The 139,605-nt window shown below is 53.2% G+C and overlaps 3 protein-coding genes across 7 annotated transcripts; 1 reads left to right on the top strand and 2 right to left on the bottom strand.

The window, feature by feature from the left end:
• Positions 1-60,862: 60,862 nt before the first annotated feature.
• SOX13 (SRY-box transcription factor 13) lies at positions 60,863-104,799 on the top strand. 5 transcript variants are annotated; one of them, XM_045982327.1, is made up of 14 exons: positions 60,863-60,992; positions 93,388-93,586; positions 94,717-94,828; positions 95,115-95,201; positions 96,340-96,512; positions 96,890-96,958; positions 97,357-97,468; positions 99,928-100,013; positions 100,245-100,407; positions 100,799-100,908; positions 101,041-101,137; positions 101,459-101,602; positions 102,548-102,764; positions 103,376-104,799. In XM_045982327.1, the coding sequence occupies exons 2-14, from the start codon at positions 93,389-93,391 to the stop codon at positions 103,650-103,652; spliced, it is 1,845 nt and encodes a 614-aa protein (XP_045838283.1). In that variant the 5' UTR covers positions 60,863-60,992; position 93,388; the 3' UTR covers positions 103,653-104,799. The 5 variants fall into 5 exon arrangements, with proteins under 5 accessions (XP_045838283.1, XP_045838279.1, XP_045838280.1 ...); XM_045982323.1 differs by having other exon boundaries at positions 97,354-97,468; XM_045982324.1 differs by lacking the exon at positions 60,863-60,992 and adding an exon at positions 61,104-61,234 and having other exon boundaries at positions 97,354-97,468.
• Positions 104,800-108,530: 3,731 nt separating this feature from the next.
• On the bottom strand, positions 108,531-126,056 carry ETNK2 (ethanolamine kinase 2). The gene is made up of 8 exons (XM_045983233.1): positions 125,630-126,056; positions 123,668-123,927; positions 120,603-120,725; positions 115,785-115,927; positions 115,135-115,218; positions 112,542-112,687; positions 111,048-111,121; positions 108,531-109,448 (listed from the first exon to the last, which is right to left on the bottom strand). Exons 1-8 carry the CDS (start codon positions 125,885-125,887, stop codon positions 109,376-109,378), a joined length of 1,161 nt encoding a protein of 386 aa, XP_045839189.1. The 5' UTR covers positions 125,888-126,056; the 3' UTR covers positions 108,531-109,375.
• Positions 126,057-128,185: 2,129 nt separating this feature from the next.
• REN (renin) lies at positions 128,186-138,684 on the bottom strand. Its single transcript, XM_045983259.1, has 9 exons — positions 138,567-138,684; positions 135,149-135,299; positions 134,491-134,614; positions 133,802-133,920; positions 132,572-132,768; positions 130,303-130,422; positions 129,746-129,890; positions 129,431-129,529; positions 128,186-128,497 (listed from the first exon to the last, which is right to left on the bottom strand). Exons 1-9 carry the CDS (start codon positions 138,668-138,670, stop codon positions 128,336-128,338), a joined length of 1,221 nt encoding a protein of 406 aa, XP_045839215.1. The 5' UTR covers positions 138,671-138,684; the 3' UTR covers positions 128,186-128,335.
• Between the last annotated feature and the right edge of the window lie 921 nt (positions 138,685-139,605).

Genomic DNA, 139,605 nt, shown 5'->3' with positions numbered 1-139,605 from the left:
AAGCTCAAACTCATTTCCTTTATCTTGTCACTTCGCTACAATTTTATTGTTCTCTGATAAGATACTATATAAGTTGCAGGGTGCTTGGGTGGCTCCTTTGGTTGAGTGTCTGACTCTTGATTTTGGCTCAGGCCATGATCTCGGGGTTGTGAGATTGAGCCCCCTGTTGGGTTCTGTGCTGGGCATGGGACCTGATTAGGATGCTCTCTCTCTCTGCCCCTCCCCTGACTCTTAAATTTAAAACACATGCTCTATAAGCTCTAAGTTTTAACCATCCCTTTGAGTTACTCATCATTAGGTTTCCTCCCCTTATGTGCCCTCCCCTTCTGTCTTCTGTCAGTCTAATTCCCAGGGCCCCGGCCAGAGAATTTTCTTTCCTTCCCTACATTCTCAATATTAATAGTCAACTTAAAAAAGCAAGATACAAATGAGTTTGTTCTGTTTGGTAGATTGTATTTCTGTTCCCAAATTATTCATGCCCTTTCCTGAAAAAATTCTACACACCCCCTCCCACTGCCCCGTGATTTTCAGGACACATTCCATTGATGGCAGGCTTAGCCACCTGACATGGTTTGTGAGTTAAAAGGCGCTTTACTGGGGCGCCTGGGTGGCTCAGTGGGTTAAGCCTCTGCCTTCGGCTCGGGTCATGATCTCAGGGTTCTGGGATCGAGCCCCTCATTGGGCTCTCTGCTCAGCAGGGAGCCTGCTTCCTCCTCTCTCTCTGCCTGCCTCTCTGCCTGCTTGTGATCTCTCAAATAAATAAATAAAATCTTTAAAAAAAAAAAAAGGCGCTTTACTACTTCCTAGCTGATGCTTTAAGAACCACAGATTTCCACTTTTCTTTTCCATCTGCCAGGAAAACAGATTCTTCCTAATAGGCGCTTTTGCTTCCGCTTAAATCCCAGAATAAAGAAGCCATATAGAGCAGAATCTTAGCGAGCCTGCAGCTGAGCTGACATAAGCAGGAAATATACCTTTGGGATTATAAGCTTCTGGGATTTGAGGATGTTGTTTGTTACTGTAGCATGACCTACCTATGTACTTCCTTTCCACAAAATTATACCTGTGCTATATGTAAAACCTGCCGAACTTTGCATCCCCCATTTTCTCCTTCAGGATTCACCATTCTGCTTGTTGAAACAGTTCTTTCAGGAAAAGTCTATGATTAGTAAAATTTCTGAGTTCTTGAATACCTGAAGATGTGTTTATTCTACCCTTACTCTGGAATAATAGCCTCACTGAGCATAGAATTGTACATTCACCATCTTTTTATTTCACCATTTTGAAGATTTCATCCCACTGTCTCTTAGCATCTGCTGTTACGTAAGAGAAAGTCTGGTATCAATCTGATTCTTGTTTCCCTCTTTGATAACTTTGATAAATTTCCCTTTCTTGTTTTCAAGTGTGGCTCTGAGTTTTTTAAGTCTATTTTCTCCCTCATTTTATGTATTCAGAGAAGGAGGAGGAGGAGGTTTTAGCATCTGTTCCACCTGCTGTCTTGACCCAGAACTTGGCTTCTGTATTCCTGAAAAAGGACTTGCTTTAATGACATGTGCTCATCATTTTGAATTGTCCATTTTGTCTAATGTTGCAAAAGCCTGATGTCCCTCGGGCATCCGATGAAGCTTACAGAACTATTTGGATTTACCTCGAGTGTTATTAATAAACTTCTGTGTTTTTGTAGTTCTGTGTCTTTTTTTAGGGTTTCCGCCTCCCTCTTCCACATCGTCCTGATGCCCATCCATCCACAGCAATCTTCTGCAGGTTGCTTGGCCTCCTCCCTGCTCCCCAGCCACCTCAGATTCATTTCTTCTGCTTTGTTGTGCAGAGCAATTGTGTTCTCCCTAGCTCCGGCCTCCAAACTCAGCTTGCAACTCCACTTTGAAAACCCGTAGGATTATTCATGTGCTCTAGTCCACAGTGGGAGATATCTTCTGACTCTTTTTCTTTTTTCTACCAGTTCAGCAAACAGAAAGAAATGGTACAGAAATGTATTTCTTTATTGATATAAACCATACGACTGTATTAGTGAGAATCGTGTCTGACGCCTAATAATAACAACCCAAATTAAAGGGCTTAATCTAATAAAAGTTTTTTTGATGATTCCACTTAAATAAACTTGATAGGTTAAGATTCGTAGGCAGTTTGAGGCTAGCACTGTGGCTCTTGGTGTTCAGGGGCCCTAGCACTTCCTATTTTTCTGTTTGGCCTTCCTTCACATAACGTTTTCAAACTCATTGCCCCTTCATGGTCACAAGATTATTGCTAGATTGCCAGCCATCACAACCACATTCCAGTCCAGACAAAGAAAAAGGTGAGAAGGGCAAAACGGTACACTCCCCACCTGAGTCATTCCCCCTCCTAGAAGTTCCCAGACGCCCCACCTCTTCCACTTATATTTCATTGGCCATCCCTAGCTACAAGGTAAATAGAATATATTGCCATTATGCCATCACTTTCGGTTGCTCTACGCTGTACATTAGCTTACTTCCTGGTTCTCACTTACATTCTAGTTAGATGGAGTATGATCCAATATTTAAAATAAATATACATGTTTTGATTTTCATGGCCCTTGGCTATTTTCAAAGATCAAATCAATAGCTATAAAATGGATAAAACATTAAGTGTCAAAGTCATCGGCTGTACCAACCTTGAAATACCATCCAGGGAGCACGGTAGAATTGGCAGAATTAACTCACACAATTGCTGGTTAATTCAGTTCCATGTTTACTGGGTGGTTTCAGTGCTGGCTAGGTGCCAGTTACCTGTGGTGGGTACTGGGAACAATCAGCGTGGTCCTGTCTTCGGGAAGTTCCAATTTCACTGACTCACAGGTGCCTGGAGGCAGGGGGAAGCCACCAAATGGCTTTACACAAGGGAGAGATGTGATCACATCTGTATTTCTGAAAGATAGCTCAGACCAGGTAGGAGGAACAGGAAGAGAGAAGACGCTTGAGGCAGAGATTTCACTCTGGAGGCCAAATATCGTTCTGCATTGCTGTGTGGGTTTTTTTGTTGTCGTTGTTCTTAAAATTTTTATTTTCTTGAGCAATCTCTAAATCCAACGTGGGTCTCAACCCCACAACCTTGAGATCAAGAGTTGCAAGCTCTACCAAGTGAGCCAGCCAAGCTCCCCTACATGGCTGGGCCTTTTTTGTCCTATAACCACACCTTGCCTTCTCTGCCATGTACCTCGTGTATCCCCAAATCCTCATTATCCATATCTTCTCATTTTTCTCACTTTAAACTTTCTTTAAAAAAAAAAAAGATTTTATTTATTTATTTAACAGACAGAGATCACAAGTAGGCAGAGAGGCAGAGGGGGAAGCAGGCTCCCCGCTGAGCAGAGAGCCCGATGTGGGGCTCGATCCCAGGACTCATGACCCGAGCTGAAGGCAGAGGCTTAACCCACTGAGCCACCCCATTCATTCATTCTTCACACACTTCCTGACTTGTGGAACAGACTCCATTGTTGCCGGCAAGGCAGGGACAAATTATTTTGGCTTCTCTTTATGCTTAAGAGCATTAAGAATCTAGAGCTAATTTTAGCTAGAAAAGGGGGATCGATGAAAAGAGCAGAGCAAGAATCAGAACAAAAACGAGCAGTGTGGATCCGAGAACAGTGAGATCCGGAGGGCAAATTTGTCCTCAGGGCCTAGTGGTAGTTTCCCCTAACCCCAGACTGCCCCCTCCCCTTCCTTTTCCCCTTCCTCCTCCACTTCCTCCTCCTCCTGTCTCCTCACAGCCAAGCTTGGCTTCCATTCAAACTTTCCGGAAATCCCCTACCCAATTTCCAGCTTTTGAAACAATGGCTCTCGGGAGACTATCCCCATTGTCCTTGGAACTAGAACAATGAGAGAGTAGAGCCTCCTCCTTGGCTTCAGGCTACATCCCTGCTCCCAGCCTTCCCCGCCAAAGTAAAAGCTTCCTCTCCAATCACTGTTCCCATCTGTCTAGAGGCAGGAAGTTGGGTGAAGTAGGTGGAAAAAGCACTTTCTATTAACTGCTTCTGAAACCCAAAGTGAGCCCCAACTCTAAGTACTATCTGGGGCTGCCCTCCCAGGCTAGAACTAAGACGGAACCTCTCCACAGGACTGCAGTTGGTTGCCCGAGTGTGCTAAGGGTGGACAGAACGGCTCAGCGCTTGATTCCTGTATTTTCTCAATCTCTTTTAATGCCTTGGTTTCCCCCTGCCATGGAGGTGAGAGGGCCAGAGGCCATTCTGTAGGGATAGGCAGTCTGTTTCTTTGTCACGGTGCGGCTCCTCTTCCACTCCCAACTCTGACCCTAGGAGACCCCTGTCCCCTTCCCTGCCCAGTTCTGCCAAAAGGGCTGTTAGATGGGGGAGGGGGTGCAGGCGGGCTTCTCTTGCACCATCCTGGCGCCTGACTGGATCGGGTTACTGGAGGCAGTCTGGATTTGAATGTGCAAATAAACAGAAGTGGCTTTGATCCGCCAGGCTGAGAGGGAGGGAGAAGAAAACTGAGTGCCCTGGTCAGAGAAGTGCATGCTGGGCACTTGAAAGAGGGTTTGGGGGATGCAGAGCGTGAGTTGTCCCTATTCCTTTGACTAGACAGAAAACCTATTAAAAAAAAAAAAAAAAAAAAGGAGATCCAGAAAGAAGCAGGAACACACTTCAGGCATTGCAGACTTCCTCTGCGGACCAAATACTCCATGGGCCCTTTCTTGATCTTCCAGGAGGCGAGTGGTAGCCCGGACCCCACCCTCCCTCAGAGCTGCCTCGCCTTTGGGACCCGTTGGGTGCTGCTGGGAGAGGGAGAGAGGGAAGGGCAGTGTGGTTGTGTGAGATTCAGGGTGGGACCATAGGTTGAGAGGGGGTAGGGCCTATTGTGTCCCTGGGCACCAATCCACAGCCACAGGCAGGCTTCGAGAGGGAGAGACAAAGGAGGGAATGGGAGAGCACAAAGGGAGTGAGGAATGAAATGGTAAGTAAAGGCAAACAAAAGTGAACCGGGGGAGACAAAAGCTGGGAACAATATTCCCCAGGCAATAGGCTCGGGAACAATAGGGACACTGACAGCCCCACAAAGACACCAGTGTCTCCAAGTAGACGTTATCTCAGGCAGTGGTTGGCAGCCCCGCTCTGGCTGTAGCTATTTTCAGTGCCGCTTTTGTGCCATGCTGAACAATATTCCTTGCATGGCTGCTGATAGAAAGATGAGAAGGTTTCTGTTTGATTCTCCTCTTCCTTCCCTCCCCCTTCCCCCTTGCCCCACCCCCACTAGCTCCAGCCATTCTGAGCTCAAGTCACTGGCCTGGTTAGGGAGTGTGTGTGAGAGTGTGTGTGAGTGTGTGTGTGTGTGAGTGTGTGCGCGCGCGCACGTGTGTGTGCACATGTGCGCGTGCATGTGTGTGTTTGTTGGAAGGGGACCAAGAGACCCAGCAGGGAGGGTCTCTATCAGGCCTTCCAGGAGCTCTCAGTCTCCTAGGACCTCCATGGAAGGAAGAAAGAGGAGGTTAGGACTGGGCAAGTAGGGACTGGAGAACTAGGTGTATGAGGAGGATTGTTTAGGGACGTGGATTCTGCCTTCACCAACAGTCACAAGACAAGCAAGAGCTATTCATTGTGAACAGATCTGCTCAGCAAGTGTTTGGCCTGTTGTGGGTGGCTCTTCATTTAATAGCCAAGGCCATAAAGGATCCTACCCAGCCCTCTGCCCCCTTCCTCCAAGAAGCATCGCTTTCTTCCATCTCGGTATAGAGTTTTAGCAGTTCCTTGACTAGCTCCCAACTCCCCCTGCACCCCAATACCTCTGCCGCTCCCAGTTGAACCTAAAGATCAGGGTAACTAGTCCTAGATTGAGAAAAGACTGTTGGGTAGCACGGGCCCTTTTATAGGTCCAATGGCCATTCCCATCAGGGTACCTGTGACCCCAGTGGTAGCCATTCCCCACTAAGTACCACCTCCATTTTCCTTCCTAGAAGAACTCTGACCCTAGACTACTGGGTCAGAGCTGTCCTTTCTCAGGGCCACCTTGTGCATGACACTCTTTCACTCTTAGTTTTCTCAGGGTCGTAACCCACTACAGCTGCCCCCATGGATTAAGGAAGAGCCAACCCTACACTTTTTCATCTCACTGATCTTTTTGTTATTGTTCATATTCTTCTATTGAGGCTATTTTTTTAGGTGGCTCAACTACTACATTTCAGGTGTGTGGCTTCTATAAGAAAATTAAGACCAAACTTCTTAGTAAGACATTGATATAAAAATTCCAGGGAGAGCGGGGCGCCTGGGTGGCTCAGTGGGTTAAGCCTCTGCCTTCCGCTCCGGTCATGGTCTCAGGGTCCTGGGATCGAGCCCCACATCAGGCTCTCTGCTCAGCGGGGAACCTGCTTCCCCCTCTCTCTCTACCCGTCTCTCTTCCTACTTGGGATCTCTCTCTCTCTCTCTGTCAAATAAATAAATAAAATCTTAAAAAAAAAAATTCCAGGGAGAAGCGTGCCTGGGTGGCTCAGTCAGTTAAGCATCTGCCTTCTGCTCAGGTCATGATCTCAGGGTCCTGGGATTGAGTCCCGCATCAGGCTCCCTGCTCAAGTGGGGAGTCTGCTTCTCCCTTTCCCTCTGATGTTCCCCTGCTCAGATTCTGCCTCTCACTCTGCCTCTCTCAAATATATAAATAAAATCTTTAAAAAGAAAAAAAAAAACCTTTAGAGAGAATGTCTTCTTAAGAAACTACACACTCAGAGGTTGAGCCACATGGTTGAATGATCACTTAACTTGTGGGCCTTGTGGCTATTTGTCCACCTGTCTCACTCTGAGTTGGCTCATTAAAGGATGGAATCATCCCTCTGTTGGCTACCTCATGGCATCAAGGCATGTAATTGGTTTTCAATGAACACTTGCTGAATTAGACCAAACTTAGAGACTCAGAAGGGACCTTAAAGCTCATCTAGTTAGTACTTTGCTATTCAAAGTGTTGTCCCTGGACCAGCAGAATTAGCATCCCCTGGGAATTTGTTAGAAATGTATAATCTCAGGCTCTACCCCAAAGTTACCGAATCAGAATCTGCATTTTAACAAGCTCCTCAAGTAATTCATATACTCCTTGAGAAGCACGGCTCTACTACAGCTTTTCCTTCTGTGCCTCCCTATGCTCCTGCCCCTTTCATGACAGTACTGTCATTCATAGACCAAGCCATTCAGAGGGCATCAACAAGAAGATCTGTGCAGAGATGAACCCACCACCTGTGGTAATAGCCTATACCATTGCTGGAATCAAATCAAACTGAACACAATTACAATGACTTTCAAAGACTTAGGAGTGGGACCTTGCCCTTAGCATATGGTCATTCGAGGCATGTTGAGAGAAAGCTTTAAATCACCCATTATAATGTCCCTGGGTGTTCACTGTGATAGGTAATTTTATGGGTCAAATTGACTGGGACAAGGATACCCAGACACTTGGTCAAACATTATTCTGGATGTGTCTGTGAGAGTATTTCTAAATGAGATTAACATTTGAATTCGTAGACTGAGTAAAGCAGCTTGCTGCCCCTAATGTGGGTGAGCCTTATCCCATCAACTGAAGACCTGATAGAACAAAAAAGGCTGGCCTAGAGGAAGTTTTGTCTGGCTGATTGATGAGCTGAGCCATCAGTCTTCTGTCTTTGGAGTCAAACTGAAACGTCAGCTCTTCTTGGGTCTTAAGCCTACTAGCTTTCGGAGTGAAATTCACAACATTGCCTCTCCCTGTTCTCAGGCCTTCAGACTTGGATCAGGACTATATCATCAGCTCTCCTGGGTCTCCAGCTTGCTGACTGTGGATCTTGGGAGCTATAATCATGTGAGCCAATTCCGTATGACAAATCTCCTTGTATTTGGGGTGCTGTTTCTCTAGAGAACCCTGATGAATACAGATTTTGGTACCAAGGAGTGGGAGTGCTGCTCTAACAAATACCCAAACATGTGGAAGTGGGTTTAAGAACTGGAAGCTGGGCAAAGGCTGGCAGATTTTTTACCTGCCTAATGATAGGAGAGAAGGAGAGGTCTCTAGGCCTACACAGGGTGGACTGAAAGCTTCTGGAAGGGCCTCAGAGCACCGGACACAGAATCTCATTATTCTTCCGAAGTAGAGATGGTAACATCTCCTCTTTTCTTCTGATGTCCTTGGTGCAAAGTGGGGGGGCAGGGGGAGGAAGGGTGGGCAGGAGGTTGCTGCCTAACCTACAACTCCGAGCCATTCCCAGACAGGGATGGGCACTCCAGGCTCTTACGGTTATACCAATTCAAAACTGTTCTTGGACTTAAAGATTTTCCTGCTGTTGTTCAGACAATGGTGCTATCATCCCAGTTGTGGGGCGGCGGGTGTGGGATGTTATCAATGAACAGAGTCAAAATTTTACAATTACAATGAAATTTATTTTTCCCAGAGATTAAAACAAAACAAAACAAAGTACCTTTGTTGGTGTTTACTTATAAAAAGCTTTATTCACGTGGTTGTTTTAATCCTAATATGTTCAATTTCATCAGTTTCTATTAAGATCATCATGACTCCCAAGTACTCAACCAATCCATACAAATTTATAAACCATTGCAGGGTTTATTTGACTGTCTTCCCTTATCAAACCAGTCTATTCTCTCCAGTGAAATAAATCGCAGTGTAATTTCTGATCTGTGGGCAATGTCTGGGAGGAGGGGAGAGTATCTGGGGCTGGCAACCTACTGGCCAGCCAAACTGGAAAATCGGCTTTTTACAAGTTTCCTCCTGACTCCTCCCCAGCCCATTTATCTCAGATTATCCTCCACCTCCACCTCCACTCCCCAGATTAGGGGAAGGCAGAGGAGAGAAAAAATATTACGGTTTGGGATAGAGTACCACTGAGCGTATCTGTAATTAGTTCTGAGTTCTCAGCAGCAGAGGACAGGGATGGAGGTATCATTGTGCTTTTTCAACATTCAACAAGCAGCAGCCGCAGTGGCCGCTTTGTTCTTGCTCTCCTAACCCACAAGGCACAGCCATTGGACAAGACCCAGATACCAAGAGCCTTATATGATCTCCCACCACTTGGGCATCTTCTTGTCTGTCTCCTGATATGATGTAATCATCGTCCACCAGCTACCTCTGCTCTGTGGGAAGGTCCCCAGGCCAATACAATATATAATAACTTCCATAACAGGGTGTGGGCATCAAGGATGGGACCATTTTCTAGAGTCAAAGAATTATCTATAAGATCCAGGCAGCTAGTGCTGGGCGATGGCTCAGAGCTCCCAAGGAAGTTTGACAGAGTAGATACTACGTTATTGCAGACATGACCGGGGATGGGGAGCCGGGGAGCCTACTCACAGAATGTGAACAGAGGGTAGCAGAATATGCAAACCCAAAATGTGCAACTGAGAAGAAGCAAACACAAGAAAAGCTCTCATTCATCCCCTTTCTTACCTAAAAGTAGGACATAAATCTGTAAAGGTGTCCCCCATCCCTGCTCTACCAGGAAGAACAGAGGCCAATCGCTGGAGACAGCTCTAGACCCTTACCAGCCCGGAGCTGGCACCAGAGAAATCTACTTAACAAACTTTAATGATTAACCCCCATCAGCCATTAGTTCTCTCATATATTTACCTTCCCGCCAATTGCTGTCTTAGAGACTCAGAGTCCTTTTCCTATGCAGATGCTCATGTTAGTGTTACTAAACTTCTGTTCTTCTCTTGTTCATCTGTCTTTTGTCAGTCTAACTTACAGAGACCAGCCAGGGAACCTAATATGAATGGAGGAAAAACAGTTTTCCCTCCCCTATGTTCGGGAAATGCAAGAGCCTCTGGGTGGGTTAGCAAGGTGGAGGGTGGGAGGACCCCCTGAAAAAGAGCCTTCTGGGTTGTGAAAATTGAAGAAGGGATTTCAGCTTTTGTTGATGAATATGTAGCGCACATGTAAAACACCTGTAAACTTGAGCTCTCATTTTAGAGTTAATAAGGCAGGGTTTTGATTGTCTTGCCAAAGACCCTAATTAGACCCCTAGAAGATGTAGCATTATGCACTGACTGCACCACTCCCCGGCCCCCCTTCTTCCCCCAACCTGAGGCACGCTTGGAAGCAGGGGGATTGCAGTCTCTCTTTTAAGGAGTCATTTCCAGTTGGCACACAAAAAGTTTACAGAGGGGCACCCGGCTGGCTCAGTCGGAAGAGCACACGTTTGAACCCCACGCTGGGTGTCGAGATGACTTAAATAAACTTAAAAGAAAGAAAGAAAGTTAGTTCACAGAGACTGCCCTCTGAATGAAGCCTCTACGATGATGTGGCCCAACCCATTTTTGCTTCTTAAGTCTTTGCCCCTTCAGTGAGGCACCAAAGTGACCCCACTCCCTTCCCCAATGCCTGACCTTTGGTACCTAGATCACACTCATCACCCATCCCCTGGCTCTGTCTGCTGAGAAACGTAATCTCAACCCATCCTTCACTTTTCTGGAGGCATTAATTTAGGCTGTGCTAGTGTACTTGGTGTCCAATATCAAGGACGACTTGCCTTCTAGGTAAGATGTTTTAAGTGCCCAGTCAAAATTGTCCTTTGTTTCTTCAAAAGTCTGTTCAAGGGGCGCCTGGGTGGCTCAGTGGGTTAAGCCTCTGCCTTCAGCTCAGGTCATGATCTTAGGATCCTGGGATCCAGCCGCCCCCATCAGGCTCTCTGCTCAGCAGGAAGCCTGCTTCCTCCTCTCTCTCTCTGCTTCCCTCTCTGCCTACTTGTGATTTCTGCCTGTCAAATAAATAAATTAAAAAAAAAAAAAGTCTGTTCAGAACTCAGGCAACCCTAGGATTAAGTTCCTGATCAAACCAGCCAAGCTGTGGTCACTGAACACTGCCCCTTTCTTGGGACTCATTACATACTTAGAACATTCATCTTTTCTCTCAGACTTTGGTTTCTCTTACTCATTCTTGGTTTGAGTTTTCTCCATAAGTGACCCTACTGCTTTCATTAGGCATCAGGCTATGAGACGAAAAAGGCCTCACAAGTCCTGCCTGGGGATTAAATCAACAAAGAATTTTTCAATATCCATTATATGCGATACACAATTCTAGGGTTAGTACTGGAAGATGAGCAAAAAGATGCAAAGATCTGGAGGCTACCCCTGCCCTCAAGTAGTTTACAGCTAGCTGGAGAGAGACACATAATCATATGTAGAGAGAACTGATAGGAGGTTCCAAGATGACAGTAAGATAGAATTGAGAAGGAAGCGTAAGAATGTTCAAAGAAGATAAAGTCAACACAGGTAATAAAAGAGTGGAGGGAAAATAAGGCTTGAAGTGAAGGTGGAATCGGTCGGGGGGAAAAGGAGAAAGAATGACCTTAGAAAATGATATCAACAAAGATACGGTTGGTTCTCTGTGAGGCTTGTTTTGAAAACACGAATCTCTTCCAATCTGATTCATACATTAGGGAGCAATTTGAACGTAATGTGATTTTTGCATTTTGCTTATGCTTGATTTTGCCCTGGAAAACATCAGGTGGAGAAAAATGCACCCAGCTGAAACATGCAGAGTTGGAACACACAAAATGTACCCAAGCACACCCCTCAAGTGTATACCCACACCTGAGTTCACAGTGTGACAGTTTAGTCTATGTGCTGCTGAAGTGAGCACAATTCGCAGTGTCGTCAACCATACCTGTCTATACCTCGTGTTAGAATTTTCTTTCCAGCCTCAGATAACCGCCTGCTTCCACCCCTTCACAGTAACCCAGAAGTTGTGCCCCTTCCAACACCCACTTCCATGCACAAAATTCAAGTCTGTTTCAGGCTATAGTGCTATATTTATTGTAGTGTTTACGGATTTCTCAACGATTTAACGTGTATAAACTCTTGTCTTTTGTTGTTACTAACAAAGTGTTTGAGTATTGTGACCTCTAACCCTATTTTTCCCATAAGCCCCTGGTTTTCCTTGCACGGCTTTGGCATGGTGTGGTTATTTTTAGTAGCATATGTTGTGTTATAGCAGAACTGACCGTACGGGTTTTGGTAATAAAAATAATAATTGAGAAAATGTGAACAAATGATTAGGATTATAACTGCATTTATTTTATTTTATTTATTTTTTTTAAGATTTTATTTATTTATTTGACAGAGAGATCACAAGTAGGCAGAGAGGCAGGCAGAGAGAGAGGGGGAAGCAGGCTCCCTGCTGAGCAGAGAGCCCGATGCGGGGCTGGATCCCAGGACCCTGAGATCATGACCTGAGCCGAAGGCAGAGGCTTAACCCACTGAGCCACCCAGGTGCCCCTGATTTTATTTTTTAAAAAGATATTACTTATTTATTTTTGCGAGAGAGAGAAAGAGCGAGCAAGTGCTAGCACATATGGGGGAGGGGCAAAGGGAGAAACAGACTCCCCAATGAGCAGGAAGCCCAATACAGCTGGGTCCCATCACCCCCGGGATCATGACCTGAGCTGAAGGCAGACGCTTAACCGACTGAGCCACTCAGGGGCCCATAGCTGCATTTATGTAGGAGAATTTCAGACAGAAAGTTGATGTCAGATTCATTCAATCTTTTACGCATTCAGCTGACAAATATTTGTTGAGTGCCTGCTGTACGCCAGACTCTGTTCCAGGTGCTGGAGTTATGGCAGTGAAGGAAAGGGACAAAAATCCCTGCCTGCCAGGAGTTTACATGCTGGTTGAGGAGAGAGACAAACACAAGGTAAATAAATAAAATATGTATTATGTTAGATAGCAATCAATGCTAAGATGAAAAAAATGAAACAGTTGATATAATGTCTTATTTATTTATATATTATTAATTAACATATTATTGATTATTATTAATATACAATATTTATTTAAAAATTAAAAAGTGGATATAATGTCTTACGGGCTAGGTTTGGCTATGGTATCAGTATTATTTACTGCTGCATAACAAACTATCTCCAACCTTAACAGCCTAAGACAATAAACATTTACTATCTCACACAGTTTCTGAGGATAAGAAAGTCAAGAGTAGCTTAACTAGAGTGGTTCTGGCTCAGAATCTTTCATGAAATCACAGTCAAGGTATGGGCTATCAGCTTCTATGCTCCACTCACATGGCTCTTGGCAAGAAGCCTCAGTTCCTTGCCCCACTCCGTATGACTGCTCATGACATGGCAGCTTGCTTCACCTAGAGACGATGATTCAAGAGAGAGAGAGATTGCATGCCCGAGATGGAAGCTGCAGGCTTTTATAACCCAACCTCAGAACTTCTGCTACCACACAAACCAACCCCAGTACAATGTGGAGGGGGACACCAGTAAGAGTATGAAGATACGATCACTGGGGTCTGTTTTGGAGGCTAACTATCATAACGACCAAGAAAATCCTCATTAAGAACTTGACCTCTGGGTCTGCCTGGGTGGCTCAGTGGGTTAAAGGCTCTGCCTTCGGCTCAGGTCATGATCCCAGGGTCCTGGGATTGAGCCCCACATCGGGCTCTTTGTCCAGCGGTGGGGGGGGACGGACCTGTTTCTCCCTCTCTCTCTGCCTGCCTCTCTGCCTACTTGTGATCTCTCTCTCTCTCTGTCAAATAAATAAAATCTTAAAAAAAAAAAAAAAAAAAAAGAACATGACCTTTGAGGTGCCTGGGTGGCTCAGTCAGTTAAGCATCTGCCCTAGGATCAGGTCCCATGTTGGGCTCCCTTCTCCCCTCTCCCTCTGCTGCTCTCTCTCTGTCAAATAAATAAGTGAAATCTTGAAAGAAAGGAAGAAAGAAAAGAAGAAGAAAAAAGAAAGAAAGAAAGAAAGAAAGAAAGAAAGAAAGAAAGAAAGAAAGAAAGAAAGAAAGAACAAACGGACTTTTGGATAAGCCTTGAAGGAAGTGAGGGAGGTAGCCACTAAGCTATCTGGGGGAAGGTCATTCTATGTCGGTGGAGCAGCGTGAGCAAACACCCATGGTTGGTGTGTTGGAAGGAACAGAGTGGGTGAGAGGGAGGGGAAGAGAAGATGTCAAAGAGGTGACAGGAAAGGGGGATGCTTTCCTCTTTACCCTGAGTGAAATAGGAGTTTTGAGTAGAGAAGTGATATGATCTGACTTAGGATTGAACAGAGTATAACTGGTTGCCATTTTGAGTACAGACCAAAGGGAAGCAAGAACAGGAGCAAGAAAGTGAGTCAGGAAGTGAGAGAGGGCGGTAAGAAGTGATGGTTAGGAGGTGAGAGGTGATGGTGGTCTAATTCTGGAAACATGTCGAAGGTAGAATACTCAGGATTTGCTAATGGATTGGCTGTGGGATGTAAGAGGAAGAGAAGCCAAAGATAAAACTTTTTTTTTTTCCATGTAACTGGAATAATGGAGTTGCCGTTTGTCTATGTCTGGTAAGACTTTAAAAGGAGCTGTGCTGGGGTAAACACAGGAATTCAATCTCGGACATGTTAAATTTGAAATGCCTGTTAGACATCCAGGAGGAGATGTTGGATAGATAACTGGATAATCAAGACTAGAATTCTGGCAGGGGTTTAGTTAGAGATGCAGGCGGAGGAATCATCAGAGATAGATGGCATGGAAAGTCCTGAGGTTGAATGAAATCCCTTACGGAGTGAATACAGATAGAAAGCTGAGTACCCCAGAGTACTCCGGCGTTTAGGGTAGAAGGTAGCAAAGAGGACTGTGAAAGGGGCCAGAGAAGTAGGAGTCAAGCTAGGGAGGCGTATATGAAGCCAAGTGAAGGTGTCTTTCAAGGAAGACTTGGAAGATGCTCTTTGTCAAATGCGCTGGGAGAATGAGAAATGTCCCCGGGGTGTGGCATGTGGAGTTCATTGGCTCCGGTGACCAGAGCAGTTTGGTGGAGGCAAAACCCTCCCTGGAGGGGGTTGAAGAATGTACAAAAGGAGATAAATTGGTGACTGAGTATTCGTTCAAATAATTTTGTGTGAAGGGAGGAAATAAGTTGGGGTCTTAACTGAAGGGGGAAATGGAATCAACAGATGGGCTTTTAAAGACTTAGTTATGGGGCGCCTGGGTGGCTCAACCAATTGAGCATCTGCCTTTGGCTCAGGTCATGATCCCAGGGTCCTGGGATCGAGTCCTGCGTCATGCTCCCCTGCTCAGTGGGGAGTCTGCTTCTCCCTCTGCCACTCCTCCTACTTGTTCTCTCTCTCTCTCTCTCTCTGATAAGTAAATAAATAAAATCTTTACCAAAAAAAAAAAAAAAGACTTATTTATTTGAGAGAGAGTCTTCAAGCAGACTCCCTGCTGACAGGAGAGCCTGATGTGGGGGCTTCATCTCACAACCCTGAGATCAGAACCTGAACAGACAATAAGAATCAGACACTTAACCGACTGCACCACCCAGGCACCGCAAGAATGATTTTTTTTTATTATTATTAAAGATTTTTATTTATTTATTTGTCAGAGAGAGAGAGAGAGAGAGCCCAAGCAGGGGGGGCGGCAGGCAGAGGGAAAAGCAGGCTCCCTGCTAAGCAGAGACCCCCATGTGGACTCGATCCCAGGACCCCGGGATCATGACCTCAGCAGAAGATGGACTCTTAACCAGCTGAGCCACCCAGGCATCCTCCCAAGAAAGGGTTTTTTAAAGACGGGAGATAACAGCATCATGTTTGTGTGCTATGGAAGTGACGAGAAGGGAGACATGAATGAAACAGGAGAGACAGTGGGAAGAACAGCAGGGACAGAATCCTGAGTAGGTGAGCGTCGATAGGAGCTAGTGTGTGAGCGGAGGGCTTGTCCTCGTCAAGGAGCACGGGGTCACCACACAGCTGGGGCAGGGGCGGAGTGCACAGGCCCAGGAGCAGGGAGGTGGGTGGATGGGGTGAGACCTTCAGCTCAGAGTGAGGAGGAAAGAAGACGGTTGGAGTCTGGGAGGGATGGGGGAGAGATGTGAAAGCAGTGTCCAGGAGGGCAGGAAATTTGGCATGTTCGCTATGCAGCAGTAAGAGTCATGTGTGATACATGGCCATGGATTTAAAGTCAACCTGTCAGCATAGCTGTGCATTGTTCCCAGCCATGGTCAGCTGCGTGGGAACAGGTGCAGACTGGGAGAAGAGGTTGGGTTTAAACAAAGTTGAGGTTTGACAATCAGTAAGAGCTGTTCCGGCGGTCCCGATTTCTGTTCTTGTGGCTCTGAAGACCACATGCACTGGTTTGCCCAGGATCCTGCCAGCTTATGCCTGGTTTCCCAAGGTGATTAATAGGAGAGCTCCCTTTCACTTCCAAAACTGTTTTGATTTGGGTAACAAATGAAATGATCTTTGTACCTAGAGGAACAGGAGCCTCTGGGGTTTTCTCAAAAGAGCCTGCATCATTGTTTGACTTTGAAAAAAAACACCAAATAGATTGTAAATTCCTTGAGGTCAGTGTCCTGTTTCATGCCTTCTGTCCCCCATCGCTCGCATAACTTTCATCCGTGGCATTCTTATCTCTCGGTTAACCCAGCAAAACACGGATGACTCAGGACTAGAAGAGCTGTTGAAGGTAATCCCAATTTTAGGCAAACACTCCTCAATCTCAAAACAAAGGAAGGGGATGGAGGCAATTTATACTCCAAGAAGACCTTTTCATAATCCTGCTCAGGAGAGGGGCGCCTGGGTGGCTTAGTGGGTTGAAGCCTTTGCTTTCCCCTCGGGTCATGATCCCAGGGTCCTGGGATGGAGCCCTGCATCGGGCTCTCTGCTCAGCGGGGAGCCTGCTTCCCCCTCTCTCTCTGCCTGCCTCTCTGCCCACTTGTGATCTCTGTCTGTGAAATAAATAAATAAAATATTTTTTTAAAAAATCCTGCTCAGGAGAATTATGGGGGCAAAGTAGGTAAGAGTAGAAAGGAGGCCAGTGAAGACTAGGCACTATTCAGGGGGCAGGCTGACCTAAGGAAGGATTTCAAGCTCAAATGTTCTGGTTATCTGTTGCTGTGTAACGAATCACCCTGAAATTTAATGACTAAACACATCAACAATAGTTTCACTCTCTCTCACTGTGTCTGTGGGTCAGGAATTTCCAAGGGGTTGGCTGGGCAGCTGTGGCTTGGGATCTCTTTTAGGGTCGCAGTCAACTGGCTAGAGCTGAAACAGTAGGGGATCTGGAGAGTTTGGGGACCGGTGAGACATCTGTCTGTCCTCATGTAGTCACAGAGCCTTTCCTTGTGGTCTCCTGCTTGGGCTGATTTCAGGTAGCTCCTAGCTTGATGGCTCAGGGTAATCAGACCGCTTCCGTGGTGGCTGAAAATCTCCAAGATGTATGTCCTGATGACTTAGCGGAGGTCACAGTCTTCCTTCTGTCCTGAGTCTGCTCAGTGTCAAAGGAAGAGGGCACAGAAATCGCTTCTCAGTGGGAGGAGTGTCCGAGTCACTGGACAGGATCACGTGGGATGGGCAATATGGTTTGGCCTCTTTTTAGAAAACAGAGTTGTGACACTAAGTTTGGGTTCTTCTACCTTCCTTCCAGGGAGTCTTGCTTTTTTGGGTTACCTTTATCCATTTTTGTGTTAAAGATCCTTCCCAAATGGAGCTTCTTACCTACTTCCCCTTCCTGATATGTGGTGGTATGAGTAAAGGGTTTGCTCAACGTCCAAAAGGTTTAGAGGAGGATGGAGATTGTAGGCTGTACCTCCTCAGAAAGAAGCTGGACAGTCTGATGGGAACAAACGGGTCCGTTCCAGCAGTTCAAAAAAGCTATCAATATGACATCGCATGACACATTAGGTTTTATTGATGTGGAACAAATTACTGTAAGTTTAGTGGCTTAACATAACACATAGGTGTTACTTACTGTTTCAGTGGCTCAGGAGTCTGGCATGTTCTAGACAGGTCCTCTGCTCATCGTGTCACAAGGCAGAAATCGATGTGTCAGCTGCTTTGTTTTTCACCGGGGGTTCACATATGGGAAGGTCCGTTTCCAAGCTCACTCGGGTTATTGGCCAAGTTCATTACCTTGTACTTGCCTGACGGGAGTCCTCGTGTCCTTGTTAGCTGTTCGCCGGGGACTCTGGTCAGCATCTAGGTCTCAGGCCCTTGGCCATGGAGCCTTCACAGGCCCTTTAAACAGAGTGGCCCAACCCATGAACACAGACAGCAAACTGTGCTGTTGCCAGAGGACAGACAGTGGGGGGATGGGTAAGTTGAGGAAAGAGGAGTGGGAGGTACAGGCTTCCGGTTCTGGAATGAATAAGTCCACGGGGATGAAAGACACAGTATCGTCCCAGCGGTATGTGGCGACAGATGGCAGCTGCCTGTGCGGTGGGCACGGCATGGAGTATAGAACCGTGGAAACAACATGTTGTACACCTGAAACTGATGTCACGTTGTGAGCCAACCATGCTCATATATATCAATAAAAAAAGATTTAGATGAATCGTCGCTCACTGTAAGTTCAACAAATGTCAGGTATCACTCAAAAGGGAAACAAGACAAAAAGAAAACAGTTCAGCCACGATAAGCAAATAAGCGAACAAACACAGCGGCCTACCTCTTGAAGGCCAGCAGCAGAATCCCTGTCCTACGTCCCATCTCTGACTTCAGGGCAGGCCCTGTCATTTTTAAGGGCTCAGGTAATTGGGTCAGGCCCATCCAGAATAAATTCCACTCCAATTAACTCAAGGTCAGCTGGGGCACCTGGGTGGCTCAGTCGGTTCAGCACCTGGCTCTGGCTCAGGTCATGATCCCAGGGTCCTGGGTTGGAGCCCTGCTTTGGGCTCTCTGCTCAGTGGGGAGCCTGCTTCTTCCTCTCCCTCTATCTGCCGCTTCCCCTGTTTGTGCACCTGTACTCTCTTTCTGTCAAATAAGTACATAAAATCTTCAAAACAAAACAAAACAAACAAACAAACAAAACAGAGGCACCTGGGTGGCTCAGCCACTAAGCTTCTGCCTCAGGCTCAGGTTGTGATCCCCAGGGTCCTGAGATCAGGCCCCGGAATCAGGCTCCCTGCTCAGCAGGAAGCCTGCTTCTCCCTCTCCCCCTGCCCTGGCTTGTGTTCCCTCTCTGTCTGTCTCTCTCTGTCAAATAAATAAATAAAATCTTTAAAAAAAAAAGATTTTATTTATTTATTTGGCAGAGATCACGAGTAGGCAGAGCAGCAGGCAGAGGGAGAGGGAGAAGCGGGCTCGCCGCTGAGCAGGGAGCCTGATATGGGGCTCCATCCCAGGACCCTGGGACCATGACCGGAGCTGAAGGCAGAAGCTTTAACCCACTGAACCACCCAGGTGGCCCAATGAATAAAATCTTTTTTTTTTTCCCAATAAACAAAATCTTAAAAAAAAAAATTAAAAACAAAACAAAACCCCAAAACCTCAAAGTTAACTAATCTGGAATCTTTTTTTTTTTTCTTTAGATTTTATTTATTTATTTGACAGAGAGAGAAAGAGCACAAGCAGGCGGAGCAGCGGGAAGAGCAAGAGGGAAGCAGGTTCTCCACCCAGCAGAGATCCCAACAGGGCTCGATGCCAGGACGCTGGGATCATGACCTGAGCCGAAGGCAGACACTTAACCGACTGAGCCACCCAGGCGCCCTCTAATTCTGGAACCTTAAATACATCTGCAGAATCCCTTCACATTGTCAGATAAAATAACCTATCTTGGGAGGGAAATCCGTCCAACGCACAACCCCACCACACTCACGCACCGGGGACTGATTACAGGGTTATATATTCTGGGGGACGGGACTCTCGGGGGCCATCACCACTTGGTCTTGCGGGGAACTTCTGGATGGCGGGTCTTTTGTATTAATCAGGTTGAAGTTGTTGGAACCAGGAAGGGATGTGGTATCCTTCAAGGTTGCTGGGGAAGTGAAGGAGAGGGAGGAACCCTCCAGCTTCCTTAGCTTCTGGTGTGGGTCTCATAGAGCATGGCTCACCCTAGAACTGTGCTTATGACTCCCAGTTAGTAAACTAACAGAAAAGAAGTTATTGTTTAAAAAGCAATTAATAAAAAGATTAAAAAATCGAAATAAATGGAAAATTGAAACTAATAAAACACAAGATAAAAAAAGGGCAACTATAAAGTTAAAAGTGATAAAGAGAAATGAAAAATATGATTGAGAACAAGCACTTTATTTATTTATTTATTTATTTTACAGAGAGAGAGACAGAGGTAGCGAGAGAGTGAACACAAGCAGGGGGAGTGGGAGAGGGAGAACAGGCTTCCCAGGGAGCAGGGAGCCCGATGTGGGGCTCGATCCCAGGACCCTGGGACCGTGATCCGAGGCACCCCAAGAATGAGCACTTTATTTATTATTTTTTTTAAGATTTTATTTATTTATTCGACAGAGTTAGACACAGTGAGAGAGGAACACAGCAGAGGGAGTGGGAGAGGGAGAAGCAGGCTCCTACAGGGAGCCCAATGCAGGGCTCCATCCCAGGACCCCAGCATTACTACCCTAGTTGAAGGCAGATGCCTAAAGACTGAGCCACCCAGGCACCCCAAGAACAAGCACTTTAATTTTTTTTTTAAAGATTTTATTTATTTGACAGAGAGAGATCACAAGTAGACAGAGAGGCAGGCAGAGAGAGAGAAAGGGAAGCAGGCTCCCTGCTGAGCAGAGAGCCTGATGCGGGACTCGATCCCAGGACCCCGAGACCACGACCCCAGCCGAAGGCAGCGGCTCAACCCACTGAGTCACCCAGGCGCCATACCACCCTGAACGCGCCCGATCTCGTCTGATCTCGGAAGCTAAGCAGGGTCGGGCCTGGTCAGTACTTGGATGGGAGAACAAGCACTTTAAATGAAATAACGAAAGAGGTATCAAATAGGAAGAAAGACAAAGCACACTAAGAACAATTAAACTGGGGTCGCTGGGTGGCTCAGTCATTTAAATGCCTGCCTCTGGCTGGGGTTGTGGTCTCAGGGTCCCGGGATTGAGCCCCGCATCACATCGAGCTCCCTGCTCAGCAGCAAGTCCGCTTCTCCATCTGTGATCTCTCTAGCTTTCACGGTCTCTCAAAGAAATAAATAAAATCTTTTTCCTTTCTTAAAGAACAATTAAACTGTGCCAATGATTAAAAGGACCAAATAACTTTTAAAAGCTCAAATAATAAAAGTAGATCAAATGTAAGAACCAAGGAAGTAAGGAGCCATAGTAAATGTGTCTAAATACGAAGCAACAAATTCAAAAGCCTAGCAACTTCACGCTAAGCTAGCCAGAATTTGTGGAGCAGAAGCAACCTTAAAATCCAACACACATATGTAATTCTCAACCAGGGCTCCTTATCCAAACCACAGAACACAGGCAAATTATTGGAGTGACTATTTTCTCCATGCTCCCCCCAAATGGTACATAGTGCCCTTTACATGCCCAGAAAAGAAGTTAATTCGTGTACACAGTGGATGCCTGGAGAATTAGGGCTTCATTCTCTCCCCGAACCAGCTGATCTATGTCAAAAAGTATGCAGCCGAGACAGGATTGGTCAATCTGGCGCACAGTTCTGTGATGTTTCTGAGAGACAAGTTGTAGGTGAGATGTGGAAACTGAAGTCAGACTCCTGGAACGTTTTCTTCCTCAAGAGCTGTGCAGTCACGTGGTAACTGAATGAAGCACAGAAGTCACCCTGGGTCATTTGCTGAAAATAATAAGGCCATCAACAGATGTCTTGACTTCACCAAGAGGAATTCAGAGAGGTAGCAGAGGACATTCATTTATTTGCTTTTACTACATAAGCCTCCTGGCCAAAGGCCCGGGGAGGACTTGTGATTGATACCTTTTAAAAAAAAAACAAAATAAGACTTTTCCAAATTCATATTGGGAAGGGCGAAAACTATCTTAAAAGGGAGGACTGAAGCTCCCAGATGCTTCTTTCTTTTCTTCCCCTCCAGCACTGTGTAAGTGATAAAACAAATGGCTTGCCGGCTTCACCCAGTTGTCCTCATCCTGGCCAAGGGACTCCTACAATCCCACAGGCAGGACACCCCAGATGGTAACTAGGGGCACAGCCTGCTAAGTTCTGCTTGACTTCTAAGCTGCATGGACATTGATAGTGCTTTCCTTAAAACAGTTATTTTTTCCTTGTGTATTAGTTACCTGTTATGTAACAAATGACACCAAAACGTTAGTCACTAAAACAAGAAGTAGTTACCAGCTCAAGCTTTCTGACCTTCGGCTCAGGTCATGATCCCAGACTCCTGGGATCGAGTCCCGCATCAGGCTCCCTGCTCATCAGGGAGTCTGCTTCTCCCTCTGCCTCTGCTGCTGTCTCTCTGTCAAATAAACAAATAAGTACAATCTTAAAATATATATATATTCCAGAGCATCTGAACTGGGTAGGTTACGTTCAGAATCTCCCATGGAGCTGTAGTCAGAATGTTGGTCAAGGCCGCCTTCATCTGAAGGGTTGCATTGTGCTGGGGATTTACCGAGATGGCTCATTCACATTCATACAGTTTTTGGCAGGTGGCCCCGGCTCCTCTCAGGTTCCCAGCTGGAAGCCTCAGGCACTCATCAATGTGGGTATCTCCATAGGCTGTTTGTGTCCCCACGATCTGGCATAACTTCCAGAGGAGGAATGGGTAGTCCTTTTATGACCTAGTCTCCAAATTTACACATTGCCATTTTTGCTCAATTTTATTTCTGATAAGTGAATCATTAAATCTAGCCCACCACCAAGAGTGGGAGAACCAGACTCCATCTTTTATTTTTATTACTTTTTTAAAAAAAGTTTTACTTATTTTAGAGAAAGGGCACTTAACAGGAGGAGAGGACCAGCGGGAGAGAATCTCAAGCAGACTCCCCGCTGAGCACAGGTCTCCGTGGTTTGGGGCTCTGTGGGGGGCTTTCTCTCACTACCCTGAGATCATGACCAGAGCTAAAATCAAGAGTCCCAAACCCAGCTGGCTGAGCCACCGAGATGCCTCTAGACTCCGTCTTTTTAAGGAAGAAGTATTGTAGAGGAGGGGAAAAAAAAAAAAACTTTTCCCTCTACCCTCTTAGGTTCATTACAGGGGCCCTGCAAATTAGACTGACAAAAGACAGATTAACAAGAGAAAAACAGCTTATTAACCCGTGTAGAGCTCATACATGAGGGAGAAACAGTGAACAGTGATGAATTCAGGCTTCTAGCATCTTAACAAAGACCAGTAAATTTATAGAGAAATGGCAAGCCAAAGAAAAAGGGTTTTAGGCTTCCAAGAGCAGACTGCGGGAAGGAACATATACCCGGACAGCGCCTGGAAGATAAGGGTTATTTCAGTGCGGGTTTGTTATGTAGATTCCTCTCTGGGTTGTCTCTGGGCTGATAAGAGTCTCTGGTGATTAGGAGCCTAAGCCTGCTTGTAGGCAAATAGTGGGGGAGGGCAGAGAGCTTGCTTTCTTTTTTTTTTTTTTTTTCTTTTTTTTTTCCTGGTGTTTGCTGTTTCTCGGTTGTCTTCCACTCAAAATATTCCTTATGCCAAAGCGGCATATTTGGGGATGGCATATTCTGATCCCCTACAGTATCAAAGAACCTGTGGACATATTTAAAAGTACCGCACTTGTCCTCTGCTGCAAGAACAGGCCGGTTCTCCGGGTTGTCTCTCTCTGCCTCTAGCCACTCACCCTCAATGTCCGTCTATGGCTCTTTGTATTATTCCCGTTTCTTGAATACTGGGTTTCCCGGGCCTCTCTCTGTTCTTCTCCCTTCACGTGTTTGATCTGGGCCAGTCGATGCTTACATGCACCACCTTCCGGGCAGGTGATTCTCCAACCCGGGGTTGCGGTGCGTTTCATGGGAGAGCCCTATGGCTTAGTGGTAAATGTTCTCTATTGCGAGTCTGCAGCTGTGTCGCTATCGTGCAAAAAGCACCCGGGGACAATGTGTAAAGGAATGGGCCCGACTGTGTTCCAATAATACTTTATTCGTACAGCTGGCTGTCAGTCTACGGGCCATAATTTGCTGACCCTTTTTCTAACTTCTCTTGCCCTCGCAGACCCTTCTCCTGGGTTCCAGATAGATGCCTGCCTGGCCTTGGGGTGTTTCTTCTTGGATGCCTCTGAGGTATCTCAGACCCCTCACTTCCTGTACTGTACCCCTCATATGGAACCCTGTTTTCTCTTGTGTTCTCCATCTTGAAAGTGACCTTGCCATTTGGTCAGTTGCTGGAGTCTGAGAGCTAGAGGGGGTTCCAGCTCATCTCTCTCCCTCATCTCCCACAGCCAGTCAGTCAACCTTTAGTCCCCTTCCTAAAGTTAGCCCTTGGCTCCTTCTCCACTGCTCCCACTCACTTCAAGCTCTCATTGTGTCCTTCCCGAAGTACCACAAGAGCTTCCGTGAACCATGGCCCCCAAAGATGTCCACATCCTAATTTCCAGAGCCTGTGAATATGCCGCTTTGCATGGCATAAGGGACTTTGCAGAAGTGAGTCAGTTAGGGCTTTTGAGATGGGAAGATTATCCTGGATTATCCAAGCTGACCTGATACACTGACGAGGTTCCTTATAAGAGGAAGGCAAGGTCAGACGTGGACAGAATGTGCCGATGGAAGCAGACATTGGCAAGGTACCCTTTGAAGGTGGTGGAAGGGGCTACGACCCCAAGAATGCAGGAGGCTTCTGGAAGCTGGAAAAGACAAGGAAATGGATTTTGTACTCCAACCTCCAGAAGGTACCAGCCCTGCCAGCGTCTTAGCTTTAGCCCGCGAGCCTGCCTCTGGTCTTGCGGTCTCCAGGACTATAGGATGGTGCAGCTGTATTGTTTTAGGCACCAGACTGTGGTCGCTTGTTAGGGCAGCAATAGGAAATGAGTACACCTCCTCACCCTTCCTCCAATCTCGCTCTGTTCTCCACCCCACCCCAAACACAAAATCTGACCTGTCAGGTCCCCGTTCAAAACACTTCCCTGACATCCCTGCATCCTTAGAATAAATTCCCAGCTCCTTGCTGGACTCGTGCACAGGTCCACAGCAGTTTCTCGCTCTGACTACTTCCTCTTTGAGTTAACAGAACGGGTATCTTTGACCTCAAAAATAACAGCCCTAAGTGTTTCATGACTTGGAAGTGAAGACAGACACCATCTCCTCCTCCTCTTTCGGTGGTGGTTGTAGAATAGGAAACCCCGTAAATTCATATAATGAATTTCCCATCATGTTGTCCCTCCATTAGACAAAATGTTTTGTCTGTTCAGGACCTGTGTATCTTCCCTCTCCCATCTGACTAAGGTCATCACTGAGTTCAGGTCCTCCGTTAGAGACGTGAAAGTCATTTCCCAATCGCGCCGCTCCCTGACCCACTTTATTGCTATGACTTGTGAACTCAGAGACCGCACATCTGTCTTGCTCACCACTCTGCACCCAGCATCTTCCATGACGGCCGGCCCATACCAGCGGGCAGTGAGGACATCCATGGATGAGTAGTGGGTCTAGGGAGACTTGCTGGAGGCGGCGGTAAGGGGCTCTATGTCGTCTCCCCTTGAGAACACTAGAGAGGAAGAGCCCACAGGGGAGAGAGACCCGGAGCCAGAGCCGACTCAGGAGCAGGTGGGAGTCTGAATTGCCCTCGTTTCCCTTCCTGCTCGGCCTGGTGGGGAAGACGCCGGGAAGGGGAATGGGGCGTCACTGCCCTCCTGCTACAATTAGCTGAGGCTTTCATTCTTCTTCTACAAAGAGGACAGAGCAAATCAAAGGGAGATAAAAGTGCATGTCCCACAAAGGACATCGAGATGAGGGGGAAGGAAGGGAGGGTGGTGGGACAGAGAGGCAGAGGCAGAGAGAAAGCCCTGCGGCCCAAACAAAAGCCCAAAGCCAGCTGATGCCAAGGATCAGACGATGGAGACGCAGGGACAGGAAGAGAGCAGACCGCGTGGGGATCAGTGGCCCCGTCAGCCAAGGAGGAGAGGGAATGAAGGAAGATAAAACACTGGTGTGAATGGCCAGGGAAGAGGGTGGAGAGGGACCCCAAATGGAGTTGGGACAAAAGCATGAAAAGACAAAATTGCCACTGTCCCACGAGCACCCCACCCAGGGAAAGCAAAGAGGGACTGGAGACAAAGGCGGGGAGAGGAAGGGGGAAAGGGAGGGGACACAGCCAACGGGCCCAGTGCTGGTGACAGGGCGGTGAGCTTGGGCGACACAGCGGTGCGTTCTCCATGGGGTCAGCTGAGGCTCCGAGGGGGAAGGGGGAATCAGGGGACTGGCCTATATTTGATGAGAGAATCCTACCTGAGCAGCTTCCTTGTACTTGAACTTCCTACAAATAGAATTTAAGAGATGAAGACACAAGAATCCTGTGGTCAAAGAGACTTCCAACACGTATGCTCTTGTCTCGGGCTTCCTTCTCTCAACACGATGCTGCATGTGGTGTAGATGTCTTTGTCGTTGCTGTATACTATTCCACGGTGTGAATAATATATGTATGTATACATAGCCATTCTTGTGCCTAGTGGAGGCTTTTCATCAGGTCCACAATCTCTTATCTGAACCCTTAGAACCAAATGTGTTTCAGAATTCTGGAAAGATGGTAAACAAAGATGTGAGGCACAAACACTGTGTTACACAACTCCAGGCGCTGGGTGTGCAGAAGTCCCCTCTGGTCAGATGCACGAATGTTTCTGCATGGAGACCTATGAAGGCTCATCTTAGAAATAGCTTCATGTTAGGGTGGGTTTTGCCCCCAAATGAGTTCAGATTGGGTTATGCCTCCAAATAAAAGATGGCATTTTTGGTTTTCAGGGCTTCTGTTGTTTCAGAATTCAGAACATGGTGGGCAGACCCATAGCATACTCATTCCCAATAAAATTAGCTTCAGGAAACCCTGGCAGAACGAGGGGTTCAATACCGTGATATGGGGATCAGCAAAAATCAGAAACAAAGGTCCGACATTGTAGTGTGTAATCCATGAGACGCTGTCCAGAAGGATGTTGAAGTCAGCTGAATTCAGGCTCAAACTCTGCTCTGTGAGAAGGGGGGGGACTCCTGTGTATTTCTGGAAGATTTACTCCCTGATTGCCCCATCCCATCCGAACACTGTAAACCCTTTTTTTTTTTTTAAGATTTTATTTTTTATTTGTCAGAGAGAGAGAGAGGGAAAGAGGGATCACAGGCAGATAGAGTGGGAGGCAGAGTCAGAGGGAGAAGCAGGCTCCCGGCTGAGCAAGGAGCCCGATGTGGGACTCGATCCCAGGACGCTGGGATCATGACCTGAGCCGAAGGCAGCTGCTTAACCAACTGAGCCACCCAGGCGTCCCCCTTTTTTGTTTTTATAACCTCAGCTCCTAATCTTAAAATTGTTGATTATATTTTTTGTAGCATTTTAAAGCTCATTTCTTTCTTTTATCCTTTTCATCCGTTGGTCCTTAGTTCTGTTTTACTTATCTTGATTATTCCTTATCTCTCTTTTATAATTTTATATTGCATTCTTTTCGCTCATCTTATCTTCCTGTTTTTATTGTTATTGTGCAGTTTTGTAATGACTAACAAAAGACCCTGTAGTTTGGAGGAGGAAGCAGTCATCGTTCCCCCACCCCACCCCACCCCCTCCAGGCCATCCCTCCCTCCAAGCCTGACTGGACAGTACTCGGGAGAGTTTCTTTCCCTGAGGAGATTTCTGGGTGGGTGGGGACCCCCCAAATTTAAGCTCAAGCCTTAACCAAGAATCGGTCCTGGGGCTCTTAAAGCCTTGGAAAACACCGAGTCTCAAAGCAGCGGGCTGTTCTAAGTGGTGGGGATTTATTTCTGGTTAAATATTTCTTTGTTCTGGGAGACCAGATCCTCGGCATCCTTAACCTGCCCAGAGCCCTTCCCTGATCCCACCTGCGGGTAGCTTCTCCTCGTCCTTTTACAGCCTCGAGAATGCTCCATGCTGAGGATGTCGGAACGTGTTTAAGCCTTCCATCAGCTGCAGAGATTTCTTTTCTAGAGGGATGGAGAAGGAGGCATTGTTCCCAGAGAGGACTGAGGACGTGGCCCTGTGCTGGCTGTGGCTGCGTGGGGATGTGGGGACGCAGAGAGCAAGCAGCCCTCTACACCCCTCCCACCCCACCCACTCCCCAGCCGAGAGGCCTCTAATAGCCATGGTGACATCACCTTAGACCCAGCGGGGCAAGGGTGGGGGGTGGGGGGTGGGGGCTGACGTTTCCTCATAGGATTTCGCCAGATGGAAGAACCCCAACTTTGGGAAATTCACTGAACGGGGAGAGTGGCTGGTTACCTGCCCCCCACTCAGAGCCAGGCTGAGTCCTAGACTCGCCCTTTTGTCTTAAAGGGGTGCACACTTGGTCAGTTGCCCTAGGAAGGGGCAGACTTCCAAGGGAAAGGGAGACCTGGGAGTAGTAGGCTTGAGAGTGCTTGGGGGCTCTCAGGACCCCCTGGAAGAAGACTTGGGTATCCCCTTCTTTGAGGAAGAGAGGGCAGGCAAGCCTGGGAAGCAGAAAGCAGGCAAGAACGGGGCTTTGGGGGACTCAGAGGTTGGAGCTCGTTTAAAGCCCTGTTTTTCCACATCCCAGTGTCCCCCACCCCCCGACCAAGGGTCCCAAGCCTTTCCATAGGTTCTGTCTGAACAGCGCCAGCCTGCCCCCCAGCCCTCAACACTGCAGCACAGAGCAGCAGATGGGGGGGGGTTGCCCACCCCTGCTGGCCTCTCAGGCCGATGCAGTTGGGACATCGCAGCCCCCATCCCAGGGCACCAGGGCTCCACAACCTCAGGGCTGTTCGGCTGCAGGAGAGCCGTGGGCTGAGCTGGGGCTTATTTTAGTCCCTTTCATCAGTTAGCTGCACACTGCTTTTTATATCATTTTAATTATCTTTTTATTTCTTTTAATTTACTTTATCTTTTTTTATGGGTGGCTATATATATATTTTTTCTCTTCCCACTTGCTATTTCTTTACCTTAATAAACTGGGTGTTGGGGGGCCTAGGCTCAGGGGAGAGCCTGGAGGCAGCCCAATCAGAAAAGGCTGGACATTGCCCTTTCTGACCGGTCCCCCAAGGCCCCTTGCCAGTCGCATCTTGTACCCAGGGGCCCTCAGGACTCTGAGAAACTCCTACCTGTGGAACTCAGGAGCCCCCAGGCCAGAATTTTCTCCCAGGGTCATGATGTGTTTACCTATCCTGACAACACATTTGAACTAGAGAGAGGGTGGTAACGCTATTTTCATAATTAGAAAGGTAAAACCTGCTTGGCAGCAAGAAGCGCAAACGTAGAGGGGCATGATGTAAAAAGGTGTTTGTTCCTCGAGGCGCCTGGGTGGCTCAGTGGGTTAAAGCCTCTGCCTTCAGTCCAGATCATCATCTCAGGGTCCTGAGATTGAGTCCCGCATCGGGCTCTCTGCTCAGTGGGGAGCCTGCTTCCCTTCCTATCTCTGCCTGCCTCTCTGCCTACTTGTGATCTCTGTCTGTCAAATAAATAAATAAATAAATCTTAAAAAAATAAAATAACATAAAAGAGTGTTTGTCCCTCAACTCCCCCAAATCCTGCTCTGGACTCAGAGTAGCCTCGTTACCACGATCTGTGTGTGGAAATATTGTCTGCAGCCTGCCTATCACACAGGCACATTTAACACTTGGTAGGTGAGGCCAAACTGTCCACCAAAAACGCTAAACCCGCGTTTATCCCTGCTACCCGCTCATAAAAGGGCCCCCTCCCCATTCGCCTACACCCTCGCCACACAGCAGAGTGTCTAAAGCAGACCTTCCAAAATTCTTCCTGTATCAGCTGGCCCTGCCCTACACCCCTCTCCCTGCTCCCCATCCGGGGACTGTTTGGATGTAGGAAATGGGGTTGATGTGAGTGACCTTTGTCCGTTAATCACTAGGAGACGCACCATCCTTTCGGGCAAAGCTCCCGCTCCGGCCCCACTTCCCGCCCAGCTGGAGGCTGTCCTGCCGAGGTCTGGCTTCTCAAGCCTGTGCCCAGGAGACCCCCAGGCACCCTTGGCAATGGGCGGTTGCCTATCTTCTTAGTCACGTGGGCAGACACCCACTGAGCACTAAGTGTGAGTCATGCCTGAAGGTCCCTCTGGATTTTTCCAAATCCTGATCCTCTCCCTGAGGGAGTGGGCTGAGAGCCCTCCCCTCCACACCCTCCCACCACATCCACATCTAACAGCTGCCGTTGCTCCCGGGAGGCTTCCCAGGATCCCGTGTGCACCCGGCGAGGGGCTGCGATCAGGAAGGTGGGTGTCCCTACCAGCCCGCTGCGGTGGGGTGGGCAGCGTGCGGGTGGGCAGGCCAGAGGTGGGTGTCAACAGTCCGTCTGCAGGTGAGAGAGATGAACAGGAGCGCGGCCCAAACTCAGGGTAAACAGCTGAGACCTGGTGTAAACAAGGCTGGGGTGAAGGGAGCAGGCAAGAGGCAGAGCTGGCTGCCAGGCATGGACCACCCCCCCCATTCCTCCCCAGCCCTCGCAGCTGGTTGGAAGGTGAGAGCTAGTCACCATCCCAGACAATCGCTTTGACTACTTCCTCTTTGAGTTAACAGAACGGGTATCTTTGACCTCAAAAATAACAGCCCAAAGTGTTTCATGACTTGGAAGTGAAGACAGACACCATCTCCTCCTCCTCTTTCAGTGGTGGTTGTAGAATAGGAAACCCCACCCGCACCCAGAGAAGGAGGGGTGCATGGACTGCAGCCTGTGGAGACAAACGCCCGGCTGCCTGGGGTCTGCCTGGTGGCGGCGGGTATGGGGTCCCATATACTCTAGCTGCCCTCAAATGGGAAAAAAAAAAAACCAACAACGAACCAACATCTCCTTTAAGCAGGGGCAATGGAGTCCACGAGCATCCCGTTCTTCTAGACCCGCTTACCCCACACCCACTCCCAACCCCCTGCCCTTACCAGTCTCCACTCTAGAGCCCGGGAACACGAAAACCACTCCGTCTTCTGCAGCTGGAGGTGACTTTTGACAATGTCCCGGCCAGTTAGACATAAGCGAAATCCTGTTTGGCTTTTGGGAAACACTTGTTTTCTTTTAATAACTGGAACAGATGTATCTGGCACCGTCCCTTCCTCCTGTTGCCCACCTGGAAGGGGGATGTGATACCTGGGGCAGCGGCATCCATAGTGTGACTCTGGGAGAAAGGCCAAGGGAAATATAAGATGTTATCGCTACTATTACAGTGCCCTGGGCCATCCAGCTACTGACAGCCTCCAGACTTCTTGTTATGGAAGGAAAATAAATCCCGACTCATGTAAGTCCTTGTTAGTTGGCTTTTCTGTTTCTTGTCACTGAAAAGCATTCCTAAGTGATAAACTTGTTTATGGATGTCTTCAAAGCAAGAAGGCTTAAAGGGGCCCCTTGGCCTTTCCAGCTGAACAGGGGAGCTGCGTCACCAAGGCCCTCCGTTTAGGAACGGAAGTTCCCGGGAGGACCTCTCTCCTTCCCCAGCATGACCTGGGCCTCCTTGCTTTGTGCACATTGCCCCCCATGATGGCCTCATCTGGCCTCCACACGAAGCACCCTGTATTGCTCCCTCAGTTCAGGATAAATCTAGGCCCCTGGGCCAAGTGCCAAGCAAGTCAAAAAGACGGCTTTTCTCTGATGGTCCCTCTGCCCCTCTATTCCCTGACGACCCCGAAGCGCGCTCCCAAGACACAAGCCAGGCCTTGGGCCCCACTCCCAGGACGACGGTACAGCAGCTGCAAGAGAGCGCGTACGCCGGCTCTTCCCCCATCCTTCCTCCCTGGGCTCCTGGGAGCCATGAGACCCCACCTCATGAGGTTTCCCAGACATACTCCGCTGATTCAGACAACACAGAAAATAAAGAGCCGACCCCAGGGAATAAGCAGAAGGAAACTAGAGCCTTCTCTAGTTATCCCTTTACCACCTTGTCAGGGGATGCTAATCCCCTTGCTAATCCTTGCTAAGTGCTCCTTCCCTCTCTCCTTCAAGGGCTCCCCTGCTCCCCCCCCCCCTTGGCCTGCCCTCCAGGTATCCTCTGTCCTCCACCTCTTCCTCTCCTCCTTCCTTCACTTTGATGGCTTCCATATCTCCTGAAACCCAGCCCAGGCAGGGCTCCAGCCTCAAATACCCCAACTCTTCCTTGCTCATCTGCTCCTGGGCTCTATCAGCTTAACATGTCCCTAACTTAAATCTTTTCCCCCAATCTGTTCCCACCCTTCATACCTTCACGGTGCCATCACCCCCTCTGCTAGTTGCCCACTGCTGCCGAAACAAATTACCACCCTGTAGCTTATAACATCCCAAATGTATTGTGTTACAATTCTGGAGACCGGAAATCCAAAACGGTTCTTCCTAGGCTAAAATCAAGATGTTGGCAGGGCTGCATTCCTTCTGGAAGCTCTAGGGAAAATCCATTTCCTTCTCTTTTCCCACCTCCCAGGGGCACCTGCGTTCCTTGGCTTGTGGCCCCTCGTGGCGGGCTCGCAGTCCCATCGCTCAAGCTCTGCAGGGGCTTCGTGTCTCCTTCTTTAAACATCCTGCCTTCTTCTTTCTTTTTCTTTTTTACAATTATTTATTTACTGAAGGAATCTCTATGCCCCATGTGGGAATTGAACTCATGATCCGGAGATCAAGAGTCACATGCTTTTCTGACTGAGCCAGCCAGGTGCCCCCTCTTTCTTTCACTTATAAGATTTAAAGATTTTATTTATTTATTTGACAGAGAGAGACACAGTAAGAGAGGGAACACAAGCAGGGGGAGTGGGAGAGGGAGAAGCAGGTTCTGTGCCAAGCAGGTGGCCCAACACGGGGCTGGATCCCAGGACTCTGGGGTCATGACCTGAGCTGAAGGCAGACGCTTAACCACTGAGCCACCCAGGCGCCCCCACTTATAAGAATCCCTGTGATTACATTGGGCCCACACGGATAATCCAAGATTCTCTCCCCATCCCAAGTTCCTCACTTCAGTCACATCTGCGAAGTCCCTTTGGCCATGTAGGAAACCTATTCAGAGTTTCCTACAGGCTTAGGACACGGCATCCTTAGGGGCCATTGTTCTGTGTACCATACCTCCCGTTAGTAGTAATTGCTACTGTTACTGAACATGTTTTGTAGTCTAGGCTCTGGGCTGATGTTTTTTCCTAAGTGTTCTCATGCACTTTTGAGACAATGCAAAATTAAAAGAGCCTTCTGGAGTCTCAAAAATCTATTGGTAGGAGGCAAGCTGAGAAAACACAGGCTAACTTTCATGAAGAGGGAGGAAGGGCACAGAGGTCAGAAGTAAGAGCTCAGAGGGGAGAGCCAAGAAGAGCCTTGGAGAATTATTCCGTCTGCTGGGCTGGATTTCAGAATTGTTATGGACCACGTTCCCCCTTTAGAACAGGAATGGATTCAGCGGCTGTCTTGTGCCTCTCCTACATTGACTACAGAGTGTAGTGGGAGCAAGTAACTCATGTCGGTTTAGCTGATCAAGAGGAACTTTTCGTGGGAGTCACTTAAGAGACTATACCTGGGGCGCCTGCGTGGCTCCGGCCGCTAAGCATCTAACCCTTGCTTTTGGCTCAGGTCGTGTGATCTCAGGGTCAGGGGATTGAGCCCCAAGTTGGGCTCCTGGCTCGGTGCATAGTCTGCTTGAGATTCTCTCTCTCTGCTTCTCCTGCTTGTGTACGCTCTCTCTAAAATAAATAAATAAGTTAAAAAGAAAGAAAGAAAGAAACTACCCCTGAGAAGCCTTATCTGCCCTCGTACTTGATTTAGATGATGAGATACAGCTGGTGCTGCCATGAGGCGAGACTTTGGGGTCTTGTGGGCTGAGGGAGAATATTTTGCGTGCCAGAGGGACATTAACCTTAGGGGCCGTGGGGCAGAGATGGCCAGCTTCCAAGACGGCCCCCACAGCTCCCGACTTCCAAGAACCACACCTCCGCATGGTCCCTTGCACACCGCTCCAGGAGCGCCCAGCCAAGGAGATCCCACACCACTGTGGGGCTTCTCATCAAAGATTATGGCCACTGTCTGGGGTATGTTATCTCTCTGTCTCTCTCTGTGGGGGAAGCAAGCTGCCGTGTCATGAGTAACTCTATGGAGAAGCTCACGTGGTGAGGAGGAGGCCCAGAGTCAGAAACACCCAGAGACACTGCCTCCAGAATCTTGACCCTCAGAAACTTATGAGATATGTTCGTTGTTTTGTTTGACTAACGTTTGGGGTAATTTGTTCGGTGGCAGTAGCTATCTCAAGAGGCTGGAGAGGCATGGCCAAGGACATCTCTTAAAGCAATCTCAGTGTTCAAATGTCCTTAAACAGCTCTGCTGACCGGTGCGTCTTTTATGCCATTCCCTCTGCCCTGGATGCCTGATTTTCTCACATGGCCAACTTCCTTATCCACCTCCCGCCAAAAAGTTTCTTCTGACCGCCCAGCCTGAAGCAGTGCCTCTGTGACTCATTTTCATGCCTTCCTGCCGTAGTTCTCTGCTTAGCATTTCTCACTCTGATATGTTTGTTTGGGTTTTGTTATCTGTCTCCCGCCCTAGAACAGAAGCTCCGAGAGCTTGTCTCTTGCTCGGCACCTAAAACCCATGCTTGGCAGAAATGCATGAGCCCAAAGAGCTCTCATTTCCTATCAGCACATCTCAGTAGCTGTCCCTCCTGTCTTACCAAGCTACTTCCAGTCCCCCTGTTTCACACGTTGTTCCTTCCCTAGAATTCCTTTTTTCCCCTTTCTTCCCCTTTCGGTGAAGACCTATACATTTTTTTTTTTTAAAAAGATTTATTTAGGGCACCTGGGTGGCTCAGTGGGTTAAAGCCTCTGCCTTCGGCTCAGGTCATGGTCTCAGGGTCCTGGGATCAAGCCCCACATCGGGCTCTCTGCTCAGCGGGGAGCCTGCTTCCTCCTCTCTCCCTGCCTGCCTCTGCCCACTTGTGATCTCTGTCAAAGAAATAAATAAAATCTTAAAAAAAAAAAAAAAAGATTTATTTATTTATTTGAGAGAGTGTGTGTGTGTGAGTGCATGAGGGGATGCAAAGCAAGAGAGAGACTCTCAAGCAGACTCCCCACTGAGCCTGGACCCTGACGCAGGGCTCCATCTCACGACCCTGAGATCATGACCTGAGCTGAAGTCAAGAGTCGGGTGCTCAACCAACTGAGCCATTCTGGGGCCCCAAGACCTACTCATCTTTTAAGAATCCAGAGCTTCTCCCACCATGACATTTGCCAACCACTGGTGTGACTGATCGTCTGAGTGTCTGTTCGCTGTTAGATACTGGACTCTGGAGGTCCCGGGCTATGTTTCCTTCACTGTTGCATCCCCGAAGACTTGGCAGAGCGCCACTGCCCTGTGGCTTTCCGTGAGATGAGTCATGAGACAGGGAAAGGCCCTATGACAGGTGGCTGGGGTTAGCTTGGAGTTCCATTGTGTCACGGCCCCTAGGGCCTTGCTCCCTGCGCGCTGAGGAAGGGGTGGGATTTGTTCTGTACCCCCATATACGTGAGTGTTTGCACCTAAGTAAAGCCCAGTGTGTGAATGGATCCTTGAGAGAGCCTGGTGAATTGTGGGCACCTGGAAATCGTCTTGGGGGGTAGAAGGAAGGACCTCTGCTGTCAAGCACTTGAACCCCAGAACAAGTGTATTCATCTCAAGGTGGGATACTGGAATGGATGAGTTCTCTGGAGCTTCCAGTGGTACTGGGACCTCTGCCCGCCTTCATTGGCCTGTAATGCAGACTGAGGAACTACATGACCGTCTGCCTTGCTCTCCTACCATACATATAGTGGCTGGAAGACCAAGTCGTGGGGATAGGGGGTGGCATTGGTGAGAAGAGGGAATATATGAATTAGGAGGCAGAAACAAAGTGGAGGAGAAGAGAAAGCAGAGGGGCTACCGCGGGCTTGTATGATTTAAGACTCTCCTACTTTGAAATTCCCAACACAGCTCCCTGGGTATGCAACAGCCCCCTACCCCCAGCATAAAAAGCCCTTTCTCAGAACAAAAGCCCTGTCACCAAAAGCACTCATTTAACAACAATGACAGCAAAATACACTAGGTACAAAAACATTTTTCTCAAAAATTTTTCTACTTCAATTCAACAAATATTTATTTTCCTGAAAAAGCGGAGATATATAAAGAAATGGAAACATGTGGCTCTTTTTGTTTGTTTTTGATTGAAAAACCTATCGGCACAACCAGGAGAACAGCATTGCCCCAGTGAGCCAAAGCACAATGGGAAAGCATTTTTAAAATAGAAAAGAACGCTAATATATAAATATACCAAGGTGATTTTAAAACACAGTAGCAACTCAGCGCCGGAGTGGGGGATGGGCCTCATGCTCACGGGCAACTTGTGTTCTGTCTTCCCTGCCCAGGCGGCTGCTTGAGCGCACAGGTTAATCCAGGCTGAGCCTTCATCATCATGTTAATAAATCAGAGGACCAGGGTGTACATGTAAAACTATCATTAATGAAGATATGCCCAACTAACAAAAAACAGCATGAAAAGTCGTTTAGAAAGCAAATGGGAGTCTGGAGAGCCAGTTTTGGATGGGGAAAGAAAACTCACTTTCTCCATCTGTAAAATGGGTTTGATGGCTTCTACTGTTCTTTCAGGTGCTAATAGACTGTGTTTCCAAAGAAGTTACTCAGGAATCCAGGGCAAACATACTGGAAGAGATATGTGGGTCGCCTGTGGGACCTTATGGGTACCTCTGTTAGAAATAAAGAGCCAGGCCAAAGGAATCCCAACCCCAAAACTCCTCTAGGAAAAACTGGTAGGCTTGTCCCAAGTCCCTGCAGGAGCATGTAACCTGTGTGCCATGATTGCTTCCCCGGTTTCCATCCTGTGTGAAACTGATCCTTGCCCCCACCCCCCACCGCTGTGTATATGTACGTTTCAGTGTTGTGTGTCCGGCGGAATGTGGAGCTGGGCATGTGTGTGAGATGATTCCAAGCAGGGGACAACTCTGTCGCCAGGTAGAACTTGGCCTGGCTGGTGTCAGAGAGAGATAGCCGTACCCCAAGGGTGACAAGCCAGGGCGAGTGGGACACGAAGACAGGTGCTTTCTGGTCTCTGCGTCTGTGTGCTGCAGCGGCCAATGCAGCCGATAATCACTCTGGTTTGCTTAGTGCTATTCTGAGTTCCTTTGGTCCCTCCCAAGATACTGCCAATCATTCTAGTGTTTGCAAAGGTGTCACGAACACGGAAGGGAACTCCTGGGTGAGAATGGTCCGCAGGTGGCAGCTTCCCCATGTGTCTGCCTTCCCTGGGCAGAGGATGGCTCTCGGGGCTCACTCCGGTATCCTTCCTGACCACAGAGCTCTTGTCTCCCTTCCTCTGCTCCTGTCCTCTGTCCCCGCCCAGCCCACACAGATGCACCCAGGGGGGACCTGTCACAGCCTCTGCCCCCTGACCCTTCTTTGGTGAAGGCCATTCCCTGGCTTAATTATTTGCAGATCTTCCTTCCCTTTTGGGTCTCCTAAAGTCCAAAGACTCTTCAGATAATTAAACCTGGAGGGACGGGCAGAAAGACCCACCCCCTGGGCCTTTGGAATCAGGCTGGGCGATTAGGTCATAATTGATCTTTATTGTTGCAGCTGAAGATTATTTATCCCCCTCCCAGCGGAGCCTGTGTCACCCGCCTGCCCCACCCCCAGCTCCCGGAGCGGAAGCTGACTGGCCCTGGAACCTGGGGCCCTGGAGCCCCGAGCCCTTCAGCCCCATCCAAGGTGGACCTGGGGACGGACGGTGGCTGGGCTGTTTACTCTCTTTTCCTCTTTGGGGGCCTCAACAGTTGTGTCCCCCCGTCCCCATCCAACCAACGACTTAATTCCATTTCTTACCCTCCTGGTCACTGCCACACCTTTTTTCTCTCGGGGCCATCTTAGCCCCTGGGCCTCCAGACAGCCATCAGCCCTCCTGGAGACCAGAGCCCAGGATCAGAGAGGAGTGCTCAGGCACATCCTTACTGCAGCCTTCGGTCCCGAGTTCTGAGAGCTTTCCCAAGCATGCCCTGGAAAGGAAACCGGGGCGGGAGGAATGAGGTTCCCTAAAAATATATTTAGATTTCCCAGTGGAGGGACAAGTGGGAGGATGGAAGGCAGGACTGTGAGCTACACTGGACATTCAGCCCCACTCTGTCCCCGAGGCACAGAGGCTCTTGCTGGGGGAAAGAAAAAACAACAACAACAAAAAACCCTCCCTGGAAAAGAATGGGAAAAAGAAAATTCTTCTACCCACAAAGAAATCCCTCAGGGCTGTCCTGGGCCATGGAGATTAATTATATTATTATTATTTGCAATAATAATACATTTTATTTGCATACTCTAAAACATTTTTACTGATTTCATTTTGCTCATCAGCATGACCTCATTTGTACGGAGCGATGAGGGAGAGCAGAGATAAGCAACATGTCATTAACAAGGGAGCTGAGGACAAGTCAAAACCAGAACCCGAGTGTCCTGCCCCTCCACCTCCGATCAATCATGCTTGTGACAATACCGAGGTCTCCTCTGGGAGCTTGTGACTTTCACTTGCTAAGTTGAGATACCCTAGTAAGAGTGTAGGGCGCTACCCAGGTACCCCAACAGGGGATTCAAGGTCTCCTACGTTTTTTAAGGGGCAGGTCCCTCCCAGGCCCACCAGGGCCCCCCTCCGAGGAAAGGGCCGACTGCAGCTACCATTCTTCCATGCACGCTGTGTCCCAGGGTCTGTACCAAGAGGTTACATGCAGGGGTGCCTGGGTGGCTCAGTGGGTTAAAGCATCTGCCTTTAGCTCAGGTCATGATCCCAGGGTGCTGGCTCTCTGCTCAGCAGGGACCCTGCTTCCTCCTCTCTCTGCCTGCCTCTCTGCCTACTTGTGATCTCTATCTGTCAAATAAATAAATAAAACCTTTAAAAAAAAAGTTTACACGCATCACCCCATTTAATTCCACCAATAAGTCTGAGTAGAAGGCTCTCTGATGAGTCTTACCTCTCGGAAGAGGTGGTGGGATCCGAGGAGAGCCTGCCCTGAGGTCACACAGCCAGTGAGAGGTGAGAGCCAAGATTTAAGCCCAGAACTGGGAGGGACTCTGGAGCAAATGCCTCCACTGTGATAGACGCGCCATGGCACAAGGAGCTCTTCACTGAACGGGAGCATGTCTCGAGGTTACGTGCCACCCATTTACAGACACTGGTAAGAGAAACTGAAGGGCCGCAGAGAGGAATTCAGGTCAGAGGATGTGAGTGCCACCAGGGCCCCTCCAGATGGCCTGCTGGTGACAGCAGAGTGCAGGCGAGGAAAGGGTGACCCCCCCCCAGGGACCGGGTGCTGTGCCCCGGACCGAATGGCAGAGCCAGAACCAGAGCCCAGATATTGTGGCCTGCAGGCCCTGAGCTGTGCCCTCGACCCTTCCCAGGTCACTGGCCGCTTCCTTCCCTCCACTTCATAGCTTTACTCCCCACTGCCTGACACGTCCAAGGCCATTGAGGAATCGATGGCCATCGCCCCTTTTCAGCCTCTAAAGAAACTTCTTGGGTTAAAATAAGGTCCCAAAGCACAAGCCAGCAAACAAAACTCTTCAAATAATAGTGAGGGCTCACTTATGCTCCCCTGAGTGTCCTCATAAATGTCCGAGATGTAAGGCTCACATGGTCTCCACCCCCCCCCCCCCCCGCCCCTGCCGTGTTTGAACGAGGGCAAGGGGTCGCCCAGGGCAGCAGCAGGCCTCGGCAGCCCGCCGGAGCTTCGGTGTGGCTCCCAGACCCTGAGATCTCGGGATGGGACAGGAGAGACGACGGTCCTAGCTTTAGGACCGGAGTCCAGTCCCCTCCATCTCACTGGTCACCTGTGCGCCAATGCTGCCTGGCCCGCGGCCATTTTCGTACCTGCTCAGGCCTCCAGTGCCTGGTTGTGGGGGGAGGGGTCTGTGTCCCCAGAGCCAACGAGCTGCACCTGCTTGGTGAGACCCCGGTAGGAGTTTAGGGGGGTCACGGCAGCTCCAAGCAGGCCTTTTGCAGACTCTAGCTGGAAAACTAACTCTTAAGGGGGGAAAAAAAAAGGCCCTGATTCTAGAGACCACTAATTATTATGGGGTAAAAACTCCTACAGTGGCCGATCGCAAGCTACCAACGGATTTAACATTCCTGAACATTTAGTGCTTGCGAGCCAGTCGGGGCTGGCCCCAGCACAGCGTCGCCCCTTCCCATGTTGCCTACCTGTGGCTCCCAGATGTCCTTGATCCAGGGGCAGGTTTTAATTTTGTCTCAGTCCCTGGCAGGTGTCTGACAAACAGTCTAGGAAAACCAAGTCCCAGACAGTACATCTCCCCAAGCTCCCAGGTTCCAGCCACAGGGGAAAGAAGCAAACAGTGTAAAGCCTTGATGTCTAAAAGGGTTTTTCTTCCAAGAAGTTCAAAGCAGTTGCTGTGTCTGATCTTACGTTATCCTCCCAACACCCTGGGAAAGTGGGGAGACAGCAGGCACGATCTGGGTATCCTTTCCTGAGAGATGGGAACACTGAGGCCCAGAAAGCTTGGACAGTTTGGTCAAGGTCACCAGCTGCTTGGAGCAGAGGCTGGAATGGGGAGCTCCAACAAGCCTTCCATTCTCAAGCCCATGGCTCCTTCCCCCACTCTGCCTTCTCATGACCCGGCGGAGGAGGCGGATGGGGATGGAGAAGCAGAAGATCTCGCTGTGGTTTTCCCAGACAGATCCCAGGCCTCACTTCCCAGCTCTCCCAGTCTCAGACCACACACCCTTAGCGCCTCCAGGGGAGCTGGCCCGACAGGCTTCCCTTGGGGCTGTGCCAGCTCCGTCTCCGCTCATTAGCAGGTCTGTTTCCAGGTGGATCCACCATGGGGTCATTAAAGCAATAAACAAGTTCCCGATTGTCGGTGGGCTGGACCTGGCACCCACTGCTCCTTGCATTGTGCGGAGTTCCAGCGGGCCCACACAACCCCCGAAACAATGCCTCACTTCCTCCCAGGAAGCCGCAGACCCGAGCCAGTCTCCTGGGCTCGCCCACGTGCTCTAGCCAAGCCATTGTGTCCAAGACGGCCGGGTCCAGCCATTCCCATGACCAGGGAAACGGCATCCTCTCCGCCGTCCAAGAGAAGGAGGGCAAGGGACCAGGGGCCAAAGAGCCACAGTTCCCCATTGCTCCCAATCCCCACAGTCCCTGGCCAGGAGGCCTGTGGTCCCTGAGGACCACTTGGATCCCATACCCCAGCCTCTCCCTAGATCAGGAGTACAGAGATGATTCTAGAAACAAATGCAGGCTGGAACCCTAACCGAGCTTCTCGAGCCTCCTGGCACCCCTTTCTCTCTCTGGCTACGCTTGCTCCCTGTGTCCCCAAAGTGTTCTTGTTTGTATCCCCAGGAGGGGCTGAGTGGTGGCACAAAATAGGGCCCATTCAGGCGAGCAACAAGGTCCTCTAGCCTTGCAGAGAGTCGCTGACCTGGTGGAGAGGAGCCCCGGCCAGCCCAGGGTGCCCTTTCCTCAGGGGGCCCCATGGGTCCTCAGTGGGGCCTAGGCTCTAATTACGGCCAGCTTCCGGCTTCTTTCTTTTAAACGGTTTTGCTGGGGAATGATGTCTTAGGGACAGGAAAGGACCTGGGCCAGAGGGAACTAGGATCTGAAAGGAAGATGAGGCTCAGGGTGGGGACACCACCAAGAAGCCTAGGATGAGTCTGTGAAACCTCACGCCGCAGACCAGACAGCCTGGCCCTGGGGGTCCACGGGATAAGAAGCATTGAGGTTTGATGGCGAAGGTGCCAGAGATTCTGCATGCAGACTCGGGTCTTCGCCAAGACCTAGCAGGAGCTGGTGAGGCTGATGTGTTTAGTCGAGAGCCATCTCGGCTTCAGCGGAACACGGTCTGCTCCTGTGGCTCGGCTTTGGCCCGGGGCCCTTACCTGGCGTGGCATGGACAGCCCATCCGCAGGGTCGGCCGGTGGCAGGTCCAAGGGGGCTCTGGCTGCTGGAGGCTGATGGACAAAGGTCCTGGCTGGGGGTGGCAGGTGGGAAGGACATGCTGGGCAGGAGACTTGTCACGGAGAATGGAGGCCCTGCTGGAGGATGGCTTTGGGGTAGAGATGTTGGGAATATTGGGGTAGAGATATTGGGAATACACTGAGGGCAGTGGGAAGGTGGAGACTGAGCCCAGCTTTCAGTGGAGCACAGAGCAATGCAGCTATTTTGGTTTCTTCTTCTTCTTCTTCTTCTTTTTTTTTTTTGAAGTTAACTTTATTGAGATACAACTTACTTAAAATACACTATTTCTAAGGGTACAGTTCAATGAGGTTTGACAAATATTTAAACCCATGTAGCCACCACCACAATCCAAGAGAGAGAACATTTTCATCACCCCCAAAAGCTCCCCTGTGCCCCCTTGCAGCCAGTCCCCCTCCAGCACTTGGGGGGCTGGACCCAGGCAGCTACTGCTCTGGTTCCTGTCACTGTAGAAGAGTTTTGCAAATTCAAGGTGTTCGTAGAAACAGAACTGTAGACTACGGACCCTTCCACAGGTGTTTTAAGTGTACGGAGTTTGTTTGTCTTTGCTGAGTACTACTCCATGGGGGGGGGGGCGGTGCTTCCCCACACTGTGTTGGTCCATTCATGTATTGATGGACGTTTGGAATATTTCCAGCTTGGGGCTGTGATGAGTGAGACTTCCATTAACGTGAATGTAAAAGTCTTTATGGATCGATTTTTCATTCTCTTGGGTATTTTATTCAGTAGAGGAATTGTTGGGTTATAGGCAGGTGTATGTTAGTTTTGTAAGAACTTGCCAAACTATCTTCCAAAGGGGTTGTAATGTTTTACACACCCACCCGTGATACAGGGGCGTTCGGTGCTCACACTTGTCTTGCCCATCTTTGCTCCTTCTAGCCACTGGGAGAGGAGCGTGGTAACCACTCCTTGTGGTTCTACTTTGCATTTCCCTGATAATGAATGATGTTGAGCGTGCTTATTGGCCATTTATATGTTGTCTGGGTGAAGAAATGGTTCAAATCTTTTGTCCATTTAAAAAATATATTGGGTTGGGGCGCCTGGGTGGCTCAGCGGGCTAAGCCTCTGCCTTTGGCTCAGGTCATGGTCTCAGGGTCCTGGGATCGAGCCCCACATCGGGCTCTCTGCTCAGTGGGGAGCCTGCTTTCCCCTCTCTCTGCCTGCCTCTCTACCTACTTGTGATCTCTCTCTGTCAAATAAATAAATAAAATCTTTGAAAAAAAATATATTGGTTTTTTTGTCTTATTATTGAATTGCAAGAAAAAATATATATATACTGTACCGTAATTTTAAAAAAGATTTTATTTATCTATTTGACAGAGGGAGACAGTGAGAGAGGGAACACAAGCAGGGGGAGTGGGAAAGGGAGAAGCAGGCTTCCCGCCAAGCAGGGAGCCAGATGCAGGGCTCAATCCCAGGATCCCGGGATCATGACCCGAGCTGAAGGCAGATGTTTAACCAACTGAGCCCCCCAGGAACCCCTATTAATTATATATTCTGGGGGTGCCTGGCTGACTCAGTCAGTGAAGCATGTGACTCGATCTCGGGGTTGTGGGTTTAAGCCCCACGCTGGGTATGGAGATTACTTAGAAATAAAATCTTTAAAAAATTGTATCTTCTGAATGTATCTGTGTATATTCTGAATATATTTTTATATGTTCTGGATACAAGTCCTTCGTCAGGTACGTTTGTAAGTACTTCCTTCCAGGCTATGACCAGTGACTTCTTTTTCATTTTCCAAAAGGGTCCTTTGAAGAGCAGAAGTTTCTAATTTCAGTGGAGTAAAAGTCATTGTTTCTTTTTTGGTGTCTTTAGAAATCTTTCTTATCCCAAGGGCACGAGGACTTTTCTCTTATGTTTTCTTTTAGAATTTTATCATTTTAGCTGTTATGTTCGGGTCTATGATCCATTTCTAGTTTATTTTGGTTTATATTATGAGGTTGGGGTCAAGGTGTATTTTTTTTCCCGTAAGACTGTACAGTTGTTCTAGCACCATCGGTTGCAAAGATATCCTTTCTTCTTTAAATTACCTTGGCACCCTTGTCAACAATCAATTGACAAAGCATGTGTAGGTCTGTTTCTGGGCTTGCTATTTTGTTTCACTGAGGTATATGTCCATCCTTACAGCGATGCCACACCGGCTTGCTTACTACAGCTTTATAATAGCAGGCCTTGAAGTCAAATAATATAAATCCTCCCTTACTCTTCTCTCTCAAGATGGATTTGGCTAGTCTAGGTCCTTCGAATTTCCACATAAATTTTAGAACAGGTTTGTCAATTTCTGCAAAAATCACTGGATGATTGTCTTAATCTGTTTGGGCTGCTGTAAGAGAATTCCATAGACTTACCATTGACTTAAACAACAGAAATTTATTTCTCACAGTTCTGGAGTCTGGGAAATCCAAGATTAGGGGACTGGCAGATTTGGTGTGTGGTAGGAGCTTACATCCTCGTTCACAGATGGCTGTCTTCTTGCTGTGTCCTCACATGGTGGAAGGTAGAAGAGGTCTTTCTGAGGGCTTTGGGGGCACCTGGGTGGCTCAGTGGGTTAAAGCCTCTGCCTTCGGCTCAGATCATGATCCTAGGGTCCTGGGATAGAGCCCTGCATCGGGCTCTCTGCTCAGCAGGGAGCCTATTTCCCTTCCTCTCTCTGCCTGACTCTCTGCCTACTTGTGATCTCTGTCTGTCAGATAAATCAATAAAATCTTAAAAGAAAGAAAAAGAGGTCTTTCTGGGGAATTTTAATTTTTTTAATTTTTTAAAGATTTTATTGATTTATTTGAGAGAGAGAGAGAGAGAGAAAGCACACAAGTGGGGGGACAGGCAGAGAGAGAGGGAGAAGCAGACTCCCTGCCAAGCAGGGAGCCCAACTTGGGGATGGATCCCAGGACCCCGGGATCATGACCTGAGCTGAAGGCAGATGCTTAACCAACTGGTCCCAGGCACCCCTGGGACTTTTTATAATGGTAATAATCCCACTTATGACGGCTCTGTCTCCATGACCTAATCACGCTCCAAAGGCTCCATTTCTTTATCCTTTTTCTTCTTCTTCTTCTTTTTTTTTTTTTAAGAGAGACAGCATGCAAGCAGGGGTGGGAGGCTGGGAGGGGAGGGGGAGAGAGACTCTCAAGCAGGCTCCCAGCACAGAGCCTGATGTGGGGCTCCACGCAGAGCTCGATCTCAGGACCTGGAAGTCATGACCTAAGCTGAAATCAAGAGTCTGGTGCTTAACTGACTGAGCTCCCCAGTTGCCCCAAAGGCCCCATTTCCTAATATAATCACTCTGGAATTAGGGTTTCAGCATATGAATTTGCATGTGGGTGGGTGGGGCACAATCATTCAGTCTATAGCAGTGATTTTTTTTTTAAGATTTTATTTATTTATTTGACAGAGATCACAAGTAGGCAGAGACGCAGGCAGAGAGAGAGGAGGAAGGAGGCTCCCTGCTGAGCAGAGAGCCCGATTCCCGGCTCGATTCCAGGCCCCTGGGATCACGACCTGAGCCGAAGGCAGAGGCTTTAACCCACTGAGCCACCCAGGTGCCCCAATATAGCAGTGATTTTTTAAAAAAAATATTTTATTTATTTATTTGAGAGAGAGACAGTGAGAGAGAACATGAGAGGGGAGAAGGTCAGAGGGAGAAGCAGACTCCCTGTGGAGCTAGGACCCAGATGCAGGACTTGATGCCAGGACTCCGGGGGTCATGACCTTAGCTGAAGCCAGTTGCTTAACCAACTGAGCCACCCAGGCACCCTACAGCAGTGATTATGATTGGGATTACATTAAATCTGTAGATCAGTTTGGGGAAAACTAACATTTTAACAATATTGAGTCTTCTTATTCATGAACATGGCATATCTCTTTATTCATTTAGCTCTTTAATTTCTCTCAGCAATGTTTTGAAGTTTTCCATGTAAATGTCTTAAATATCTTTCATTGAATTGATCACTAAATGTTTCATGTTTGTTGATGCTACTGTAAAGACACCTTTTCATTCCATTTCCAATAGTTTATTACAAGTACATACAAATAGGCATGTTTTGTTTTTTTTTTTTTTGTATTTTGACCTTGTATTCTACAACCTTGCTCAATTGATTTATTAGTTATCATAGCTTTTTGGTAAATTGGTTAGAGACTTCTGCATATATATCATTATAGCCACAAATAAAGACAATTTAGTTTCTTCCTTTGCTATCCACATGCCCTGCATTCCTGAATTATCCCACTTTGTATATTTTTGGGTTCTACTTGCAAAGATTTTGTTAAGGCTTTGTGCGTATTGTTCAGGAGGGATATGAATCTGTAGGTTTTTTCCCTTGGAACATCTTTGGCTGTGGCATGTGGGTAATGCTGGATTCATAAAATGAGTCGGGAAATCTTCCTTCTTCTTCTGTGTTCTGGAACAATTAATGTAAATAATGTAAATAATGGTTAGTATTATTTCATCCTTAAACGACTGATAGAATTTTGCCAATTTTTAAAAAATTATGAATCCGTGTCTTTAATGGATAGAGAGTTTTTCAGATCCTCTATTACTTCTTGGGCCAGTTTTTCTAATATGTGTCTTCAAGTAATTTGTCCATTTCATGTAAGTTGCCAAATTTATTCTATTAAGTTGTTAATGATACTCCCTTCTTATCTTTTTAATGTCTGTAGGATCTGAAGTGATGCTCCCTCCCTTTCATTCTTGATCTTGGTAATTTGTGTCTTCTCTCTTTGGTTGTTGATCAATCTAGCTAGAGGTTTATCAGTTGTATTGATCTTTTCAAAGAACCAGTCTTTGCTTTCATTGATTTTCTTCATTGTCGTTCTGTTTCCTATTTCACTGATTTCTAGTCTTATCTTTATTATGTTCTTCCTACCATTGTCTTTTGAAGGTTGTAGAAGGGCATGGGTTCCCACTCCCACCTTCAATCATAAATCTTGGAAGGTCTAAATGGACAGGGGTCTTAGAAGAAATCTTGTCCAACCCCTTCATTTTATAGGTGAACAGAAATCCAAGGGGGAAAATCTTTTCCTCGGGCCACTTAGTTTTCTTTCAAAGCCAACTCATTTATTAATTTATTTATTCCTTCCTTCATTAATATAGCTTATTAATTATTAATATAGTTTATATTCATTATAAAAATTATATATAGTTTATAAACTATGTAATAATATAGTTTATAAATTACATTGCATAAGGCATATTTGTTGAACTTATATTACAGGCCAGAGACTGTGTTCTGTTCTAAGAACAAAGATGAATAAATCATAGTCTCTGCCTTCCAAAATCTCCCAGCCTAATGACGGGGATAGTGAGTCATCTGTGCCGAGTGCCATCACAGAAGTGTTCTCAAAGTGCTATGAGTGCACGGAGGAAAGAATGACAAATTCGACTCATTGGTGTGAGGATGGAGATGGAGGTTGGTCATGGAAGCCTCCAGAAAAAACTTTTACAATGGATTTTGCAGGCAAAATAACTCTTCTTTACTCCAGAAAGAGCTCTGTGGATCTACTATTTGTTTATTAATTATTTATTTATTAAATATTAAAAATATTAATTAAAAATAAAAATAAATTAAACATTTTAATTATTTAATTATAATATAATATTTAATTTAAAATTAAATATTTGTTAATTATAAGGCAAATAGAAAGCAATGCAAGTTTCAGTAAGAAGTCCTCAATTAATCAATTAGCTAATTTTGTGTCCAGGATCATGCTAAGAGGTTTGGGAGAATACAGATTATGCAGACGATTCACTCATGCTTTCTAGGGAAGAAATGCTCCCTTAGATTCCCACTTACTAATTTTCTTTTTTGCAGGTGGCCGAGCCCATCCACAGAAGGCAAATGCATTTAGAAGCTGTGGAATTATCTTATTCATCTTGACATCCCAATCTATTATCTGCTTACCTACTGATGCAAAACAAATTACCCCCAAACTTGGCAACTTAAACAATAAGCATTTCTCATCTCGCACAGTTTCTGAGGGTTGGCGGGCCAGGAGTAGCTTAGCTGGGTGCTTCTGGCTCAGGGTCTCTTAGAAGGTTTCTGAGGAAGTTAGCTGCTGGGCTACAGTCGTTGAAGACTTGACTGGGGCTGGAGGCTGTGCTTCCAAGCTCGCTCACCCAGCTGTGGGCAGGAGGCTTCAGCACGTGGACCCTCACACAGACAGCACTTGACATCCAGGCGTCTTCCCCCAGAGCAAATAATCCAGATGCCACTCTGCCTTTTACGAGCTGGTCTCCCAATCACACACTGTCCGTCACCTTTGCCTCCAACTCACACAGTGTTACTGGGGGCCCCTGGCTGGCTCAGTCAGTAGAGCATGCAACTCTTGATCTCAGGGTCACAAGTTCGAGCTCCATCTTGGGTGTGGAGATGACTTAAAAATAAAATCTTTTAAAAAAGGTGTCACTAAGGGCGCCTGGGTGGCTCAGTGGGTTAAGCTGCTGCCTTCGGCTCAGGTCATGATCTCAGGGTCCTGGGATCGAGTCCCACATCGGGCTCTCTGCTCGGCAGGGAGCCTGCTTCCCTCTCTCTCTCTCTCTCTGCCTGCCTCTCTGCCTACCTGTGATCTCTCTCTCTCGCTATCAAATAAATAAATAAAATAAAATAAAATCTTTAAAAAAAAAAAAAAAGGTGTCACTAAGTTTGGGAATGCCTGACTCACTTAGTCAGAAGAACACGCAACCCTTGATCTTGGGGTCAGGAATTCAAGCCCACATTGGGTGTAGAGATTACTTCAAAAAAAAAAAGTGTCACTAAGTCTAGCCCATACTCAGGGCAAGGGCATGTGCACCAAAAAGTGGGGATCGTGGGGGGCCATCTTGGAGACTTACTACCACAGATACCCTCACGCACTGACTATGATATTAACAATCTGAAAGCTGAGTGGCACTCAGACGGAAATGGCCAATTCACCTTTGCCTCATATTCCACATGGAACTTCAAAGATTTATTTATTTTTTGAGAGAGAGAGCGTATGTGCACGTGCAGAGAGGGGTAGAGGAAGAGAATCTCAAACAGACTCGATCTCCGGGCTTGATCACACGACCCTGAGATCATGACCTGAGCCGAAACCAAGAGTTGGGTGCTTAACTGACTGAGCTACCCAGGTGCCCTCCCCATGGAACTTTAAATAAAAGGACCTAATTCTTAGACATGAAATTATTTAAAGATTTTATTTATTTATTCGACAGACAGAGATCACAAGCAGGCAGAGAGGCAGGCAGAGAGAGAGAGGGGAAGCAGGCTCCCTGCTGAGCAGAGAGCCCGATGTGGGGCTCGATCCCAGGACCCTGGGATCATGACCTGAGCCGAAGGCAGAGGCTTAACCCACTGAGCCACCCAGGTGCCCCTAGACATGAAATTATTATGTAGAATCTAGTCCTCTTTATGATTATGATACTATGACATAGTATTACTGTGAACTGCATTCAGCCCCATGCTGGGAGAAATGCCTTAGATATCAAGGAGGCAACTTCTGGGAATCTCCGAGGATGTCATCGTTACCTTTCGGCGGTTTAGAATTATGCAGGATTATGACTATTTATCCTAGGGACTGAGGATACAGCAGTTAATAAGAGAGGGGAGTGGGGATGATGTTACAGATTGAATGTCTGTGTACCCCCCAAATTCATGTGTTGAAGCCCGAATCCCCAACCTGATGGTATTTGGAGATAGAGCCATTAGTAGTTGATTGGATGAAGCTTTGAGTGTGGAGATCCCACGATTAGGATTAGTTTCTTACAAGAAGGGGAAGAGAGATGAGAGCACTCTCTCTTCACCAACTGAGGATACAGGGAGACTGTGGCCATCAATAAGCTAGGAAGAGAGTTGTCATCAGGAACCCAGATGGCTGGCACCTTGATCTTGGACTTCCACTCTCTAGAACCGTGGGAAATGAATTTCTGTTGTGCAAGACACCCAGTCTGTAGTATCCTGTTACAGCAGCTTGAGCAGACTAACATAAGGGGCTACTGTTCCCTGACTGAGTAGAAACAGGACTAAACTCACAGTGTGAGGGTTCTACAGGGTGGTCAGGGCTAGAGGAATCTGCAGGTTTCACGCCCATGTCTCTCTGCAGAGGAGCAGGGCTCATGGACGGGAACTCCCAACAGCTGAAGCAGTTACTGAAAATGTGACTGGGGAGCACGGAAGTAAACATTTAGAGGGCCAGAGTACTAAGCCAATAGTACAATATTTGGAGAGGAATCACACTGTTGACAGAGGGGTAGGGTCACTCTGGTCATTGGTAGAGATTGCACTGATGAAATATTGTTTTTAACAGAATATTCTTCCGTTTGCATATGGTTTGTCATGGAAAAGATATTTAAAGTGGGAATGAGTGCTAAGACCTAGTTTACTTTTCTGAGACTCAAGAGAGTCTTACATAGAAGCTTGTGTAGAATCACAGCCGAGCCACAAAATGTGGCAGATTGCCGACCCTCGTGCACCCTGGTGACAAGAAAGGTCCCTTTCTTGCATACAGGAGTGACCCCGCTGGGATAGATCTAATTTTTCTCTAAGAGTGCTTGGAAACAGATGATTCTAGGCTTGAGTCAAAATCAGGGAAAGTTTTAGGGGAGACCTACATGCTGAAGAGAACTGATTCCGCTACCATGACGAAGGTCTACGTCACCGTGGCTTATACCAGACACGAGTTTATTAGTCAACCCTATAACTGTCCAAGCAGAGGCAGAACAGAACTTTATGGGGCCTCCGTGGTATCAGACATCCATACTCCTTTTTTAATGTCCTTCGTTCATCTTATGGCCTTCTAGACTCTTCTATAACTACAAGAGGTACTGCCACCCTACCCACATTCCGGCCAGCAGAACGGAAAAAGAATGCAAAGAATACCCACTCTTTATTGATAAGGATATGACCAGGAAGTTGCCTGTACCTCTCCACGTCCATCCTGTGGTGTAGAACCAGGAAGGTGTATGTTTCACTTCTGCTGAGGTTCTATCCAGCAGAACCTAGGGGCAGGTTAGATTTCACTGCAAGGGAGCCTGGGAAAATGCAGTCTTGTGACTGGCAGTTATTTTCTCAGCTAAAACTTGTATCACTCTAGAAAGGGAGAAATATACTGGGGGAGCAACGAGCACTCTCAGACGTTCCAACCTCCTGTAATCTTGTCTGCAAGGAAGGCAAATCCGATCAGTCATTGCCAGGTAAGTATCATATCTTTTCGTTAAGACTATGAACTGGGGGCGCCTGGGTGGCTCAGTGGATTAAGCCGCTGCCTTTGGCTCAGGTCATGATCTCAGGGTCCTGGGATCGAGCCCCGCATCGGGCTCTCTGCTCCGCAGGGAGCCTGCTTCCCTTCCTCTCTCTCTGCCTGCCTCTCTGCCTACTTGTGATCTCTCTGTCAAATAAATAAATAAATTCTTAAAAAAAAAAAAAAAAGACTATGAACTGTACGACAGCAAGGACCTAACTCAACTCCTTTTGCTCTTCAATTTATCCTCATTTCTTAGCCTAATTCCTGGTACATAGTAGCTTCTCGATATAAATTTATGAAATAAATGGATGCTGGAGGCAGCTAGCTGTCAAAATTCTCAAAGATCTTTCATTGTGCTTTTTCCAAAAACTTTTTTTTTTGCAAGGATCATGACCACTTGGTTTCTTATTAAAATTAAACCTGAGGTTGGGGCACCTGGGTGGCTCAGTGAGTTAAGTCTCTGCCTTCGGCTCAGGTCATTGTCTCAGGGTCCTGGGATGGAGCCCCACATAGGACTCTCTGCTCAGCAGGGAGCTTGCTTTCCCCTCTCTCTGCCTGCCTCTCTGCCTACTTGTGATCTCTCTCTCTGTCAAATAAATAAATAAAATCTTTAAAAAAAAATTAAACGTGAGGTAGTCTGTTGAGAGTTTTTCACAAAGTGGAATTTCCTGCCTCCTATACCCACCTTTCCGGGTGATGTAGTTTCTTTATACCCTTGATCCGATGTTTGCTGATGGTGAACTTGAGATGATGTCGTGCTCTGAGAGCAGTTGGCTGGCATGTGGTGTGAGAAAGGTGGGCTCCTCCGCAGCTCTCGTGTGTTATTACTGTAGGCAAATCGGGTATCTTCCTGAGAGAATTTTATCCCAAGGTCTCCTCTCTCACACAGATTAATTCTTATAGATTGGGGGGGCACTTTGGAGCAAAGTGGGGCATTTGCTGGGAGCTGTTGAGTGGACCCACTCCCTGTGGCAGAACATCCAGCCTCCTCAGCTTGGGGCCTGGGTTAGCCTGGCAGCTCTCCCTGCCCCCGCATTTAATAAGCGGAGAGAATTGAAAACAGTAAAATATGGAAGATAATACACGAGTCAATAAAGAGATAAAGTAAACTAAGAAGAAATAAAAAGATGGTAAAAACAGTAAAAAAAAAAAAAAGGCAGTGGGCAAAGTGATAATATGAACTAAAAATAAACCAAATAAACTAAAAAAGAAATGAAAAGCTAGAACAAAGACACGATAAGGCAAAGGTTAGAAATAAAAGATGGAGAATAAAAAGATAATACAATAACAATAAATCGAGAAGATAAGATGAGATAAAAGCAAGTAGTATGAAATAGCTAGAACAAAGACGAAACAGAGATTAAAAATGACAGAGATAAGTAAAATCATTAAAACCAGAAAAATAAAAGACTAAAGGGATTAAAACAATAAAATGTGTTAAACCAATACCAGAAGAAATAAAAAATTTAAAAGACTGGGCTATGGGGGAAGAGAGTAATAGATCAATTTTGTTTCAAATTAAAATAATACAGCCGTGCTAGTACAAAAGCCTACCCCCTTATGCAGACACATTCTCGGCGTCTGGGCAGCCCCAAGATTGTGCAGACCTCCCAACCTCTAAGTATCCCTATTCCATTTGCTAGAGCCGCCCTTAAAAAGCAACATGGATGAGGGGCTTAGACAGCAGAACTGTAGCTTCTCACGGGTCTGGAGGCTAGAAGTCCATGAAGGGAGGCTTCTTCTGAGGGCTCTGAGGGAAGGATCGGCCCTAGGCCTCTCTCTCTCCTTGGCTTGCCGGCGGCCATCTTCTCTCCCCATGTGTCTTCGCTCTGTCTTTCCCCTCTGTGTCTGTATCAGATTTTCTTTTTCTTTTTTTTTTTTTAATATTTTATTTATTTATTTAACAGATAGAGATTACAAGTAGGCAGAGAGGCAGGCAGAGAGATAGAGGAGGAAGCAGGCTCCCTGCTGAGCAGAGAGCCCAATGTGGGGCTCGATCCCAGGACCCTGAGATCATGACCTGAACCTGAACTGAAGGCAGAGGCTTAACCACTGAGCCACTCAGGCGCCCAGATTTTCTTTTTCTTATAAGGATGCCAGTCATGTTGGATTATGGCCCACCCTAATGACTTCCTTTTAACAAGATGACCTCTTAAAGACCCTGTCTCCAAGTACAGTCACCTTGTGACGCACTGGGGGTTAGGACATATGAATTTGGAGACACAGTTTGGCCCATAATAGCATCCCTGCAAGGACTCCCTGGCAGGATACCCTCCCAGGAGAGAGATGAAGGCAGAAAGCAGATGTTGTTTCTTTATACCCTTTGACCCTTGACCTTTTGGCCTCTTGTCTGGTTTAGGGCCTCTGACAGAAATGATTTTTTTTTTCTCTTTGATTTTCGTTTCTGATTAATATTCTTTATTTCCCTTGGACCCACAGCACAATAAGGCTGAGACCTAGAAAGATAAGGTTCTGGAGTCCCTAATCATACTCTCTCACGATGTCGCTGAGAGCAAGACATGTCCTCACAGACAGTCTCCTACGGCTAATGCAGAGGCTCCTCTGGATGGCGGGTCTGGGGCTCCAGGCCTCTCATGCCAAGAAGCTTCTGCTCTGGCTGGAAGCACTTGCGAGATGGCAGGTGCCTTCCAGTTCCCCTGCAACCGACATGGCACAGTCTCTAGCGGGGTTTAGAGTCTGTATTTCACTGTCTTCTGCCTTTTCCAAACAGGGAAGCCTGGGAGAGCTGGACCAGAACACGTGGGAATGAGTTCTCTACACTTGTCTCTCCGCTGCTCCTCACAGTGGAGTTCAGAACTGTGTGCAGGAGAGAGGAGCCCGGAAAATCCTCCTCCTCTCATCCTGGAGAAGAGGAAATGCAGACCCATAGGAGAGGCAAGCCAAAGATCACCAGTTCAATGTCCTCGTTAACAGTTGAGGAAATAGAAATCTAGGCAGGAAAGATTTGCCCAGAAGTGTTCTCTCTCTCCCTCTTGTGCACGCCACACACACACACACACACACACACACACACACACACACACACACACACGTGCGCACTGAGCCGGTGCCCAGAAGTGTTCTCTCTCTCCCTCTTGTGCACGCCACACACACACACACACACACACACACGTGCGCACTGAACCGGCAGACAGAGCCCAGGCCCCAAGCTGCCCTCTGTTCCAGCTGGCATCCCAGGCTTTCAACGTGCACAGCTGGCACAGGGCGCCCTGCTCAGAAGGGCCCTGTCCTTGACCTCAAGCTCTGCCACCACCATCTTGAATTCCTACTAACTTTGCACCGAGGGTGCTCTACCACTTCGCAGCGGGGCCTGCAGGCCGCGGGGGCCAGTCCACCCCCTGACTCTGACCAGGAAGAAAGCACCAGCCTCTCAAGCTCCTTTTGACCACAAGTCGGCCAGAGCAGAGGCTTGCGTACAGTTCTTGGCACAAGATAAGGCCCTCAGAAAAGAAGAAGGAAGGGGAGGATGTCTTTGCAGCAGGCCCCGAGGCGCTCTGTTGAGCCTTAATTCCCCAGTGAGTTCTTAGCTAGGGTGCGAACCTCACAGTCACCCACCTCGAATCCCAGTCCTGCAGACTGGGCCTGTCCCAGTCCTGTGTTCTCCGAGATCCCCTGTCTCCCTGGCAGAAACCCAAGGGGGCGGGACAGGGGAGGGATGAAAGGAAAGTGAAAGTATCAGCCTCCCTGGATGGCCTCTCCTCCTCCTCCTCCTCCTCCTTCCTCCCCCCACCCGTTGCCATGGAGACCAGAACAAAGCCTCTCTTTCCCCTCTTTTCTGGATTGTTAATTGTCTTTACTCCATGGTGCCTTTGTTAATTGTCGCTGGTCCCTCCCAGGATGAGGATCTAGGTCTCCTCAAGACAGGAAAGAGGGTTAAAAAAAGTTAGGTGGTGGGGGCGGGGCACTATAAACCAGGTGGTGGGGGGTGGGGGGGCAGGAGGAGGCCACTTCAGGATTTCCCAAGTTCCTGGGGCTGCTGGGAAGGGACAACCCTCTGACCTTCTTTCCCTCCCTCCCTCCCTCCCTCCCTCCATCAGCTGCCAGTTCAGGTGGGGCCCTAGGTCCCCCTCGGTGGGAAGGACTGGGAGAGAAGGAAGAGAGAAGAAAACACCCATTGTGCAGGGCCATACTGTATGTGGGCGCCCTCAGAGGGAGGGAATCCTGCCTTTGCACCCATTCCAAACTGATCAGTAAAACCTGGGGCCCAATTTTTGCCCCCAGGGTTTAGGACTACAAATAGGTAAATTTGTGGGGAGAGAAGTTTGCTAGGTCTGGAGGTGACCCCTGACACTCCAGCCCTCTTCCCTGAGCTAAGTTTCCCACGGTAGCTAGACATGGGAAGAACAACAGGGTGGAGAGCTTTTGGAAGAGTGCGTGTGTGTGTGCGTGTGTGTGTGTGTGTGTGTGTGTGTGTGTGTGTAGAAAGGACTCATGTCACGGCATTAGGGGAGCACAGGCCCTCACTGAGGTCCCGGTATATGTGCATGCAAATGTGTTGGGCATGGGGGGATGGGTCGAGTCGTCCGTCTGTCCTTGGGAGACTGTCCTTCAGCTGGAGGACAGGTGGCTAACTGTTACATTAGAAGCAGAGAGCTGTTTCTTCCTATTTATTTATTTTTTAAAGGTAGTTTCCGTGTCCAGCATGGAGCTCAAGGTGGGGCTTGAACTCACGACCCTGAGATCAAGACCCAAGCTGAGATCAAGAGGCAGACACCCAACCGACTGAGCCACCCAGGCACCCCAAGCTGCTTCTAGTTCTGGGGCCTAGGCTAGCATCTGGGCTGTTGAATATTAGCCGGTGCTACTTTAGATGGTTTTGACTTTAAGGACCATAAACCCCCATAAGAGGCAACACAGGATGCTACAGCAGAAAAAGCGTGGACTTGAGGGCCAGGAAACCTGGGTTCAGACGTCAGCCCTTCCCCCTTCACCACACAGTCTTGGAACTTTTGTTCCTATCTTGGAGTGTAATTTCCCTCCTCTGTGAAATGGAACAGTCCCCCAGAACTACTGATAGACTGAAAAAGGGCATGTGTGTTAAGAATCAGCTGTGGGTAAGATACCTTTCCTTTCTGTGCACAAAGAGAGGAGATGGAGGAGATGGTTCTGGAAGGCTGATGGTTTATCAGATCTTATACTTTCAGATTCTGATAGGCCAATGAAACATTCTGTGAATCAACATGTAATCTTGATTCGCTTCCACACCCAAGTGGGACTCTCAGAAGAAACTCAAGTAGAACTGAGGAGAGGCCCATCAAGCTCAGTCTGAAGGGGGAGCCTGACTCTGGAAGGGGGCTCCCGTGGTATCCTCCATGGTGTGGCCATCTGAGCTCAGCTCTCCTGCCTGGCAAGTCTGGCGGTAGGTATCCAGAAAAGCACATCCTCAGTCAGCGGGATGAAGAGTTGGTACCCAGGCAAACTCCAGTAGGCTGGGCCTACCTGGACCTGTTCCAAACAGCAAGCAGCTCCTCTAGGCTTCAGAGAGAAAATGGCCCTTCGCTGGGTCCCGAGACCTAGGGAAAAGCAGGAAAGACCCGAGGCAAAGCAGGACAGGGATTTCACTGCTCTTTCCTCCTCCCAGCTTCTGGAGGTTCACTTTCTGGAAGTTCACTTTCTGGAACTTTCTCCCTCTCACCTGTTCCTGTAACAATGAAGAAAGTGATTCACACCGTTCTGTGAATTGAATCCTTTTACTACTTCTCCCACTCGCCCCTTTGTCTCTAGCCTTGGAGGTTGAAGGGAGAGCGGGGAACCCCAGCTCTGTTGGGCACCACAGCCCCCACCGGGGTCTCAGGAACAGGTAGCCACGTGAAGTGCCCTGGAGGCCACCTCACTGGAACCAAAGTCTTTCCTTCAGCAAATATTTTTTGAGCATCTGCAAAGGGCTCTGGAAATTAAGTGGAAAATACAGCAGACAAGGTTGTCTCCTCATGGAGTCCACAGTCTAAAGAGAAAACAGGGAAAAACAAACAAACAAGAAAACAGATAAAGTAAGTACCAATCGCTGTGAGTCCTGTGAAGCAGGAGAATAAGGTGTGGAGGATGGCCTCCGGGGTCGGGTAGGAGAGTTGGGGAAGGGAAGGTAAAGAAAGGAACATCTACATCCAGACCAGACGATGAAAGGGGTCCTGCTCTGGGAAGAACGGGCTTTGCGGAAGTGCTTTCAGGTAAAGAGATATTTATAGGGCTTGAAGTCTGGTTAGAGGCAGGTCTTTCAAGATGGAGATCCAATCGGGATTGGGCAGTTTGTAAGATAACAGTTCTGGACTGGAGGCTATAGCGAGGGGAGGATCTTGAAAAATAAACAATTGTTTGATAAGCTAGTGGTTTGCTAGGTTACGCAAACTATTGTCCCGAGAAGGGGGCCATTCGAGCTGTCTATTGTTCAGATAAATTGATTTTCAGGAAGTTCCTGGAGCAAATAATGAAATTATTTGCTAGTTTACAGGCTTATCTTCCTGGGCAAGAAATTTCTGGAACAAATGTTAAAGTCATGGCGACGTAAGTAGCCTTAGTGAAATGATGGGACTGGGGGTGGTCTTGGTTCTCAGAAGCAGTGAGGCTGTCGTGGTCTAGCTGACAGATAATGACCCGTGCCAGCGTGGGGACAGTGAGGACAAAGAGGAGGAGGGGGGACACATTTGTGGACATAGACCAACAGCACTCATTAATTTGGGTCTATGGAAAGGAAGAATTGAGCACGACTCCTAAGGTCTTTGGCTCGAACCTCCCGGTGGTACCATTTTCTGAGACGGGAAAGACGGTACAGGGTGTACGCAGGCTTGGGGGTGGTGGTTAAAGTTCCATCTTGGCACATGTGAGATCCTTGGGTAGAAATGTCAAGTGTGTGGTCGGGTACATGGGTCTGAAGTGCACTAAGCAGTCCTGGAGTCACAGAAGTTGGGAGAATCGGCAGCACATATTGGTTTATTTATTTATTTATTTATTTGAGAGAGATGGGCTGGGAGGGGCAAAAGGAGAGAGAGTCTTAAGTAGGCTTCCCACAGAGCCCAATGTGGGGCTCAATCTCAGGACCCTGAGATCATGACTTGATGGCCAAAATCAAGAGTTGGATGATTTACGGTACCACCCACGCACCCCAATAGTTGGTATTTAAAGCTATGGAAACAGGGGCGCCTGGGCGCTTAGTCAGTTAAGCATCTGCCTTCGCCTCCGATCATGATCTCTGGGCCCTGGGATTGAGCCACGCATCAGGTCTCCGCTCAGCAGGGAGTCTGCTTCTCTCTCTCTCTCTCCCCCCGTCTGTCCTCCCCACAGCTCGTTCTCTCTCTTTCTCTCAAATAAATAAATAAAATCTTTAAAAAAAAAAAAAACAAATAAAGCTTCGGAAACATAACATTTCATTGTAGAGAGAAGGGAGAGAGGAAAATGGGGTGCAGAAGCGTTCCCATGGGAAACACCCACCTGAGACAAGTGGAGGAAGGACTATAAATGAGGGAGGCTGAGAAAGGACAACCAGTGAGGTCAGAAGAAACTCGGGGGTGTGGAGTCATGAAGTCAGCATTTCAAGGAGGGAGTGGTCCACTAGGTGAAATGGTGTCATTTTGATGGGTGTTCCCAGGAAACGGTGTGGTAGTATAGAAAGAACTAGAATCTTCAGTCAAACAACTTCCTCCTGTCACTTACTGGCCATGACTTTGAGCTTCATTCTTCTCACCCCTAAAATGGAGATGATGGTACCAGCCTCACAGAACTGGGATAAGGTACAAATGGATATTGTATTTTAAAATAGAATCATATATGTATATTGTCTTACTGTGTGTAAGACATAGTAGGCAGATACTTCAACATTTTTCAGGGGCACCTGGCTGGCCCAGAAGAGCATAGAGTCTCGATCTGAGGGTTATGAGTTGGAGTCCCACGTTGGGTGTAGAGATTACTAAAAACAAAAACAGAACAAAAAAACATTTCAACGTAGTGGCAGTGACTGGGAAGGGTGGTCTCTTGCGAGTGCGATATAGTGGACGGGGCCTGTTGGAAAGAGGAGAGCCTGTGTCCCATCTCTCTGTTCCTCCTGTCTCACTCTGCGGTGGCTGAAGACAGTGACGGGGAGGGACTCATAAAGATGGTGGCACTGAAGCTGATCAGGGGCCAGAGAAAAATAACCAGCTATATGGAAAACACAGGCATGCTGGCCGGGAGGGGGAAAGGCTTGGCGGCACTTGGGTAACTCTGCCATGACTTCTGAAATGGCTTCATTCAGTCATCCAAAAGCCCTTTGCTGGCAGTTGATACAGACTTGTCCCTCCTCCATCCCCCTGCTTCCTTCTTTCTATCTTCCCTATCCCTAGTTTACCTCAGGCCTGTGTCATATTTACCCTGGTGACAGTCACTGTCTGGTCACGGGCCTCCCTGCCTCCAGCTAGACTGACCACATCAGAGGCCATCCTTAGAATCCCTCAGGGACTCCCCATTCCCTGCAATCAATCCACAGATCCACAAATATTTGTCAAGGGCCTGCTCTCTGTAACAGTGATGGGGAGACATCCCTGCTCTCGGGAAGCTTGCATTCCAGAGGGGGTGGGGAGCCATACAAATATCTACCCCCACTCCCCCTCCCCAGGCAGGGAGGGGTGTGTACCTGGGGTGGGGGAGGGCTTCTGGAGCCGGCCCCAGTAGATGGGGCACCTCACCCAGATTGGGCTGTCAAGACATACTTCTGGAAGAATTGATATCTGGGCTGAGAACTAAAATATGAATAAAAGGAGTTGGGTAAGGAAGGCCACGGGGAATGATGAAATCCAAAGCCCCCAGAAGGTCCTAGAAGCCCAGCTGGGCTGACCATCACCTGCTGAGAGGATGGGCCACCTACGCTGTCTGTCTCTGTCGCTGTCCGAGTCTTATCCTCAGCTTCACCACTGCCCCTCCTTTCAGGGCTGTACTTCCTGAGATCCAGTTCAGATAACACTCCCCCCCCAAGACTCTGATCCCTGTCCTCACACCCGAGTGCCCTCCATGACCTTTAAGGGACACCCCAAATTAAAGGAAACCACCCCTTCATCTAGAACAGGCGCAGGGAAACAACAAACACCCGAGAGCGTGGTGTGAGGCACTGGGAAGTGGTCTAGCTTCAGGTAGGATGAGGTTCCTCAGGGAGGTTCTGAATAGGGTCGGAAACCCTCAATCCTGCCCATCTGGAGGGTTGGTTAGGAGGCCGGGAGCTGGACGGACAACTTCTTGGGTCTTGCTCCAAGGAGCGGAGATTCTCGGCAGCGACCCTCATACCTGGGCGGTGGGAGTGGGCAGAATCCACCTCTTTCTTCTCTTCTCACCCGCCCCCCCGCCGCTCTCCCCTTACCATTCCCAACCGAGGTTTCCAGCTGTGGATGCCTGGATGGACCTGGCTGCAGGGAGGAGGAGGGAATTCTCTGTCCCTCCCTCCTTCTCCATCTCCCCACCCTTCCTCCTTCCTCCTCCCCCTGCCCGCTCTCTGTCTCCCTCCCTCTTTCTCCTCTGAGGCTGTGGAGTCGCCTCGCAGCAGCGAGCTGCGAGCGCCCTGCTCCCGGTCCCGGCTCGAACTGAACTGTGCAAGTGGCGGGTCCTGGAGCCCCGGCCCAGGAGCGGCGAGCCCAGGTCTGAGCCCGGGGCGCAGCGGCCGGCCGCCGAGGCCCTGGTTCGGGACCGAGCGGAGGCGCGGAGCCGGAGAGCCGGGCCAGCGGGCCGGCGCCGCGTCCGGGCGAGTCAGGGAGCAGGACCGCGGAAGGCAGGGAGACGGCCGCAAGCAGAGGGCAGAGGGCAGAGTGCAGAGAGCGGCCTGGCTCGGCGGAGGGCGCCGCCCGGCCGGAACCGAGCTCTTCGCCCGGGACTGCGGCCGGCTGTGGGGCGCGGACCCAGGGTGGCCACGAGTCCCAAGCGACTCCCCGACCCACGGCGGGGGGCGTGCCTGCTCCCAGCCCAGCCGCCCCAGCCCTGCGTGCCGGTCAGCCGCGTCGCCGCCGGGGCATGTGAGCGGGAAGCCCGGGCTGCCAGCCTCGAGGACCCGTTCGGAGGAGGAGCCGGAGCAGGAGCGCGGAGCCCCGAGCCCAGCGCCTGGCTGAGTAGTAAGTGCTCCCCTCGGCTTCCGCAGCACGCCTCTGCGCCCCTCTTCCCAGCCCTGCGAAGTTTGACACTCGCGCCCCGGTGTTTCTGGGCACACATCGGCTCTCACCTCTGCGAGTTTTCGTCCTTTGCAAAGTTTTTCGAGAAGGAAAGGACCCCCCCACCTACCCTCCCCCAACGACGCCGGCCAGTGGCGGCTCCTCGCGGGCTGACCCCGGTCCTTGTGCAGAGGCGTGGCAGCCCGGTAAGGCCGTGGGGTGGGGTTGGGGGGTAATGTGTGTGTCTGTGTGCGCACCACGCTAGCCGGCCTTGGGGTGCTCGCCCCCCCTCCACCCCTCGCCGGCGGGCCGGAGGCACGAGGGTTTTCTCATCAGTCTATCTAGGCGCCCAGTTCAAGGATATCCCAACGGGAAGCTGGGGCGACCCATTCGCGCCCCGCGTGGGGCTCGGGTGCCGGCGCCCAGACGCAGATGGACCCCCCCCCCCCCATCCCGGGCTGGTGCGGTGCCGGGGGCCGGCCACGCAGTCCCTTCCACCCTGCCAGGTTCGCACCCCAGCGGACCCGCTGGGCGCTGCATCCTGTTTGTTTTCTGCTCCGGCCGCTCCTGTTTCACCCCCTCCCACCTCCCACCCTAGCCTCCTCCTTACCACCCCCACCTCCCGCCTTTGCAGTCGGAGGTGAATCTCTGCATCCCGATTTCGCTGCAAAGCAAATCTTGCCTGGGGGTAGGGAGGCGGGGAGGTGGGGAGGGGGCAGGTCGCTCTGTTCCCAGCAGCTCGCCATTGTTTTCCCACCCCGCGCGCTCTGTACGTAAACAGACACACACACACACACACACACACACACACACGTACGTGTACACACGTGTGCGCGCCGGCTGCTGTGACACGCACACGCGCGCGCACACACGTGTGTGTGTGTGCACGCGCACTCGCGCTTCGCTGCTGCGAGTCCCCAGAAGCGCAGGGATCGCCCGCGGGATTTTCCCTGCTGCCTGGCTGGCCTTCCAGGCGGCAGAGGCTCCATTACTTATCTGGGGTTGGGGAGGGCGAGAGCTGGGGGCTGCCGGAGAGTCCCGGGCGGGGCCGCGAGCCGGGCCTGGGCGGGAAGTGAATTTTGAACTTCAGCCCTGGACCTTTCCGGGAGGACCCCGAGCGCACGAGCGGCGGCTCCCGCCCTGGAGGGCCGACGGCAGCTGCAAGGACTCCAGCGGCGCTCTTGGCAGCTGCCTCCGTGACTGGGGCTAGGAGGAAGCCGAGGAGTTTTCCTGGGAAGTTCGCTGTGACTCTGTGGGAATTTCCGGGCAGGGCGCCTCGGCGCTGGCTCTGGCGCAGGGGTCTGGTCAAAGCCAGAGGAGATGCTGCTGCTCTGGGCGGAGTTTCGAGATCCGGGTGTACACTGTGCTCCCTTAGGAAGTGGTGCTCCGCAAGCCGAGGTTCCGCACATTTTGGTTCTGATTCCCCTCCCGTCTGCAGCGTCAGCTCGGGCGAGCACCTTCATTCTTCCAGATTTTCCCGTACGCAGAACTGGCAGAATTGTGCGCATATCCTTGAAACTGACATCGAATGATCAATAAAGGGGAAATGGTTTGGGATCCCTCCCTCTCCCCCGCCCTGGGGCCACTGAAAGCCACATATCGCTTTGTGGTTAAGAGCCAGTGCTCGGGAGGTAGATCCTAGATCCTGCCACTGGCGACATGATCTTGAGCAATTCGGCCTTATTGCTCCGTGTCTCGGTTTGCTCATAGAACTGCGCCTGGCACATAGTAAGTGCTGGAGAAATGTTCGCTGTTATTGCCATTATTACCTGACCAGAAGGGCACTTTGGGAGTGTCCTCCTTTAATCAGTGGTAACAATTGTCCACTTCTGGCAAGGTAGAAACCTCACACTTCTTCCCACCCTTTCCTGATATTGGCTCCTCAGATCTCCCTACTCCCGCCTAGTTCCATCTTGGGAAATCTTTCATCACTACTCCCCCCCCCCCCATTATTTCACAGTTTTTGTGAAAGGCACTTTACTCCCTCCTTTCCCTCATTCTTAAAAATGAATCCTGGCCCACCTGCAGTCTTCTCTCAGTGGAAATCAGGCCCCAGGAAGGAAACGTCTCCAGGAGTGTTTCCCCCAAGTGTCCTGGCTGGGGCAGCTGGCTCAGGATTGGATGCACATTTGTGTCTCTGGGGCTGGGTGAATTTCTGGAGAGAGGAGCCCAGGTGTCTGGGGCCCCTTGGGGAAGGGGTAGGTGGGGGAGGGGGCACCAGGTGGGACCGGCTGAGGCAGTTCCTTAAGGGAGCTCTGCTCCCTCTGTGCTATCCATGTCACCTGCTGCTGGGGCTCACTTGGGAACCCGGAAGATCCCGGCTACCTGGGGAGACCGGAAGCGAAGTTTCACCTTCAACTTCCCACTTGCAGTTCAAGTATTTTCTAGGAAATCGGGTTTGTCACATGCTCCTTCTGTGTTTCCAGACTCAGTAAATGCAACGGTAAGGGATGATGATGGGGGGAGGCGGGAAAGAACAGGTGGGTACTGCCTCCGACAATGGGCTCCTCTTTCTTTCTCTGATCCTCTGGCCCCCACCCCGGGCACTGGGGAGGGCGGCCAGGAGATTGGTGCTTGGTGCTTGGAGATCCTGCTGCTGGGCTGTTTTCAGTGATGAGAACCAGCATCACAGTCACACGCACCCCACCCCCCCATTCATGTCTTTCACGGAGATGTGTTGGCACGTTTATTTTGTGCCAGGCCTTGTGCTAGGCAGCATGATTTTAGGGGCGAACAAGACAGGTAGCATGCCCGCCCTCAGGGAGCCTTCTTTCTAGTGGAATAAATAACTTGAAATAAGTAACCGAGACAACATCAGACCCTATGTCATGTGGCAGAAATACAGCATGGTGCTGTGACACAGGGTGGGGGCGTGGAGGCAGGCAGAGGTGGTCGGAGACGGGAGGCCAGTGGAGGCCTGTGGAGGCCTGGACTAGGAGAAGGAGCCCATTGCACAAAGCCTGGAAGAAAGGATTCCAGGCGGAGGGGATGAAAAATCCCTGAGGCCAGATTGGGGTTTGGTAACAGCAGTGTGGCTGGAGGAAATCGGAGGGGAGAGCCCAAGCCTGGTGACCTGGGGCCTGGGAGGACTGTTCAGGAGCTTGATTAGATGGCCAGTGTGATGGGGAAACCTGGAGAATTTTACGGAGGGGAGTGACGTGATCTGATGGATGATTTTAAAAGTTGATTTAGTATATAAGAAACAGGTAATCAGAGTTGCCCCAGGGGAGGGAAACGGCGGCTGAGGGATGGGTTGGGATGGGGGAAAGATGATGTTTTCACTCTGCACCCTCTTGTCCTGCCGAATGGAGTGCCTTGTACATCTTTGAACTATGCTGAAACAAACAAACAGAAAAACCCACCGGACCCCAAAAAGTGTAGGTAACGAAAGAATAGCTTATAATTTGGAATATGAATATGATAAAGGGAGTAAAACCCTAGATGAAGCTCTACGCTGTGGTACTAGTTTTGTACAGATAATCGTGTGTGTGGGTGCGTGTGCCCACGTGCATGCATACATGCAGAGAAGACCAAGGCTGCCTGGAAATGTTTACAGAGCTGATTCCAGATGCTGGGCAATGGGTGATTTTTATTTCCTTCCTCTTTTGATTCTTCCAGTCTTCTACAATGGTCATGAATGGCTTTAATAAGTGGGAAAATGTGTGAAAAAGAGAGGTCACTTTGGCTGCTAATAGAGGGGCAGCAGGAACGGAAGATCTAGCCAGGAGGCCCATTGGATTCAGAATGGTGGTAGGGTGGGCCGAAGGGAGACTGTTCTGGAAATGGAGCCAGAGGGTCTCACTAATGACTCTTTGCTCTTGCTTGGAGAGGGCATTCTATCCCCAACTCGGATTTTGTGATCAAGAGTGTTGGGGGTCAGTACAGGTGAAGGGCGATTTCCAGTGCTTCCTAGGCTTTGAAAGCATCTCGTGGTCCAGCTTCATCCATACCCCCTCTTTCCTTAGTGGGGGGCGGGGTGCTGCCTGAACATTCTGGTGCTCTGATAATTAGCAGAAAGAGGACAACATGATGTATCCAGTAAGGAGTTAGAGCTGGGAGAGGTTTTCATCACTTAACAGCTCTGAGCCTCTGTTTTCCCATCTGTGAAGTGGGACAACAGTACTTAACCTCAGCCTCTTACAGCTCAGGAGGCTCACATCCGATTAAGTCCACAGCAGTGCCCCGTGAATGGCGTGGGTCTGGGTGTGCTATTGCCGGAGAAGCATTGCCTTAAGAGGCCTGTTCCTGCCCTTGAGGAGCTGACACTCTCCACAGGTTTCCTCCTCTCTGGGGATGCTTTGAGATTGGCCTTACTGGGTAGCTCCCAGTAGGTCACCAGGAAGCCTCCGGAAGAAGTGGAATTCAAACGCCAGTGGGCCTGCGTGCCCCTCCCCCAGCCACATTCAGAGGTGAAGGGGAGCCTTTGAAAAGGACTCTGTGCTCGGAAGGCCCAGCCAGGCCCACAGCAAATCGTGCTTTGAATGGGAATTATTTTTTTGTGCTCAGTGTTTGCTTAAGAGGACTCGCTCCTGTCCAAACTCGCTGCAGTCCTCACCCTTTGCTAGCCTCCTTTCTGGAACCTGGCTGTGTTAGCCGGGAAGGCTGTCAGGAGCCAGGCAGGAGACCAGGACTCATGGAAGATGGCTTTCAGCTCTCCTGTCCTCTCCCTGTCTCCCTGCTGCCAAGCAGGAGGGCACGTCCTGGATGGGGTCTTTTCTTGGCCCACCTCCATTTTGGCTGCCTCTTCCAGCTCCTTGGGAAGCCTTGCTCAGGAAAGCTGTTGCAGGCTGGCTCGGCAGGGCCACCTTCAACCTCTGCTTGCTTCTCTGGTCAGATGGGACTCTGTTTTTTTACGAAATCAAATAGTCTCTGAGCAGTGCTGACATGGTGGCTTCCTCCTAAGAGTGGCTGCAGTGGGATAGTGTGTCCATTCGGGCCTGCCGGAGACCCCCGAGGCCATTCCTGCTCAAGCTTCATGGTGGTGAAGGCCCCTGGGACTCGCCTAGGACAAGATTTTCATCTGCCCTGCCTGGCCTGCCTCATAGAACCTGGCAGTTACCCCTGCTACTCCAGGCATGTTCTTGGCTCTCCTGCTCCTGCTTTATTTAGGAAGACCCTCTGCTCCTGTGCCCCGCCTCATTTGGGAGGAACCCGGGGCCCTGTGGCCCTGGCCTTGGCCAGTGCCGTCCCCCGACTGGGTGCTGGCAGGAAGGATCTGGTTGGATCCAGACATGGGACAGTGACAGTGGTCAGACCTCCAAGAGGCTGTGAGGTGAAGAGGAAGTGGCTGGGGTTTCCCCATCTCCTCCCAGGGTCATCGGCAGGGAAATCCAAGGCCTGGGCTTGGCCCAGGACATGCTGTGTGTGGCCTGGCATCTTAAAGCCAGTGCACATGGGGACAGGGACGAGGATGGGGTTGAGCTGGGGGAGTAAGCAACTGGGGCTGAGATGTGTGCCAGAAGGTTGAGGTGTCCCGTAGTGTGTTTTTCAGTTTTTTTGTTTTTTTTTTTAAGATTTTATTTATTTATTTGACAGAGATCACAAGTAGGCAGAGAGGCAGGCGGGGGGGGGGGGGGGACACAGGCTCCCCGCTGAGCAGAGAGCCCGCTGCTGCCGGGCTCGATCCCAGGACCCTGGGATCATGACCTGAGCGGAAAGCAGAGGCTTTAACCCACTGAGCCACCCAGGCGCCCCCCCGTAGTGTGTTTTGGGGAGAGAGGTGTGTTCGGGGTGGTAGAAGAGGAAGCGGGAACGAACTATAGCTCCAGCTTCCCTGTTTTCCTAAATAGCATCCTCTACTCAGGCTGCTTGGTGACTCTGGGAAGCCAGACACATACCATCAGACCTGAATTCAGTTCCCCACCTTACCATATAAATGGCTTTGACCTGAAGCCCCAGAAGCATCCCTGGGAATTGTGGCCAGGTTTGGAGTGGGGGAGAGGGTTAGTGTTACCCACATTGTCCCCTGTATCTTTTGGGGACATGTCCAAGGTAGCGTTTCGGTGTTTTGGTTTGAGGAGAGGAGAGCGGGAAGGAGCCACAGAATGGGCCGGAATCTTTGGGCTCCCTTCCCCCCCTGGTGGTATAGGGCCGATCCCTGCCAGGCCTGGAGTTCCCTGGGGGATCCGCCCCAGAGGAGGCCAGACTGTTCTCCTCCCCTCGGCCTCACCTCCCCCAGTCCCCGCCCCCTACTTGACTCAGAATGGAATGTGCAGCCTGTGGGACAGGATGGGGTGAGAACCCGTTCCCAGAGGGCCTTGGTCCAGGCCGCCTCCCTTCCCCCCACAAAGGGAGGGGGTGCACCTAAGGGCCAGGTCCTGCTTCTTGGCGCTGGAGATGAGCCTCGCTGCCTATTGGGGGGGGTTCAGGTCCTGCCATTTGAAAGAGCAGCCAGGGTGGGGGGATTTCCTTAGAAGTCCAAGATGGGGGGGTGGCATTAGAGGCCAGTGGGTAGCAGGCCAGACAGCTCTGGTAGCCAGGGTGGGGCGGCGGGGAGGGGGAGGATAAAGATTAACACCCTTTGTTGACTTTTTTCCTCTCTCTCTTTTTAAAGATTTATTTATTTATTTATTTGACAGAGATCACAAGTAGGCAGAGAGGCAGGCAGAGAGAGGGGGAAGCTGACTCCCTGCTGAGCAGAGAGCCCTGATGGGGGCAATCCCAGGACCCTGGGATCATGACCTGAGCCAAAGGCTGAGGCTTAATCCACTGAGCCACCCAGGCGCCTCCACTCTCTTTTTTTTTTTTGAAATTATGGCTCATATTTCTGTTGTTATTTCTGTGTTTCTGCCGTTCCCCAAAGTAGTACAACAATGTGCATTACTTTTGTAAGCAGAACGGGAAGTATTTAATAAATGTGCTGCCGAAGCGAGCACCGAACGGGAAGTATTTAAAATACACCTAGAACTGCCACGCAGAGCAACAGAAAGCTCAGTGTTTCTCTGTCAGGGAGGAATGGGGACCCATGCTAGAATATTATGCAGAAAGAGGGGTCCCTGGCGGGAGGAGGAGTAGTGGGAGTATGAGGAGAGAGAGTATGAGGAGACTCCCGTGAGGCCGGACTGGAACCCTTTCAGGCCGACAGTGGGGTGGGCCAATGCTCCCTGGCCCTGGTCCTCCTGTTCACGCTGGCACGGAGCAGGAGGCAGCAAAGGTAGTAAGTCCTGCCTTGAGCTGCCCTCACCCTGACTCCAAAGAGTTAACTCTTGCCTGGCCACACAGAGTGTACAAGGCAGGCCCTGTGCCCTCTTCAGAATGGAGGGAGAGGAGCTTTCTGCCTGTGGGGTGCCAAGCTCTGGCAACCGCCCCCAGCCCCGTTGAAGGAGCTAAAGTCGTTCCTGTCTCCCCGTGAGGCTTTGGTTCCAGGCCTGTCCCTGAAGGGGTGGGTTCCGTGGGGAAGGACAGGCAAGGAGGGGCCAAGAAAAATTTCATGGGGAGGGGCTGGAAGGAGGTCTGGGTACAGGTACAGCCTGGCTCTCAGAGGCAGGTGGGGCGAGGGGATTGGAGAATGAATAGAGAGGTATTGAAAGCAGAGGGAGTGGCCCCTCCGGCCCTTGCCATTCCTCCTGTTGGCCCGGCTCCCCTTTCCCTGGCTGGTCGGCAAGGGCCTGCCGTGCCGATGTGCGTGTGTGTTTGCACGTGCGTGCATTTGTTCGTCAGCAACTGGGCTGGGGGTGCTGCGTTCTAGAGACCTTGGTCAGCCCTTCTAGCCTCTGAGAGCCCCAGGAAGACTGAGGACATGAGACCAACGTCAAGAAGGAAAGAAGAGGGACGCCTGGGTGGCTCATTTGGTTAAGCGGCTGCCTTCGGCTCAGGTCACGATCCCAGCGTCCTGGGATTGAGTCCCATATCGGGCTCCGTGCTCGGCAAGGAGCCTGCTTCTCCCTCTGCCTCTCTGCCTGCTTGTGATCTTTCTCTCTCTGTCTCTCTCTCTCTGACAAATAAATAAATAAAATCTTTAAAAAAAGGAAAGGAGAGAATGGACAGGAAGGCCCTCTCTCTCACCTCCTCCATGACCTCCAATTCTGCAGAGCCTCAGGTGCCGACAAGATTGGGGTTTCAGTTCCATTATACCTGGGGAGGAACAGGCCAGTGGGTAGTGACCCCCCCTTTCCTCCTCTTGCTCTCTGTAAACTCCGTTGCCTGCTGCTGTGTCTTTGGGAGCATGGGCCTGCAGCCATACCCTCTCCCCGGGAGTGGGTGATGCTGGGGAGTCTAGCCAGGGCGAGGGGCTGGAGAAAGAGCAGAGTGGGTAGGGAAAGAGTGGTAGAGTCAGGGGGTCCCCTCGCTGGGGCCGGTGGGGCAGGGAGAGGGAGGCCTCTCCTCTTAGTTGGGGTGATGAGCCGTCACTCACAGGTACCTTAGCCAAGAAACACGTCAAAGAACAGGAAGGAAATCTGTGTCCCCTCTTGCTGGGAGTAGAGGAGGATAGCAGAACTTTCTCTTTGGTATGTGAGGAAGTCAAGGGATGAACTTAACGGCCATCTAAGTTGTGATAAGTATACAAGTCTGGATGAATGGGGCTCTTAGTGTTGTGCAGTGTACAGTCTGCACAGCCGTACATGGTGACCCTGTTGGAACTGGCTCAGAACATCAGGGAACTATGGTTTCTGTAATGTAAGTTACCTTCTGTCTACCAGCTCTGTCTGGCCTGAGATCCATTCTCCTCAACGTGACACCCCAAATTTGGAAGTGATTGGGCTCTTTGTTACCCCTTTCTGGGCATTGACTGACTTGGAGTTTGGGGAAACAGAATTGAGGGGAGGGTGTGGGTGTGCGTGTGGTGGGCGGTTTAGTGAAGGTGTGTGTAGCTCGACTCCTATCACCCATGTCCTGTTGGGACAGGTGGCCACAGGTGTGAGGGACCTCCTGATGGGTTTAGGAGCTCCAGAAGGGAAGGGGCAGGGAAGGCTGCCTGGGGAGGAGGCAGGGGAGTTCCTGCCTGGCCTAACAGCAGCCTACAGGGGCTTCCTTGCACTCTTGCCCTCCTCTCTCCCCTTTTCATGCACAAAACTTACCCATCCCTGTCCTTCAAGATCCCATTCTTTGATCTCTAAGGAGATCACTGGCGAAGCAGATTTGCTAGTCTAAGTTCACACGGTTGTGGGTCATTCCCAAAGCCTTTTAACCAGCCACAGGGCCTTGTTCATCTAGGAGGCGACTGTCCGGTGGGGAGCTTGGGGTGAAGGTGGAGTGGATTTCGGGCCTGTGGGGACCATACAGCGGGTCTGCAGGGAGCACCTGTCTCGCAGCTGGGCCCTGCTAAGTGCGCCCTGCTACGTGGGGGCTGAGACCAGCCCAGCCCCCTGACACAGCAGTGAGGAAGGTGAAGGGAAGTAAGGCATCGGTCCATCCTGATGGAAGTGGAGATGGGGAGGTGCCCGGTGTAGTATGTAGTGCTTTGGGAAGACCGAGGAGGATACCGCATCCAGAGTTGGGCAATCAGGGAAGGCTCCCTGAAAGAGGAAACCTAAAGATCCAGAGGGTGAGGAGGAGATTGTTCCTCGAGAACAAGTCAGAGAGATTATAAGGGCAGATTTCTTTGGGTCTTCCCAGGGCCCTCCCTGGGTCTCCAAGGGCTTGTCAGACAGTCCTGCCCCTCGCCAAGGACTGAGGGGGCCTCATGACTTTGGAGACGGGGAGTGGTAGGCCCTTGAAGACGGGGGGCCTGGGGGTATGCTGACCTGCACGGAGGGAGAGCGGGGCTGCCTGCGGTGTGGTCCTGCGGGGTCGAGCGGGACTCTGGTACACTGTGGTGTGTGGTCCAGGCAGCCCCGGGGTTGGAGGCCCAAGCCTCTCCCAGGCAGCTGGGGACAGGATTGCTAGGACCAACTGCGAATTAGCCGGGCTGGCGTTAAATGCCTTTGCTGCTTCTCCCCTCCTCTCCCAGCCTTCCCTGCCCTCCTGAAAATCAACAACTGTGTCAACAGCAGGGGGATTGTGCTTGGCCCCCAGCCCCCGGGGCTGCCAGGACCGGGCAGGTGCTGGCAGGGGCTGCCGGAGCCCCACGCTGGGAGCGGGCTGGGCCTGGCTGCCAGGCCCGTAGGATAAACAAGGCCGCACACAGGCTGGCCAGGAGGGAGGGAGGCCACAGGCAGGCAGGAGGGAGAACAGGTGTCTCAGGAGCTCTGCAGACACAAAGGGCCCCTTGTCTCCTCCTCTCTAGCCCCAGGGGAGCAGCCCCCCCCTCAGGCCCAGCCAGAGACCAGTGGCCAGGTCAGCGGGGGGGGGGGGGGGGGGGGGGGCTGGCTCAGGCCCAGCCAGAGACCAGTGGCCAGGTCAGCGGGGGGGGGGGGGGGGCTGGCACGGAGGGAAGGGCAGGTGCTGACCTCCAAACCCTCCCCTCCCCTCCCCCGACACCCTTGCAACTTGGTGCTTGTTTTTTCTTGCTGGAGGCAGAGGTAAAACCAGTCCACACAAGGCACCAGCCCCGCAGGCAAGAGACCTGCCTCTGAACAGATCCCCTTGCCAGGAGGCCTCTGTGGGTCTCAGTTTCCCACTGGCAAGACAGCAAGATGCCTCGCCCCTACTGAGGCACTCAGGAAATGGATGGGAAACAGGAAAAGCACCTGGAGGTTTCTGGAAGAAAGAAGCGCTGAATGTTAGAGTGATGGAAGGTGGGGCTGGAAATAGGGAGACCTGGACCCAAGAATTCTGGGCGTGGTGGGGGGCGCCTGGGCAGCTCACTCAGTTGGGCATCCGACTCGTGATTTTGGCGTAGCTTATGATCTCAGGGTTGTAAGATTGAGCCCCATGTTGGGCTCCACGCTGGGCAGGGAGCCTGTTGGGATTTTCTCTAGCCCTCTGTCCCTCTCTCCCCACCCTCCATGCTCCAGCTCCCTCTCTCTCTTTTCTTTTCTTTTTTTTTTTTTTAAAGATTTTATTTGACACAGAGAGAGAGAGATCACAAGTAGGCAGAGAGAGTGGGGGAAGCAGGCTCCCTGCCAAGCAGAGCGCCTGATGAGGGGCTTGATCCCAGGACCCTGAGATCATGACCTGAGCCGAAGGCTAGAGGCTTAACCCACTGAGCCACCCAGGCGTCCCCCCCCTTAAAAAAAAGAATTCCAGGTGGGTTTTGGGGCTGGAAGGGGGTGGGGACCCTCTTCCCAGCACACCTTTTGATGAAATAAACCTTTACTGAGCACCTACCACATGCCAGGCACTGCACTAGGGACGGGGAGGCAAGGAGGAGTCATACAGGACCAGCATGGGCAGGCAAACTCTGGAGCCAGACTGCCTGTGTGGTCGGGGGCGGGTAACTTAGCCTGTCTGAGGCTCAGTCCTGATCTGCACCGTGGGGGTGATAAGAGTTGCTGCCTCGTGGGGCTGTGTGATCATCAGATGGGTGAAGAGATGCCTGGTGTGCTCTCTGTTGTCTAGGGAGGGCTATGTTAGAGAAGGCTATTACCGTCCCTGTCCCTGGGGCTCAAATCTAGCCCAAGGCTGAGGAATTGGGAGTACCAGAGACCAGGGATGTCCAAAGACTGGCATTCCCTGGAGGAGGAGTTGACTCTTCTAGGATGATCAGGGAGTTAGTTTTAGAGAAAGGGCAGTATTGGAGTGGGGCTTAGAGGGAGGTGTAGGAGTTCTCTGGTCAAGAATGTAGAAGGGCCTTCAAGCCAGAGAGCCCAGTGGTGTGAAAGCGCATGTCTGGGCCTGCATTATAGGTGTGTGGGGATGGCAGCTGGTGGGGAGGGGGTGGCCTGGGCCAGGCAGGGAGCAGCCTGCGTGGCAGGCAAAGGAGTTTGGGCTCATCCATCCCCAGCTTGCTGCAGGATCAGGTGCCAGTTCTGGTCATCACTTCATCTCCTCCTTCCTCCTCCTCCCCATACCAATACATCATGAATAACTTCAGTCTCACTCTAGAACATTCTTCATTTTGGAAGCAGGATAGTGTTCAGTTAAAGTACCAGGGAGTCGTACAGTCAGAAAGGTCTAGAATTGAAGTTTTGGGATTTTGAGTCTCGATATCAGGCCATTTGCCCAATTTCTTGGAGCTGCATTTTTCTTATCTGTAAAATGGGGTAATGGTGTGTCCCCTTTGGTAACCTGTTGTTTGTGAGGATTCCAGAAAAAGGTGTGCTACGTGCTCAGGCCCAGCGATTGCATAGTAAAGGGAGCAGTTAGGATTACTCGCTGTCTTGTCCAGATCATAAGCTTTGTTGGACTTTGGTTTCTGTATCTGTCATGTGGAAATGGCAGTCTGTCATCCTCCTTCTGTGATTGTCAAGTTGGACACGGCCAGGCTGCCTCTTTCCCGGGCAGATCAGTCAGGCCCAGAGCTCCCAAGCCCTTTGGGGCCCCGTTCACTTCTTCCTCTGACTCCCACGCCGATGTTTGAGGTTTGAGGGTGGATGGGCAGCGAGGCCCTCCTTGCTCCTGCCCTTGTGACCTCAGGCCTGTCACTTCATCTCTTGGAACCTCACTTCTCCCGTCTGCAATTTGGGAAGGCCTGTGTTGACCCCTCCTGGGAGAAGGTGAGGAAGAGTCAGATGAGGACAATGACAGCCGCCCCGGGAACCTGTGGTGCGGTTTCAGAATCCACATGTGGAGTCAGACGCTGAGTCGCAGCCTGCCCCGTGTCTCTCTGCGGGTGGCTTACCTTCAGGTGCCTGAGGAACCTTGGGAGTTGGGGAGGGCAGAGACCCCCCCTTTTTTGTGGATGAGGAATCTGAACTTGAGGGACGGGGACTCATCCAAGTGGTGGGGTATCCTAGCCCCACTCTGGATGTGGGGCTGTGGGGACGAGGCTGGTCTGTGTGGCATGTCTGACCCTGTGCAGACTCAAGTGGAAATCCACTCTGGGATCTTGCCGTGGAGTCCCCTGGCCTCCTGACACTGGTTTTGAGGAACGGGAGGGACGGGGGCATCGATCAATGTCTGGAGCCCATGGGGTCTCCCGACGTCACAGGGAACGCGTCCCAAGACCAGATCTGGAAGGATCTCAGCCTTGGCAGAGGCTCTCAGGCTCCATCTGGCCTCCGTCACCTGCCACTTGGGCTGTGCCCAGTGAGGGCATGCCGCCCCACCCTTGTCTCTCCTCTGCGCTCCCGCTGCTCCTCAGGTGAGGGGAGGCTGGGAGCAAAGGCGGTGCAGAGGAAAGTGCAGGGAGATGGGACTGGGGACAAAGGTCTGAGATGCCCTTGGCGAGGTGGTCAGGTAACCTGGAGACTGCCTGGGTCAGAGCAGAGGCCGAAAGAGCAGCAGACACGTGAGTCTGTCCGGGGACCGTGTACGTATTTACATACTGTTTGCATGTAACCTCTCCCCTGAATACAAGTTTATAATCTCTCCCTGGGAGCATTCAGATTTGTCTTCTACTACTGTTCTTCCCAAAGATGGCAGCTTCTGGCTTTTGCTGTTGTCTTCGTCTCCCTACCCCTGTCCCATGTCCCCCCAGATGGCTCTCAGGCAGAGGAGCTGAATGGGAACAGAGTCAGCCTTCCTGGTCTGGCTGTGGGTCTCCCTGGGGTGAGCGCAGAGGGCTTGGCCAGCCTCAACACCACTGCCCAGACCCCCGCTGCTCCCCAGCGCCACTCCTCATCTGCGAATGGCGCACCTTCCTACCTGGTGCACGGTACTTACCACTTAGCAGGTGCTCAGCTAATCTAAGATAAAAGTTAGAGACAAAAGCAGGTGTTGGGAAACAGACATTCCCAGAACAGGCTCCTTCAGGCCTGGCTTTTGTACAAGGACGAGGCAGCTGAGGAGACTGATCCCCTGGGGGTCCCTGGGAGGGGAAGAATTGATTCCCACTCTGTGGGGAGAGAAGGCGTTTCTTTCTCTTCTTGGCCTTGCGGGAAGCAGTGCTGAGGATGAGAGGAGCAGAAAGGAAGGGCCAGGACTTCTGTGATTTTGTTTTTCAGATTGAGAATCTGTTATTAGCAATTTATGACACCCAGGTCTCCAGCCAAGCACATTCTGTTCTCCAGCCTCGGGGGGGAGAGTCTTCGGGGCCACGGCACGAGGCCGGACAGGAAAGAGGGGCAGGTCAACAATTTATGGCTGACTGTGTGGCGTCCTGGCCTGTGCTGGGGGGTAGCTTCAGCATGGGGCCAACTCGAGCCCAGTCCTGCGTGGGGAGAAGCCCTTCCGGACGGCATGGCAGCCTCACGGGGGCCCAAGTGGCTCTCGGAAGCGGGGAGGGTGGGCTGCCCTCCCGCACGCATGCTCACTGGGCCTCGGGCTCCAGATTTCTCTGGGACTTGGGGTCAGGGCTGTGACGCTCGGAACAGAGCCACAGTCAAGTTTCTCGAGAGGTGTTTGAGACGACACGGGCCCCAAAAGGAAAACAGGAGGAAAGAGGACCCCGGAAGAGGGGGAGTGGGCATGATGACCTGTGGAAAGAGGTGCGTAAGCAGAACAACCCCCTTTCTGCAGAAGTGCTGAGCTGATGGAATTGAGCTTGGTGGCCACGAGATCGGGCCGTAGATAGAGCTCTGTGGGTGCCTGGGCTTTGTGCCGCAGGGGGTCCCGGAAGACGATGTGGAGGGCAGGAGCAGCACTGGCGGCGCCTTCTCCCCCAGGCTGGCCTCCACGCCCCCCTGGACCCAACACTGGTCCCCATTCCTGGAAGCAAGTCCCCTTCCTCTCCCCATGCACGTAAGTTGGTCTCCTTCTTCCATCGGCCTCCCCTCGTTCTCCTCCCAGCTGTTGGGCTTTTACAAGAATGGAGCTGCATTCTTCAAAGGGTCAGTGTCCCCCCGGGGTCCCTGGGCGGGGGCAGGGAGCTTGGCAGTGGCAGGGGAGTTTCTCAGGTTCAGGGACGGCTGGGTTCCCGCCTCTGGCCTCTGCCTCATGGCCAGGAGGGCCCAGGCTGCTTTGGGGAGAGCGAGCGAACCACACAGGCGAGTTCCTTGCCTCCCAGCCAGGTGCTCAGTTGGTACCACTGGACGGTTGTTGAAGGACAGATTTTCTGGAAGGAGGGAAGCTTCCGTGGGACTTTGGAAAGAGCCAGGGCCAAGATGGTGCGCATTGGGCGGTGAGAGAACGGGCCTGCTTTCCAGCTGTGAGGTCTGGACGATTATCTTATTATTTTGCTCCCACAGCTGACGGCCAGGCGGCTCATTCCCGGGACGGGTGACTTGTCCTCTGTTCTCTGACTCAGTAGCCTCCTCCCCAGCTAGTTCCAGGCTCGTTCCAGTGGTTCCTGAAAGGGTGAACGACAAGTTTGAATTTTGTGCAGGAAGTTTGGGCAGTGAGTCTGGAGCACATACTCTGGGCCCAGCACTGGGCTTGGGGTTCATTGGCCACCCCATGTCCTGCTGAGACAACCGTTTGTCGGGCACCTCTGTGCGGGGGACTGTAAGGAGCAACGTGGCCTGAGCTGCCGGCCCTGAGCCTTATGGCGTGGAAAGGTGGGGGCATCAGCTTAGATCACAAGTTAGGCGAAGACGTCCGAGGTCAGAGCAGGTCAGGGAGCTAGGACTTTGTTGACAGTGAGGAACCAGAGAATGTTTCAGAGAACTTTCAGAATGGCTAGCTCATTCATTCAGACTGAAACTTCTCTCCCATTGTTCTATGAAAAATTCCAACAGAACCCTGTTCTTTTGCTTTCCATTCAAGGACATTTTTGCTGCCTCAAATCATGCTGAACCATCTGGTAATCGAGACAACTTTCCATTTCCCTGCCAGGGCTAGTGGGCTCCCAGGGTGTGGGGCTCCCTGGGGCGGGGGGAGGTGAGGGGGGAGGGGTATTCCTTTTCGCCGGCTGTCCAGACCCATGCTGTGGCCCTCGGCTTTGGCCCTGCCAGGGTCCAAGTAAATAAGTGTAGCCAACGTTCCTGGGAAAGCCCGCATGTGCATTTCTTGAGAAATGGGCAAATTTACATTGTTCAGGATCGAGAATTACTGTTTTAAAAGATTTTATTTATTTGTTTGGGGGAGAGAGAGAGAGAGAGATTGCAGGAGGAGGGGCAGAGGGAGAGGGAGAGGCAGACTGCCTGCTGAGCAGGGAGCCCGATATGGGACTTGATCCCAGGACTCCAAGATTATGACCTGAGCCAAAGGCTGACGCTTAACTGACTGTGAGCCCCCTAGGTGCTCCAGGATTGAGAATTATTAATCTCTAGAGGTCTTTTAAAAAGCAGTGGTCTGATACATTTTTGAACAGATGTGGTCCTCAGGGAATTGATAAGAGTGAATGGATTGGGTGAAGTTGGGGGATGCGGGGGGAGAGGAGACCAGACCCTGTCCCGGGGAAGCTGAAATCTGTCTGGGGAGGTGAGGCAGGGAACATTAGGAACCAGAACGACACTGTGGGAATAATAACTTCTCAGCCGAGTTGGCCACAGCGTCAGGACTGATGGACCCATTTCTGCCTCCACAGCCTTGGGTTGGAAGGCCGCAGGTGGTGTCCCATAGACCCAGATTTGAGTGCTGGCTCTGATTCTTCTGAGTCGCGTGATTTCCGGTGAATACTAGAACTTTCTTAGAGCCGTGTTTTCTCGCCCAGAAAGCAGGAAGAGCATAAAATGCCTACTTCACTAGGTTAAAAGGATTAAATCAAGTGATGCAGCTGTCGCAGGCCTTGGTACAGGGCCGGGAGTGTGGAAGGCTCCAGGAAGTGGGAGCTGGTCCGAGGATGGTGGCCCTGGTAGTGGTGCTTTCTAGGGCTCGTGCTGGGGTGGGAGGGGCACGGCTCTCCCGGCCTGCTTGGTTGTGCAGACAGCCCTCTCCTGGGTCTTGAGCATGGCCTCTGGAATCTGGGAAAGGGGGAGGATTACCCCTCCACAGCGTGCTGGGGGTGGATTGTTGGCTCCGACACCTCCCTCAACCTTCCACAGTTTTCCTTCTTCACGTGCGACACGCAGATACCCTTGCTGTGCAGCCGTGGCCAAGTTACTTGGCCTCTCTGTGCTTCGGCTTCCGCCACCGTAAACTGCTGCTCACAGTCCTGCCTCTGTGTTGGGAGGCTTCCGTTGAAAGGACTGACGGGGTGGCCAGTATTCAGAACAGCGGCCTGTGCGCGTGGGAATCTTACCCCGGGATTTTGCTCTTCTTGTCGCCATGGTTATCCTGTTACTCCTAGGAGGCGTTCACTCCAAGAAGCAAGGGTGAGAACTGCTGCCGCGGGTGTTCCAGAAGTTTGGAGCAGGGGTGGGGCGTGGACCCCACCAGGCTGATGCAGAGGAGTAGCCCAGGGAAGGGAATGAACAGTCTGTCACCCGCTAGTGTAGGTGGGGCATTGCCAGGCGGAACAGAAGTGAGCACCCTGCTCAGAGCCCACTGCTCTTTGTCCTTGGCCCAGTGCCATCCCTTAGACTGGTCACTAAGCGGGGGGGACAGTTCTACCCCAAGGAGGATGGATTTTTGTCGAACCTGCGAAATTCACATGTAGTTGGGATTCCCTCGAGGCACGAAACCAGCACGTTCCCAAAAGCCAACTGCTGGTCAGAGTTGTAATGCTTCATAGTAATAAGCAACCGTCAACCAACCTTTGGACTCGGGGCCTCTCAGGAGCTGCCTGCAAGGCCCTGGCCGGAAGTGCAGGCTGTCCGCTCGGCCCCCAGCCCTCCTGCTGCAGAGGGTTCTCTAGGCTCGGCAGGCCCGTAGGCAGCAGCCTTCTTCCAGGTTCCTCGTGCGATGGTTTTGGACGGGGAGCCAAGCAGATCTTAAATAGGGTTCTTCAGCTGCCTCACCTATCAAATGGGTCCTGTTGCTGCTGGAAAGATCTGTGAAGTGCTGAGCTCGTTGTGATCACTCTGTGATTATCTTTCTGCTGATTTGGGCTGCAGCTGGCAAGTGGAAACCAGGGGCTTAGCGGCTCTAGTATTTCCACGGCGTCAAAGACCTTGGAGCCCTCCCCCATTAATTTTGTCTCTGGAAGAAGAAGTAATGATTCACTCCATGTGCAAAAAGAAGAACTGAGACCGTGGGGGGTTGGGTAGTGTGTCCGGGCCCCACGGTGAAGTAGAAGCTTCCGGATCCCTTTCTTTTGCGTGGTGCTTTATAAAACACCCAGGAGTATGAAGCGCTTTGACAGTTTGAGAAAGTCACTGTGCTGCGGTCCCTCGCATTCCGGGGATGTGTATTTTGACTCCCAGTTTACAGATAGGAACACTGAGGCTCAGAGAAGGAGGACTTGCCCAGGACTGCATCCTGAGTGTGCGTCAGAGCTGGGGCTCCAACTCAAGACCGTCGGCTGCCAGGTCCAGTGCCGTTTCCCCTGTGCACTAAGAATTCTCACCTGGGCCTGTCTGGACCCCCTCTGCAGTTAACGTTTCCCTCCCTGCAGGTAGATCCGCCAGGCAGGGTAGTCATGAGCTGGGAAGGAGAGGGTTAAATTCTTCCTAAGCGCTAGAGCTGGTTTGGAGCTGGGGGCCTCCAGTGACCCCATCATTGACCCCCACCTCCTGGGTCAGGGCAGCGGGCTGTGGGGGATGGGAGACAGAGGCTCTGATGGTCCAATGGGGGCCGAGGGAGGGACTGAGGAGGCCAGGGCAGGGAGGGGAAAGCTCATCTCTCTTCCTCTTAAGACAAAGATGCCTGGTGGCCTTTTAGTTTCCATAGGAAGTCCCCAAGGGTCCCTTGTGGTGGGCTGCCGTCCGTGTGGCCACAGAGCACAGGCAGCTCTCAGAGATGCTGGGACCCTGGGATGTGTTCTTGATTAAGTGGGAACTCGGATATTTTTACTAGGAAAGGCACCAATAACAGGAAATGGAAATAGCAAATCCATCTTGGGGCTGGATGGGACTTCGGTCCCCGTCTGTCCCTCATCCAGGAGGAAAGGACAACGTGGCCCGCAAGCCAGCATCTGTGGAGTAAGGGAATGAGTCCCCGCTCATTTCGCTCCTCTCTCAGGTCCGTCTGTCCCGTCCGTGCCCCAGTCCCCTGTAGCTCAGACCTACTGGTGTGGAGCTTGTATTTGGACCACTGTCACCGTGTCCTCTCCACATGGCTGTTGAGAGAGGCGCGGAGCAGTAGAATGAGGCGCCCAGGTATGGACGGCAAGTCGGGGCAGATCTGTCCGGGAAACCAGGTGTCGGCCCAGTGCTTTTCTCGAAACGGCCACCCTGAGAAGGACACTGGAGGAAAGGATTTCCGGGAAGGCCAAGGACCCGACTTTAAGGGAGCCTAATCTCTTCCCCTTTCCTCCTTCCTTGCCCCCAGATCCCTTTCCCTCCTTGCTGAGGGTCCTCCATACACCTGTGTCTGCCTGGCAGGGGGAAGCTTTTGGTTGTTCTGGAGGTGAGGGAGGCATAGAGGGGAAGGCCTTCTAGCCGGCGGGGCAGGTCTGGCACTGTCTGGCTCTGGCCTTTTCTAGACACTTCAATTAGTGTTGTTAATTACGGCTTTGTGAGCATGGGGTTCTCCAAAGGCAGCCGGTCTCCAGCCCGCCGCTCCCCGACGCCCAGTCTGACATTCGTCCCCAGTCTCTGAGGTTGTGTTTATGCTCTTGCTCTGCCCATCTGCACGATTAAAGGTGCCAGGAAAGTGTAAATTATTAGCAGCTTCATCTTCTCCATCTTCTATGCGTGTGTGTGTGTGGTAAAAGATGCAACACAACATTTATCATTTTAACCATTTCTAATTGGATGGTTCCGGAGCAGTGGGTATGTTCATGTTGTACCACTTCCCACCATCCCTCTCCGGAATTTTGTATCATCCCGAACTGAAATTCATCCCCATTCGACAGCAGCTCCCCGTCCCCTTCTCCCTGCCCCTGGTAACCTCTGTTCTACTTCCTGTTCTGTGGATTTGACTTTCCACGTACCTCCTACAGGCAGAATCAAATCCTAGTCCTTTTCTGTCAGACTGACTTCCCCTAGCGTCATGTTTTCCAGGTTCATCCACGCTACAGCGCGTGTTACAGTTCGCTTCCTTTTAAGGCGGATAACGGTTCTACATCTGTGTACCCGATACGTGAAATACATATTCTGTCCGCACACATCCCACTCTTTATCCGTTGGTCCTTCCGCAGACACTTGCGTGATTTCCACCGTTGGGCTGTTGGGAATAATGCTTATAGGCGTGAGTGTCTAATATTCCGTCGAGACCCTCTGCTTTCAGTGCTTTTCAGTATATTCCGGAGGCGGAGTAGCTGGGTGATGAGGTTATTGTATGTTTAATTCTGAGTGGGGCTGCCATTGGCCGCACCGTGTTACTCCCCCGTCACCAACTGCCCACATCCCTGCCAGTACTTCTTTAAAACAAAAACAAGGAAACAACTGGGGGAAAAAAAAATCAGGACACATGGGTGGCGCCGCCGGTTAAGCATCTGCCTTGGGCTCAGGTCATGGTCCTGGGGTCCTGGGATCGGGTTCCACATCTGGCTCTCTGCTCGGTGGGGAGCGCTTCTCCCTCTGCTGCTCCCCCTGCTTGTGCTCTCTCTCTCTTTCTCTCTCTCTCAAATAAATAGATAAAATCTTAAAAAATAAAAAAAATTCCGTCATGGCAGGTGCGAAGTGTTACCTCATTGTAGTTCTCCCATCTTTTTACGGGCAAGTCAAGGCCCTGAGAAATGCCGAGACAGGCCCTACCCGTAGCGGGAGCAGTCAGACCCTGGGCCCAAGCTTCCGGGCCCCCGTTTGGCCTCCACCCTCCATCTTGTACTTCCTTTGCTGCTCTGTCCTCGGCCGGCGAAGAGGAGGCAGGTGAGGTCCTTGTGCCTTGCTCTTTTCACGGGTTGTCAGGGTTCTTCTCATCTGTCACAGGAATGGAATGGCTGTGACCCACCGGAGGTGTCTGGAGGGTGCATGACCTTGAGGGTGAAGAGGTTTCAGTAATAAGAAACTCCTCAAGAACTGGACCGTTTCAACCCTGTGCACTGGGCGCAAAGATTATGGTGCCGTCACAGAGGGGATGTGCAGACATTACAGCTGACCTTGTAAAGCGTTTCCAGTAATTTCTGAAGTTTAGGAACATGAAAACTCCCTCGGATAGGCTATTAAGTAGGGGGTGGGGGTAGTAAAAAACTGGCTTATGAGCTCAATCATGGAAAAGAAAACTGTGCATCGAAAAAAGATGTGATGGGAATCGGCTGAATTCTCATCAGCGGCCACCTCCAGACTGACGGGAAACGGGGTGGCTTTCACATTTTTCTGTGTCATCCTCAATTTTGCGGATGTCCTACAACGAGCACACATTCCTTTTACATTCAGGGGCTATGTCAGAAAGTAATACTAATGAGTGCAGCCATTCACTAGGTGTGTGTGCTGCAGGACCGCGGAGCACACGGTTCTGCCCCGTGCTGTGGAGTCAGGCATGAATGGGAAGCGAGGGGAGCAGGTGTGGAGGCGTGGGGAAAGGTGGCCGGGAGAGATGGCGGGCAAACAAAGAAGCGGAGACCGTAAGGGAGCTGGGCTGGAGCGACCCGTGACTTCCCGAGTGCTGCTGCCTGTTCCCTTGGAAGACACCGGGTAGGACGCTGGCTTTGAATTGTTTTGCATCTGCAGATGGTGTGGGGAGGCTGCCCTGAGCGGCCCCGGTGGTGCAGCTGGCAGGAGGGAGAGAGGCCTGCAAACCTGTGAAACCAGGACTTCATCAGCCCCAGGTTTGCCTTTGACTTCTTTTCCATCAGCTGAACTAGAAATTGCCTGCGTCCCTTGACCCCCGTCTTGGAAACAGCAGAAGTTGGGACTGGAGGACAGGCCGTTCCGGCTCTAGGAGATGACTTTCGTGGCTCTTGAAACCTCAGGGCCGCAGCAGAGAAGACTAATTGCTTGGGCAGTTGCTTAAAACTCCTTAAGCCTCTGTCGCCTCATCAGTAAAACAGATTATAATATAATCTATCTCAGAAGAGTGTTGGAAGAATTAAAAGGGCTCATCCCCAAAGGTGACACTTAGCATGTTGTCTGCTCACTTCCTGTTGTCTGAGAGCTGGTTTCTGACACCGGACTGCTGAGCGCAGATCACCTCTGTCCCTCAGTTTCTCCATCTGTAAAATGGGTATACCCCAGATGGTTACTGTGAAGACTTAATAAATTCATATAAGTGAAGGTGTCTGCAGCAGGGCCTGGCACATAGCAGCGGCTCAGTAAGCATTAGCTAGGATTGGAGGGGCTCTCGAGCAGAACACACCAGCGTGTCAACCGGTTGATGGTGGCTGGCATCTGCCAGCTCCCCTGATTGCCCCCGGAGTCCCATCTAATGGGTCAGTGCCCGTTACCAGATATTTTGAATATCCCCCTTATTATTTTATTGTTCGCATCGTGAGCGCCAGACGTCAGTATCCTTCCCAGAATCCCACCTCTTCCACCCCTTGGCCAGCTCTGACTCTTTGGTCAAGGTGGTTCTGCTTCCGTTTCCAAAGGGTGGTGCCCCGGGCAGACTGGGGTGCAAGCTACTGTGTGGGGGATCATTTGATGAGCATTTTAGATGAAATCAGAGACTCACTATCCTACCCCTCACCTCTCCTTGCTTCCCTGCCCTTTTGAAAAGGAGCCAAAGCCAAGAAAAGACAGCCACCCAAAAATAAAGGGGACCACGAAAGTAACAAAAAGAAAGAAGAAATCTTGGTTTTGTGGCAGGCTTGGCTGCCGATGGGGTAGATAATGGGAGAGGAAACAGGGCCTTTGCAGAGAAAAAGAACGGAACACTTTGTTGCCTGCAGAATGAATGCTGCTTGAGCAGGCGCTGCTGAATTGGGGTTTCCGATGAGTGAGCTTGTCTTGGGGGAGATGGTGGTGATTAGGTTTACCCCAGGCACAGGTGGCTTCCCACCCGAAGCCTGGAATGGGGGAAGGGGAGGCAATGGGGGAAGCTGCAGACCTGAGCCAGTTCACAATGGTGAGGCTGGTGTGTCGGGGTCCAGCCCGCAGACGCGGACCCCCTCCCCTACCACTGCAGGGCTGCGGGCGCCTTGTTGCTCCATTGTCTGCTCGAGCTGGGGAGGTCGATGCTTGAGCTGCCCTGGAAGCCCCCAGACCTTCTCTCGTGGTGTACGTTCTGTGGAGCCTTGCTCTCGAGGCCCATCCCAGGGAGGAGAGGCTGAAGTCGAAGTGGATTTGCTGGTTATTTGCAGGCGGGCCTTCTGGGTTCAAGGCTATCTCGCTGTCAACACTGCCCGGTGGCCTTCCTGGTGACTGGCGTTGGCAGAATCCTCTTTCTTGTACCAACTGTCCATCTCGATCACGGACCCATTTCCCTGACCCTGCAGTGAGTGGCTGAGGCAGGAAGAAGGAAGAGGATCAGTTATCTTTCCTGAGCCCTCGGGGATCCCAGGAGGAAATGTGCGGGTGCCCACTCAGAGAGGGGGCACTGGGTTTATGGCCATGTGGAAGCTGATACTTGAAATGCCTTTAAGAAGGGTGCTTGAGACCTGTGCTGGTTTGGGGTGAGCGCTGTGCCTGGCAGAGGTTCCCTGGGCACTCACTCACTCATTCATTCATTCGTTCGTTCAGCCGCAGCAAGATGAAGCGTCCTTCTGCTTGGTGCCAGGCATCCTGCCGAGTATTTTGTATCCACTACTCATTTTAAGACTTCATTTTTTAAGTCATCTCGACACCCATCGTGGGGCTCGAATGCATGACCTCAAGATCAAGAGTTGCATGCTCTTCTGAGTGAGCCTGCTGGGGGCCACTCCTGTGCGTGACTTACTAATTCTCCAGCAGCCATGAGGGCTGGGTCTTGCTGGCCCCCATGGCAGATAAAGAATCTGAGGAGAGAAGAGGTTAGGTCTGGGGTCTGCTGGGTGCCTCCGTGGGGCCGCGGGAGCTGGGTGCGTCCAGCCCTGCCTCCAGCTGCAGATCAGCTGCAGGCCCCGATAAGGCTGCTCGGGCAGTGGTTGGCCTCGCTGTCCGTATCCCCTCCTTACCCCTTGCCAGCACGCTAGGGGCTACATACTCCTAGTCCACTTCTAGTAAGCAAAGTAGTGGGCTTCGAGAGTGGAGTGATTGGCCTGATGTGGCCACAAGTGAGAGGGATGCTAGGGTTTGAACCGACTGCCTGGGGCTCCAAGCCTTCAGGCCACCGTGTACCATGGTTCTTGTCCATGTGGCTTAGACTGGACATCAAAGCAAAAGCTGAGACTCAGCTGCCCAGCCCAGCCCGGCGCCGGTAGGGGGAATTCCTGGCCCAGATGAAACTCCATCCAGCCTGGTGGGTGAACTCGGTTGTGTTCAGGCTGGTGCCACTTGCCCCTGTGCCCCTCCTGGGTTGGCAGGGGAGTGCAGGGGTGCATGGGAACAACCCTTCCCCCGCCTGGGCTCCGGAGGAAATGAGGGAGCTCTTCAGTGCTGCAGAGCTGCTGGGTCGGAGGCTGGGTAAGGGCGGGGACGTGGGGTTTCCTTGGCAAATGCGGGACTCTTTCAGCCTGTCTGCACCGTGTGGGGCCTGGATGCTGACTCAGGGCGGGCACCGGCCAGGGCAGACTCCAGGGTAGCTAGGGACAGCTCAGGCAGGGTGGTGAGACGGGGCCGAAGGGAGGGAGACCTACAGGGAGCAGATGGAGGGGGGGAGGAGGGTGACACGCTGCGCTGTCCTTTTGGGTGGTGGGTCTTCAGCATGTTTGGCTACGCACAGGTGGGGGCCGCTTCCCCAAAGGGTGATGGGGAGTGTTCAGGTAGCAAACTTTTTTTTTTTTTTTTTCTTTTTACAAACATCACATTGGGTCCTCTGAATAATTCTACAAGATAGTTATGTCCCAGTTAGAAATGCAGAAACGGACACCTCCTGTGGTCCCATAGCTAGCAGCCAGGAGTACGCAATGGAGCCAGGCTTCAGACAGGTCCGGGTGGCCACAAAACCCCTTTTCTTTTGGCTGTGCTAGCATACTTCCCAGCAAAACGCCAGAGGGGCGCCCCAGCCGTCCTGTGTCCTGGAGAGCTGGGGACCCAAGAGCCTGGGACCTGCCAGGCCTGCCGGGGAGGGAGGAAGAGCGGGGAGGGGGGCATGCTTTCCCGCTTTAGGCCTCTCCCTCCCGCCTTCGCTGAGCTTCTGTTCTGTGCCAGGTTCTCTTGAGTATCTGCTAGCTTCTAATCAAAGTAGGTATTGGGATCTCCGTTTACACATGAAGAAACGAAGTTTCTGAGAGGTTGAGTCTTTTCTCCAAGTCTTCAAAGCAGCCCTGATTTCTTTGGGCAATTCTTCCTTGGCCGTGACTCAAGTCAAAGGCAACTAGAATCCTGTGAGTGGGGAGGGCAGCAGATCTTGTCTGTACTGGACTGGGTCCTGGTGTCGGGCAGAGGGAGAGTTATGGCGTACTGGCCTGTGGGAAAAGGCCTCGCTTTGGGCATCACGGAGGCCTGGCTTCAGCTGCCCCTCTGCATGGCCTCGGGGAGGATGGAGGAGATGCGCGGTGAGCCCCCTGACTCGGTGCCTATAAGCCAAGTGAGTGCTCTGCCCTTGAATGCTCTGCATTTCTGCCGTGTGCTGGCCCTGGGTGGGACCTGGCTGGCGCAGAAGACCAGACACATTCCCCTGTCCAGGACATGGGCTTCGACCTGGTCACTGGGAGACAAGAACAGCACTGTAGGGGCCCCCCTAACCCTGTGGGTGGGCTGGAGACAACACGCAGCCCTAAAGGCAGGAGGGCCCCCAGAGAAGGGACTCCAGGAAACACCTGGTAAACTTTCTGTTTTCCCCAGGACGGTGGAGCAGGCAAGCATCCCACTGGGAGCCCTAGAGCACTTGCAGTCTGTCTTTCCCCCCTCTGTCTTTTCCTGGACCCTCCTGGCCTGGGACAAGACTCAGGTGCCTCAGAGACCTGGGACAACCACGTGGGGCCATGGATGCGACCATCACAGCTCCAGTCTCTCCCTGGCTCCTTCCGTCCTCTGTGCCCTTGGCCTGGGACGCAGCTCAGACCGGCAGTCAGTGGAACTCGGGCCGGATCTGGGCTCCTGGGCCAAGGGTTACGGGGGAAGCTGCCGGCTCTCACAGGCTTGAGGGCAGGCGCTCGGAAGCTCTTGGAGTTTGCATTGGTTGGTATCTGATGCCTGCTGGGTGAATACCACCCTGGCCTGCCCGGCACAGGTGGGGGGTATTGGCCGTGGCTGTCTCCCGAGTTGAGCTAGACCAGACCAGTGCACGCCCCGGGTCGGGTACCCCTGGAACCCGCGGAGGCTGGAGAGGGTGAAAGGGGCCTCCCGGAAAGCTTTTCCCCAAGCCTGTAGCCAGCCCAGCTCCCAGCACTGAGTAAACATCAGAGATAGGATCGGGCGTAGCCAGGAAGGGTGGCAGGGTGCGGCCTGGGAGAAGAATGGCAGGATGTGGCGCTGGGGGCACCGTTCTGGGCACCCACGCCTCGGGCTATTGTTCGGGGCTGCCTGAGGCTCACCACTCTCTGGGGCTTTGAGAGGAAGTGACATTCCCCTGGGACTCAGGCCCTGCCCTACCCCTTCCGTGGGCTCTCTCCCTGGCGGTGCCCTTTGGCACCACCCACTCGGCGAGCCGGGGAGTGGGAGCCTGCAGTGGAGTCCGTAGGCTTGGTGTGGGCGCCGTGGGGAAGTGTGGTCATGGCCCTTCCCCGGGGGTCTGCCTGTGCGTTCAGGCTGTCTTCCTGTACCCCTGGGTCTGAGTCACCCGTCATGCTCTGATGACTAGAATTTATCTCTATCTTTATCTGCATCTAGATATTTTGGCGGGGAGGGGGCTGTCGTTATGGAGGGAGGAAGGGCTAAGGGTGAAAACTCCTTTGATTCCAGTCCAGCTGGGGCCAGGTCGTTGGCGGATTGGGAGAGGAAGCGGCTGGTGATTTGTTTGGGATAGAAGGGGGCCTGTGCGCGTGCGCCTGTGGGTGGGGGTCCGAGGGCCCGGGAGAGGAGAGGGGAGGAGAAAAGGGAGAGGACTGGCACCTGCAGTCAGCTTTGCCCTATAAGAGCCGTGCTCCAAGCCGCTGGCCCTGTGGAGCGCTGGGCCCTGGGTTTGGGGGGGGGGGGGGGGGACTTCTCTGCCACCAGCTCACAGACTGAAGGCTCTGCCCCCTTGGGTTGAGGATGGCCTGAACCGTCTCCCCCTGTGAGGCCTTCGCCTCTTAGAAATACTCAGGTGAGAGATAAGGCCAAGAGGGAAGGTGGCAGGGGGCCTGGGGAGTGGGAGCCCTAGAAGGGAAGGATGGGCAGAGCAGGGGTGCTGATCTGTACCCCAGTCCGTGCCCCCGTGCTCTGCTGCTAGCTCCGAAGAAGGACGGTTGAAACTGGTCCTCCCTGTGCCTCAGTCTCTCCATTTATAAAATGCAGGTAAGGCTGGGCAGGAGGGAGGAAACTGGGTTCCCAGGAGCACCTGGCTGGGCAGCTGACCCCAGTGTCCTATGGGCTTGTGGCCTCTGACAGGGACCAGGGGAATCTGGTAACTCAGAGCTCCTGTGTGCCCGGGATCCTTGGGCTTCTAGGCCTCTGGAGAGAGGGGCAGGTGTAGCTGCTGATCTAAAAACCTCCTGAGAAACCACGTGGGTAAGGGAAGCATGGAGTGTGCTTTTTGAGGAAGGGGTAAAGGAATGGGGGGGGGGTTAAGTTTCTGGGAAAAAAGAGACTTCAGGGAAAACTCCAGTAGGCTCCAAAAGGTGTGAGAAGTGGTTCTCCCCTGTCCCAAGGTAAAGGCAAAGGGGATTGGACTGGCTTTGGTGCTGGGGGGTTTAAGTCACTCCTGGGAAGCGGTCAGATGGAGGAGGCAGCTGAGGAGAGCCGGGCGTGGGCATTGCGCCGCAGAGAGCAGCTTCTGGTGCATAGTAACACAGACGGTCTGACGGATGGTGCTTCAACTTACAGTTTTTCAACCTTACCATGATTAGGAACCCATACGCGTTCCGTAGAAACCATACTTGATCTTTTCCGGCACTGGTGGTTATGTGGTACGATGCTCCCTCGTGATGCCCCGCAGCGGTGGCCTCCCAGGCAGCCACGAGACACACTCACAGTGCTTCTGGGCCTGTCTTCCCGTTCAGTACAGTATTCAGTAAACTACGAGATACTCAGCGCTTTATTATACAGTAGGCTTGGTTTAGCTGATCTTGCCATCTGTAGGCTAGCTTAAGTGTTTGCGTTCAGGGTGGGCTAGGCGATGCCCTCGCCGTTCACTGGGTTAAGTGGAGTACAGGTATGTTTGACTTAATGATATTTTCAACTCACGATGGGTTTACTGGGACTTAACCCCATCACAAGTTGGGGAAGACTTGTGATAGCTGTCACTTTGGTTACGAGTCCAGATCTGCCTTGTGCTGTTTTGCCGAACTGTATTATACTCTGTGTATGACTGTTTGTTGAGCATCTGCTGTGCTCCAGGCTCTGTGCTAGACTCGGGAGGCTACTGTGATGAGCCAAAACAGGTATGTTTCCACAGTGCCCTGGGGTGAGGGGTGTTGGGGCGGGTTCTCATGCTGCTGGGCCGGTCAGAAATGAACGAAGCATGTAAAGGTCTCTTACCACTGTGCTAAGTACCCCAGAGACCAAGTTTAGGGTGTCCAAAGAATGTAAAACAGGCACATATTATAAAGTCTGGAGTGTTAGGGAAAGGCTCATTTCTTCAGATTGGGTATTCTTATTTTGCTGAGGAGGAAATGAGTTCAGAGAGGTGAAGTCACTTGCTCAAGATGGCACGGCAATTTGGGCAGAGTTGGCTATTAGATGTGCGCAGGTCTGTTTCAGCCCATTTCTCTCAAGTACCTGATTCTAGGAGCATCCTGGGCTCTATGACAACTTGATGGCTACCCTCTGTTAATTAATCTTCATGGGCACTGGTGAGAAGGGGATTTCTTATATCCATTATACAAATGAGACAGAAGCAGCTCAGAGTTAAGTGACTTGCTTAAGGTCACAAACGTCAGCTGGTGGCAGAACCCAGGTTGGGGAGCCTGAAAGCCTGTTCCACTGACCACCCACCATCCCCCAAGTCCCCTTGTCCTACAGCTAGAGCCTGCACCGCTCAGCTGCCGAGTAGCAGAGGGACTGCACATCGACGCCGTACCCGTCACCTTGTTCGTTCTCTCCTTATTTAGTTTTATCACCTACAGCTTTCGCTCTGTGCTGGGAGAAATGAGAGCGGGATGGTTGCTGCTGATCCTCTCCGAGGGCCTCTCGTGTCTGTGGGCAGGGAAAGGGGCCACTCTTTGAGCAGGCCTGTGCTCCAGGAACTCCTTGAGAGGGAGGGAAGGAGCTGCCCAAGGACCCTCTGCCCCCAAAACGTTAGACCCTGGGAGGACCCCATCAGGTCTGGGCTGTTGCTTCTCCATCAACAAATGGGTCCCGAGAGACCAATGGAGAGCCAGGGCCCGAAGTTGAGGCAGACGCCTGTAGAAGTGGAAGGGACCTTGTCTGGGCAGTAGGACCTGGCAGTGTTACTTGGTGGGCACCACGCCCTGGTGAACAGATGGACGCCTCCAGCCCAGCTTGGCTGGTCACTGGGAGTCCTTTTCTTTGTTGGCGGCAGGGGCTGTGCCAGAGACCAGGATGAACCAGGCTCCCCAACATAAAGATAAACCCCAGTGTCCAGCTGAGGTACTCTTGGGGGCTAAGTGTGGGTTAAAAAGGCCATCGGCGCTCCAAGGGAGATGTCCTAATGCAGCACTTTCCAGCAGAAATAACAGTTCAGCCTTGTGCGTAATTTTCAATTCTCCAGTTACCACATTAAGAAGTGTAAAAAGAAACAAGTGAAAACAATTTCATTTAACTCCATGTATCCAAAGCATAGTAATTTCAACATAGAATCGTTAGCCATTTATTCATGAGCTAGGTTACATTCTGGTTTTCATCCTAAGCCTTGGAAACTGGGCTGTAGGTTACACCCCCATTTGCACGGGTACTGGCCGGGTTGCCCGCGCTGTGGCCGCAGGCGGTGGGTGGCTACGGTGGTGGGCAGTGCAGCCCTAGAGTTAATTAGGGCTGTTAATCACCTATGCCTTCAGCCCTGGGGGCATGGATGGCGGCTCAGCCTTTCGCTCTGGGGGGCGCAGCGCTGGAAGCACCGAGGCCTCGAGGCCCGCCGACCACTCCTGTACCCGTGTGCCCAGCTGTGCCCACGTGCCCAGCTGTGCCCAGGGCCTCTGGGTTACAGTGGGAGAAAGGCTTGGAGGTAGGAGCTGGTGGGACAGGATGGAGGCAAAAACCCTTTAGGACCCGAGTGGGAAGCGAGGAGATGACCTGGTGGCCTGCCCACGCCCGGCGGAGTGGTGGGTGTGGGACGAGGCCGCGGAGCTGCCAGGGATCACAAGCCCACAGGCCTGCATTGTTCGCCTGTCACACTTCCTTTGGCTTTATTGCCTTTGTCCAACACCCTATTGTCTGGTTTCCTTTTGTCCCCCTTTCAGCCCTGCTGCCTTTTATTTTCCAGCCGGCCTGGTTGTTTTCATTTCTTTTGTCTGAAGTTCCTGAGAGGAAGGTTTTATTTTCAGCGGTTTGATTAATTCACAGCTTGAGCCCGGGGTTTGTTTGTTATGTAATTGCTGCCCTCAGCTTCGGGATAATACCCCCCTCCCCGCCCGCCCCGCCCCTCACCCCCCCACCTCTGCCCGGGCCCTGGCTGGGCGCCCCTCCCTGTGCCCGGATGGGCCGAGCCGCCCGCTTCCTGGACACTGGCCAGGCCCCTGCGTGGTGACAGGGGACCCCGGGGCCGGACCCTGGAGCCGGATCCCGGAACCTTTTCTCCCACGCAGGGGTTCTTAAGGTTGGGTCTGCCCTGCTCTGCTTCCCCTGCAGTGCCTGGTCCTGGGTCCCATGTCGGTCCCCAGGGCACCCCACCCTTTGAAAGTGGCGTGAGAAGTCTGCTCTGGTGAGACAGCATCGAATCAAATACACCTTACTCAACTGTACTTGTTCAATATAAAACACCGCACGGGACTTCTGGATCCAGCACGTAGCCTCACGCCTCTGTTACAGGAAGCATTTTGTTTTACGGAGTTGACGCCCTATAGGATTCTACACCTGCAATTCAGTTTTTTTTTTTTTTTTTTTTAAGATTTTATCTATTTATTTGACAGACAGAGACCACAAGTAGGCAGAGAGGCAGGCAGAGAAAGAGAGAAGGAAGCAGGCTCCCCGCTGAGCAGAAAGCCCGATGTGGGGCTCGATCCCAGGACCCAGGGATCATGACCTGAGCCGAAGGCAGAGGATTCAACCACTGAGCCACCCAGGTGCCCCGCAATTCAGTTTTAAGGGATGTTTTGCTATATCCGATCTGTGCCTTATACTCGTCTCCTAAAAATGTAATGGCCTGTGCAGAAATTCTTAATTTCTATTTAACAGTGCTTCTCAAACTAGTGGGTGTCGAATCACTGTAGGGTTTGTTAAAGTAGTTTCCTGCTCTGCCCCCAGTTTCTGATTTGCGGGTGACTAACTCCCATGCAGCCCCCGGGCCTGCGCGGACTGTGGGTCTGTTGTAGGGACTGCGTTTCTGCGGTGCCTCAACACAGGGTGCTTAGCAAGTGCCATGCAACGTCCTGAATGGATGCATTTTAGTATTGCCTAGTCCTCAGAACCGCCCATTTTACAGATGAGGAAATGGGCGTGGAGGTTCAGTAACTTTCCCAAGGTCCCATAGCGGGTGTAGGACCTATGGGTACCTGGAACTTGCTGCTGCTGGGTGTCCCCACTGGTCTTGTCACAGTGACCTTGGAGCAAGTGCACTGGGGGGGCCTCTGCTGCTTTGGCTCTGAGCCTGGCATGACCACCGGCATCACTCCCCGGGATCCTTGAATTGCTCAGCTGTTCCTGGTGTGTGTGGGGGGGGCGGGTAGCACAGGGGAGGCAGTGATGGGAGCAGTGGGTGCAGAGGCTGCTTACGGGAGGCATTGCAGATGCCTACAGGGGCCCATGAGAGAGACTCTGAAGGAGAGACTCTGGCTAGAGAAAGGAAAGTGTTTTTCTTCAAGCCCTACATCTCTCAGCCTGTTTATTTCCCCACTTTTGGGAGATATATGGGTATAAGAATAGCTCACTTTTATCTTGAACAAAAGAAAGAATAAATGTGTATTTGGGGTAGTTAACACTTGCTTGGTTCCCCCTTTAGGGGGTGGGGCGCAGTAGGGAGTGGTAGGGATTGAGGAAAACTGGCCTGTCCATAGAGGGCACCTGCTCCTTAATTCCAGCCCGTCATCGCCCCGGACCAACTTCAAGAGCCGTTCAAATCCGGATTATGTGATGTCTTGTGACTTTAAAAAAAATTTTATCAGCTAATTACACACACACACACACACACACACACACACACACAGAGAGAGAGTTTTCACTTTGCGGGGCTCAGAAACTGCCAGTTGATCATCTCTCCCCTCCCTTGGTGGACCATCCCGCCAACCAGCTCCAACAAGGCAACAGGCAGGGCCTGCCGAGGGCTGGGCCCGATTGACTGCAGACCTTCCTATTTAAGAAAAAGCGCAGGACTGAAGACTCTTTCCTGATTTTTTTCACTGGGTTCCAAACGGAAGCTTGCGCTGGGCGAGGCTGGAGTGGCCGCATCCACCATCGGTTTCCCTCTGCTCCTCCTCCCTCAGGATGTCCATGAGGAGCCCGGGCTCTGCGCAGCTGGCCCCGGATGGCGTTGGCACCATGGTGAACTGTACCGTCAAGTCAGAAGGGAAGAAGGAGCCCTGCCATGAGGCCCTCCAGGGCTCGGCCGCCGCAGCTGAACCCCAGCCCGGAGACCCAGCCCGGGCTCCCCAGGATGCTGTTGACTCCCAAGCTTCAGCCCAGGTGCCTGGCACTTTCCCTGGGGCTCCTGGGTCAGTGTCCCTGCTTTGCCTTCGTAGCCCACACCCACGTGCCATCCCCGGCCTCTCCTTGAGGCAGGGTGGGGACCCACTCCCCTAGCTGGGCAGAACATCTGTTGCTGGGGCAAGTCTTCGGTGGGTGGGGGAGGGCTGCCAAGTCGGGCCACCTGTCCCAGCGGTACGGTGTCTCGCCCCTGCTCACCTGGTACTAACTGCTCACCCATGTGTGACTAGTCCTTACCTCTGAGGACTCATTGGAGAGACAGGATACATCTGCTCGAGGTCTACCTACCATATGATTGGAGAAAATCAGCCTCATTACCTGAGCCAGAGATCAGCTGCCGTTAAAGACCATCCGTCCCCCATCCTTAAGATGAAGGCATTCTGAACTACAGGAGCAGGGAGGATTCTTAGAATCTTTAAAAATCCTGATTCCATGCAAGAGCTGTGAAAAGGGGGAATGTGTAATTAAAACCAAATAAATGAAAATGAGAATTTTAGGGCCCTGAGCAGGGATCCAGCCTGGAGGGGTCTGTGGGAGGGGTTGGGGGTCCGGGTAGTGCTGAGGAAGACTTCCTGGAGGAGTAGGGCCTCGAGGTGGGCCTTAAAGAACCGAGGGGACTCCGCTGAGCAGAGTTGGGGGTGGTGATGCCCTAAGGAGGTGAGGTGGGGTCCCCCACCAGCTGCAGGTGTGGCTGTGTGCGAGGGAGTCATGAGGACGAGCTCGCCGGCCACTCAGACTGCAGCAGCGAGCCTCGTTCACGTGCATTCGTGTCCTTGATCTCGCAACAGCCCTGACAGGGGAGGTATTTATAGTTCCGTTTTCAGAAGAGGGAAGTAAGTCAGGTTCAGAGAAGTTCAGAGTCTCATGTGGGATCAAGCGCCTCGTGAGTCACTGAGCCAGTCTGAAATCCTGATCTCTGGTCTGCAAACCTTTTCTGCCTTCACTATATGGGGCAAAGCCAGAGGGAGGGTTGGGAAGATGGGGAGGGAGGGCCTGGGGGGGGGGGTGGGGGGGGTGGAGAGGGAGTGCACGTCCCAGGGCTGCTTGGTTCCCCCTGCAGTCTGCCCTCTTCTCTTGAGGGTGACAGTGACATTCAGTGTGTGTTGTAGGACTGCAGCTCCCCTGAGAGCAATGGGTCCCCGGAACCCAAGAGACCGGGAGCTTCTGAGGCTGCCTCTGGAAGCCAGGAGAAGCTGGACTTCAACCAACATTTAAAAGAAGGTAGGATGTCTAGGGGCACCTAGGTGGCTTGGTCCGTGAAGCGTCTGACTTTGGCTCGGGTCATGATCTCGGGGTCTTGGAATTGAGCCCCAAGTCAGGCTTCCTGCTCAGTGAGGAATCTGCTTCTCCCTCTGCCCCTGCTCGTGCTCTCTCTCTCTCTCTCTCTCAAATAAAATCTTGGGGGTGGGGGGGAATAAAGCAGGGTAAGACGTCTGTCCTGGTTGGAGGCGGGCATAGGGTGGGGGGTGCTGGGACTGGTGCTCTTCATCCTTTTCGTATCTTCTAGTTGTGCCCGCCATCGAGAAGCTACTGTCCAGTGACTGGAAGGAGAGGTTTCTGGGAAGGAGCTCTGTGGAAACCAAAGATGTCAAAGGTGAAGGCCCATGTGGGTAGACAAGGGAGGGTATTCAACCCTTCCCCTCCTCCCTGCCTGGCCTCGGGGGTTGGCACCATCCCCCCCTCTGGGAACTAAGTATTCCGTCTGGCCTCTCTGGCAGGAGAGGCCTGGTGGGATTCATGGCCCTTGAGTATGGATTTGGACTCTTAAAGGAACCCTTGTGACCCCCGGCAGGTGACTGCCGCTTCCCGATCTAACTGTGTCTAACTATATCAAATGAGCTGGACGTGCCCTTTCACTGCTGAAAATGAATTCTGGGCCACCAGGACCTCACTAAGTGAATTCAAGGGCTGCTGCTTGGGTTCATGAGCGTGGCTACTTTCCCAGTGTGGTCGGTCATAACCCCATGGGGAGCTTGAAGACTGTATGGATGCCCAGGCTCCACTCCACCCGCTGAATAAGAACTCCAGGGGCTGGGGACCTGGGCGTGTGTATTTGTCAAAGGTTCCCTGAGTGATTCTGAGGCGAACAGTCTGCAGCTTGGCCCTGCGGCATCTGTCACAAGCTCAGCTGGAGGGCAGGAAGCAGTGGCCCTTGTTGGGCGAGAACCATGTGCCAGATTCTGGACTAAGCCTTACCTTCATTACCCTAGCCCCACGGCACCCCTATGAAGGGACCGCTCTTGTGCTCTTCTGTAGATTAAAAATCCGAAGCACAGAGAAGTCGGTTACGTGTCCAAGAGCCCCCAGACAGGATGAGTTCAAATGGGAATTTGAACCCCTGGTTTCCCCGAACCTCCTGCGTCTTATTCCAAGGCCTGAGCGGCATGTCCCACTGGCTCCTCCTGTGGGATAGTTATCCACGCTGACCCTGCGGCTCGGGGCACTCGGGGACCTCCAAGCAGTGATGTGGGACTGAGATGTCCCACGGTCAGCGTTTCCAGGGACTGGAAGCCGCAGCTGTGGGTGGGAACCTTCTGGGGCAGGTGGTTGTCTGACAGCAAGCAAGCCCCCTCCGGGGCAAGGATCGTGTCTCCATCCTCTGTCACTTAGCCCCTAACAGGAACCTGGGAAGTAACAATTGCCCAGTGAACCTCAGGTGGGTGGGAGGACGCATGCCTGGCCAGATGGACGGAAAAACATTTCTCACCAGTGGCTGTTTCCTCGTGGAGCAGGGACGCAGGAGAGTCTGGCCGAGAAGGAGCTCCAGCTCCTGGTCATGATCCACCAGCTGTCCACGCTGCGGGACCAGCTCCTGACAGCGCACTCGGAGCAGAAGAACATGGCCGCCATGTTGTTCGAGAAGCAGCAGCAGCAGATGGAGCTGGCCCGGCAGCAGCAGGAGCAGGTAGGTCCTGGGTGGTGTCTGGCTGGCTGGCTGGGGGAAGGGGAGGCTAGCAGGGCCTGGAGGGAAGCACACTAGGGGCAGCCCTGGCTAGTGCAGGCCGAGGCTGGGGGGCAGGGGCCCTAGGAGTCCCAGAGCTGCCCTCTGGACAGCCCTTTGGGGGCCCGGGGAGCGGAGGGGACTCTGCGTGAGGGCAGCTGGCTGCTTCCTGCCCCACCTCCCGCTGTGGCCTCTGAGGGAGGAGTGAGCTCCCTGGAGAGGGAAGGCACTGTGAAGGGGGGCTGCCTGCTGTCTGCCCTGCCCAGGGCATGGTATGTGCAGGGGCGGCGGGCCCCGAGCTGGGGCTGATGGCTGTGCCCCCTGCTCTTTCCTGCTGCCAGATCGCCAAGCAGCAGCAGCAGCTGATTCAGCAGCAGCATAAGATCAACCTCCTCCAGCAGCAGATCCAGGTAAAGAAGGGGGGTGGCCAGAGGGCGGGGGCTGGGGGTGATGCCAGCTGGGACATGCCAGGAACAGGGAGGGATGGGGCACAGATGAAGCAGAATCACTCAGGCATGGCCCGGAGGAGGAGGCTCATTTCTGCTCTGATCCCGGACCCTCGTCATCTTCCTCTGTTCTAAGGGAGCGGCCGGAGTATCTTGATCCCCAGCTGGGGCTGAGCTGAGGGCAGGTAGTGGGAGGGGATATGGGGTCCTCTGGAGCCTTTTGAAGACTGGCCCTGTACCAGACACCGGGCCTCCGCGCCTCCCATGTCAGGGGTCCCCCCCGCCCCAGCCCCGGCGCCGTGTCCTAGGCTGAGTTGTGTGGGCCCGCAGGGACTCACACAGGGTTTCTTCGCCCTCAGCAGGTCAACATGCCTTATGTCATGATCCCGGCCTTCCCCCCGAGCCACCAGCCCCTGCCTGTCACTCCCGAGTCCCAGCTGGCCTTGCCCATTCAGCCCATCCCCTGCAAACCAGGTGAGTGGGGGTGGGGTGCGGCCACTAGCAGAGGCTGTCCTGAGGTTCGGGAAGGAGCCTGGGACTGTCCTCATGCATTCCGGGGCCATGTGGCCTTCCTGGGCCTCACTTCTGGATCTGTCCAGTGGAAGAAGAATCCCTTCTTTCTGAACTTCACTGCGAGAATAAAACACAGTAGCGCTTCAACGCCGAGAAGTACTTTGCAGATGGAAGCGAGTGTGGCCGGTCTGGGTGCAGTTTCCCTAACTCTGGTACCTTTACTGGACCAGAATAGTAATATCTCAGACATTCACTGAGGTGTCTACATTTCCTAAACTCACACTCTTTTTTTTTCAAGATTTATTTGACAGATTATAGTAGGCAGAGAGGCAGGTTGGGGGGGGGGGTGCAGTGGTGCACGGGAAGCAGGCTCCCCGCTGAGCAGAGAGCCCGATGTGGGGCTCCATCCCAGGACCCTGAGATCATGACCTGAGCCGAAGGAAGAGGCCTTGACCCACTGAGCCATCCAGGCGGCCCCCTAACTCACTCTTGTCTCTCCCCAACCGTGCCCCTTCTGCCCCACCACCGAAACCCGGTGAACACAGACTGAGCGCCAGCCACCTGTCAGACGCTGTGTTGCCTGGTGGCCACAGGGTGATCAGGGCGGACTCAGAGCTCCCGGAATATGCGGTCTGGGGAGGGAGGAAAGATGCTCGTAGCCGGGGAATCTGAGGAGGTCAGAAATGAACTGGGGCCTGGGAGGCGGCCTGTGGGTGTGAAGCTGGGAGCTGAAGGTCAACGGCAGTCGGAGGCGGAGACCCTGGAGTCTGAGGCCGGAAGCTGGCCAGGGTTGGAGTGATGAGGTGGTCCTGGGACAGGCCGGCGAGGGGATTTTTTGTAGGAGCAAACATGCTTGAACGATTGAACAGAGGGTGTGTTGTCACACCGACTGTGGGTGACGCAGAGCAGAGAGGGACGGGGGGTACCAGCCAGAGCGTGGACCAGTGGGGGGCTGTTCAGGAAGTTCTAGGGACAGCAGGACAGCTTGTACTCGGGCAGAGGTGGTGGGACAGAGGCACAGGGAATTAGTAGGCCATGATCATGGATTCCTTATGAAAGGTGACAGGGCAGGGATGTTGCCCATAGTTGCCCCAGGAGTGGGGACTGCTTTTAGGTTGAGCCCCTCAGGTCCACCCTCCCTGTTCTGTGTGCGAGACCAGGCCGGTGAGTTCCTGTGGTCCTGCCACCAAGGCCCGTGGGCTATGGGCACAGTTCGCGGGTCACCGACCCTGCTCTTCATTCTACACCAGGCACCCCCAGGGGGTGGGGACGCAGAGGACTGAAAAAGTTAGGCCCTGTCTTTTAGGAAGCTTCCAGCTGGGAAGGTAGGGAGAATAGGAAGGGGGAGCAGGCCAGCAGCACGGACCCCCGTTCGTAACTCCAGGTGACTAGAGCTGCCGGAGTGAGGAGGGCGGGGCCTGGGGGCATTGGGGTGCACCTGTCCCTGTGCTTTCTGGACAAGGGAGGCAGGAAGTAAGCTGTGGAAGTCCTCAGGCTGGCCAGACTGCCACCTGCTTTGTTGGCTCCAGAATCCTAGTAAGCAGAGGGCCCTTCCCCAAGCCCAGTGTGGAATGCCTTTCCGAGCTCACAAGCCCTACACGGTGCCCTGACGCCTACAGCACCAGGTCCACAAACTCCCAAGGTTGCCCATCCTGGGCAAGTCTCTTTTCCCGCGACTTGGCTTTCAGCCCGCTGCTCCCCTCTGCCTGGCCGCCTGCAGCCACTAGCCCCAAGGAGCCTGCTCCGGCCACCCCGGCTGGAACCCAGTTCTCCGGCAAGCTACCCACGCGGGCTGTATCCACACCGGCCTTGGGGTTAGTGATGTGTGTACACGGCTCCGCTCTCCACCTGAAGTGTCCGCTTCTTGACGCGGGGCTGGGTTGAGGGCGAGTGAGGTAGGCCCAGTAGGATGGAGAGGTTGGGGGCTGTGTAAAGCAGAAAGGATGGGCTGTGGACTCTCGAGGACCCAGGTTCCCGGGTCTGTGTTCCCGTTTCTGAGCTATGTGGGCAACCCGTCTTTCATCTTCCCATCTCTGTTTCTCTGCACACTAGGGTGCTGGGCTGAGCGTCTGTTGTATGCCCCACGCTAGGGATTACCAGGAGCCCCTGCGGGAGACGGGTTAACATGGGGAGCGGCTTTCGTACCCCGAACATAGTGGGTAGAGCGAGCACTGGTTTGTACCCGTCCTCTGTCACCACTGGGTGACCATCTGAGGTTCTGTGGGTTGGGAAGGGCAGGGCAGCCGGGGATGAGGGCATGGGAGGCCTTCGGCACTCTGGGGCTGGGGAGAGACTTGGCTGGAAGCAAACTGGGCCAGCTGCGAGCCTCTGTCCCCTTGGTACCGCTGGGACCTCGTCAAGCAGGCCGTCTGCTGTTCTGTGCTCATCCAGGACTTTTCTCCTTGCCGCCTTTTCCATAGTGGATTACCCCCTGCCGCTGCTGCACACGCCCCCTGCCCCCGTGGTGAAGAGGCCCGGGGCCATGGCTGCCCACCACCCCCTGCAGGTACTGTCCCCTCCGCCCTGCCCCTGGCCTGGGGCAGCCTCCCTTGCATGGGATGGCTGCGATTGCCTCCCTCGGGGTGGCGGGGCCCTCCTCTGTCCTTGTCCACCTGTTCTGCCATCTGCTTTCTGTCCCCGGTATGCCTGTCTGTCTTGCTGCTACCATGTGTCCCCTCTGTCCCTCGGGATCTCCGTTAGTGTCTGTCTTAGCTGCTGATCTCTGGGTCTCCCTCAGGAACCCTCCCAGCCCCTGAACCTCACGGCCAAACCCAAGGCCTCCGAGCTGCCCAATGCCTCCAGCTCCCCCAGCCTGAAGATGAACAATTGTGGACCCCGCCCCCCGAGCCATGGGGCCCCCACGCGGGACCTGCAGGCCAGCCCGCCCAGCCTGCCACTGGGTAAGCCTTCTGCCAGGACGGCATCCTTTGGCCCTGGGCATGTCCTTCCCTTCTCTGGGTTATAGTTTCTGGAAAACGGGGGTTAGACCTGCCTTTGGCCTCTTTGTTTCCACACTTAGCATCTCAGAAGCTCCCCTGCTCTCTGGTCCGCAGCCAGATCTGACCGGGCACCCCCACATCAGGGATCCAGGCCACTGAATTGCACAATTTCAGGGAAAGTGGTTCTCTATAGTCTGTTGGCACACTGTGCAACAGCCAACGTGAACAGTGCCCCCTTGGGGATGTGCGGTGCAGAGGGGCAAGAGGGGACCCTAAGCCGGGTGAAAAACTCGCAGGAGTAGCTTGGTGTGGACGGGGTTGACCCCCTCTGCTCCCCTTTGTCCTCCCATAGGCTTCCTCGGTGAAGGGGACGCTGTCACCAAAGCCATTCAGGACGCTCGACAGCTGCTGCATGGCCACAGTGGGGCATTAGAGAGCTCTCCCAATGCTCCCTTCCGCAAGGTATGGCCCCCACTCCCTTGTGGCTGGGGCAGAAGACTCAAGTATGAGGCCACCAGAGGAGGGGTGAGGGAGGGCAGTGGGGTGATGCAGAGGGCAGTGGAGTGATGTACCGATTTCCTCTGTCAACCCCAGGACCTCATCAGCCTGGACACATCCCCGGCCAAGGAGCGGCTGGAGGAGAGTTGCGTGCACCCCCTCGAAGAAGCCATGTTGGGTTGCGACATGGACGGTGAGGGCCCCAGGTGACGGGCTGGTGGGGAGGAGGGCCCTCTCTGATTCCCACAGGGACCAGGGTGGGTCAGGTTGTCTCTGTCTCTGATGCCTTTTCTCCTGTAATCTGTCTCTGGAGTCCCCTTGTGTGTCTGTCCCTTGTCAGTCCCCAGTCTGTGGCTGGGCCTCTCTGATGAGGTCTTGAGGCTGGTGTCTATGGTGGCTGTGGGAGCCCCGCCATTGCCCCCTAGTGATCAAGTAGGAGATGACTGCCAGCCCAGGAGGCATCCTTACCCTAGAGGAGCTGCCCTGCTTGGCTGACTCCAGCTCTGTCCCCTAGGCTCCCGCCACTTTCCCGAGTCCCGCAACAGCAGCCACATCAAGAGGCCCATGAACGCCTTCATGGTGTGGGCCAAGGATGAGCGAAGGAAGATCCTCCAAGCCTTCCCAGACATGCACAACTCTAGCATCAGCAAGATCCTTGGTAAGGGGCAGCGACGGGGGTGTCTGGGAGCTCTCAGGGCTCCAGGAGACAGCGGTCTCCTTGCTGGGTGACAGTCCCCATCATCCTGACTTTCAGAAGAGTCTGGAGTTACAGGGGTCAGGCAGGATGTGGAGAGGCTAGGTCCTGGGATCTTATATCGTTGTAGGGCTCTGCACCTAAGAACTAGGGGGGGTGTGTGTGAGTACGTGTGTGTATGTGCGCGCGTGTGCATGCGTGTAGGTACACACTCCGTAGCCCCTGATCTCTCCCTAATCTGTTCTGCTTGCCCAGACCCTTGGATCTCTGGCTGTGGCAGGAAACAGGAAGGACTGGTGTTTCTGGGCTATCATTAGAAAGGTCTTTTAATAATATATATATAATCAGTAATTTTTACAAAAGTTTTAATTAAATCTCTACACCCAAGATGGGGCTCAAACTCCCAACCGAGAGTCAGATGGGCTCCTGACTGAGCCAGCCACTGCCCCAGTAGCAAGGTTTTTTTAAAAAATTCTAGGTCCTGGCTAGAGGTCAAGGAGGGATGGAGGGCAGGTGGAGCTAGAAGTCGCCGGTTGTCTTCAAGACAGAGCCCCCCTTGTCTTGTCAACCAACACAGTTGACAAGGTGTTTTGCCTTAAGCAGGGGGCCAGGAGACTGTCTGTTGTTGGTGGCCTGGGGTTGGCTGTTTTGTTTATGCAAATCATGCAGACCAGAGGCCTCCCAGAAGTTGCTGGGTAGTTGGAGACGTGGGTGCTGGGTGTATAGACACCAGTACACCTGCCAGCTTCATTCATTCATTCCTCGGACTCAAGGAGCACCGTGTTGGGCCAGGTTCTTGCTAAATGCTGGCGCATAGATCGCCTTGTGGACTCACGTCTGGAGGCCCCTGGGGGGCTGGGGAGGGTGGGTGGAGCCCCACACTGACGGTCGCCCTGGGGGCTGGGCCAGGCTCCCGCTGGAAGTCCATGACCAACCAGGAGAAGCAGCCGTACTACGAGGAGCAGGCGAGGCTGAGCCGCCAGCACCTGGAAAAGTACCCCGACTACAAGTACAAGCCGCGGCCCAAGCGCACGTGCATCGTGGAGGGCAAGCGGCTCCGGGTGGGCGAGTACAAGGCCCTGATGAGGACGCGGCGCCAGGACGCCCGCCAGAGCTACGTGACCCCGTGAGTCCCAAGTCCCTGCGCTGCGAGGGCTGGTGTGGGGCTCTGGGGTGCATCCGGTCTGTTGGCCTGGAGCGCCCTTGTGCGTGGGCATTGTGTGGGTCTCCCTGTGCCCACCCGTGGGGCTGCAGGGGTGTAGGAGATAGCTTTGGGCCTGGCTGGGAGGGACTGTCCACGTGTACCAGGAGGAAAACGTGCACGTGAATCATAAGCTCCATGAAAAAATTCAGGGCTCCTAAAAACAAAGATGATACTGTACAGGGAGTGCCTGACTTGACAGAAGCAAGTACCTTCATGGAGTCTTGTAAACGGAAACACAACCCTCCCCACCCCGGGGCATTTAAGTCTAACTTCCAAATGCCAGATTGGTACATGATTCTGGTACATGATTCGCTGGGAGTATCTGGGGAGCACGCTAGGGCCCTGAGACTGCAGGTGTGTCCCGGTCTGTGGCTGACCGTGAACGTGGCTGTGGGGAGGCCAGCCCTGGGGGCAAGAAAGAGAGCACGGTGGTGGGGAGGGAGGGCATGCCCCAAAGTGGCTCAGGTGGTGGGGGCTGTTAGGGGGGTGCAAAGTGAGGGTCCCTCGAAATGTGCCTCTTCTCTGCCCTGTAGCCCCCAGGCCGGCCAGCTGCAGATGAGCTCCCCTGATGTCCTGTACCCACGGGTGGCAGGCATGCCCCTGGCTCAGCCCCTGGTGGAGCACTACGTGCCCCGGAGCCTGGACCCCAACATGCCTGTCATCGTCAACACCTGCAGCCTCAGGGAGGAGGGTGAGGCCCCGGAAGACAGGCACTCGGTGGCGGAGGGCGAGCTGTACCGGTACAGCGAGGACGAGGACTCGGAGGGCGAGGAGAAGAGTGACGGGGAGCTGGTGGTGCTCACAGACTGATCCTGGCGCGATGGGTGGGCCTGGCCTCCTCCCCCCCGGCCCCGGGAAGACCTGGCCCTCAGCCCATGGGTGCAGCCAGCCGGCCTGGACTCTGTTGGTACTTGGACTTGGGCCTGCCGGGGAGAGGGGCACAGCTGTGCACTTGTAGATAGCCTCCTGGGGGGAAATGCCCTCCCTACCACCCCTGCGGCCGTGCCCAAGGAGCTGCTGGCCTTGCTGGGCAGGACCTGTAGGGTGCTCTGGGGCTGAGCGCCCCGGCCCCTAGGGCCCTGGCCAGCGGACACTGTAGGACCCTCCCCTCCTCCGGGTCTCACTCCAGGGGTGTGGCAGCTCCAGACCTGTCCCCCTGGGGCCACATGCTTTGTTTCCATTCTCGTCCTGGCTGGACCAGCCCCTGTAGGACCAACACTCTCCCGCATCACACACCCTGCCCCCCCTTCCCAGATCGCTCCTCTATCCCAGGATCACTTTGTACTTGTGCAAAAAGGTCTGGCTGTCCTTAGCTGTCTTGGTCTTCTGCCAAGCCTGTGGTGCCTCTGGCTGCTGTGCTGATGCGCGCGCGTGTGTATGGGTAGGTGTGCGCACACGCGTGTTTCCATCTGTTCACTCATTGCACAAGGGATTTACTAAGCGCCTGCTCCATGCCAGGCACCGTTGCTAGGTTCCTGTGGGTGTGTCTCGATGCCACTCTTGCTTCTCTGGGGGACTCTCCGTGCTTCACTGTCCCCAAATTGCTACCTCTTTGTCAGTCTGGGTGTCTCAGGTTCTGTGTGTCCTGTGTCTGTTTCTGTCCTCGTTTCTCTGCAGGGCTGTGCTTTTCTCCCTTTCTTAGGGTCTGCCTCTGCCCTTGAACACCGCTGGTCAGCCCCAGGGCCCACCGGCTGCCCTGACCTCACCCTGCCTGTCCCTTCATTCCCTCCCTGCCTCTCCCCTGCCGGCTGGTTCCCACAGAGCCATTTTTAGCACCGAGCAACATGGGAATGTGCTCAGCCTCCAAGGGGGTCTTAGTGCCCCAGTCCCTGGTCCCAGCCTGAGTGTTGGGAGTGGGGGATAGGAGGATTGATAGCGCCCCCTCCTTCCTGACAGTTGATGGAACCAGGGCTGTTCCTCGTGACAACTGATGAATGGACAGTGGGAGAGGGCTCTCCATTCTCGGGCTGGTGAGGGGAAGCCTGCCCCTCCCACCTGCCTGCTCCTTTCCCCTCCCTCACTCACTGGGGAAGTTGCCTCAGCTCCTGCTCACAGGGACAAGTTGTTTCCTTAAGAAAAACCCCACTGGCACCTGACTCCAAAGATCCAGAACAGCCCTTGGGTCAGGGTGGGAAGGGAACCCCAAACCCCACAGAGGCAGTTGTGGTGTCTGTGCCAACCCCCTCCCCCAGTCACCTTCTCTCCCCTCCCCCTTCAGCCCAACTTCTCTCCAGGCTGTTTCTTTTTTTATGACTGTAAACATAGATAGTGCTTTATTTTGTTAATAAGATAATGATGAGTAACTTAACCAGCACCTTTCTCCTGTTTACACTTGGGGAATTTTTTTGTTTTCTGTTGGCATAATAAAGACAGACCATTTCTGAATCTGGTCCTTGTGAGTGGGGGACCTGGGAGGCTGGCCCAGAGCCACAAGTCCTCTGTGCCATTAGCCCAGGCACCACTGCCCCCTTGTGGCAACTCCCCAGAACTTTGGGTGTGGGATCTGGGAGCCAACCTCTGAGCCCAGTGAAGCCCAGGCAAAGCCTTTGGAGGGACAGAGGCCGCCCAGAGAGCAGCCCCAAGAAGACACTGCCCCTGCCTCCAGGAGGTAAGCTAGACCTCCCCACGCATTGGTCTACCCTGGTCCTAAGAAGGAAGGCAGTAGGGAGAGCACCAAAAGCAGGAGGCCACTGTGGCCCGGTGGCCTTGGCAGAGGAGGCAGGTGTCAGGTCTCCCCTCTGGGCTTCATCCGAGGTTAAGCCTTATCCGTAGGCCTCACCTCCTTTCGGAGGAGGAGCCCCATGAAAACCTAATGAAAGCGGTGGACCCTCCTCCCAGGAAAGGGCTCCCATGGGTGCCCCAGTCCATTTAGGAACCCTCCAGGATACTAATGAAGCAGGGTCGCCAACGATGTGCTTCAGGGCTCTGTGACCTTTGTTTTGAATGAGGATTTCAAACACGGAAGGCACTAAGAACAGCGCGTTAGACTTAAAAGGGCTGATGACAAACCAAAACTCTCAAAGTGCTTGTTAACAATCATAGATAAAAAGACCAACTTTTTATCAGACATCACTCCCATTGTATGGAATGGGGCCAGCAAAGCTGAAGGGTAATTCTAGTGGAAGAGACAGACCTGGGTCAGATTAATAGAGGTTGTGTGTTCACAACCGGGGTGATAGGAGAGGGTGGTGGTGAGAGAAGTTAGGTGTGCTTCATTCCAGGGTCTCTAAACTCGAGAGCGAAGTCTCTCCCAGGAATTACTAAGTCCTGGCTGCTGGCCTTTGCGAGTTTTGCCTGGCCCACACTCCCAGAGCGTCTCCTCTTAGCTCAGGTGGAGTTATAAGCACAGCCCAGCCTCCCTGGCCCCCCAGGGAAAGACGCGGGTGGTCCTTGGGAAGATGAGCGAGGCTGACTGCAGCGCCTGCCATCTAGTGGTCATGGGGAGAATTGCTCGTTTTAACTTGAAACTGACGTCTCCCACCAGACCCCACTACCTCCCACACTGCGTTTCTAACCAAATCAGGGCGGTCGGTCAGGACACTCCCAGCCAGGCTCACCCTCATCCCCTGCCAGTCCTGAGTTCCTCTCACTTCCCCACTCCCAGGTCCTCTGTGGCCTTGGGAGACAGGGGCCCAAACCATCCTCCTCCCACTCCAGGAACCCTTGTCCTGCCCTCATCCCCGCTGCTGGGATGGAATCACATGCTCTGGATCCTTCCAGGTTGGATAGTGCCTTCCATGAGGACTGTTGGTTGGTGCCCTGGAGCCCTACCCCTTCTGCCCTGGGAGAGGCAGGATAGGGTCACGTAGGCGATGAGGCCAGGAACAGAAGGTCCTGGTCCTTTCCGGGAAGCCTGGGGCATTCCCTGCCCTCTCTGCCTCCTGCAAAGGCTGAGGGTCAGAGCCCAGCAGAGATGAACCTCTGCCCTGGTGTGCTTTGGCTAGAGCTCCTGTAGAGCCTCTGCACCCTCCCCTTCTGCCCCCCGCCCCCTTCCCCAGGGAGTTGCTGAGGCCTGGTGCTTGGAGCAGGGGCGAGGGGAGCTAGTTAGTCGGGGGTCTGGGTGGCAGTGAAGGGAGAGAGAGGACTCCAGGCTTTGAGGGCGAGGGGTGTCCTAAACTACCCCTCCCCCCCTGCCCCCACCTGTCCCCTCCCCCTGGAGCTCTGGAGGAATGAGGATGTTTTCTCAAAGGCAGTGGGGTGGTTCCTGCAGGTGGTGGCGGGGGGCCGTAGGGGCACAGGATGGTACCTGGGGGGCCCTGTCCCAGCCATTCCCTGCTCACCACTGCAACACCGTCTCCAACGCTGTGACATCAAGGCCCCAGGAGGCTGGAAACGAAGTTGCCTTCGCAGTGGTTATTTCTGCCCTCAGCTCCAGAGGTGGATCTGAGAGGAACAAGGAGGGTGGGCACTGCCCTTTAGTCCACGAGAAGGCCCTGCCCACGAGCACCTGACCCCATGGTACCCTTGAGGGACCCTGCCTGCCCAGCCCTGGCACCATCACTAGGCCAGGCCCACCCCCTCCACGTCCTCTCCCATACCCTTCCTGGGCTTGGTACAGCTACGCCGGGCGACCCCCCCCCCCCCCCGCCACACTGGATCACGGTGACCTTGAAGGCCCCAGCTGCTGGGTCTAGCTCTGCTCCAGCGGTTGCCATGGCATCCGGTACTTTTGCCGGCAAAAGCCAAACAGCCAGAGTCTACCTGGCAGGCGGCCACTGCTCTCCCCGCTCTTCAGGGTATTGGGTACCTTCCGGCGGGCCCTGGAGGCAGCGCAGCGGTAGCAGCCCAGGCTGCCCACAGGGGTACCCTGGCTCTCCTTCGAGCTTCTGGTCTCCCTTCACCCTGGCCTTCTGAGAAATTAATAGATTCGTTCCAGAAATCATCCTTGCCTGCTCTCCAGCAGAGCAGCACCCCCTCCCAACGGCTAGGAGCGAGCGGGGGCAGGAAGAACTCCTGAGTGCCTTCCCCCAGGGTCTCTTGCCTGGTACCGCCTGGCGGAGCCGCAGTTGGGCTCCCTTCCCCAGTAGCAGTGTCCTGGACTCCCCCTACCCTAGCAGCATGGCCAGAGGCAGCAGAGTGCGGAAAACACTAGCTGCGCCCAGGCCTATCCCGGACCAGGAGCACAGGCCTCATGAGCCAGGTGCTCCGAGGGTGGGGGAGGAAGGGTGCAGACCCAGGGAACCCTGGAGAAGCGGGTGCAGCCTCCCCACCCCCCACTGTGGGAGAACTAGTCCATCATAACCCTCTATGTCAAAGTCAAATCCTCACCATCGGCACTCAGACACAGAGTGGTCCAGAAATGGCCATTTTAATGCAGAAAACCATGATAATTTACAAATGAATCACTTTTCTAGGCCAGAGCCTGGAGGCTGTGAGGGCAGAGAGGAGGTGGAGGCCGTCGAGTCGAGTCGGGGACCAGGACCGGCAGCTCAGCACCTTCATGACCCATCCTACCCAGGCTCTTGGCTGCCTGGCGAACCCCGAAGTCCCTAGCCCCGCCCCCTTGACTCCCACTACTCATTTCCTAGCGGGAAGTCTTTGGGCCAGCTTCAGGACAAAAGGTGAAAAGGGAGAGACAAATCCTTGGAAATGAGGACCTGGAGGGCAGGGAAGGGAACAAGATGGGAAGCTGCTGGCCACGGTGGCCACCCTCCTCAGGACAAAAGGTGAAAAGGGAGAGACAATCCTTGGAAATGAGGACCTGGAGGGCAGGGAAGGGAACAAGATGGGAAGCTGCTGGCCACGGTGGCCACCCTCCTCTGGCCAAGCACAAAGCAGAGCTGGGCTCTGGAGGCCCAGGAGGGCACCACTCCCTTGCCTTCCCTCCCAGCAGGTGGCAAAGGGATGGAACACAAGCACAGAGCAAAGAGGGGAGGGGAACACAGGTCCTGGGGCAGAGGTTTGGGAAGGGGTGGTTTGATTGGATCTGGCTTGGAGAAAGGGGGGGGATCTCGGATGAGGCGGCTTTGGGGGAGCCATTAACCCTAGTTCTAGATCATTCCGCCCAGATACATACATCCATCTGTCAGAGTTGGCATGATGCTGGTTTGGGCTCATCAGCACCTCCCACATGGGGCGTGCAGGGGGAGATGGGCTGGAGGCTCAGGGCACAGGAGGTAGAAAGGAGCCCTCCCACCTCCCCCTTTCCCCAAGCCAGGAAGGTCGAAGACACATCTAAGGCAGCCCCGATTCCAGCATGGCCTGAGGCCAGGAATACTGGGCTTCCCAGGGGTGGTTGTGGTCCAGGCCCTGGCTGACGGCAGGCACTTTCCCAACCCCCACCCTCAAATCTGGCATGGTGAAGGGGGGCCCCCAGAGCTGGGTCCTATCAGCCCCTCCAAACAAAAGAACGTGGTCTCCAGCAATATCCATGGGGTGGGGGCAGGGGCTGGCAGCAGGGGTGGGGCCTTCTCCCTGGACACCCACCTGTCCCCTCTCCCACCTTGTCCAAGGGGGCAGACCCCAGAGCAGGACTGAGCCCCGGAGAACGGGTCTGGCCGGGCAGATGGGTAAGGGAGAGATGGGGAAGCTGGTCACTTTGGCATCTCCAAGGCTGACACTTGAGGCTTCACCTTGAAGTACTGATGGAACCGGATCACTGCGTACCTGCGGGAGGGCGAGCAAGGGAGCCTAGCTGAGAAGCGAGGCCAGGTGGGCCCGCCCAGGGGGACTCACACCATGAGCAAGTCTCACCAGCTCCACCCTGGGGCGGGCAGATTTTTTTTTTTTTTATCCAACTATTTTTTTTCTTAAATTCCCCAAATGTTTTTTTTTTCTTCTTCCCAGTTCAACAGTGTAAAGTACACTTACATCTTTATAAACAGCCCTCCAAGACTTTTTCAGGTGGCAAAGTGAAACTCTGTACCCATTAAACAGCAACTTCCCATATCTCCCCTCCCCCCCAGTGCTTGGCAAAAACCACTCTAGTTTTGTTGTTTTCTTTTTTATTAAGTAACCACACCACATGTGGGGCTCAAACTCCTGACCCCGAGGTCAAGAGTCACATGCTGTACTCACTGAGCCAACCAGGTGCTCCCTGCTCTGGTTCTGTGAACTTCACTAACTCAGTTACATAAATGGAATCCTACAGTGATGGTCTGTTTGTGACTGGCTTTCGCTTAGCAGGTCCTCAGAGGTCCTACGTTCTAGCATGTGACCTGGTTCTCTCTCTTTTAAAGGCTGAGTAATACTCCTTCGTGTGTGCAGACCACCTTTGTTTCCCCAGTCAGTTGTCATGGACATGGGGTTGCTCCCCCCTCTGGGCTCTTGTGAATAAAGCTATCGACATGGGTTCCCACATGCCTCTCTGACCCCCTGCTTTCGATTCTGGCTGCGCACCCAGCGGTGAGAATGCTGGATGGCCCAGGAATTCTATTTTTAAATTTTTGAGGGAGCTCGGTATTGTTTTCCCCAGCAGCTGTGCCCTTTTATGTTCCCACCAGCCGCGGCCAAGGGTTCCGATTTTCTACATCCTTCCCAATGCTGGTTTTCTGCTTATTTGCTAAACAGCCATCCTAAGTGTGAGGGGAGAAAGGTCTTTGGCCTTTCTTCAGTCGCTGTGAACATTGTGAAGTCAGGGTAGTGTCTCCTTCCCAGCTGAGGGTGGGTGGGTTGGGGGCGGACAGGGCAACAAGACGAGACCAGAATGGAGAAAGGCTAAACCACATGATTCCTGGTCCTTGAGACTGTGTGTACCTGAGATGATGGAGCCAGGAGTCAGTACTCCAGTAAGGACCCGGGGTCAACCCTAGTACCTCACTGGAGGAGGAGCTGAGCCTGATACCCCACGCGCTAAACCACCTGAGTGGCCTCAGAGAGTCACTTCTGCGCTCCGGAGGAACTCTTGTCCCGACATAAAACGAACACTTCCTTTCACCACCAGGCTCCGTGGCTAAGAACGGTGGCTGCAGAACGGGGGGTAGTGAACTGGGTCGTAAGATGTAGGAGGGAAAGCGAATCTGCTATGAGGTATGAGGGGAAGGTTTGAGAACTTCTGACTACTTTCAGCATGGTGCTCTGGGCTCGGGTGTTTCCCCTAGAGTGGTGACCCCACTGGCTATGGGGTGGCTGGAATGGGGACAAGTTAGCAGAGCAGAAGAAGGGACTTCGGATGTTGTCTCTGGATTGTCCTTCGCCCCCACACCCTTGGCTTGAGCTACTCCTTTCCCCCACTCCCCACCGCCCCAACTCGCCCTCTGCACTCACCTGAGGAAGTCAAAGTCGATGGTGGAGAACTGGTTCTGGATGAGGGCCCAGAGTGCCCAGAAGAAGTGAGATGCCTGGAAAGGGACCAGAGTAAGTCAGCAAGGCAACCACTCCTGCCTGTCTGGAACCCCATGGAGCCAGTCACTGGTCAAGTCACTGGTCAGCATTTGGGGGCTTCACTCCCTTGAGAAAAAGGCAGAGCTCTATCTGCCCCAGGTAGGGGTCCACGGGATGGTGCTTCTAACGCTAAGCATAGCTCCATTCCTGGCATCTCCCCTGCCCAGGGGAGTCTCCTGGGGCCTTCAAGGCCAAGGCACCAGGATGAGATGAACCCCTGCCCCAAAGCACAGGCCCAGTTCCATCAGGAGGACCCCCTTAACTGACGTCCTCCACTCCCTTTCCCTCTTCTGTCTGGAGGTGGGCTGGGTTGGGAAAGGAGTCTAGGTGTGATAGCACGAGGCCCTGAGTCTGGGCTCTAAGCCTTCAACTGCTGCCCCCTTGACCAGAGGAGCCCTCAGGACTAGACCACCCCAGGCTCAGGAAGCCAGAGCCTGCTCCCAGCTGTCCCTGAGCAAACAGTGGTGACATCATGACTAGCTCGAGCCAGGGCCCCCCACCCCACCCCACATCCTGCTCAGCCGGGGCTTGGCTGCACAGCACCTACCTTCACTTTTCAGGACTTCGAGGGGCATAGAGACCAATTAGCAAAGTGTCAGTAGTGACATGAAAACATTTAGCAAGAGGCAGGCCTAAGTGGAACAGTTAAGAAGAAGAACCTGATGGGAAATCAGTTTTGTGCCAATGAGGAAAACAGGAGAGGTAATCCAAAATGACAGGTAAGAAAAGATTCGACATCAGCTCCACGCTGTATTGTGAAATTCAGGGCAGTGGACCTGTCATCTTGCTTCTGCGAGGCTGACATTAATAAGACTAGTTAGCAATCCCCTGGGCACACACCGGAGGAGACCGGGCATGAACCAGGTACCCTGGATGAATGGCACTCCAAATCGAGAACGGACAGCCGGTAATTTGAGCAGGAGGAGCGTGATGGGAGAGACTTATGTGCAGTTGAGTCAGTGGCGGTCATTAAGGAGGATTGGAACTGACATTCTTTATCTCCTCCAAAGGTGTAAAAAAAATGAGATGCATTTAACTGCAACATGAAAAGCTAAAGTTAGACACTAGAGAGAATTACTTGTCCAAAGGAGTGAACTGCTAAAACAGGAAGCTGGGCTCTTTTGAAAGTCTTTCCCTAGGAAGGAAAGACTTGGATAGGGAAATGCAGGGAAGAGGGCCCCTCCATATTCTGGGGATGCTCAAGAGGGCTCTTCCCAGACCTCACTTCCAGGGTAGGGGTTCAGGAGCAGGGGCTGGGGTCTCAGGACCTCACCTCTCACCCTGACCTCTGCTTCCTTTGCCCTGGGCTGTTGGAGGAGCTGGGGGTGGGTCGTTCCTCCCCTGCCGCCCCCCGCCCACCCCTGCGAAGGCACTTACCAAGGCAAACTTGTTGACTTGCACATAGAGCCTCTCCACCTCCCTGGGGGTCACGGCCATGCCCTTCTGTGCCTGTAGGTAGTAGTGCAGCCACTGCAGCTGGGTCTCCCGGCCAGGGTAGCGGCAGTAATCCACCTCGTTCACACCTGAGGGGGAAGCAGCCACGCGGCAGTGGCTGAGAGGCGGGCCCACCTGGGGCGGGGGGACTCCTCCAGCTCACTGGTATCCCCTGCTCCCCTTGAAACCTTTGTGTACGTCCTGTGGGGCTGTGCCAAGGAATACAGCCTCTCGACCACCGAACTTCTCCAGTGTGGGGAGCTGGGAGTGCTGCTTTCCGTGGGATGGAGGAAAGCCGAGGCAGACTGGTTGCAGGGCGAGGCACGGTCTTGGGTGTGACAGGGACCCCTAAGACAGCATCGCTGTACCCCTGTGCCCTTCAGAGCAACTACGGCCCACAGGAGGTGCTCGGCCACAGCACCCCGCCCGGGGCCGCCTCTTTGGTGGGATGCAGACCAGTGAGCCCCGCACAAGGCCTTCCTGCCCACGGGCCAGAGTCTCCCATCTAGAAGCGAAGGTCTCTGACTGCCTCCTGGACCAGTGTTGAGCTGGCTCCTTCAAAACTTCACCCAGGGAGCTTGGTAAGAAGTTCCCAGGCACCTCTAGCCCCCCTGTCCAAATCTCCAGATGACTCAGAAATGCAGCCAGGCTTGGAACCCTCGACTGGGTGACTTCCATTCCTTCCGGTCCTGCCCTTGAGTCCTCGAGCTGCCAGCCTGCCCAACGCACCCCAGCCACATCCCTGGCCCAGTGGCAGAGGCTGGCCTTCGAGCTGGGATGGAGAGCTGCAGTTCACTTAGGACAGGAGCAGGGCTGCCCTGCCCATGGTTTCCTCCTCTCGTTTCCTCTCTGTCCTTCCCAAGCTCCCCTCACTCCTGGAGAAACACACTCCATCTCCTGGGGTCCCAAGAGGATGGCTGAGAAAGAATCCTCTGGTGCAGGTGTAGAAACCCCCAGAGAGCAGAAGCTGCTCCCAGACAGCCAGGGAGAGGGGAGGTCAGGGATGGAACGCTCACCTCCTGCCTCCCAGGACTGGGTCTCCCTGCTCCCGAGAACCCAGGAGTGCTCCCTCCCCAGCTCCCGGTCTGCTTCCCTGCTTCCCTGCCTGCCTCCTTCCTTCACAACCCGAGAGCACAATGCAATCTGCCCCTTGGGAGAAATTCCAGCTGGATCTTGCTCCATGTGGGGCAGGAAGGCTTAAGATGCTTCAGAATGATCTCTTCTGGAAAAGTCAGCAGGTCTGGCAGCTGAGCGCCCACAAGCCCAGGGCCCTGCCCAGTTGAGGCCACCGGTGGCCATCCTGGGAATTCACACTCTCGGGTACAATGAGTGCTTGACAGACCTGGTCACCTGGGCTTCTCAAAGGGACACGATTGGCCAGGCTTAGGGTGAGGAGTGGCCGAGGCTGGACCAGGTACGCGGTGGCTTGACAGCTGGCCTGGGTGTGTCTCACCTGTCCTGCACCCCAAGGGCTGGCCCTATTCCTCTGAGCACCCCACACTACCCAATGTCCCTCCAGCCCGTGTCCAACTCCATCCCCGAGTTGCCTCTCTGGCCCCATCAGATCCTTTAACAGTGAAGCTCTCAAGCCGGAAAAACCTGCCCGGCTTCTTTGACACAAATGCCGCTATTGTACGGCCTGGGCCTTTCCTCAACCGGCCAGCACAGCCAGGCACCCCTCATCCAACCGCGTCCGTTCCGGCGCCGGCCCCCTTAGCTACCAGAAAGCTTCCTTGCCTAGTACCAGCGAACACCAGTAGGAGGTTTAGCCTGTGCTCCTCTTGTGTGTGGAGCTCACGCTGATGAGAAGTAGGTACAGTTAATACCGCCACTTTCCAGAGGCCCAGAGAAGGTAAGTAACCAGCCCCAGGGTCACACAGCTAGTAAGCCTCAAAGCCAGGGTCTGAACATGGACAGTCAAGTTGCAGAGCGTATGCTTTTAACGAGTTCCACCTCAATTCTCCTCGGGCCACCAGCTTGTTCTGCTCCTTCTCTGCAGACAGGACCCTTATGATCGTGCAGGCAGTGCTGGACAGAAGGCAGCCTGAGCAAAGGGACAGGCAGAGGCTGTGCCTGGCCCATGCCAGCCCGTCTATCAGGGGTAGAGGAAGGGGGCTTTTTCTTAAAATTTTTTAATTTTCTAAAGTAATCACCCAATGTGGGGCTTGAACTCATAACCCCAAGATGAAGAGCTACATGTTCCACCGACTGAGCCGGCCAGGCCCCCAGGGGTCTTTTTCTAACTCACATGCCAAGCCCGGGATCCTAGGGAGGGGACATTGTCCTGATGAGTACCCAACTGCCTGATGGGCTGGTGGGGGTCTGCTCTGTGTGCTGGTCCCGCCTCACCCATGAGCTTTGGAGCCCCCTCAAGGCAGGCTGTGCCTCCCCTCCCTGAGCTGTGAGATTTTGGAGGACGGGCTGTCACGCCTCCCCCCAGTGAGGGCAGACCCCCGCCCCTATCCTCACCCCGGACCTGGCCCTCCATCTGGAGGAAAGTACATTGGACCGAGACAAATAACAATACCCTTCTCACCTGCAAACTCGTTGAAATGGTTGCCAATGTCGAAAGCTTGGTAGTTGTAGCCGGCATACTCATAGTCAATGAACCGTACGTGGCCTGTGAGAGAAGACAGCGGCCATACGGGTGGGTCCCGGGAGAGGGAAACGGGGCCCGGTCAAGTCCCCACAGACCGGAATGCCCCGGTGACGGCAACCCAGCCCAACCCGCCCTCCCTGGGGGTGCCCTCGAGGCTGTTCGTTTGTCCTCCTGCCCCCGAGCTGTCTGCACACAGGTGGGTACTTAAGACATCTGTCCTCCGCGTGGCCCGAGGAGCAGGGGTAAAGGTCAGGGCCCCCTGGGGGTGGAGCTCTCATGGGGCACACAGAAAGGTTCTGTCCCTAGGAGGGCCCGGGTCACCGCAGGCGTCCTCAAAAGCCCAGAATATTGCAGCAGGGGGGATGGTTCAGGTGGCCTCACACTGAGGACCTCCACAGACGACGGCATAGATTTTTTTCCAAGTGGAAATTTATTTCCTTCTCCCTTTTCTTAAGTCAGCTTGAGACCTAAACCAGAAGGTCGCCTTTTGCTCATCCCAGGGCTGGTCTGAGCAACGGCAGCCCGAAGGCCGCCGATCACCAGGGTGCCACCCAGCAGCGGCCCAGCCAGAGCCGGGGAAGGCATACCTTTGGTGCTGTCGTAGATGATGTTCTTGCAAAGCAGGTCGTTGTGACAGAACACGATCGGGGAGTCCAGCTGCGACAGGTGCTCCTTCAGCCAGGACAGCTCCTGCTCCAAAACCTCCACCTTGGGGACATCTACGGAAAGGCTGGGCAGCGGCAAGAAAGGAGGCCGGTGAGGGGGAGGGGGGACAGTAAGACAGGCGCTGGGCCTCCGGAGCCCTGCGTGCTGGCCCCGTCGCTACCTGTTCCTGCAGGGGACCCCTGGCCAAATGGGCCGCCCTTCAGACTCTCACCTTTGTCGTCTGGCGCTAAGACGTCCTGATCTCCTGACTTCCTGCAGTTACTCTAAGCAGCTTATTAAAACACGGGTGTAAAAGGCTTTTGCAAAGCACGTATGTCCCTGACCCAACAATGTCCCTGCTACTTGGTGAGAGGGCGGGGAAGGTAAGGAAGGAGGCACAGGAAGGACAGAGGGGACAATGCGCGTCTGCACTCAGTTGTTCCTGACGAGAACGAGGGAGGAGGTCTGCTCTCTACAACAAGACTGGGGAGGCCTCACAGTACTCTGCGGAGGGGCTGGAGCACAGACACTCCCGGTCCGTTGCCCTCCTCCTCCAGCAGCTGGTGTCACAGGTGGAAAGGCCCAGAGAGCTCATAAAGGCTAACTTCTCATCTCACAGACCCACCACTCAGGCCCACTGAAGGAAGCAAACAAACTGCTTCTTGGGCTCACTCCTCCAAGATCAAAGGAATATTAACGGCTTTCAGTCGAGCACTTGCTCTGTAGCTCCCCGGTGACCTGTCCCCTGCACCCTGAACTAGGAGCATGTGTGTCCTTGACCCAGACCACACAGGCGTGAGCAACTTACATGCCCGAACACAGATGGCAGAGGCCACCCCTCTTTCTGCCCTACCCCTTCTCGTGGTACTAAGGTCTCGCTGCTGAAAGAAACCTGTGTTGAGGAATGAATGAATGAATAAATGAATGGGTTCCTCGGTGCTGGAGCAGAGGCCATGTGGAAGCTGTTGGCACACTGTGCTGGGACACTCTGAACTTTGGTCCCCAGGAAGCACACACGTCTGTAGGTACACTGAAAAGCCAAACAGTTAGCACAGCCCTTAAAATCCAGAACCACCAGTGGGTGGAGGGGAGGAGGCTGGGATTTTATCTCCTCTCTCCATGTAGCTCCTGTTTGCTTTCTTATCCGGGGCAGCCCGAGTATGTGCGGGAAGAGGAGCGTGAGATCCGTCCTCCCCATCCTCCCAAAGGATGCCCCATCCCCCTGTTATGCAGCCCAGAGGCCAAAACATGGCAAAGAGCATTCAGCGACTAAGGCGTCCCCCTGTCCCCCCGGGAAAGGATGAGTGGCAGGCTCCCTCCCAGGCTTTGAGACCGTCAAAGCTGAAGAGGATCTGAGGCCTCTAGTACAAGTTGTTAAGGAAATGGAGGCTCAAGGAAGAGCAGAGGCCTTCCAGCTTCCAGATGTTTCTTGCACAGCTGAACCCTCTTCCCCCTCACCTAAGGGAAACAGTCCTCAGTCTGTCCACGGATGCAAAATCAAGCCAGACCTCCTAACTGCGAGGGTCCTGGTGCCCCGCAGAGGCTCGCACAGGCCGCTCTGAGCTGGGGGGGAGCCTGACAGGGGTGATCGGCGGGGAGGCCTTCCTTTATCCTTACCAGAGTTTATCTGGGTCGACCGGTCTACATAAACGCATTTCAGTCTTGGCTCTCCTTAAGAAGATACCCTTCAAGATTTTTTTTTTTCCTGGTCCAAGACCATCTAAAGATAAGGATTAGGAGGCCTCCTTTGGTTTGCCCAGGTCTCGGCCTGAAAAACATGACTTTGACATCTAAGATACGTGCTGCCCAGGCCCTGACCGCCGCCTGACCCCCACCTTACCCAACCCCAAGGCCACGCAGATGGTTACTGGAGGAACCATCTGGGCCTTCTATCTCCCTGGGGAGCCTCTCTCAGCTGCCCGGCTTCCCGCCCCAGGGCACTTGAAAGCCCGCCAGCTTTGCTACCTTCAGCCCTGACACCACTAGACTTTCTCAAGGCTGTGGGGTTGGCAGAACAGTAACCGCCACCGCCTCACAGAAACTGTCACACCCCAGGCAGCCTGCTGCTCCTACTGCTCGGTCCCTCGGAGGCAGCAGGATGAGGGTGCAGGGTCCCCCCACCCCATCCCAGGGAAGCCTGGGGGCTCCTGATGAAAACACTGCTGTTCGGGGCACCTGGGTGGCTCAGTCAGTTAAGAGTCTGCCTTCGGGTTGGGCCGTGATCCCAGGGTCCTGGGATGGAGCCCCATGTTGGGCTCCCTGCTCCGTGGGGAATCTGCTTCTCCCTCTCCTTCTGACCCTCCTCCCCACTGTGCTCTCTTTCTCCCTCAGATAAATAAAATCTTAAAAAGAAAGAAAAAGAAAAAAAAAACCTACTGCTGCCTGCCAAATGTCCCCATAGCTCTCCGGATATGGGCAGACGGAAGTACCTTCTCCCACAGCAGACTAAGTGTCCCAGCTTCCTGGCTCGTCACCTTTGCCCTGATACCACACAACCCATCTGCATCTCCTCCTGGTACCCCGAAGCAGGGACCACCCCCACCCTCTATGCCCAACCAAGGCCACCAAATCTGTTCCCACAGGGTCCCTGACACACCTGCCACTCTCCACCCCCGCCACCACCAAGAAGCAACCCATGGATCTTGCTCATTCTTCCTGAGCGGGTCGCCTATCTCCAATCCCTACCCCCACTTCCCCAAATCCCACACGACTCTGTCCCTTCTAACACCAGAGAGCCTTCGTCCTAAACCACAGTCATGGCCCCTGCCTCAGAGGCCCCCGCAGTGACGTCCCACTGTCTGCTAAACAAAATGTTGGCTCCTTAACCTGGCTTCAAAGGGTCCTCCCAGTCTAGTTGCACCCCACCTCTGCACCCCACCACCCACAGCCCTTCCCTGTCTGTCCCGAAGGCCCATTCCAGCCCAACCAAACACCAAGGCCACCAAATCTATTCCCGCAAGGTCCCTGACACACCTGCCCCTTTCCACACCCCCCCACCACCACCAGGAAGCTGCCCACGGATCGTGCTCATCCACTTGCCACCCATGAGCCAAGTGAGTTCACGCCGTCTCCGCCAGCCCCAGCGGCCTCACTTCCCAGCTCTGTCCCTCGTGCCTCTGCCAGGAAGACCTGGTTCTCCCACCCTACATGCCTTATACGCCCTGCCTTCTTTTGTCACTGCGCAAAGGCAGGTCCTATTTACCCAGATGGTTCCTAAGCTCCTTGAGGGCAGAATCAATGTCACGTCCATATTTTTCATTGTTTTAAATCCCTGTTGATGTTTGTGAAAGGCAGGATTGACTAAATCAGGGGTATTAGACTGTGACTTGAGCTCACAAGTTGCATCTCGTGCCGGTGACTGCTCATCACTGCCCCACTTGGGGCAGCTTAGGTCATTTAGGACAGGCACTGTCCCTTAAAGAGGCTCTGAGAAGTTAAACAGCTCAATTTGCCAAGGTCAAAGGTGTGACAAGAGCAAAGGTGGTCAGTTCTTCCAGGACCACTCCACTCCCAACAAGGTCACCCCTGAAGGTTACATGGTAATAGTCCAAAGGACTGGACTCTAGGCCTTGAGCTGCCACTGACCCTGGGCAAGTCCCATCCCCTCTCTGGACCTCAGTTCGTCCATCTACTAAATGAAAGTGGTGGGCTGCACGATCGGAGGGCCCTGTTGACTCAGACACCCCAGGGTCCTGCTCTCCATGTGCTGTTTTAGCTCTAAGGCATAGGCAGTCCTTGTCCCAGAGATAACATTTGGCATCGAAGGTCTGAATGTGGGCCATCCTGGACAAATAGTCCTAAAGCACGGCTTGATAATCATTAAATGGGAGGATCCAGATAAAGTCACGTGTGTGTTATGTGTGTGTGATAGAGACACATGATTGGGATAGAGTTAATTATTGTCTTGTCATCTTAGAGGGAAGGAGATACCCTACTCCCATGAACCTTTGGAAGGAGGGAGATGTTCAACCCAGCAGGGTACGTGGAAGGATCAGAGACTCACTACTGTCTTTCCCTGCAGGGGTGGCACATTCTTCTCTCCAACTCTCCATGCCTCCTCCAGCACTCAAGGCTATGCTAGGGACAGCCAGGCAGCCGAAGGCTAGAAGGACTCTCAGGTTGCTGGCTGGAGAGCCCGCTATCTGGGAGCCCTGTCTTCCCTGGGGAAAGGCACTGTCGGGATGGGTGGAGTACCGATCCTTAGAAAGGGTAGTGAGGAAATGGTAAGCTGTCAGTGTGAACAAGATGAGAAGCAGGGTCCCCAGGGGCATGTGGGGACGAGAGGCATCCAGGCAAGTAGCAAGAGTCTTGATGTCCCACGGGCTTGTCAACTGACAGGCTGAGTTTTGACTGTGAACTCGGCTTCACCCCATTCTCAGGGGCCAGGCTCTCCCTTCTGGTTGCTCAGAAAGCAGCTTAGGTAGAAAGGGCCCTGGGCTAGGAAACAGATCCCTGCCCCTCGATGAGCCCCACATCCTGAGTCAAGCCTAGTCTCTGAGCTTCAGTCTCCTTTAAGTAAAGGGGAAGGCGCAGTCCCCAACCCTCGTCTCTACCACAGCCAGAGACTCAATGAGACACAAGCGCACAGGCGTAAAGCTGTGGACCCCAGTTCCTGAGATTTAGTCGATCAGCCCAGCTCTGCTTGGAGACAGAGACTCAGCAGTCAGGACCTAAGTCCCTCAGCCTCCAGGGGGTGGAGGAGGGATCCCATGAAGGCAGCAGAGACTGGGGCAGCCTTGAACCCTCCCAGACCTTTGTACCTGGGGTTGATCTCGTTCTTCACAAGGGTGAAATAATTGTGCATCTTGTGCCAGAGGGTGGGCTTGGGCAGGCTGCCGTTGGCGTGGATGGTGTGAATCTTTGCCATTTCTAGGGCGATTAGCCTACACAGAAAACAGGAAGGGGAGAGGATCAGCGTGGGGCAGGCTCATCCCAGCTCAGCCCCTCCTGGCCAGAAGGGGCTCAAACAGGGTGACGACTGGGGCCAGCCAGAGGGCTGAGTGTGGGACAACTCTTTGAGGGACTCTCGCTCCTGCGGGAGGAAGGTCTGAAAATGACGTCAGGCCTTTAGCCCAGCAGCGACTTTTCCAGAACCATAGCTGGGGCTGCTTCAGGGAGCAGGAAGGCAAAGCTGCGGGCCGCTGGCCACGGGTTAGTGACCCTGCCCCACCCCAAGGTCATGTACCCACAGCAATCCGTGAGGACAGAAGGATCACCTGGGGAAGGGGGCAGTGGCCCTCCTCCCTCCGGGGACTCTGATCCATGCCCGCAGGGGGAGGTGAATGCAGGGCACCAAGGGAATGAGGGGGGTGGTGATGCCTGGCTGGGAAGAAATGCCCGCCTCTTATCAGCCTGGCCAAGGTGGGGAGGGAAGCAGGCCAGCCCAGGGCAGCCCTTTCCTCGGCGGCAGGGAGTTGATGCTGGCGGCTGGGTGCCAAGGACGCAAAACAAACCAGCGTTCTATTTTCAAGTTCTCCTGTGGACATTATCCAAGGTCCCGGGAGAGAAGGAGGGGGCGGTGGGGAAGGGGGCTGGGAGAGGGCGGGGGCGGATGGAGGGCTGACCGGTCAGAGAGGGAGGGCCTTGATAAGGACCCCAGCGTCTGAGGCCCTGCGTCCCAGCTGGGCTCCCCCAGTCCTCTGCCAGCTCTCCCTTCTGGAGCCCCACCCCCAACCCGGCTGCCAAGCCTCCAACATTCAAGCTTCCTTCGCCTCTGCCTGTTGCTCGAATAATAATCACTGGGAAAGACAACAAAGGCATTGGCTGTTTGAAACCTTGTTACTGAGCTGTTCCAGGGACACCCCTCCCCTTGCCAGGTCCTGGGAAGGGGCAGGCCGTCACCTAACAGGATAGCAGGGCAGGCTAAGGTCTCCTCCAGAAGCCCCCCAGGCTCCCACCTCCCGAAGGGCGGAGGGGGCAGGGGGCGTGGCAGCCACAAGAGGGTGAGCGCTGAAGGCTGTGCTTTCAGAGGCTAGAGGCCCCGGGGGCAGGAGGGAGCCCGCCAGGGTTTAAGGCGAGGCAGGGAAAGAGACCTGAGACCCAGGCCTTTCCTTCCCGAAGGAAGATTCCGACTAGAGCACGAACAGAGCGTTTCCTTGAATATCAATAGGCTGTTGTCTGAAAAAGCAATGGAAGTAACCTCAACACTCAGCCTTTCTGTGCTGCAAAGCCTCACAGAGGCTGGGAGGTGGGGTTCAGGGGAACATGAGGCCATGGCTCCCCAAGGCCTCCTCCTTGCCTTTCCCTCAGAGATTCACCTTCCCCTGAGAAAGATAACGGGCTATCCTTGGAAAATCATCAGGGAAGAGCCTACCTCCTACACCTATCCCAGTTTCTGGCTCTCCTCCAAGTGTAAAGTTGTTATCGAGCCCACATCCATCTTCAGTCTTCCTGATGGTAATTGTTTCCACGAGAGCATGAGAAACGGCACTACCTTCCCAGAGGTGGCCGGACACTGGGAGTGACCCAGAGACAACGTGCCAGTATTCGAGCTTATTTACACAAGACTGAAGGAGCACCAGCAGCGTGGCGTGGGAGAAGCCAGCCCACAGTTCCCCGGGCCCCCACCCTGCTCTAACCGCCTGCTTCCAGGCAGGACACTCAGCAGGAGCCGGAGAAGACCAATGGACAGGTTTGTATGTCCCCTTAACTCCAGACAAAGACACACACACACACACAGATACGACATACAACTCCACATACAACATAAATACCCCAGAGCCTGACCAGCCCCAGAGGGAGCACTAGAGAGAAGGCATCTCAGAGTCCTTTCTAAGTCCCTGGGGGGCCCATCTGTCTCCACAAATAGGGCCAGGTGCACTTACTTGGGGTTAACTAGGTAACAGGTGAGGAAGCAAAAACTTCTCGGTCTGCTCCCTAGATGACCTTTTACTGTGTCACCTGGATATCGAGAAAGTGCCTTCTCCTTGGCAGGGATGGGACTGAACCCAAGGATCCCAGGCTGCCCCCTGTGCTGCTGTCCAGGATCAAGAGTCAACCTCGGGCTGCTTGGGGACCTCGCTTGGCCAGAGGGCTCCGCGCGCAGCGGTGGCACAAGAGGACGGGTCTGACCTCTGTGCCCACAACGGTTAGAGGAGAGAAAAGGCACTAAGGGCTCCTCTTTAGTTCTCCCCCTTCCAGACCTCACAGAGGCAACCACGGTGCTTAAAGGTTAAGTCCGCTTCCTGGGTGCTACACATCTAGGCATTGGGAGGGGCTCCCAGGGGATCATGGGTTCTGGTGAGCCTCGGGAAGGAAGCCTTGGCAGCTTCCCAAACCTGGGCTCCCACTTTGTCGGGGAACCTGGACGGAGCTCAGACTGGGGGAGGGCTGGTGTCTCTCTGTGCTGCTAAACTCAGGCTCCCCCTGGATAGGGCCCATTCTCCTAGCATGCCTGAGCTCCTGGCAGGAGGGGAGGGGCAGGAAATCCTGGGCGCTCTGGGGATTTGGCTCAGATTTCATTTCCAAGGCTTCAAGATGTTTCCAGGTCAGACGTGGGGTGGGCAAAGGGCGGAGACATGAAGCCAGGAAGCAGAGCCCTGCTGCCTTTAGGGAACCAGATCCTTTGGTCCCAGGTTCACCAAATTCTCACTTGCCTGAGAAGCAGGTCACCTTTCCAGCGGATGCCACTGAAAATCCATACAGACCGACGGCCCCTCTCTGCAGAGCAATGCGTGCGTGCACACACACACACACACAATTTTCATGCAATTTCAGGAGGTTCACAGACCTTACAACTCATTCACAGACTGCACTCTATGCCAAGGAAGTTGGCCAAGGCTTGAGGAATTGTGGAAATGAATGGTAACCCGGGCCACCTTCTCACCTGAAGAGCCGGGGCTCCCGGATGTGCTCGGGTCCCAGGGCCATGCCCCTCATGTACTCATAGCACAGCCCATTCTGGAAGGTGCAGTAGAGTTTGGGGGCGCAGCCATGTGCTCGCAGCAGCTGGAAGTTCCTGACCTCATTCTCCCGGTCCACCAGCAGCTCAGTGCGCTCCCCGTACACCCGGACCAGCACGCAGTCCCGCATGTCCTCCTCCACGTAGCAGGCCACCAGCTTGTTGGTGATGCCATCAGTGAAGCGCTGGCATGGGGAGGAAGAGCACAAGAGCGTGTGGGGCAGGGTCTCTGTTCTGGCCCATGCCTCCCCCCCTCCAGCAAGGGGTGCTCATTTCCATGCCCAGCAACCATGCAGAACCCTGCCCTGCCATCCTTCGGGAGCTCAGCACTGTTCCTAATGCTTTACTCTTTTCAGTGCTTGGGAGAGCCTGAGTTCCAGAAGAAAACTCAGCCCAGGCACCCTCACCTCTCCTGGGTCCGCTTCTAGCAGATGGGATTTGGCAGTGGAGGAATTTCCACACTCCTTGGTGGGAGAAGCCCCCTCCCCGCTTCTTACCCCTCCATCCCTGAAAGAAATCTCTATGGACCAGATTGTGGCCAGGGAGGATGGGGAGTTGCCCAGGACAAGTACATCCTGACCCAGCTGTCTCTCACCCTCTGCCCGGCCCAGGACTCTTTGCTGCACCCCATGCCCCATCCAGCCAGGGTGGCGCGGAGTTTACGGAGGCTGGAACTCAGCCGAGGGTTTTAGGGGTCAGAGCTCCTTAGAGCCTCTGAGTTCCAAACCAGAAGAGACAAGAGGCCATGGGCTGGGGTGGGACTTTCTGGGTACGGTGACAAGGAGGACTGAACCATGGAATTGACGGGGCACAGTGTGACAGAGCCAGGAGGGGCTTTAGAGGACATCCGAACCAATTCTAGGTGGGGAAACTGAGGCCCAGAGAGGGGAAGGACTGGCACGTAGCAAGTTCTATCAGTGCTGAAATTAACCTCAGACCTGCCCAATGCCTTGTGGGTCTTACAACTGAAGCGCGTCTTTTATTTTGAAAATGCTACCCACCCATCTTTCCCCCTAGAGGTGTCTGTCAGCCTCTGCACTGGGGTGGGGGAACCTGGCCTCTCTCCACCCTGAAGGCCCAGCAGCAGGGAGCCCCTGCCACTCCAGAACTAGCTGCAGGTGCCCAGCTCCGGACTTCTCCCTCCACAAACAGCTCCCAGAGGGGCTGGCGGGGGAGGGTGAGCAGGTGAAGACCCTTTAGAGGATGCAGATCAGCTGGGGGGTCTGCCTAAGGCTCCTCAGTGGGAGGCTCTGCCCACATCTGTGTCCCGGAGAATGTGCCCAGCTGGGGATGAGGAGGCCCCCCTGTGTGGGGGTGCAGAGCCTGAGCCTGGGGCGACCGGGAGGGTTTCCATCCGGCACAGGGGCCCTGGGCTAAGCTGGAATTCCACACGGTGGCTCTTGGGACGGGCTCAGAGCCTGGAGACTTTGCTCCCACCACGGGGTAGAGAAGGCAAGGATGTGTGTGTGTGTGGAGGTGGGGGGCTCCCTTAAAAGTTCCTGCCTCCTCAGGTTTCAGCGCCGGCCGCGCGCTCCTCGGGCGGCAAGGGGCACCGGCGCGCGGCGACAGGGGGTGGGGCCCGCGCGCGCAGCATGCTGACGGTGGGCAGGTGGACCTCCGGGCTGCCCGCGAGCCCCCGGGAGGAGGGGGGTGTGGGGGCCAGGGGAAGGGGTGGGTGGCCGAGGAAGGTGGGAGCCTGGCTCTGCTTGGGGACCATAACAGATGGAGCAAAATACATACCCAAACCACCATTGCAACCCTGCCCTGCACAGCGGCCGCGCACCCCTGGGACCGCCACCCGGAAGGATGCACGGACAGACAGACGTTCACGCATCCCTGCTCCAGCCCCGACAGGGCCCCGGCGCGGCTCCGCGCCCCCTCGGCTACCTTGGTCCGAACTTGCTCGGGCTTCCAATGCGGCCGCAGCTCCTGGATGAGGCGCAGGGCGCCCGGGAGGATGTCGTCCTGGTCCACGGATATGCCGAAGCAAGGGACGGCGGCGGCCCTCGGGGCGCCCGGCGGCTCCCGGCAGCCCGCGCTGGCCGCCGCCTTCTCCTCCATGCCCCATGAGCACTGCGGGCACGGCGCCTGCCGCCGCAGGTAAAAGGGCGAGCACGGCAGAGGAGCCGAAGGGGGCACAGCCATTCCCAGCAGCCCCACCCCCTCGGAGCCTCCGCGCGAGCGCTAGCCCCTGCGGGGGGGCCCGGCGCGGCGGTGGGAGTGGTAGAGGAGGGGCCAGGGGAAGTCCATGACTCAGGAGCCCGCTGCCCGCTCCGATCGGCGCCCGAAGCCGACCCGGGAACGCCGTGGCCCGCCGCGATTGTGACATCATCACGGGCGGCGGGCCGCGGGGCGGGGGCCCGGGAACGCCCCCGCCCCGTCCCCGCCCCCGCCCCGGCCCGCGGGCCGCCACGGGCTCTGCGGCCGCCGCTACCTGGAGCGCGGGGCGGGGGTGACGCCCTCGGGGAGGCCGTGACGCCGGGGGCGGGGCCTGGGATCGCCCCGCCCCGCCCCCACCCGGGTCCCAGGCGCAGCAGCGCCTGGGATCGCTCCCCGGCCTCTGAGCCCGCGCGAGGGCCAGCCTCATTCCCCTTGCATTGGCGCGGGCCGCTCTCCCTGGGCGGCCTGGGGCAGGGCCGGGGGAAGCCTCTTCCTGCGCCCCGGTTCCAGCCTAGTGGATGGAGATCTGGTTGCCACCAAGAGGTCGGCTTGGACTCGCCCACCTGTGCCCCAGATCACCGCTGGAAAAGGAGCCCTCCCCCGCTGCATCTCAGAGGCCCTTCGCCCTTCTCTGCAGGGAACTCTGCAGACAAATCCTAACCGCGCCCCCCCGCCCCCCCCCCCGCCGCCAAACGCATATATTAGGTGGAGAGGTGACATTGGGTGATGCATGTGGAGGGTGGGTGTACGAACGGGAACTAAGATCGCTTGTCTTCAGCCCGAGTGAGAGAGCTCTCGCAGCCCCATCCAGAAAAGTGCCTACAGAGAAGGGGCCTTCTTCTGTTCCTCCAAGTTGTTCCTTTGACCTTTTCAGGAACCTCTCAACCACAAGGCCCCTATCATTACTGCTGTCCAGAATCCAGCTCTGCCCAGCTGAACTTCTGTGATAGTGGAAACGTTCTATATCCGTGCTGTCCAGCACAGTGGCCACTAGCTAGCTACATGTGACTGCCCAGCACTTGAAATATGGCTAGTGTGACATTCGACTTAATTTCAATTTTAATATAAATCGCCCCATGACGCTATCATATTGGACAGCTCAGGAGATAGGGAAGCCTGCCTATTTCAAGGTCATGGAGCCCCAGGACATAGAGTTGGAAAGGACACTGACTCCAGCTCTGCCTTTTTGCAGTGAGGAAATAAAGGCAGGCTGGCAAGAGAACTTAGAGAATGGGGCAGGGGGTCCCAGGCTGGGATCCAGGATCCTGAACTCATGCTCTTGGCTTGGGGCGGGGACCCTGCCGATAGCTCCTGCCTTCAGACATCTGATCTGGAGGAGCCCCAGGGTCCCACACAGTCCCAAGGGGTTGCAATTCTGGAGATATGAGGTTTTCCAGGGGCCTGGTTGGGCCACCCTGTGCTTCACCCCTTTTGGTCAAAAGAGGGGTGAACAGCTACCGCAAAGGGGGACAGTATCCACGACTTTAGGTCAGTGCTACTTCTCATTCCACGACATACACACCCCATGCTGGTCGCCTGAGGAGTAAGAGTGGGAGAGGACCTCAGCCTGTCACGTCCCATGTCTGTGGGGGGGGGGGGACAGCTGTGTGTGTGGCTGTGGGCCCCCTCTCCAGGGTGCGTGTGGCTCTGTATCTGTGAAGGCACACCTGCATGGGTTAAGGGGCCCCCGGCACCTGAGTCATACGGGCTGGCATGTTTCGATGAGCCGTCTTGGTCCCATGCCTTCCATTCTCTGAGCCTCAGTTTCCCCACATGTACAAAGAGAGGATCAGTCAGATCTCTGGTGTTCCACATTGCCAGGCGATGGTGTCTTAGACTGCATGTGTCAATGGCGACATGGGCCAGGGGGCTAAGGGGTATGCCGTGCACAAGGGGCCAGGCGGAGCCTGAGTTTGAGGCTGGCTTCTACCAGCGGGGAGCACCTTTCTGACCCAGAGTAGTCTGAGGTCACAGCATTAGCCCTGGTCCTGCAGATGCTGTGGGGGAGCACAGAGCTGGCCGAGTGCATCAGCAGCCCCACCTGAGCGAGGATGAATGGCATCACCCCTGCACGCAGGAACCTGTGCGTGCGGGTGAATGTATAGTTTGTCATTCTCTGTCACATTCCTGTCGGCACATGATCCCTGGCTACATCTCTCATCTCAGACCCCAGTGAACCAGGTGCAACAGGGCTGTGTGAGGCGAACGTGATAACCACTATACTACGGAAACCGATTGCAACAGGGCTGTGAACATGAAGTCTTTATTCTGTTTGTTCTCGAAGCGGGGAAGTGCTGGTGCTGGAGGCAAGCATCCGGGAGGAGCTCCACACCCCATGCCCCTGCGTGAGGACTCGGGCCAGAGAGCGTCCCGGAGTGCTCTAGCTCTGGGCTAGGGCTGGAGGAAGGGTCCACTTAGGCAGCAGAGGGCCTCTCAGCGGGCCAGGGCAAAGCCAATGCGGTTGTTATGCCGGTCAAACTCCGTGTAGAACTTGCGGATGAAGCTGGCGCCCAGGACCCAGATAGGCCCGGTGGGCGGTGGGACATCCAGACCATGGAGGGCCAGGGTGCACAAGTCATCGTTACCATAGGAATCCTGGCAGGAAGCGAGAGGGTTTCCACCACTGCCTGGCACATGACCTTTCTCCTTTCCCCTCGCCTGACCCCAGCAGTTGTCCTCAGCAACATTCACCCCTTCCTCTCCCATCGACTACCGGTCTCTCTTGCCCTTTCAACCCAACGTGTATCCTCCTGGATGCAGGTACTGAGCTGGACACCAGGTAAACAATGCATCAGGCACAGTGCATCTCCCAGAGCTTACATTCTGGCAGAACTTCTGATCCTACACAAGTTATTTAGCTGCCCTAAGTCCGTCGGGCATAAAAGGGGTTAAAAACATAGTCACACACTGGGTGTTGTGCAAAAACAATGAATACTGTTACGCTGAAAAAATAAATAAAATGGAAAAAAAAAAAAAAAACCATAGTCACATAGCATTACTGGGAGCAGCTGCCGAGAAGGTGGAGACAGGGGATGAGCACAGAGATTCCCAAACTTGGCTGTACTTGGAATCACCTGGGGAATTTTGAAAAACATTGAAGCCCAGGCTTCCTCCCCAGAGGTTCTAATTTAATAGGTATGGGCTGTGGTTCGTTACTAGGATTTTTCAAAGATTTGTTTGCTCCTTTGTGAGACAGAGAGCACTGGCCCGAGGGGCAGAGGGAGAGAGAATCTCAAGCAGACTCCATGCTCAGTGCGGAGCCCAACGCAGGGTTCTATCTCACAACCCCAAGATCACGAGCCCAAGGTCATGACCCTGAGATCATGACCCCAAGCTGAAACCAAGAGTCAGACACTTAACGGACTGCACCACCCAGGCGCCCCTTGTTAGTGGGATTTGTAAAGTTTCCAGGTGACTCTAACTTGTAGCTGAGTTTGAGAACCCCTGATGGCGCTTAAGGCCTGGTCCCTTTTAGAGGCCTCTGCCCGCCTGTCCTCCCTGTCGCTGAGGGGCGGGTTGGACCCTCACCTGTAACACATAGTCTGAGCTCGTGAGGGTGTAGGCTCTTCCTCCAAGGTGGAAGGAGATGTCGGGGAGCGTCGGCACCTGGTTGCAGTTCACGACATACTGAGGGGAAGGTGAAGGGAACCCGTTGAGTGTGGGAAGTCCCCCAGCAGACGCCGCCCCTTGCCTGTGGCTGGGCCCCTCTGCTGGAGGAGTGAGAAGAGAGGAGGGGAAGCCCCAGAATGGCCCCACTTGGAACCTACTGCTTCTGGGGTAATTCTGGGGCCCAGGTGGTGCTCCCCAGCAGCCTCTGGGGCCCCCACTGCCCCAACTTCTTACTTCATTTGTGCTCAGTTCCTTGGCCCCCAGGGTGTCCATGAGCAGCCTCAGGGAGCTTGTGGGACCCGAGATGTACGACGCACCGGTATCGACCACCACCACGCAGCCCTCCTCGCAGACCACGGTGGCCGACCTCACAGACACCCTGAGGGAGGCCCGTTGGAGCATCAGACAGCAGGCTGATGGGACCCCGCCAGGCTGCATAGCTTCCCTGAGTAAGGCCAGTGGCAGGGGGGGCCAGGCTGGTGGTCCCGGGATGCACCGGAGGATGGGAAGGCATGCGCTAGAGGAGGAAAGGTGCTGTCCCCGTTCCCAGCATACTGCCTGGTGACCCACCGCCTCCTCTCGGTGGCCCCCCTCCCCTCTGCTTGTCATATTTCCATGTTCCCCAGCCCTGGGCAGAGCGCCCAGAGAGCAAATGTATGCTGTGCCTTAAGAAGGTACTGCATTAGGAGAGAGGACAAGATGGTAAGGCTGCCCCTTCTCACCCCCACCCCTACCCCCAGCAGCAACAGCAACAGCAGTTCTGGAGAGCAGGAGGGTGGAGGGTTCCTGACCCTTTCATCTTGATCTGCCAGGAACCAGTCTGGCTGACGCTCACGTAGTGGAAATTCCCTTGGTAATACTGGGGGTCGCTACCTCCCAAGACAAGCTCTCCTCCGAGCAAGTGGGGATTCCTAGAGGAAAGATCAGAGCTCCTGAAGACCCATCACCCGGAGAGCCGGCACTCAGCAACCAGGGCAGTCAGGCAAGGGGATGGGGATGGGGGTGGGAGGGAGACGGCAGAGGACAGAGGATGGTGGGAAGGGTGGCATGGCCGGGAAGCTACAGGAACACCACTTCTCCACCTTTCTTGCGCTCGCTCTAGCATCCCCCCAGAGAAGGATCCGGCACAAGGACAGTGAGCAGAAGGCAAGGTGAGAGTTGGCTACACCGTCACTTGGGTTTGGGGAACTGCAGGTGGAGCAGGTGTGTGGGTTGCGGCGCTCTCGGGGACCTGTGGGGTCAGAGCGGGTAAGGGGCAGGAGGCGAACTGGAAGGAGGGGTGGACAACTTCCGCATCTGCCAGAGCCGGGGCCTGGGGAGGCGAGTTGGGCTGGGTGGCCACTGTGAATCTGACCGTGGTGTTCAGGAGGGTCAGGGTCAGGGCCAGGGGTCGGGGGTGGGGCTCAGCTCCTTACTTGGAATTTCTGCAGAGAAAGAGACACAGCAGAGAGGAGGCCTAGGTTTCAGCTGAGCCTCACCAGTCTCTCTGCTGGGCAGGGTGGGTACCATGCCCGCTTTTTACCCTTTAGGTGGAGTCACGCAGCAGGGGGGAGTGGGGTGAGTAGAGCCAGGTTCCTGGTGCCCCGTCCACAGCTAACCCCCTTGCCTTCCTCTCCTCCCTGCTGCACAGAACCTCCCACAGCTCAGGGCCTACCCCAGGGGACTGGTTTCCCATGTGCATGTGTGGGTTGGGGGTTTTCCAACGGGCGCCTGGGAGGTTTGGCACATGCTTTGTGGGCACGTGTACCTCACTGCCCTTGTACAATGCGCATGGGCAAACACCAGCCACCTCTGCCCCACTCCCAGCATTTCAAGATCCTTCCGAGGTTCCCTCCTCCCTGTCCCAGGGTCAAGGAAGAATGAAGCTCTCTTCTCCACAAGACCCTTCTTCTTCCTGCCTACTGGATTCTCCTCCCTCCCGTGGCCTCCAGGCTCCCGCGCCCTCCATGATCCTCTCCTTTCTTCCAGAGTTTCCATCTCTCACTTTCCATTGGCTTCTTCCTCCACCTGCAAGCAGGCTCCGGCCTCCCCCAGCATTTCCAAACACCCACCCTTCTCTCTGCTTCTCCACCTGTACCCCCTTCCTGACATTTCCTTCCCTGTCGAATCTCTCAGGGCATTCTTCATCTGCCCTCGCTTCCTGACACCCACATCTACCTCCCAACTGCTGGCCATCTGGCCATGCCCCATCTCCGAGACAGCTCTGCCTGTGACTGCCCCCGGCTACAGGGCCCATTGGTGGCCTTTGCTCAGTGCCTGGCATTTTCTGGTCTCCCTTTTACCTGTGTGACTTCTCTGGGCCCCGAGCCTCCCCTCCACTCGCCTTGTGTTCCTCCCCTTAGGACCCTTCATGTCCAGCTCTTACTGTCTTTCCAAACCCAGCAGCCAGCCCAACAGCTGGCAACGGCTTCCCGGAGGCCGGCTGAACTCCGCGTGAGCTCAGCCCAGAGTGGAAAGGCACCTATGGGTTTCAGCACCTCGCTCCCTGTTGCTGCACGTTACGTCATGGTTTTCTTGTCTTCCTTCCGGATCGTAAGCTCTGTGAGGGCAGGGAGTCTGTCCTGTATAACGTGTTCATGGCTGCACCCCAGGACTTCTCATGGCGTTTGGCACATGAGCACCCAATATTTGTTGAATAAATGAAGGAGGAAATAAATGAAGGAATTAATGAATGAAGTCCTCTTTCTGTGTGAGCGGGGTCATGGGCCCCTCACAGTAATGCTTTACTTTCCATCTCCCCCAGCTTGCATTTTCCTCTTGTTCTAAGCAATGCTAATAGAACTTTCTATAATGATGGAAATGTTCTCTATCTCTACTACCCAGTATGTAGCCACTAGTCACTGTGGCTGAACACTTGAAATGGGGCCGTGAGACTCAGGAACTTTTCAAAATTTTAATTAAATTTAAGTGGTGGCTCCCAGCCTGGATAGTGGAGTTCTGTATATGAACTGAATGCCTCCTAGTCATGAACATGTGAAAATTCCAGTCCTGACTCTCTTCCTGCTCTCCTGCCTCCTTCTCTCCCTCCCCCTGCCAAGGCCCCTGGAGCCCCAGGCTCACCTGCTGTAGTAGACAGAGAAGACATCTTCCTTTAGCACCCCCTGGGAGAGGATGTGGTCAAAGACAGGGGTGACCCCGCCAACAGCCTGCGCTGGGAAGCCCATGCCCAGAACCCCATCAAACTTAGCCAGCATGAAGGGGATCAGGGGCAGCTCTGTGACCTCTCCAAACGTCTGTGTCACTGTGATGCCGCCCACCTGTGGGAGAAAAGACAGGACCAGAGGAGACCAAGCCTACTGTCCTGTTCCTGTCCAGGGTTTAGTCTAGGGCCCACATGCCCTAGGGTGGAGAAATTTGGCATGAGACCATTTCATCAATCACCCCCCACACCGGCCCCCCATATCCTCTCTTCTAATACTTGTGCAGGCTGTGGGGATCCAGAGAGAACCGGGCTTGCCCCAGGGCTGGGAGGGGCAGAGGCTGAGAAGATGGTTCTGTCAGGAAGTAACAGAAAGAGGCACCAGGAGCTCCCACACCCCTTCCCCAGGGGCCCAGCTTCCACACTGGCAGAGCTGGGCCTCAGTTCCCCACCTCCACTGTGGGTAAGGATTTCTTCAGCCCAGCCAAGCTTCCTCCCCTGGTTTCACAGACAAGGGGAGGGTAAGGGCTCCCACTGATCAGCTCTCACATTCCACGTGTATCCCTCCCATAACTGACAGCAGGAGCTGGAGAAGCCCCAGAATGGAGAGGGTCATGTGCAGTCTACGGCCATACCACCCTGAACGCGCCCGATCTCGTCTGATCTCGGAAGCTAAGCAGGGTCGGGCCTGGTTAGTACGTGGATGGGAGAGGGTCATGTGCAAACCAAATGAAAAAGAAAACCAAGCCCTGACCATAACCCAAACTTTAACCTCGTCTGTGAACTTAACACTTAGGCCTCACCCTAAAACAAACTCTGACCCTAACCTCACCAGTACCACTGACCCTGACTCAGACCCTGATTTCAGTCTGGGGTCTGGTTAAGAAGAGCGCAGTTGGAGCTGGGTGAGCTCAAGGTCAAAGTCTCTATAAATGTCCCCGCATGCAGCCAGGAGCTCAGGTTTGCTGGGTCCCAGACACTGCTGCTTTGCCTCCCTGGTCCCTGGCAGGTGGCAGGTCAGGGTTCCTCCCCTCCCCAGGCTCCAAGGTAGACCGAACTGTACCCTCCCCAAGTATGGTCCCTCAGGTGGTAGGAGACATCTGGGGACCAAAAAGGGCAGAGGTCAGGTGACCTGGGGCACTCCCACTTACTGTCACCATGTCCTGACTCAAGAAGCCTTTGACCTTCCCGGATCCGTAGTGGATGGTGAATGCCGTCCCATTCTCCATGTAGCTGGAGGATTCCGAGGAGTCATAGAGGCTGTGAATCTCTGGCAGGGAGATGTAGGCTCAGGGCTGTCCAATGGAGGCCTGGCCAGGAGGGCGGGGAGGCAGGTGCCCTGGGCGTATGGTCCCTGTGGTTGAGGACTTAGGTGCAGGGGTGGGGTGGCCCTGCGACTGGAGGCTTGAAAATGTGTTTCATCAATCAAGGACTATGTGGTTTCTTGGGCCCCTGTCAGGTGCCCAGATCTGTGAGAATTTCGTCTCCAATGAAGCATTTCTAATGCAGGGGTGCGGAAAAGATTCTGGTCCCAGTGAGCATTAACTAAGAGGTTGTTGACTAAGGAGAAGTCAGTCCTCTCCCAGTCTCAGGAAAGGGGAGAAATGGCCTTGTGGGTAGGCCGGGGACTCCTCTGGCTTGCCATGTTACCTTGGTTGGTCATATCAGGAAAATGGGGGGCATTTTCATCTCTCCTCTCGGGGGCAGTGAGAGCAGGGACAGAGAGGAGATGGATCTGATGGCGGCAGAGGGTGTGAGGCAGGCCAGGCAGGCCAGGCGTGGAGGGGGCTTGGGAGAGGAACCTCAGGCCTTGCAGGGTTGGGAGGTGCGGGGAGCTCACCACAGGCCGTGTAGAGAGGGCTGCACTTGGTGGAGGGCACCCAGAGGTTGGCTGAGCCCGTGTCAAAGATGACTTTGAAGGTCTGGGGTGGGGTGCCGATGCCAATCTCACCATAGTACTGGGTCTGTGGGGGTGAAAGGAAAGAGGCAGCTGGGGGGTGGGGAGGTTCGGGAGCCTTGGGCTTTTGCCTGATACCCCTTCACATGAGGTGAGATGAGGTAGCTCACACAGCCTCTCTGGGTTTCCACGTTCTGGCAGGGCCTCGGTGTAAGGCTGAGTACCATCTTAGGACTTCCCAGGAAGTGAGACAAGAGAGCAAAATAAAAATACTGAAAATGAAGAAGGAAGGTGTCCCACATCTGGGGGGCTACTGATGCAATCAGTAGTCATGATGTACAGAGCCTGTCACAGAGACCTACCCCTAAGGTCACGTACCCGTCCTGCCCACCAGGGACACCTGGGCTCGAGGTCCAGAGCCTGGATTCCTGCGTTCCCAACCTAACTCTGCTTCTGGGCTCCTTTCAGTCCTCTGTGGACTTTTATAGGCTGCCCAGTGTGGTTCAACAGCTCCATCAGAGACAGCGTGGAAAGAGCACAGAAAGCCTTGCGTCCAAGAGAGAAAGGAGACGGAGGAACAAGGCCCCAGCTGGGCACTCACGTCCAGATAGTTGGTGAGGACCACGGGGGAGGTGCCATTGCCAAAGGAGAGTCTCTTGGTAAAAAGGCTCCAGTCAGCACCAAGCCTGGCTACATCCACACCTCGCTCCTTCAGGCTTTCCCGGATGGAGGGCATTTTCTTGAGGAAGATCCTGGTCCAGGGGGAAGGAGGGAAAAACCAGAAGAGCTCTGTACTCCCCCATAATAATGGTGGGGTCCCCGAAGCTTCTAGTACAATTCTCCCTAACCGAGCCCAGACACTGAAGCATGCTCCTGTGCTCCAAGGCCTCTCGAAGAGAATTTGCAAGCCTCCTCGAGTCAACTGCACTGGAATTAAATAATCCTCCGTGCACTTCCTTCTGCTGTCTAATTTTGATCCCTATCACGACAAAGGCATTTGTTCATTCTTTCTTTCATTCCATAATTACATGCTGAACACTTACTCTGTGCCCGCACTGCACTGGATACTAGAGATAGAAAGATAAAGATCATCGCTGTCTTCAGGGAGCTCCAGCAGGCGAGGAGCGGGAGGAGGAAGAGGAGGAAACCCAACAATGACATCCCCTCTAAAATGACGACTGGCATGCTCCCCCCGAGGCCGGACAGGAGGATGCAGTGCTGCCGGAGGCCTGTAGGTGGCGGCAGGCACCCACAGCAGCCTGCAGGGGCTCTGGGATGCCACGCGGGGTGGACACCCAGCCACGGCTGTGGGCTGGAGCAGGACTGAACGAGTGGTGTAGGGAAAGCAGCCAGCATCTCCAGAGTGCCTGTGCCCTCTGTCCTTGGAAAAAGATGCCTTCTTGAGCCCAAGTCCCAGTCCTTCAGCTTCTTTCCCTGACGCCTGCCTCTCGCCTTTGGGAGGTAGAATTAAAGACACTGGGGATGGGGGTGTAAAGCATACCGAGCTGCCACTTGGTGAGCACCAAACACTACCCTTTACCCCCACATAGCCCTCATGAGGCCATCATCGTCCTCATTCTATGACCAGGAAGCAGAGGCTCCCAGGGATGGAGCAGGGATTCGAAGCAGTGTGTCTAGTCACGTTCCCCAGAGGGTAATCCCAGGGCTTCCACGTGACGGCTCTTTGTGGAAGCCTGGGGTGGGGGTGTGTGTGTCTCTAGCTCTTGGCCAGGGGGTCCCGGGAATGTAGCCCAATTTATGGGGAACCTGTCTTTTCTAGCTGCTCGTCTATTTATACTGTCCTTTCCTGCTCCTACCCCGCGTTCCCAGACCCCATCATGCCCACGAACCCCAGTGCAGTTTCCTGCCAGCCAGTGTCCTGTCTTAAGGGACATGACTTATCACAGTCATGTCACCGTTTACTGTTCACAGAGAAGTTTCACAATGATAATCTTATTCTCCGCCATCCCGTGGGGTTGGTGATGATTCCCACTTCACAGATGGGAAAATGGTGCGGCAGAGAAAGCCTGATCCTAAAGAGGGTGCATTTTCTACCACTTACCCTGAACAGCCTCTGCTCTGGATCTTTACTCTTACCATTCTCCTTTCAGGAAGTCCCTTCCCCAACACCCCACCTCTGCTTGGGCTCCAGCTTCATTTTCCCTCGGGCGCTCACAGCCAGCACGGCAAGCAAGCCTCAGGCTCACGCACACAGTGGTGTCTGGTGGTGAGGATGTGGCTGTCGTGGGTTCACGCTTAAATCCCTTATTACTGTGTGAATCTGATCAACTTACCTAACCTCTCTGGGCCTTTTCGTGCATCCCCATAAACTCCCCTATGAGATCACCATGCAGATCAAACACGCTGCCCACTGCTCAATAAATGGAAAGTGTGTATGCGAGAGCTGGCAGAATGCCCCGAGAACCGGGTCCTGTGTTCAGATCTCCCAGAGTGCCTTGTATGACGCTGTGCACACAGCAGGGGGCAACATTGTGTGTTTCAAAAGCCTCTTTCTCCATTCCTGGCCCAACCCCTTCTTCTCTTTTTAAAGAGAACAAGGAGACTTGGGCTCCTGTGTGGCTCAGTTGGTTAAGCAACTGCCTCCGGCTTAGGTCGTGATTCTAGAGTCCTGGGATCGGGCTCCCTGCTCAGCTGAGTATCTGCGTCTTCCGCTGACCCTCCCCCCCATCATGCTCTCTCGCTTTCATTCTCTCTCTCAAATAAATAAAATCTTTTAAAAAATAAAGAGAACAAGGGAGAGTGTTTTTTACCTTGTTCTGCCTTTACCCTGGGTGCAGAGGCTACACCCAGGCATAGTCTCACCCCACACCCCTGCCCTAGCAGTTACCCTCTGGGAGCCTCGGAGCAAGGGAAGAGGCTTTGGAAACGAAAGACCCTGTAGGTCTTGAGTCTCAGACTCTCACACGTGATCTCCCTTAGCATCGGTGTCCTCACCTGTAAAATGGAACTGTTGGGTTGTCAGCAAGAGGATTTGAGATACGTGGAAAGATCCTGTGAAATCCTAGGCATTTTACAGACTTAGGAACTATGACCACTGTTGAAACCTATCCTCTTAGGGGCCCGGGGCTGGCTTAGTCTGTAGCACATGTGACTCTTGGTCTCGGAGTTATGAGTTCAAGTCCCATGTGGGGTGTGGAGATTCCTTAAAAGTGAGACCTTAAAAAAACAGAACACGTCACCCTGCCTTTTTACCTTGAGATCTTCTGGTCCACCACTCCCCCCTGCCCTCGCTACCCTGAAACCCTTTCTCCTCAAGGTTCTCATCATCCTGCTTCTCCCCCTTCTGCAGGCTTAATGACCCTAGTGAACTTAATGGGCCGGGTTCCCACGGGCCTGGCCCTGGATGCAGGTGCTAGTTAGGTCTTCCTCCTCCCTTCTTTGGGCTGTCCTAGCCTTTCTTTTAACACCAGCGACAATCCCGCCTGCAGGACTAACACCAGCAGGCTTCTGCCGCTTGTCGGTATCACACTGAGAACTCTACATACGTTATCTCATTAAATCTTCAAAGCAGATCTGTGAAGTAGGTGCTGTTACTATTTCTGGTTTTAAACAGTAAACTGCGCGGGAGAGGTTAAAGTAACTTGCCCATGCTTCCAGAACTAGTTAGGTCAGTCGCTGGGGCAGGATTTAAACCAAGACAACGAAACTCTGGAAGGCTTGTGCTCAACCACTGTATTCTTCCTTGGTGGGATTCCCCATAGCACCCCCTTCTTCTTAATTAGGCTGTGAGCTCCTTGAGAACAAGGGGTAGGTCTTAATCATCCCCACAGTGCCTCGCATGGTGATTCATGCCGGAGCAAAAGCTTTGGGCAGAGATCAAAGGACATGGCTTATCGGACTGAGTCGTGTGCCCCTATTGGCCATAGGATACCGGCCAGTCCCCTCTCTGAATGGGACCGCGTCTCCCTGCCCAGCTAGTCGTGAGGGCTGGGGGACACCCCCTGTCTGGAAGCCGGGAGCCCCGGTGACCCGGCCCCCACCCGCACAGCCCGAGTTACCTTCCGAAGGCGCCCGTGTCTGCGGGGAGACCATAGGTGCAGGCGCCCCAGAGCACCAGCAGGAGTCCCCAGCGAGGCATTCTGCTCCATGCATTCAGGTCCATGCTTGGCCTGGGTGCCTGACTCCCTCAGGGATCCCCTGAAGACTTGTGATTCCCAGAGCCCTTCTTTTATGCGCTCCGCATTTGGGAGGTTGTGATTTTGCTCTGCCCTGATTTATGATCGTGGGGCAGATGGAGGGCGGCCAGTAATAAATCCCCCCGGGGACTGGGGGGGTGAAGGGTGACCAGGTTTCGACGCAGAGCTGGGGAACCAGGGGAAGAACCAGGGCTGTGGGAAAGCAATGCCATGCCCCATGACGCCAGAGGCCCCATCTCGGCCTGGCCCTGTGGCCCCCGACAGGGCAGAGGCTGATGAGAAACAGCAGTGTTCAGGAACACGGTCAGGGCCAAGAGAGGCGCACAGCCTAGGTTTCCCACCTCCCGGCCAGACTCGCCCCTCCATACCCTTCAAGCTCCATCCTCTGCATTAACCCTAGCTGTGTCCCTGACTGGCTTCTCCCATGCTGCGTCTCAGTTTCCTTCTGGAACATGGGCAGCTCTTTCTGTTAGCAGCATCCGTTCATGGGGAAGTACACCGCAGTGCCTTGTGGGGCCCCCGGGAAGCAGGTTGCTGGGGGAAGGGGTGCGTGTCCCCCTTCAGTGTACCCAGTGTTGGTGGGAGGGAAGGGCAGGTCTCAGAAGAAGAGGGGGGAGGCCGATCTCTAAATTCCTCCTTCTCTTCCAGCTTCGCCCTGAGCCCTTTCCGCGCCCTGTCTCTGCTGCCTTCCGTTTTCCTTGTAGTTTACAGTCCAGGCCAGCCCTCCAGACAGACACGTGGCCCCCGAATCCCAGGATGGGTGCTATTTATTCAGCCTCCAATGTCCTCTCCTGGCCTCTCCCCGCTCATTCCTCCACGTGCATTTCAAATATCACCACCTGTGCCGGGCAACAGCCCCTCCCCCCCCATTCAGCCTGGAACTGACTGCCTTCTGCTGTGG

The sequence above is a fragment of the Meles meles genome, chromosome 17 (genome assembly GCF_922984935.1).
Source record: "Meles meles chromosome 17, mMelMel3.1 paternal haplotype, whole genome shotgun sequence".
NCBI lineage: Eukaryota > Metazoa > Chordata > Mammalia > Carnivora > Mustelidae > Meles > Meles meles.
The sequence above is the reverse complement of the archived record's forward strand: the minus strand, read 5'-3'. Positions and strand labels throughout refer to the sequence as shown.

Coding starts and splice junctions, on each gene's coding strand:
- SOX13 (XM_045982323.1), top strand. CDS start 93,389: ATGTCCATGAGGAGCCCGGGCTCTGCGCAGCTGGCCCCGGATGGCGTT. Junction 93,587..94,716: donor ACTCCCAAGCTTCAGCCCAG/GTGCCTGGCACT, acceptor TGTGTGTTGTAG/GACTGCAGCTCCCCTGAGAG. Junction 101,603..102,547: donor TAGCATCAGCAAGATCCTTG/GTAAGGGGCAGC, acceptor GGGCTGGGCCAG/GCTCCCGCTGGAAGTCCATG.
- ETNK2 (XM_045983233.1), bottom strand. CDS start 125,887: ATGGCTGTGCCCCCTTCGGCTCCTCTGCCGTGCTCGCCCTTTTACCTG. Junction 115,219..115,784: donor CATCTACGACAGCACCAAAG/GTATGCCTTCCC, acceptor CTTCTCTCACAG/GCCACGTACGGTTCATTGAC. Junction 111,122..112,541: donor AAGTCAACAAGTTTGCCTTG/GTAAGTGCCTTC, acceptor GTCCCTTTCCAG/GCATCTCACTTCTTCTGGGC.
- REN (XM_045983259.1), bottom strand. CDS start 138,670: ATGGACCTGAATGCATGGAGCAGAATGCCTCGCTGGGGACTCCTGCTG. Junction 130,423..132,571: donor TTCTCTGTCTACTACAGCAG/GTGAGCCTGGGG, acceptor TCTTTCCTCTAG/GAATCCCCACTTGCTCGGAG. Junction 129,891..130,302: donor TGGCAGATCAAGATGAAAGG/GTCAGGAACCCT, acceptor GGCCTCCCTCAG/GGTGTCTGTGAGGTCGGCCA.